The sequence below is a fragment of the Rattus rattus genome, chromosome 7 (assembly GCF_011064425.1).
Source record: "Rattus rattus isolate New Zealand chromosome 7, Rrattus_CSIRO_v1, whole genome shotgun sequence".
Classification (NCBI taxonomy): domain Eukaryota; kingdom Metazoa; phylum Chordata; class Mammalia; order Rodentia; family Muridae; genus Rattus; species Rattus rattus.
The window spans coordinates 67,983,479-68,113,643 of NC_046160.1; the positions used below are offsets into that span (position 1 = coordinate 67,983,479).

A 130,165-nucleotide genomic window follows, 5' to 3' on the forward strand; every position below is an offset into this window, starting at 1 on the left:
CTTTCTCTGGCCTTCCCACCACAGTAAAAGTTATTTTGCCACGTTCTTGGGATGCTGGACTGCCCTGCATGGTTCCCTTCCCTTAAGTCTTTGGATAAACTGTGAATAGCTCATCTGTCCTGGTGAACCTGAGGTGCCCACTGGGCTCTCAGACCCAAGCCTCCACCAAATTCCCTCACCACCTATCACTCTACTCACGACCTTATTTCCCAATACCTTCTCTGGCTTAAGAATTACCACATTGGCCTTTTGGGTTTTGGTTGGTTTGTTTTGGTTTGGTTTTTATGACTAGCACCTCATAGCATGAACCTCATTGTCCCATTAATTCTGCAAGGGGAGAATTGCACATGTGATTACAACATATGTGTCTCTCTGGCACAGCCTCTGAATTGAGACCATACATACCTGCACTGAATCAGTGATGATGGAATTATGTATGAGCACCATACAGTCGCATAAAACATTGAAACTATATCCTGACCTGAGCCCCACCTCAGGGCTGCAACCCACTTTTTCTGATCTCGTTTCTAATGTGGAATGAGTACAGGTCTGAGGTACAGGACGGCGACTTTCCAAGTGATTCTAGTGGGCAACCAAGTTTGAGGGTGCCTGCTCTTGTACCCACACATAAAGGCAGCCAACATCCTTTCCAACTGTGAGAGCCATTTATTGGATACCTTTAGCTGTACCACCTCACCAGGGGTCACCAGGTCCATAGCTAAAGAAGCAGTGGCTCAGAGAAGTTACAATACTGAGCCAACTTTTCACAACTCTAAAAGCAAAGCCAGGGCCTGAAACCTGCCTGACTTCAGAAGACAATGCTACCCACTCTCTACAGCCTCTCTACCCACTCATTCTATACAACAACCAAATTTCAGTCCCCAGAGGACCATGGTGCTTTTCCTGCTGTCTGGGGATCAACATTCTGTCTGTAGGAGAGCGCGTGTCAGTTTTTAAGGGGAACTCGATAGTAGATATTTATGGAGAAGCAATGTCAAGAAGATAATGGAAACGTCTTCCCATCCAATCCACTGGGGTGCCTGGGGTCTCGCCCTCTCTGACTTCTCCTCTTTGTTCCCCCTAATCATCCCACTGGTCTTCCCACACCTTTCCTGTCCTCCCTCAAGTTTTCAGCTCCATTCTAAAAAGGCAATGGCAGAACCCTACTGAGTACCATCAGGGGTGTTGATCCAGAACAAAGTATGCCCAGAAACCAACATTTCTGTTGTTTATACTGCTGACTCGTAGCTTCGTTCAATGTTCACTGATAGTCTGTGTGTTTGCCTCTGTTTTGCTAAAGTCTCCTCCTCAAGATGAAAGAGGGATTAAGGAGGAAACGCTGGTGAAATTCTTACATTGCCTCATAACAGCTGCCAACTGTCTCATAACTCACGGTGAGTAAAGGTGACTAGGCCTTTACACACTAAACAATGAAAGCCATTCATGGCCTTCCTTCTCCTGCTTGGGGATGCTCTTTCCAAATATGGGCCACATCAGCCAGGTGTGTACACAGCCTGTCCTACTGAGTCCATAGCTGGGCCCCAGAACCCTTTCTGGCCTAGAAGGAAAGTATGGCTTCTCCTCAAACAAGACCCACACCTGCTATAGGTAATCTCTGTGCTAACCAAGTTCTGAGTGAGAGAGGAAATTTCCCTTTTATGAAGAGATTTGTTTTTATTTTATGTGTATGTTTTGCCTCGATGTATGTATATGACTACATGTGAGCCTTATGCCCTAAATCACCTCTCCAGCCACAGAAAACGTTCTTACACTCCATTCCCTGTACCTACCCATTGCCAGAGCCCTTTCTCATTCCCTCTGGTCCTCCCCGCCCACTTCCTGGGTGACTTCCCTCTGTTCCTTACCCTGATGTCATCACTTGGCACACAGACCCATACGTTTTGTCTTAGACATGACACACTCATCTGTTAGAAACAGAGGGAGGCTAGAGAGATGGCTCACCACTGGCTGCTCTTCCAGAGGATCTGGGTTTGGTTCTCGGCATCCACACGATGGCTAACAACTCTCTGTGTCTCCAGTTCCAGAGGCTCCAATACCCTCTTCTGCTCTCCATGGGCACTACACAATGTGTGCATAGATAGAGGTAAGCAAGCCACTCGTGCACATGAAACAAAAATAAATAAAATCTCAAAAATAGATCTGAAAAGTAGAAATAGAAACAACTGAGGCTGGAGCTGTGACTCAGCAAGTAAGAGCACAGCCTGACCGTGCAGGGGACCTGAGTTCAAAGCCAGCACCCACGTGGTGGCTCATAACCATCCCTAAGTCTAGTTGCAGGGAATCTGACTCCTTATTCTGGCTTCTTCTGGCAACAAATGCATATGATGCATATACATAAGGCAAACACTCACAGGCATAACTTCAAAAAGAATTTGGCATAGAAGAACATGGACACTAACTTAATGGGTAAAAGTATTTGTTGTACAAACAAGCATGAGGAACAGAGTTCAAATCCCCAGCATCCGTGTAAAAGCTAGTCACCTGTGCCTCTAATGCCAGCCTGGAGGGATAGGGTAGATGAGTAAATTCTAGGAGTTAACTGGCCAGTCAGCCTAACCAAAACAGCAGCCTTTAGGTTCAGCTAGAGTCTCTGTGTCTCAAGAGAATATAAAGTGATATAAGATATCCAGAGTTCTCCTCTGACTCCTGCAAACTCTGTGTGTGCACGTATGTACCCGCCCACCCACATGGTACATCACAGATGGGGAAAAAAAACACGGTGGAACAAAGCATCCCTGTGCTTCTTCATAGGATTCGTATTGAGCAAACATCAGAGCCTAAGGCAAAGTCTGCCTGATGATGTGGAATCCCCGAGGAGACCTCAGAGTCTCACTGACAGCTATGAAGTGGTACCCAAGCATCAGTACTTTCCCAGACTCTCGAGTGCACGACCAAGATGGTATAGGGGCCCGGAAGATGGCTCAACTACCTGGTTGATGGTAAAACGGCCCGCCCGGCAAGCATGAGGACTTGAGTTCAATCCCCAGAACTCATGTGAAAGAAGGCAGGATGGGGACACACCTGTAATTCCAGCAACAGGCAAGCACAGACGGGAGGCTTTCTGGATTTGCAGGCCAGTCAGTCTAGCCAGATAGCTGAACCTCGGGTTCAATGAGAGACTCAAAAAAATAAGGCAGAATGCCATTAAGGGAGACATTCAGTGTCAATCTCTGCCCTTCACACATATGTATAAACACATGCATGCACCTGACACACACACACACACACACACACACACACACACACACACACACACTATAAACAACAAGCTAAAAGTAGTGACAGTGACCAAAGTGCCAGTGCTAAGGCTGAGGCAAAAGGATAGCAAATTTGCAACTAGCTTGGGCTTTCTCAAGAAGAGAAAGAAAAGGTGGCGGGGGGAGATATGGTAAACTCAAGTTCTCTGCAAAAGCACGGAAGATTCTGCAGACCGATCAATTCTAGAGCTGCAATGCTGTGCACCAAGAACTGGAATGGCCTTGTGCTAGCTTCAGCACCCTTAGCCATGTATTTATCACCCAGGTAACACCTAACAGCCTTTTGACTTAAGGAATGTATTATTCAGGGTTCTCTAGAGCCACAGAACTTATGAGTAGTCTCTGTATAGTAAGGGAATCTGTTGATGACTTATAGTCTGTAGTCCTACTCCCCAGCAGTGGTCAGCAGCAGCTCTGAATGGAAGTCCAAGGATCCAGCAGTTGCTCAGTCCCACAAGGCAAACAGGCAAAGAAGAAGAGCGTCTTCCTTCTTACAATGTCGCTGTGTAGGTCTCCAGCCGAAGGTGTGGCCCAGATTTAAGGTGTGTACCACCACGCCTGGATCTGGGACGTACTTTGTCCCAGATGATCCTGAACTCAGAGATCTCCTTGCCTTAGTCTCCTGGGATTCATAGCCACTATGCCTCAAGATCTCCATGCCAAGATCCAGGTCAGAAACTTGTATCTCCCAGCCTCCAGATCAGGATCACCCGTGGTGAGCCTTCCAGTTCTGGATTGTAGTTCATTCTAGATATAGTCAAGTTGACAACTAGGAATAGCCACTACAAGGAAAAACTCTCAAAATGTATTCTCAGCAAACCAATAGAGTCCACCAACCCCAAAGCCAAGACTGCCATCATATTTTGCCTGAAACATACAGTGTTCCTACCCTGTAGTCCTCATGAACTTAGGCACTGGTTTATTACTGTTCCTTGTTCTGTGGTTCTGAGAGTCATGTAACCACCTCCACAGCAAAACATGACACTTTAGAGTGATAGCTGCCCTCTGTGTTGACAATATTATAAATGATGTGTGAACCTAGACCTAACTTCGAATCTCAAGGATCTACAGGACATAGGGCAGTGGGATGGTTGTTGCTGCTGCTGCTGCTGCTGCTGCTGCTGCTGCTGCTGCTGCTGCTGTAGGGGTTTAATTTGCTTTGTTCGTTTTTAGGCAGTGTCTCACTATATAGCCTTTGACTATCATGGAACTAACTGTGTACTATAAACCAGGCTGGCCTGGAATTCACAGAGATCCACCTGCCTCTGCCTCCTGCGTACTGGAATTAAAGACTTGGGCCACCATGACTGCCTGGCCCAGGGAAGTGGTTCTTAATGCTGACTCCATGTCATTGGGAACTATGGCTGCATGAACCTTATCCGAGTGATTCTGATTTAAATGGGCATCTCCCTTTCCATTCTTAAGTTGTAGTTAAGTAACTTCCAGCAGTAATAGAATGATCCAATTACTGCCCTTCCCATGTAAGGCCAATCCAATGAGACTGGAGAATCTAATGTGCTTTGAAGTTAAGAATTTATGATCTAGAAAAGAAACTAACATCACATGAAGACAGAAACTTCAAGAACACAGAAAGTTTACCGTGAGTTCTCCAAGAAGTCAGTGTCACTTTTTGGGGTCTCAGATGACCAAAAAAGAAGAAATGGCATGCCAAAAAGGCCTCAGTCATGTGCAGCCAATTTGCTGCACAAACCTTGCCCAGCGTGTGACCATGGACAAGGCCATCAAGAGACTCATTGTTGCAGGGCAATAATGGTGCACATCTTTAATCCCAGCACTAGAGAGGCAGAAACGGGCAGATCTCTATAAGTTCAAGGCCAGCCTGGTCCACAGAGCAAGTTCCGGACAGCCAAAAGAGGAGGAGGAGGAGAAGGAGGAGGAGGAGGAGAGGGAGGAGGAGGAGGAGGAGAAGAAGCAGGAGAAGCAGGAGAAGCAGGAGAAGCAGGAGAAGCAGAGGTCATTATTCAGAACATTGCAGAGGCTCTGCCTGCCATCAGGGACAGTTTCTTAAGCAAGTGTCTTCAACACTTATGCGCTTCCCAAACTCTATGCCAAGCAGCACTGCTGCATGAGCTCTGCCATTCACACCCAGGTCAGGAATCAACATGAAACCAGAATGGACTGAACACACCCACCACAATTTAGACCTGCAGATGTTGCCTCAAAACCCCCACCAAAGTCCACAAAAGGGTTCATAAGGAAAGAAGGAAAAACATATGAGAGAAAACAAAGTCAGTGTCGCTGAGGGAGCAGAAGAGGTAAGAACCGTTCTGATAAACAATGTACTGGGTATGCTAGGCTAAGAAGACAACTATGAAGTCTTGGCTGTAGGACAACTGGGGAGATTTAAATATTAACCTAATTGCAGATGGTGTGAGAGCTGGTCTCCACTGTCACCTGAATTAAGAAACACCTAGGGCAGTAAGGAACACACCCAAAGGTGTGAGTGTTTTTACAGACAGAATAAACTTGGGAGGAGAGTCCCATCCTGAACGTGGGCAGCACCCATTCCAATGGGCTGGGGTCCAGCACTGAATACAAAAGGCAGATGAGCACAGCCATTCCCTGCTCTGCTTCCTGGGCTGTCCACATGTGAACAAGATCAGGCCTCCTGCCCCATGACCTGCATCCCTGACAGAGAGGCCAAGTAAGTCTTTCTTCTGCCACATGACCTACATCCCTGAGACAGGGGCCAAATAAATCTTTCTTCTTTATAGGAACTTCTTATCAGGTATTTGGTCACAGCAGCCAGAAACGTCACTACCACTTAGTTACTGTCCTAAGGTATTGAATAGTAGTACATTGTGTTCTGTAGACAAATGCCTGTGTTCTTTAGTGGTTGACAGCGAACACTGAGAAGTACTGTACCACATAACGTATACCTCACTTGTTATCAATTCACTCCATAGCACCAAAAGAAAGCCAGTCATTGAGACACAACTGAGAAAAGGCATTGAGAAAGCAAAATATTAACAATTGTTAAAACCAGGAAGAGGAATATAATAGTTGTTTGTGATACTTTCAACTTTTTAATATATTTGAAAATTTTTGTTTAAAAAATAAGTCTACAAGCAGGGCATACGCCCATGATCCAAACAGTCAGGAGTGGATTACAGCCTGGGCTATATAGAAGGATTTATAAGTTGAGAGTTGAGGAAACTTTAAAACAGATTAAAAACCACTCACGCGGCCAAATAACTCCCCTCCGATCTACTTCTCTCGAGAAATTTCCAAGAAAATCTGCTCACACCCGAATGTTACGGGCTGCGCGTCCAGCCTTTGCTCCCTGGGTTTTAATAGGCATCTCCTGTTCACACAGGTGTAGCAAATGCTGGGTTCTGAGTTTTCTTCCTGCTGGAATTCTCACTGGAGTTGGGGTGGGCACCGACATAGCCCTACTGTCCCCATGCTTTCTCACCCATGCATCCTTTTATCTCAGAGTATCTTGTGTGTTTGGTGTTTGAGGGCAGGCACCCAGAAAAACACTACCATAAAATGTCCTCCCGGTGTTTTATGACTCTCCTTTCTGCTATTAATCAGAGTTGCAGGATACTAAGTGCAATTTCATGCTCACCAAAACCTAAGAGTGCAGTTATTACTAAATTCAGGCACAGGTTTTTTATTCATTTGTGCATATGTGCAAACTCTCATTCAAGTGCTCCAAAGACATCTGCTTTAAATCATGAGTTGTTGAAAAGACTCCGGTGTCCTTCCATTGGACACCTGGAATAGAGCCACCCGCCTGCCGATGGAATAAATATGAACCCCAAGCTGTAAGGGAGAAGAAGTTTAGGAACACTCTCACTTTCTAAAAGGTTTGGTCCCAGGGTGCTCCTCCAGACCCTACTACAGCTGTTTTAGGGTGCCCAGCTGTCTCAGAGTACCCTCCAGGCCCTGCCTACAGCTGTCCCAGTGTGCCCCTGCAGGTCCTGCCTACAGCTGTCCCAGTGTGCCCCTCCAGGCCCTACCTACAGCTGTCCCAGTGTGCCCCTCCAGGCCCTACCTACAGCTGTCCCAGTGTGCCCCTCCAGGCCCTACCTACATCTGTCCCAGGGTGCCCCTATGCCCCCTGCCTACAGATGCTAATAGACATCTCTCCTTGTTCCCAGCACACTAGAAGGAGTGTGTAATTATCACCAATGAGCACCTTTAGATTCAGAGAACCAAAGTGACTTGCCCCAAGAGTCTGGTGCCAGCATTCTTCAGAAGCCCCTACACATACAGAAGCAGAACTTCAGCAAAAGCAGATCCATTGTAACAATGCAGGTTCAAGAAATCGGAAGCATGGGTGAAGATTCAGGATATATATCAGCAAGAGAAACTTTTTCTTAGGTAGATGTGGAACTGTGAAAGGTAGCCAGTTCCTGGTTGAGCTAAGGATAGAGGCCCAGATGACCCTGAAGGGACGGTAGATGTTTTGCCTGACTCCGGGGGAACCAGGCCACTGTCGCTAGCTGCAGCCCTCCACAGATTTGTGGCCATCAACCATGTAAGGACAACACCCCAAACCCTCCACAGGTAGAGGATGTGACCACAGGTCAGGTAGGCTCAAGACAGACCTCCAATATAATGAGATACCTAAAGGCCTAGAGGCTTAGCCAATGAACCTACCTTCTCAGACATTCCTCCCTGCAAAAGGTATTTAATCTCAGGCCCACCCTGAGAAGTAGGGTACGGTTTTACTCATCCACCATAACAATAAATGTCTTAAAACCATGGACTGCCTCTTTTCATAGGGATTCGCTGTGGGGAGCCACGGAGAAGCCCTTGCCAAAGAACCACTGTCTAATCTCCCATAGAAGGCCTCTCCGCGCTCCCAGCCACAGCCAACACCAGTACGGCCACTGCTACCAAATCAAGCCTGCTACCACCAGTCAAGCCAAAGACTATACCCGTGGGACAAGCCAGAGCTCCCCTCCCCCAATCCCCACCTCCCCAGACCCCTACCCCTCACACCACCACCGCTGCCGCTGCCACCCCACTCCCGTACACCCCCACTCCCCACACCCCCATACTCCCACACCCCGCTCCTTGGCTAGATCCAGCCCGCAGGAGGTAGGGAGGCACTCCACTCTCAGCTCTTCCGTGGCATCCAGTGGCACCTGAGTGTCCAAGAACCAGATGGCCCTGGCTGCTGCAGACCTGGTTCCTCTGTCCTCGGGACCTTAGGCTGTGTTTCCCCAGCCCCTGAGTGGTGGCCTCCCTCCCCACCCCCATCCTCCCCACCCTCTCTCCCCCACTCCCCTACCCTCCATGACATGGGGTTAGCAAGGTCAAACTTGTTCTTCCTGCCTCCCCAAGCGGCTGTGCCCTGTGACGGAGCAGATGCGGGACCCCATAACCCTACAGGTAGATTCTACTTATTATTTCTCATTTTGCTTCTCATTGACATCTTTTCTGAATTTCAGGTTTAATGTCAAAAAAATGTACAAATATGGACAAATTATTCAGTGACAAAGCCAACATTCTGAATACAAAGCAAAAGTTAAATTAGTTATTGATCGAAACTCATGTATAAACTGCATACTTTTATTTCTTAACAGTAAAATTGTAATTGTAACACAATAACTTCATTATATAAATAAGGATAAAGCTAATTAACAGGCATTGCTTCAGTTCACACTAGCACTCTTCTTTAAGCAGGAAAAATTGTTAGTCTAGTGGTTCTCACAGTCCGGGAACAAAAAAGAATCAGTACTTAAAAAAAAAAAAAGCAAAACCCTGTACGCAAAGCCCACCTTCAAACAATTGTATGAAATCTCTCTACAATGAGGCTCAAGCAAAGTCCTATCAGTGTCAAGACCTGCAGGTCTAGGGCTGGAGAGAGGGCTCAGTGGTTTAGAGCACTGATTGCTCCTGCCTAGGTCCTGAGTTTAATTCCCAGCAACCACGTGGTGGTTCACAACCACCTGTAATGAGATCTGATGCCCTCCTCTGGTGCGTCTGGAGACAGTGACAGTGTACTCACATACATACAATAAATAAATAAAATCTTAAAAAAAAAAAAAAGACCTGCTGGACTGAAATAATAAACGGTTACAATATCTGCACAACAAAAAATCAATACACTGGAGCCAGGCAGTGGCAGTGCAGGCCTTTAAACCCAGGCAGAGGCAGGTGAATCTCTGTGAGTTCGAGGCCAGCCTGGTCTATAGAGGGAATTCCAGGGCTACATGGAGAAACCCTGTCTCAAAAAAGAAAAAAGACATCATTTTTTTTCTTACCTTCTCTTTTATTTGTGATTGCCTGCAGTAGTTTAATAAACACCAAATGCTGGAAGTTACTTAACCAGGCTGCCCAAACTGAAACTCTCCCTAGTTTACAAAGCTCTTTTAGAACGATACTACCCATCAGAAAGAATCTCACGTCTTAATTTTGTGTGCTCAAGTCACCTATTTGGTCAACTAAGAGAAGCCAATAGTGTTACTGGAAAGTATTTCAGTAGCATCAGCTATATAAATGTATTTATTTCATGTACCACAAATAAGCTTTCTGGTGCAGAGGAACATTTAACAGAGCAAGACAGAGGACCCAAGTGCCGACCCCACTTTTCCAAGAAAAGTATCTTCAGTGTTAGAACCTGAGCAAAAGCTTCCTTCATTAAAAATGCATACACAAAGTGTTTCTGCCTCCATCGGTACAAGCTCCTTAACAAATCTCCATTGCGAGATTCAGTAGTAATAACTGGTATTTAGCTCAAAACTTTTCCTCATTTTTCAGGTTTAAAAGCAGCATCGTGTCAAGTATGGAAAATAATTCTTCCCTTAGGTCTCCTCAAACTTAAGGAATCCCGTTTCTTCATCTCCTTCTGTCAGGACTCCTGTCAGCATCAACCCCTTCACTCTTGTTGGCAGTGTTTCTGTCAGGCTGACTGTACTACACCAAACCAATAGATGGTAAAGGATTCCACCAGTACTAGGATCTATTATTCTGCCAAAGCTCTCCGTGGTGCTACACTGTGATACCAGTGAACTGGTGCTAGCCTGGCACAGCCACTGGTTTGAGATTCTTTTTTCCTAAGCCAAGTTACCTGTGTTAGATTTAACCTCAAGAGATGGCTTTTAGATGAACAGGATCAGACTATGTCCAACACAGTGTGCAGACGACGGCCTTGAAGGCCTTTGCAGAGGTCTCTTCAACAGTTTGATAAGAAGGAAACCCATCTGTACCTTAGCCAGAGCCACTGATAACTCCATAGGAACTTTCACCTGCAATTACACAGGGTCCACTTTCATTCTTTGGGAAAACAATCTAGTCCTCTAAAAGAAGATTCCAGAATATTCTGTGTGCTTGTGTGGGCTGTTGGTGTTATATTTTTCATTGTACATTGTAAGCTTTTGTTTTGTTTGGGGGTTTTTTGGTTTTGGTTTTTTTTGGGGGGGGGGCGTTCCATTTTGTTTTGTTTTAAGACAGGATTTCTCTGTGTAGCCCTGGCTGCCCTGGAAGTCTCTCTGTACACCAAGCTGGCCTTGAACTCAAGAAATTTGCCTGCCCAAATGCTAGGATTAAGGCGTGAGCCACCACACCCCGCACTTTGTGAGCTTTTTAACATTCGTCGTCTGTACGCTTTGATAAAATGGGATCAGTCATATGTTGGAACAAGCAGGTCCTTAGGGAACAACGCTGAGCAAACCATTACAGAGAAGACATTGTTCTTTTATAGGATGCCAAAGACGGAATCATGCGGAAACACGTTGGAAAACACCAGGATTCTATTGCTAAACGTTCTAAATTAATAACCAGCAGAGCGCCTCACCCTCTGCATGTCTCAGGCTACACGGGAGAAGGGAGACTCCTAACACCCTCCTGCTGCTCCCCATTGCTGGCTTCCTAAGACAAGAGTTCAAGTTCCTCATCTACGGTTCATGGCCCGGAGGCTTCCCTTTTCCTATTTGTGGCTCAAGATCATTTAAGAAGCAAAGGTCACTCCTGTAAGTTAATTAACCCTAATAAATATCCACCCATATAAGTATTTGATTGAATCACGTCTACTGATTCACTCTTCCCGGGAGGCTCCAACATAGGAAGCTCCAAACCAGAACAAAGCCCTGAATTCAGCCCTGAATCAGGGAAAAGGTACAGAGATAAGGCTCGACACCAGAGACAAGCCAGCTAACTCCACCGCAAGTTAGAACCAGCTGTGCTACAGCTGTGTTTCGACAACCGAGACCTTCTACACATTTCTTAAATTTCCCACAATATTCTACTCAAAAACACCAGTCACACGCTTTTGGCTGCACAGCTGACTACTCTGTCTCTTCATAAGACTCTTCCTTTTTACCTTCAGTTTATGTGCGGTTTGCTACTTACTGCTGTTAATCTGAGATTGCAATTGAGAAGTCAGTTCCACAATTTTGAGCCAAATTTGAAGCAAGCTTTAATTAAATACTGACCAGGATGGAGTTTGATCAGGATCATTCCCTGGAATTCCCAGCTGAGTAGCCTAGGGGCCATTTAAGGATAAACCTGTATTGCCACTGTATTTTCCCATGTGGCTTTGTGTCCATCTATGTTCTGCCTCTCTGCTGAGAATGTCCCAGCACAGCAGGCACGCAGGGCCAAGTCCACAGTATTCATAGCTAGTGTTTCCCTTCAGGGCATTAGGCCACACTACACACAGGACCAGAAGGGAAGTGGGGTCTGGGACAAAGGCCATAGGTCCTGGTCTCTTCTCTGGATACCCAGACGACACTGGTGTACCACTTAGAGAGGAAGTCAAGAATGGGGGTCTCGGGGCTGGGGATTTAGCTCAGCGGTAGAGCGCTTACCTAGGAAGCGCAAGGCCCTGGGTTCGGTCCCCAGCTCCGAAAAAAAGAACCAAAAAAAAAAAAAAGAATGGGGGTCTAAGGTCCATGTTTCTCCTCGAGGCAAGAAGGGGAAGGCAGAGCCCAGGATGAGCAGATCTGCCAGGAAAGGCCTTCTTTGGGAGTCTTAATGTCCTGGCTGGTCTAGACGAAGGCCTTCCCTGTGGTGATCTTTAATAAAGCAGCTCTCTGAGAGGATCCTTGCTTGTTCATATTGTTTTATTGGGGGGGTGGATGTGCACAATACACTTTATTTGGTGTGAACTGGGGATTATATACCTGTTGGTGTAAGGGCATAAGAATATCCAGGAAGGAAAGGTCATTGGCTGAAGGCTAAGACTATCTAGAGACCTTGAGCATGGAGAAGAACTCCACGTGCTATGTTCTGTGACTGTGTTAGGGTCCATGATTCATGGAAGAAGGATACTCCACACATAAATGTAATCGCAAAGAGGGTTTTATTCTGCAGAAATCCAGCATGCTGTGGCGTCCCATTACCAAGATAGAAAGATAACCAAGTGTGCTCGAAGGCCTGATTAAAAGCACATTAGGGCATTCCTGGGTAGGTGACCCTTATTTTACTCCATCTCTAGGGACATTCCATTACCCTGAGGAGGGGGGCTGGAAACTATTGCTGAGGAAGTGGCTGAAGAAGTCTGGAAACTGCTGCTGACCCATTGTGCTTGCCTTGGGTCAGGTGGTGGGGCAGCTTCTGAGGCCTGGACTGACTTTCCCAGTCAGGAACTGACAATTTGAAGCCCATCATATCTAGCCTTCTCAACTGAGTGCCTGTGGACCTCTCAGTTGGTGGCCTCAGAGCAGGCATGGGAGGGAGCAGCCTGCTCCTCCACTCCTAGCATCTCAGATCTCTGAGATTCCCGGGGATTGAGCACACGCCACTTCACCAGTTCTTATGTCTGTCTGGTAGTGGTCCCACATGCCTTACAGCTTTAATTATTTCCCAAGAACTACAACACCCAGCATTCCAGGAAGTGACCTGTTCCTTGGGCAGGCAGGGCTTACAGGTTAACCTTGGGTCTTACTCTACCAAAAGAGTTTTGCTAATATAAACTCCCCTGTCCCCCTTTTCTTTTCTCAAATTTCTAAATGGCAAGCTCTTCCCCTGTCTGTCTCTGAAGCAATATTCCATCTATCAAAATTGTATGTGGTAGTCGTTGGTGAGGAACACACATAATTATGTCAGTCAGAATGACTAAGTCTTTGGATCTAGCTGAACCAGAAAAGCCTCACGCAGAACAAGCTATTTACAATGCAGGTTTCTGTAGAAACAAAGTAAAACCAAGGGGGAAACGTGTAAATAAATAACACAAAATCTATTCATATTAAAGTCATACTTCATGATTGAATGACCCAGAATGTGTCAGTTTTTGGAACATATATATTATATATCATATTTGTATGGTTTTTTTTAGGACAGCACGTATAGCTTACAATGTACAGATGAAAATTCTATAACTATAAAAAGGGCCCCAGCTAAGCATGTTGGTGAACATCTGTAATCCTAGTGCTCAAGAGGCGGGGGCAAGAGGACGAAGAACTCAAGGTCATTCCAGGCTATATATGGAGTTCAAGGTCAAACTGTTCTAAACGAGACCCCCCCCCAGTCAAAAATAGACAAAGGGGGCAGGGGTTGAACTATAACAGAGAATCACTCTAGTGCGACCTAGGCGACAGTTCAGACATTGCTTACTAGTTACAAACTGGACATAACTGGACTAAATCTAACCACAGTCCAGAGTGGAGGCAGTCTGTAGGACGATGGCCAAGACTTTCTACAGACTCAGGTCCAAGGAAAGTTAAGAAACAAGTGGGAGTCAGTTGTAATATATGGACTTTGATAAGAGCCCAATTTTTTTTTCTTTTTCTTTTTTTCAGAGCTGGGGATCGAACCCAGGGCCTTGAGCTTGCTAGGCAAGCGCTCTACCGCTGAGCTAAATCCCCAACCCCTAAGAGCCCAATTTAAAAAAAAAAAAATCTGTAAAGAACAAATTGGAGGAATTTGAATATGGACAAGATATTTAATAATATTTTTTGGAGAAATGTACATTTTCTTCAGTGCACAATGACACCTTAGTTGTCTTGAAAAATGCCCTTATTTTGAGAAAGTGAGGGCTGGTGGCAACAATATCCACTATGCCGGCCCTGAAATCTGCCTCTCTTTTTTTTTAAGAAAATACCTAAACAACCAAGCTTGTGCAGACAGACATACACATAATTAAAAACAAATCTCATTTTAAAAACATTTTTTAAAGGGAACGGTTTGAGAAAGCCCAAGTCAAGAGAACCCGGCAAGCATTTGAAAGGGCCAGAGTTGGGGTCAATCTAAGGGCAGGGGGAGAACTACACCACAAACCTCCAAGCACAAAGACCCTCCCTTCCAGGGAGGGTAGGGCTAGTTTAGTTCCTGGTGCAACTGCAAGCCAAACCGTCAAACAAAGCTACCTGTGACTCCCAACCGTCCCCCCTGAAAAATCCAGAAAGTCCACTGACCACGGGTCAGCTTGGAGGTCACTTTGCTCCATCAATAATACTCTGCCTAGTTACCATTGTTTGAATCCTGCCCCGATTGTTTACAAGGTATGTAACTCCCTGTTAGACTCTGCTCAGGGTGGTCTCCCCTTGAAGTCACGTCAGAATTAAACTCCTCTTGCTTTTGCAAAGATCACTGCCTCCATGCGTCTCACTCAAGAGGTCCTGGAAAAGGTTCAATTCAGACCTCATACACTTAGTGCTCACAAGACCGAGGACTCTGTGCAAAACCACCACCCAGGGATGAACCTGCATTCAGAACCATGCCATCCAAGGGCTGTGACTGCCATTGCCAAGACAAACCTTCTATACCTGTAGACTCAGAAAGTACTTTAAAATGCAGTATGAGAGGGGTTGGGGATTTAGCTCAGCGGTAGAGCGCTTGCCTAGGAAGCGCAAGGCCCTGGGTTCGATCCCCAGCTCCGAAAAAAAAAAAAGAATCAAATCAAACCAATCCAGGCAGTACAGCACCGTAGGAGGAGGAAGACAGACAGACCTGCGGACCACCATGCCATTCACAGACCTGCGCTCCAGCACATGGCACAGGCCAGACATAGACACCCACTTGCCACCACACCATGCAGCGAAGATGGAGGATGTTACCCAGGGGCCCGCAAGCCATGTGGCCAGCCTGCAGCAAGGGAGGGAAAGGGAAGCGGAGCAGCTTGAGCATTATGAAGAGAGATGGAACTGCAGGCTCAAGGGTGGAGACAAGTAGACTGTTGTGAGTGACCCGCCGCCTGGGTGCAGGAAGAGGTCCCAGCCGGAGACGCTGCTGAGGGCCATGTCTGAGTCCGTGGCTACAAAGACACAGAGGTTGGCGTCGATGTCTGTGACTCATATTACCACTAGAGAACGTGAGGATGTCCCTGATGGGTGCAGCAGCTGAGGACCACGTGACGTCCAGGGGTTGTGCAAAACGGGCTCCTCTGCTCCCTGAGCGTGGTGCCCTGGAGAGTTGGCTCCATCTCTCACCAGCGGCAGCGCTGGGGAGAGCGGGTCCAGCACCTCGTCCAAACCGCATAGAGGAATTGGCTCTGGTGGTAGCCGTGTGGGTGAGCCGGCCAAGGGTGTATGGAAGAGCTGACCTTGCTATTTTTCTGCCATGGGGTGGCCTGGGCACAGAGGTGTCTTCCCATCCCCTCGGCACCTCTGGTAGTCAGGAAAGCTGCTCACAGGGTCATGAACACAGGAGAGGTAGCCCTGCTCCTCACCAGCTGCAGTGCTCTGCAGAGGGGGCCGTGCACCTAGCCTGGAGAGTACAGCAAAGCTGACCCTGGCGGCAGAGACATGGATGAGCCAGTCCCCGAGGGTGCAAGGTAGTGTGGGTTCCGGGGTGATGCCCTCCCTCTCCCCCACTCACCTCCTGCAGTAGCCAGGAGAGCTGACCCTGGGGGCATGGGAGTCAGAGAGCTAACCCTGCCCTCCATGTCTGTAGCACTCAGGAGAGTAGGCCCTGAACCTCATGTGGGCAACACAGTAGAGCTGGCCCTGGTGGCGAAGATACTGGTGAGCCAGTACTGCGGGTGTGAGAATAGGAGACCTGGTCCAGCCCCTCACAGACCGTAGAACTTGGGAGAGTGGGCCCCAAATCTTAACTGGATAACATAGTGGAGCTGATTCGGGACGCGTGGGTGTAGGTGAGCTAGTCCCAGGGTATGAGAGCCAAAGTGCTTCCTGCCAATGGTGGCCTCGCTGGATCAGAACTTGCCCTGGTGGTGCAGATGAGAGAAAGCCAGCGGGCTGATCACTCAGCTAGCACTCAGGCCCAGATCCAGAGCTCTGAATTGGCCCACCCCATTATCTATATAATCTGTGGATGGTTGGGACACTTGAAAGGGTCAGTCCTGCTGTTCCAAAGCTGCAGGATCTCCATGACACAGGACAACAGGATAACCCGGAGGAGTCCCTGTAAGGATCCAATATTGATGGTGTCACAGAAGCCAGAGGCCTTAGACCGGAAGTGGCTCATTGCAATGAATAATATGCAAGTGAAGATGTACGGACAAATGTACTGCGAGACACCCTCCAGCCTACAAGATGAGGTATTTTCTATGCTTTGTTTTTGTTGTTGTTGCCGTGTGTGTGTGTTTGTGTGTGTGTGTGTGTGTGTGTGTGTGTGTGTGTGTGTGTGTGTGTGTGTGTGTGTGTTATTTGGGGGCGAGGTTGCAAGGGCAAGGGCAGTTATGAGGGAGAGAAGGATGAGTGGGACTGGGGTGCATGATGTAAAACTTGCAAAATCAATTTTTAAAAAGTTTAAAAATATTAACAGGATTGGTTTCTTTAAAATATTATTACCTTTTTAGTTGAGTAAAAGCCATTTGCTGACTCTTGTTGTATATACAGTCTTGGTACGGTATAAAACTAGGGCTCATAGCTGCTTCTGAGAAGGGCTCTTGCTATGCAATCCTGGCTGACCTGGAACTCAAGAGACTCCTGCCTCAGCTTCCAGAGTGCTGAGATTTCAGATTTGCATACCATGGCGTCTATTAGCCATTTCCTTCTCTCTCTCTCTCTCTCTCTCTCTCTCTCTCTCTCTCTCTCTCTCTCTCTCTCTCTCTCTTGAGGGGGAAGTGTTCAATGTAGTTCTGGCTGCTCCTGCCTCTGTCTCCCAAGGGCTGTGTATGACTAAAAGCACACACCATCAAGCCCAGCCGTGAAAGCTAGTTTCTTTAAATCACATAATTGAGCAAATACCATGACTAGCATTTAACAGGCCTCAAAGGAAGGGCTTGCTCTGGCAACACTGAGGACTTGATTCTAGGCAGCACTGAGAAAGTCCCTGAAGGAAACCTGACACCAGAAGGCTAAACAGATACTTCCTCCATTCCTGGTGCCCTCCCTTAACAGGTAAGGTCAGAGGGCACTTCCTGCAACTGGAGCTGTCTGCCCCTATGTATTCCCTCACAACCACGTAGGACAAGAGTCCAGCAGACAACAGGGCAGGAAACCAGACCACCCCAGGTCAAGGTTTTCAAGGTCTTACTCAGAGGTTTCCTTTCCCTTCAGTTGTTATCCAGAGCAAGTGCCCGCTAGGCAATGTTGCTGACTGGGTAGTACTTGCCTGGCATGCCCGAGACTCGATAGGCTTTTAGGAAGGGCGTAATCAGAGGCAGATCTCAAGGCCCTATGAGAGGAGTGGGAAGGGCAAGGAGAACAGAGTGGGGGTGGGGGTCACCCAGTATTCTGTTGTAAGGGACAAGGAGTTAGTCATACAGTGGAGATGACAGATAAGGAAAGAAATTAAGTAAAAAAAAAAAAAAACCTCCTAAGTCCCTTGCATGGGAACAGCAGGCAATTATTTAAAGCACGAAGGCAGTAATTTAGATCCAAAATGTCATCACCATTAATCTTAAGTTTTATTGTAGTCTGTTAGGGGCGAATTCCTGGGGATTATGAATAAAATCTTCTTGAAGTGGAAGCTGCAGAAACAATTGACATTTCCATACTCCTTGAGGAGCAGGGCTTTGAGGAAAATGCCTTTTCTGGGAGAGATCTGAGCATCACTGTCTGAAGAGCTAATACCCACCCTTTGCCTCATGCCGGCCTCATTAATCAGCTCCATTGTGATAATGCCCCCACATGCAATTATGTGGCATACATCACGCTTAATATTTAAAACTATGTTGTTACTCCTTATTTTGGCTGTGGTCATAGAGTACTCCAGTTCAAGTACACATGTCAGTTTTCCATGGATTTTTCTTCTATATCTGTAGCCTGACAGTGAATTAGTAACTTTCTATGTTAAAGCCACGGCCTGTTGCTGTACTGGCTACTTTTTAATGCCATCTTGACACAAGCCAGCATCATTTTGGAAGAAAGAAACTAAGTTGAGAAAATGCCCCTTCCAGATTGGTCTGTGGGCAAGCCCGTGGTGCATTTTCTTGACTGACAACTGATGTGAAAGAGCCCCCGCTCACTGTAGACGGGACTACTCCTGAGCTGTACCCCTGTGGTGTGTACAGGTTGTAAAACACACTCACAGGGAGCCAGCCAGTGAGCAGCACTCCCCCGTGGTCTGTGTGTCCCCGTCCAGTTTAAGTTTCTGCCCTGGCTTCCCTCAGTGATGACAGTGTCCTGTAGCTGTGAGCTGAAACTAACCCCTTCCTCTCCAAGGTGCTTTTTGGTCACAGTGTTTTATCGCAGCTATAAAAACCCTAAGTGTGATGGTTTGTATATGCCTGCCTGCCTGCCTGCCTGCCTGCCTGCCTGCCTGCCTGCCTGCCTGCCTGCCTGCCTGCCTGCTTGCTTTTGTCCCCCACTTGCTTTGAAACATGGTCTCACCACCTACAACAGGCTGGCCTCAAACTCCTGATCCCTCTGCTTTAGCCTCCCGGCTCTGAGATTACAGGCGTGAGTGACCACGTCAGGTTACTCCTACATCTATTTTTATGGAGATTATAAAAGATCTCCTTGTGGGATACCGAGCTTCCTCTGGATTGTCTGAATCATTAAATAAATTCCTGCTGCTTCCACCCCGAGCCCAGCTTGCTCGTGGGAGAACATTTGGCCGGGCTCGGCAAGATGACTGCTTCTCTTTAAAAGACACGCCCTCTCAGAAAAATCTTAAAACACATTTTCTTTACCCTTTATTTTAAATCAACACCCTAAACCTGATTTTCTTGATCGGTAAGAATAATTGATTGGATGGATTCATTGGATACAACATTGTTTTATCTGCAGAGCAGTATGTCCTGTAGTCTGGCAAACTGTGGTCATCAACAGAATATGACCCAGTAACGCAAGAGCTGAGCTTTCATGTGCAGTGCTGGGTTGGTGGTGGGATGTGATTCGGGAGACTCTGTTTTAGTGTTGGGTCTTTTGAAATGGGTTCTTTCTTGCCTCTGCTGGCTTGGAACTCACTATGTAGACCAGGCTGACCTCAAAGTCGCTGGGCCAGCCTCCTGCTGCCACAGGGTAGGACTGGGGATGTATCTCAGAAATAGATAACTGGTCTTTAGTATGTACAAAGCTCTAAAGTAAAAAGGGAGGAGGGAGCTTGTTTTGTGTTTGCTTTATGAGACAGGCTAGCCTTGAAGTCTGCAAATTTGTCACCTTTCTGCCTCAGCTTTTTAACAACCACAAACAGTTAGCCAGTGTGTTCTTGAAGGAACAGCTTTTAGCTGTCCTCATAGCCCAGAACCCAGTTGGTTTTAACTAATGTTTATTGATTGTGGTAGTTTGAATAGGTATGGTCCCCATAGACTTAGGTGCTTGAATGCTTGACCCTTAGGGAGTAGCACTAGTAGGAGGTGTGGTGGGTGTGGCCTTATTGGAGTAAGTGTACCCTTGTTGGAGGAAGTGTGTCACTGTGGAGGTGGGCTTTGAAGTTTTATATGTTCAAGATACACTCAGTGTAGCTCCTTTTGCTGCCTATGATCAAGATGTAGAACCTTCACCTTGTATAGCACCACGTCTGTTTGCACAGTGTCAAGTACCACCATGATGATAATAGACTGGACTTCTGAAACTGTAAACCAGCCCCAATTAAATGTTTTCTTTTATAAGAGCTGCCTTGGTCAGGGTATCTCTTCACAGCAGTAGAAACTAAGGGACTAATTAAATAGTATATTAATAGTATGAATATTTTATGTCTGTGATTATCTAGATTAGAATTACTCCATGTGTAAATTACTTAGGAAGCACTATACACATTTACACACTATTTAAAATGACTCTGGGGCCTTATCCTAGTCCCACTGTGTCAGGTACAAAATTCAATAAACTCAAAGCATGACATTTCCTGTAAAACCACTGTGTGGACCATTTCCATCTGGCCCTTGGCTCATCCATTCTCCAGCCATAGAAAATCTTTAGGCATCAAGCCTGGTGTTGTTCAATAACTTGCCTCCAAACCTTTACCCAAGGAAAATAGCCCCATATCCCAAATTGGGAACTCTCTTCAGTTGAGAAACTGGCTAGGGACAAGGGATTAGATATGGCCAGTGTGTTCTATGCCTCTTCCCCCATCCCTCAGCTCTTTCAAACACCTCTCTGGGTTGAGGGAGAGGAGAAGGAGGTGGGGATAGGATATGAAACATGTTATCCTTGTTATATTTGTCAAGTGAACAGCAGACCCACGGTTGTTGGATCATTCTCCTCTCTCTATGAGGACTGTGCTGGACTCCAGCATGGGTGGGGTCCTCAGTCACTCCTGTTGCCATCCCCTCAGTCCTGCCATATTGGTTCGGTATTTCTTACTCCTCATATCCTTCCAAACTAACCTGGGTCCCTCTTCTTTCCTGAGTCTTCACTTCTCCTTAGGCCCAGTCCTCACAGTTGTGGAACTCTTAAAGCTCCCTCCCTGAATCCTTGAGCAAATGGGCTTCCCAGAAAAGCACAGAAACAACTCTCATTCCTCTTCACCCTTACCTGGGACAAATCAAGAGCTACTCCTGGCCATGCCAGTTCCCTAATCTCTTACTAAGTGCCACATAGTTGTTCCAACATTTAACGAGGAAGTGGTGACATTTGTCATCTGTCAGGGTTCTGAGGAGCAACCGGGAAGTCAGGTCTAGCATCCTGTTTATATTAGTCATACTCAGTTACAAGAGGAAAACCACTCACTCAATGCATTTTAATTAGTGGATATAGAGATAAGAACAGCCCTGGAGACGCAGAAGAAACCATCATGGCAGCATGGCATGCAGAAGTGTGATGGCAAGATATTCTTATCACCGAGAAGCAAAGATGCTTCCAGGTTCCCGTGAGAAAGGGCCTGTTGCCGCTTTGCTGTTTGTTCGATGGAACGCAGTGCTGTAAAATGTGTTCACAGGTTAGAGTCCCCATTGTGTGAGGAAGCCCGTGGAAGCACAGAGTTAACATCAGACTAATGTCTTCCTTCAAGATTTACATCTGTTCATGTGCAAGAGCGTGTAGGAGGGATGCTTGAATGGCCCATTTAAGAAACATGTGTTAAACTATGACGTTTGAGAGCTCCTCTTGACTTGAGCTCGCTTGAGCATTGAGGGACTGGGGCAGCTTCAGACTCTACGTGGCTTTGCAGCTCCTAATCCCTCACTGCAAAAAAAGAAAAAAAAGCCACCAACCTCTATGCAGTTTGATTCTCTTTAAACAAAGAAATTGCTTGGTCTGGTGCAGTCACCATCATAGTGATTTAGTGATATCCTTGGTATAGAGCCATCTAATAAGACATTGACTTACTTGACCTGGATACTAGCCCTGACCAGGAAGATAAAAATGAAAAAAAAAAAAAAAAGATCTTTCCATACATGAACCCAGGAAAGAGCACCATGGTCAACCACCTATATACACTGTAGCCGACTAACCCTCTTGTAGCAGCCCACAGGAAGAAAAAGAACATCAGCCCAGGAACTAAACTCTGCAACATCCCTCACACCACTCATGAACGGAAGACTTAACGTGTGATATTGCACATCGCCCTAACCTTAAACACACATTAATCCCTTTCTCTCCACTTCTCCACTGAATAGATGGACCACATTTAAACTAGAAATAACAGAGCCACTGGCTTCTCCCTTAGCCCCCTACACACAGCTTGCACATCAAGGCTAAAATTATACTTTAATTCTTTAAAAATGGCATTTACTCATATATTTATAATCTTTAACAACTAATGGCAAACAGCAAATTAAACAGTAAAAAAGAAAGAGGACAAAAAGGCAAGATTACTTTCCAAGTTGTTTTCCATGCTGGAAAGTGAGCCTGAGGCCTTGTGCATACAGACAAGGGTTACAGCGCTGGACTTTACCTCCAGCCCTTGGCCTCCTGAGTAGTTGGATCACACACGTATGCTCTGCATACCCAGCAATTTTTTTAAATACATATTTGCATCACTATATTTAAGACATGTATAGATTTCTGGGTGCCACACACTTTTAATCTCAGAACTCAGGAGGCAGAAGCAGGAGGATCATTGTCAAGCTTGCAGCCAGCCTGGTCTATGTAACAAGTTGCAGGCCAGCCAGGGTAACATAGTGAAACCTTGTCTCAAGAAAAAAAAAAAAAAGGAGGGGGAGTCTGGCTCAGTGGTTAAAAGCACTGACTGCTTTTCCGGAGGTCTTGAGTTCAATTCCCAGCAACCACATGGTGGCTCACAACCATCTGTAATGAGATCTGATGCCCAATTCTGTCATGTCTGAAGACAGCGACAGTGTACTTATGTATAATAAATAAATATATAAAAACACATTGGCCAACATATCTAAGGTTGATTTAAAAGGCCATGTACTCTTCTAGATCCTCCTCACTGGAGCTGTTTTGTGAATGACAGAAAGACCGAAGACTGTTCAGTAAGGCAAATGTTGGCATGGTACAAAGTAGGTGTGTAGTAGAAAATATGTGGGCCTGGAGTCAGACAGACTAGTTGTGTAACTTCAAGCAAGTGTGTTTCATTGTCTAAGCTGGTTTTCAGTCCATTGCATGGTACTTTAGTCGGCTTTCTATTATTATTACAAGAACTCATCGTTTGGGAGGTTTGGGCCTAGTTGATTTGTTCCTTTGTCTTTGGTTCTCAGTTAAGCAGACTCTTCTGACAAGAGCACATACTAGAGGAAGTTAATTAACCTCATTGCAGGGTCACAAAAGAGAAAGAGAAAAGGGTGAGGTCTCACTGCCCCTTCTAAGGCCACATCCCCATGACTTAAGACTCCCAATGAGCCCCACTTCTTAAAGTTTTCACCATCTCCCCGGAGGGTCACATTGGGTAACACTGACTACATTTTGGCAGAAGGGCACAGTCCAGATCTAGACTATACGGTGACTATGGGAGGTGGTTTTCCGAAAGAGGCTACATACCTCCAGGAACGGCTCTGAGCCTAGAGCACAGCAGTTGCTCCATTGCCAGCCATGGAGAATCGTGGTAGAAGAGTGGTGGAGTGGTAAGCACCAGGGTACTTATACGGACTCTTTAGATATTTTTCTTCCTCTTTCTCCTGCTCCCTGCTCTTCTCTCCTGCCTGTGCACTGTGTCTTTTCTTTGGGGAACTAACTCCTTGGTTCTTGTGGCTCTGGAGGAAATGCCGATCAAAGTGCCTACATCTTAACCGTCTTTGTGTTTCTTCCTCTTGGTCCCAGGAGTGAGTGGAGGAAGTGGTAGGGTGAACACATGAGCATTCACATTTTTTTTTTCTTTTGAGTCAGGGTTTGTCTGTGTAGCTTGGCTGCCCTGGAACTCGATCTCTAGACTAGGCTGGCCTCAGACACATAGAGATCTATCCTGCCTCTGCCTCCTGAGATGCATGTACCACCGTTTTATAGAGATGTTGAAAGAGAAACTATCTGGTTCCTGTAGAGTAGCTGGGCCAGAAATGATCTGGGCTTCAGGCTCAGCGGCCAAACCACTCATTGCTCAATACACACTGGGACATATCTCAAAATCAGAGAGACCATGACTGATATAGGAAGCAGAAAGAGAAAAGAGAGAGTACGGGGATGGAAGGGGGGATTTACAAACCTGGGTCCAGCTCTACTCCTGGCTCCCACCATTAAAAAACTTCAATAAATTCCCATTTAGACTTAATCTAGTTTGAGCTAGGTTCCGGCCTTCACATGAAAAGATTTCTATTTATATAAATGTACTCAAATAAAAACAAACAAATAAATACAAAGGAAGAAGAGTCGTCCAACTTAGGGAAGAGCACAGATGTAATATCAGGAGTCGTCACCCATTCCATCCAACAAAAAATGAAGGCAGCGATGTCCACACCGTGCATTCTGGTAGGATGACTCCTACATCACTTCAGAGAGGGGCTGACGTAGATCACTGCAGGTTCCCATCATAGCCTGTGGAGGCAAGAACTTGAACTCAAACCTCCCTGGCCAGGGTTGCTTCATTCCACCACTCTCATGATAGCTGCCATCTTCTACAAAGTCTTAGATGACTGGCCATCGGGCTAACACTCAGCAAAATAGGTGGGAGGAGGTGGGGGTGTGGGGGAGATCAGTTCGCTCTCTCTAAAGTCACACTATGGAAATTGCTTGTGTCGTTTTCCTTCATATCCCACTGGCCTGAATGTAGTCAGGTAATCCCAGCTATCTGAAAAGAGCAGCCATGCACCCCAGCTCAAACCAGAAACCTCATCATAACAGAAAAGGAAGAGTTTGAAGTGTCTGTCACTAGGTGGTGGCCATTTGCAAGTAAAGCCCTGAGTTGCATTCCCAGCACCAAATAGAAAAAAAGGGGATGGGGAGGAGGAGCGGATAGTTATGGGAACTAGCAAACTGTATTCAACAGACATTCAAAGGTAAGAGGACCACCGAAAGCGTGGAGGAATGGAGAGAATATGTCTCAGCCCGACTTGGTGGCTCATGCCGGTAATGGCAGAACTTGGGCGGTGGAGGCAGAAGGAACAGAAGATAAAGTTGCCTTCAGCGCGGTGAATTTAGGCCAGCCTGGGCTACCGGAGATGCTGTCTTTAAAAATAAATTCATTAAGTAGGGCTGGAGAGATGGCTCAGCAGTTAGGAGCACTGACTGCTCTTCCAGAGGCCCCAAGTTCACTTGGTATCCACATGGCAGCTCACAACCGGAACTCCAGTTCCAGGGATCCGCACCCTCACACCGACATATATGCAGGCGAAACACCAATGAACGTAAAATAGATAAATCATTAAAATAATGATAATAATAATAAAGCCTCAGAGCGTACAGCGGCTAAACTGTAGCATTTCCACAAGACATCCTGATGTAGCAGGGTGGGGACAGCTAGAGAAGTAAAAGAAACCTGCGAGACCTGAGACAAGTCACGAAGGTACTAAGTAGGGATAATGGGGTGGTTGTTTACATGACCTCAACCTCCTGGAATGTATGCTCTGTTTCTTGCTAAATCCACTTTAATTTGTATATTAAAGTGACGAATTTGAAACTTATCTGCCAGGAGACTGAGGGTCTACTTATAAGTAAAGGAGGGATGCAGGCACCATGACTTGATGCTATGCAGAGGTAATGCTAATGTCAAGAACAGACCGATATTGGACTGGAGAGATGGCTCAGTGGTTAAGAGCACTGACTGCTCTTCCTAGAGGTCCTGAGTTCAAATCCCAGCAACCACATGGTGGCTCACAACCATCTGTAATGAGATCCGTACCCTCTTCTGGTGTGTCTGAAGACAGCTACAGTGTACTTATATATAATAAATAAATAAACTTTAAGAACAGACCGATATCAAACACTTGGTCTTAGTGCTTAAAACAGGGAACTTTAAGGACCAAGGACATGGTGTGGTTGGTAGTGCACTTGTCTGGCACGTACAGGACCTTAGGTTCAATCCCCAAGCACCGTTGACAAAAAAAAAAGGAAGAAAGGAAGACCAGCAGACAGGAGGTAGAAACAGAAACATCAGAAGTTCAAAGTCAGCCTCGGCTGAATGCATAGCAAGTTAGAAGCCAGCCCCAGCTACATGCAACGCTGCCGTTAAAAAGAAAAAAGAAAATGGGGGGTGGGGGGCAAGGGGAGCTGAAAAAAAGAAAAGCAGCAGAGAGAAAAGATAACCTGCAGAAAATCTTTACACATCCGACCAAGGATTAATGTGTAGAATCTATAAAGAACTGAAAAAGTAAAATAAAATAGACACTTGCTTCAGACAAGCCAGAGCATGAGGAGTCTGACTCAGAACTCCACAAAGTCATGAGTGATGATTCGCTTAAATGGGGAAAACTAAACTATCCCATCTTTGCTTCTGATCCTGACTAAGGCATCTCTCACTTGTGGGGTGTATAGAAAAACTAGTTTTACTTCCTCCTAGCATAGCCGGAGGGGTTTAGTCAGCTGTGCTTGAAAACCGACACTTTGATGCATTGCAGAGGGTTACCAATAAGATACATTTCTTCTCCTCTCAAATTCACTAAAGGGGAAACCCAATGTCTTGGTTGAGGAAAGAGCTGACCCTCTGCTAAATTTACAGCTGAAAGCTCCTTGTGGCCCAGCCCAGAGTTTCTAGGGTCAAAGGGAAATACAAGGCCAAGGCTTTTGTAGATAACAAATTGATTCAGTCAAGGAAAGACCGCAGATCTGACAAGGGGAAAATGGTATGCTCAGGGGAAGATGAATTTACACCATATTTCATTATAGAAGACCACACTGGAAGAAAAATGACTTCATTACTCCTATTCTAGGGGCTCTAGTGAGGCTAAGGATAAAAGGAGAAAGTCACTAGGAGTAACTTCCTCTCGTACAAGTTGAATCCATCAATCCCAAGCCACTCCAGAGAGGTGCAGGAAGTCGTAGCTGACAGTGGGGGGAAGGCACAATTATCAAGACCTTATTAGCTATTGCCCTGGAGTCAAAGGGGGTCATTTGCCTCCAGAGGGTAGCCATCAATTGCTTTGTATGGGCTACAACTTCTAAGGCCAAAGTCAAGGTATGGTGATGGAAAATTGGGTTGGGCATCATAAATCCTCCAGCACTGATTCTTCCTATCTGAACGAGGGTGTCATAAAGCACCAGCCCAAAGACAGCCAGCAGGAAATACATCAGAATCCCAAGCCACAGTGAACTTTCTGATGGATAACGCAGTCAGCCACGGTAACCTACAGCACAAAGCTTTTTCTGTTTGTTGAAAAGTTCACCCCAGCCTGATGCATGTGGTTAATTTTTTCTTAGAGACTTCAATTTTCTTTATTCTTGATAATTCCATGTAAGTAGATAAAGAAATATGAGCATGTCTACCCCCATCCCCCACCCCATCATCCCAATGCTCCCCAACCCAACTTCACGTCTTTTTTTTTTTTTTTTTTTGATGACCCAATAAGTCCAGTTAGAGCCACCCAAATGTGCATGGGTGTGGCCGTTAATTCTTTACATGAGCAAGTATTTGTCCAAAAAGGCAGAAAAACACTTTGTAGAAGAAAAGTTCTCTTATTTCTCCTCCTCTTCTTGCTACTCTCCTAGAAAACCCATGCCCTAAACCAATGGAAAAAGAGTCCAAAGGCCCAGATGCTGTGAGGCTGACTTCTGTGGGGAGCAGCCAATGAATGGTTGTTTGTGTTTGGGGTTTTTTTGTTTTGTTTTGTTTTGTTTTGATGCAGGATACTTTATTTCATCTTTGTAACTAATTTCTGAGGTGGAAACCACCAAAAACAATTATAGATAAACTGGATATGATGCCACAGCCCGGTAACCTTGGCACTCCTCTTGGATATCGAGTTGCTGCCCTGTGTCCTGGAGATCTTACGGCTTTGGTTCTGGAGGATCCCTGTGACAGAGTCACAGAAGCCAGAGTCCTCGAACCAGACCAATGACTCATTGCAATGAACCTTTGCAAGTAAAACCGTTGGGGCTGCAGGGTACACTGCATGACTCACCCTGACCCACTGCAGCTTCCATTGTGAGATTCTTTTGTTTGGTTGGTTGATCGGTTTTTCTTCGGGGGATGGGGGCTGCAAGGGTGGATGGCAGATTGGAAGGTTTGGGGAGACGAGTGGAATTGAATGCATGATGTAAAATTCACAAAGAATTAATAAGAAGTTTTAAAGGAGAGGCAGGTGGGGCATGGTGGCAAACAACTTTAGTCCAGTACTTGAGAGGCAGGCAGATCTCTGAGTTCAAGGTCACTTGGTCTGTTGGAAAGTCCCAGAACGAACAAGGGGGGGGGGAGGGAATCATGCAAAAATACTAAAAAAGTCTAAAGGCAATAAACTAAAAAGACATTCAATACCACTGATCATTAAGGAATGCAAATCAAGACTAAGGTGAGATATCTCCTCTCATTAAGATAGCTCCTTTCAAAGGTTAATGAAGGTATGATTAAATTAGAACTCTCATGCATTGTTGATAGACTATAAAATGTGTGACGGCCACTGGGACTTAATGTGGCTGTCTCTCAAAATTTTAGAAATGGGTAGATGGCTCAGTCAGTAAAGTGTTTGAGGGTCTGAACTTGGTTCCCAGTATGAAAAACAGGCTTGGCATCATGCACCTATCATTCAAGTGCTGGGTAGGCAAGATCCCTGGGCTGCACGGCCAGCCAGGCTAGCATAATTGGTGAGTGCCAGTTTAATGAGAGATCCTACCTCCAAAAAAAGGGAGGGGTGATAAAGAGGCTGAAGAAATGGCTCAGTAGCTAAGAGTACATTCTGCTCTTGCAGAGGACCCAGGTTCAGCTCTCAGCATTCACAATCAGGCAGTTCACATCCACCTGAAACTTAGGCTCCGGGATCTGATGCTCTGGTGAGGACAGTAGCATACATGCTCATATCCATGTGTTCTATGTTCCAATGAGGAAACGGTTTCACCAAGGTTTGCAGTAACAAAACAAAGAGAGCCATGAGTCACAGCAAATGTTTATAGATTTTTTTTTTTTGGTTCTTTTTTTCAGAGCTGGGGATCGAACCCAGGGCCTTGTGCTTCCTAGGCAAGCGCTAGCAAATGTTTATATATACTGGTGGGGGTCTTTATTGTTTTTTGTTTTTTTTTTTTTTTTTTTTTCTTTTTTTTTTTTTTTTTTTTTTTTTTTGAGCTGGGGACCGAACCCAGGGCCTTGTGCTTGCTAGGCAAGCACTCTACCACTGAGCTAAATCCCCAACCCCGGGGCTCAACAGTTAAGGGCACTTGCTGCACTTCCAGAGGACCCAAGTTCAGTTCCCAGCACCCACATCAGGTGGCTCTCAACTGAGTGTAATCCCAGCCCTAGAGGATCTGATACCTCTGGCCTCCACTGGCACCTGCACTCGTGTGCACATAACTTGCGTGCAGACACACACACCTATATTAAGTTAAATTAAGAATAAATTTTAAAAGGTAAATGCATTTTTAAAATGAAGTACATTGCTAGAAACATCAGAGAAGCAGCTACAGCAAAATGGGGGAATCTCTCCTATAGGCCTCAGATGCTTTCTGATGACTTTTTTAGCTCTTCCACTCCTGGAAGCTGCTAGTCTGCTAAGTTAATGAATTACAGAAGATTTCTATCTGTTGATCATGGATGTTAGGTTGGACACTAAGGAGGGCAAGAAATGGCTATTGGTGGGACAAAATGAAGACTAGAGTCTAAGCCTACAGCACTGCAACCTTTTCCTATCCCAGCAGTTCGGATCAGTCAATCAATCAGTCTGTGCAATCACAGTTTCAATGCTCCCAGGAATCTTCATTCACACTAATAGAGAGTCTATGGTTCAAATACTGGCACCCATGTCCTTTGTATTCTAAGCAAAGACTGCAGCAGGGTGAGAAACAAACCTAGTCCCTCTGCTACCCGAGGTCTAAGGCAGCTGTATTGCACTCTGACATCACCCAGAAACCCTTCTGGTGTCCAGCTTCTCTGTGACCCATTACATAAGTCGTGTATGCCTCGCTTCCCACTGCTTCTGTCCCATAGCACAGGGCACGTATTGACTAAGCCTATTTCCTTGCTGTCTGGTGGGACAGAATCCTCTCTTGCTTTGGATCCCACTGTACTACTTGCTGTGTCTGCAGGGTATTGACCTAAGGGCCTTTCTTTGGAACCTACTCTTTCTCCTCTTCCTCTCTATAAGATGGTCATCTGCATCTTCCAGGCTCTCAACCTCGGACACTGAGGCTCTTAGCCTCAGCTTTCCAAGTATGCAAATGGCTGCTGCTAAACTACCCAGCCCCACCCTCTCCTTTGAGACAGGGCCTAACTGTGTAACCTGGTCTGACCTGGAGATTACTATGTAGACCATGCTGGTCTTGAACTCATTGAGACCCATCTACCTCTGGGTGTGGGACTAAAGGTCTGCATCATCGTGCACAGCTGGTTTTCATATTTAAAAGCAAGCAGTAGCTCATGTCTTGATTATGAAATAAAAATTAGGGGTTGGGGATTTAGCTCAGTGGTAGAGCGCTTGCCTAGGAAGCGCAAGGCCCTGGGTTCGATCCCCAGCTCCTAAAAAAGAACCAAAAAAAAAATTAACATAGTAGAAGATATGAGAATTGTTATATAGATTCATGAAATGAGACATGCTACACAGGAGTGAAACTGAATGAATTAAATACACAGGCAATGGTAGGATTCAGTTTACAAACAGGCAAAGAGAAAAATGTAAAAGTAGTCACAAAACATTTCCAATTGTGATAGCACACATCTTTGATCCCAGCACTTGGACAGATCTCTGGGAGCTCACAACCAGCCCAGTCTACAAAGCTTGTTTCAGACCAGCCAAAGCCAGTGAGACCCTACCTCAAAAAACAAAGCAAGACAAAAATAATCCTATTTGTATAAATTCTAAAACTAGTCAAAGTAAATTATTTTATGTTGTTAATACATAGAGTATGGCTTTAAAAATCTGATGGGGGAGGGAATAATCAAAACCTCAATGAGGGGGCAATAAGGCAGGAGATCACTAAACCCTGGAACACCAGACACCACCACCACCCAGGCATTGTAGCAAGACTCTATCAGAGGAAAGAGAAGGCAAAGAGGCTGGGAGAAAGGAAGCAATGATAACCTTCAGAATAATACAATGTAAGTCACAAAAGCAAAAATCTAAATGTGGAATGTCCGTGTGGTCCAGCTCCACCACTCCTCAGTATAGAACCGAAGCAGACTGAGTCAGTACACCCCAGAGATCCAGTATGAGTCCTGTACTGTTCATAATAGTCAAGCAAAAAACAGCCTAGTGCCCATCCACAGATGAACAATGCACTACACATGCATGGTGGAGTTTCGTTCACCCCTAAAGAAGAAGGAAATGATGTCATTTGTAGGGAAACAGAACTACAGATCATTACATTGTCATACGAAAACTATTGCTAGCTTTTATCCATACACAAAATCTAAATTTGAGAGTCTGTGTGTGTGTGTGTGTGTGGCCAGTCATGACAGGAAAGTAGAAGGTATTTTAAGAATATGAAGAGAAATAGCAAAGAGACAGAAAGTATGGAGGAGGGAGTCAAATTGAACAAAGTATAAAGCAAGATGTATATATGTGAAAATGTCATAGTGAAGCTCGGTATTTTATATAACTTAAAAATTAATTTGTTTTTTAAAAAAATGTTAAGCTAGAGGCATGGCTTAGTGGTTAAGAGGACCTGGCTTTAAGTCCCACATGACGGTTTACAACCATCTGTACCTCCAGTTCCAGGGGATCTGATGGCCTCTAAGAGTGTTGCATACACATGGTAAACAGACAAAAGTGCAGGCAACACACACACAAAATAAAAATAAATCTCAAAAAAATGTTCTAAAGAAAAAAACAAAAAGCAGCTCCTGTGAGTCAGAAGCAAGGCTGAGCTGAGCCTTCACCCAAGATTTCCTAAAAGTGCACTTGACGTGTCAGTTAGGATACGTTCCATGAGAACACTCCTCCTGGCTTATTCAGGTTTTTGGCAGAAATTATTGCCTTGGGGCTGTATGAGTGTCAGCTGGAAACCAACCCTTAAACTCTAGAGGAAGCTTGCAGTTCACTTGGCTTTTCTCTATTTGTGTCTCTGTGTGTCTGCCTGTCTGTCCATCTGTCTATCTCTGTGTCTGTCTCTCCATCTGCCCACCTCTGTCTCTGCTGTCCATCTGTCCATCCACCTGTTCGTCTCTGTCTGCTTGTCCGTCTGTCCATCCCTGTCTCTCCCCCTCCCCCCTTCCCTCCTTCCCTCCCTCCCCACCCCCTCCCTCTCGTTCCCTTCCCTCTCCCCTTCACCTCCCTTTGGAATCACAAACACTATATCCCAGGAATGCATCCTGTTGTCCAGAAACAAAGCACAAACTTATCCACTTATGGGAGCGGGGACCCTAAAAGACATTATTCCACCAGGTAGAAGAGGTCACGGTGACCATCTCAGATTTACCACCACTCATGAGGATGCTTAGCTGCCCACTCCCATACTAAGTTATCAACCTCTGCTAACCTGAAAGGCAACAAAAGATAGTTTGCTTTTATAGCACTCTTTCACTACTAATGAAACTAACCACTTTAAAAAAAAATATAGAGGCAGGGCCTCAGTTGCAAAAGTACCACCATTACATAGGGTAGCCTGAAACTCACCAGGCTGGCCCAGAGCTACATGCCATTCTTGTAGCCTCCCAAGTTGCTAGGGTTACAGGCTTGGCCCTAAACACATTTTCTGCATATTTTCTGAGATGTACTATACTTATATGCACATACTTGTAAATATAATATGATCCAAGTTTTCCTTCCAGGCCCTGGCTCCCGGATTGAGGACTCTGAGACTAGTTATTAATAAATATCTATGCGATAAGTTTTGTCTCCGTCCCCGACTAGTTCCTAACTTATTTAATCCATTTAAACTATTTTATGTCTACTGAGTGGTAAGTTGTCTCTCCTTCAGTCCTTCCTTCCTTCAACTCTCCTCAGCGTCTCCCTGCTTGTCTCTCTGAGTTCATCTACCTGCTGGTCTTGTGTCTTTCTCCTTGTCTGTCTCTCATCTCCTCTCTCTCCTCTTACCTCTCCCCAGTCTCTCTGCCTTTCTTTCCCAGAATCCTCTCTTCCTGCCTGTGTTCCACCTCCTATTCCCTGCCTCAGCTCATTGGTCATCAGCTTTTTATTGACAAGTAATGCTTATAAGAGTCTCTCTAGGAGTTGGGGAGTAGTGCGCAAGGCCCTGGGTTTGGTCCTGAGCTCCGGACAAAAAAGAGAAAAAAAAAAAAGAGTCTCTCCATGCATACAGTGCATATTTTTGATTTTGTTTTAGTTTTGTTTGTTTTTGTTTTGTTTTGTTTTTGTTTTTTTCTTTTCTTTTCTTTTTTTCGAAGCTGGGGACAGATGGTTGTGAGCCACAATGTGGTTGCTGAATTTAAACTCAGGACCTCTGGAGGAGCAGTCAGGGCTCTTAATACACTTTCTTATACAACTCAGGATCACCTGCTCAGGTATAGCACTGCCCCCCCCCATGGGCTGGGCCCACCCACAGGAACTATTAATCAAGGAAAGCCCCACAGACTTGCCAGATAACTCTAGCTTTATCAAGTTTAATTAAAAAAAAAAAAAAGACACAGGCTGGAGAGATGGGTCAGTGGTTAAGAGCACTAACCGCTCTTCCAGATCCTGAGTTCAAATCCCAACAACCACATGGTGGCTCACAACCATCTGTAATGGGATCCGATGCCCTCTTCTGGTGTGTCTGAAGACAGCTACAGTGTACTTAAATATAATAATAAATAAATAAATCTTTAAAAAAAGGGGGGGGGGCTGGAGAGATGGCTCAGTGGCTCACTGACTGCTCTTCCAGAGGTCCTGAGTTCAATTCCCAGCAACCACATGGTGGCTCACAACCATCTATAATGAGATAATGAGATCTGGGGTCATCTTCTGGCCTGCAGGCACACATGCAGACAGAAAGCTGTATGATGTATACATAATAAATAAATAAATATTTTTAAAAAAAAGATACTTGGAAGAGGCCAGTCAGAGACTGCACCCTAATCTCAGTGGACTTAGCAGCCAAGGAAAAGGCAATTCATACAGAAGGTTTAAAATGATTGATTTTAAATTTGTCTTTGAGGATGATGCCCTACAGCACATCCAGGCACTCCCTTGCTGCACCTTATGGTCCAGCACACCAAGCTGCTTAGGGTAGGCTATAGAGATCATGTGGAAGTCATAGAAGTTAGAACCTGGTCTACAGGATGTGCCAATCTCAAGGTTCTTTTTTTTTTTTTTTTTTTTCTGGAGCTGGGGACCCGAACCTAGGGCCTTGTGCTTGCTAGGCAAGCGCTACCACTGAGCTAAATCCCCAACCTCAAGGTTCTTTTTGTCTCAATAAAAAACCCAGTACCATCAAGAAAAGGGGGAATGTCTCCATGGCATTGAATTAAAGCTACTATACCACCCATTGAATGAAAAAATAAAATAAAAAGGAAGGACATGACTGCTCCTAGGTCTGGTAGAGGAGAAAGCTTATTGTAGATAAAAGAGAGACACAGCCAGGGGCCAGGACAACTGAGCTAGTCCAGCCAGAACATGACCAGATTGCACTGGGCCATCTGAGGAGAGGGGGAAGGGGACAGGGGAGAGCCAATCCAAAAGGCCAGGAGGGTGAAGAATAGATTTTTTTTTTAAAATAGGACCAGGCAATGACAACTCTGTTACAGGTAGAGACTGAGGGATGCTGGGAGAACCTGATGGCCAGCATCTGCTTTCTGCTTTGATATGTCCCAGGTTTGAGACCTAACATCCATCAGACTGTACAGGGAGAGCAAAAGGAGTTGACAGGGACCACAGCCATGGCCCTAAGGTTCTGAACCTACCCAACTTTATCCCTGACATCAGGTGACTTGCTTTTTAAGTTTCTGACCTCCCCACTTGGCCAGAGACATTAATCCAGGTACAGGAGTCACAGATGTCACTGAGGAGGAAGTCGAAGGCAATTCTTTCACCCATTAACACCGCCAGTCAGTGAGCCGAGGCAACCTGAGCTCCTTACAGAGTCAAGGTCAGGTTGTATGTGACATCAGCTAAATTTTCACTGCCCCTTCTGCTTAGGCTACTTTTATGCAGATAATTACTGGCAAGGAGTGTCTATAAAATGACTCCTTGTCTTCCTAGGGAGATTGTGTAGCAGCTAAGGATCACTTCATTTTGTAGCCATCTCTGTGGTCGTCAGAGCACCGCATGATCTATCAATGTTATTTCCTTAACCGTCTGAAGGCCTTTTCTAATTGGTGTGTTGTCAAGAGAGACAAGCTAACTGTTGACCTCTACTCAGGAAATAAAAGCTTAGGGCAGAGACTGACAGTTCCTCTAACAGAGATGCATGGCAAACTGGGAAGCCTCAGAACCTCCAGCTCGGTTTGAAACGGAGTCTAATCCTTGTCTTTGAGAAGATTGTCCAAACTGCTGTATGGGTCTTTGCCATTAGACTCATCCACCCCATGGAATGACTGAGCAAAGGCAGCAAAGCAGGTGTGTTTGTGTAAAACAAGTGCTTTCAAGCTGGGCTAACACCTGCTTTATCCAATAGAATCCTGCTAAGGTAAAGGAGACGAATACCATAGTCACGGTCACAGCCGTATTGAAGATGGCGTACTCAGCAGTTTTACCACTGCTGGTTTTGTGACCTTCAAGAAGAGATGCCCCTGGGCCTCACTGTCCTTCCTGACAGAGGATCCAGGTGCACTCTCAACAACACGAGAGTATTACAGTGCCTTACAAACCCAGCACCTCAGGTGATCTTCTAGATCAGTTTCCTCCATCACATCAGATCAAGTTACCCTTTCTCATCTTAACTCAGAAGCAGGGTTCTCAATCAAGAATAGGTGCAGGCTACCAAGAGAGAACTATAATCACAAACCCTTTGATCTACAATGGGGTCCTGCCTATAAGAAATGCTAGGGCAACAGTGGCACGAGCTTGTGGGAGTAACCAACCAATCGCTGACTTAAAGGCCCGCTCCATGAGGTGAAGCCCACGCCTGACACTGCTTGGGTGACCAAGAAGCAGGCAGTAAATGTCTCAAGAACCTAAGGTAAAACCAAATAGTGCTGATCTAAATAATAATAATAATAATAATAATAATAATAATAAAATCAAAATGTAATGAAAATGATTCCTAACGACATTCTGCTATACATATAGACTGTGCCTTATTCAGCCATCATTAAAGAAGCTCCCTTCTGAGCAGACAGAAACAAACATAGAGACCCACAGCCAGACACGCAGAGAGTGAGAGGCCTTGGAAAACCCATCCCCAAATGGGATGACTCCATCAAATCCTTCCCCTCAGACTCAGGGAATCCCACTGAAGAGAAGTCAGAAAAGAGGGTAGAAGCCAGACGGGATGGAGGACACCAAGAAAGCGGCCCTCTAAATCAACATGATGCAAGCTCATGTGAAGTCAGAGACTGAAGCAGCGTGCACAGGGCCTCCAGAGCTGCACCAGGTCCTCTGCGTACATATCACGACTCCAGTTCAGGGTGTCTATGGGACTCCGGAGTGTGTGAACAAGAGTGTCTCTGATTCTTGTGCCTTCTCTCTCTGGCTTTTTCCTTCTATTGGTTTGTCCTGTCCAACTTTCACGTGATGATTTTTATCTGGTTATATTTCAGTTATACATTTTTTAAATGAATGGATGAATGAAAGCCGAGCCGTAGGGTAGAAGTTAACAACTGAACATTTTTGGGGAGGGATGAGGCAAAATCATTTTGCTCTATTGAAGTGACACACTGGATATATCAAGCACTCCACAATAGGCCTCTTGCTCAGGAGTGGTTGGCCAGCATGTGATGGACCCGGTGTGTGTGTGTGTGTGTGTGTGTGTGTGTGTGTGTGTGTGTGTGTGTGTGCGCGCGCGCGCGCGCTTTGATTTGATTAGTTTGATGGGGTTTTGTTTTGTTTTGTCTTCTGTTTAGATGTTTTGTTTTCTTGGTTTGGAGAGCTTTGTCGTATTGGGTTTTTGTTTGTTTTTTGGAAAACTTAAATGATGGATGGAGGACAGAGATAGGATTTGGAAGGACTTGGAAGTGGGGAAGAATATGGTCAAAATACATTCCAACTTAAAACTGTTTAAAACATAAAAAATATAAGAAAAAAGCAGGAAAGAAATAGTAATGTTGGGGGGAAAGCCTATGGCTAAAGATAATTAAATTACCCTGATCCAGCCTTAAAAATGCAATAATAAAATGAATTTTCTAAATACAAAAAAAAAAGTCAGATTCAGGAAAGAGAACTTTTTTTTACATTTCAAACATGCATTTATTATATTGACCATACTTCCCCTCATACTCTCTCCCTCCCATTAACTAATACCCTTTGTTCCTCCTGGGCAATTTTATTTCTGCTTGTGTCCTCTCAAAAAGCGATGTAAGCTTAAAGACACACAAGTAAGAGAGAACATGTTACCTGTCTTTCTGAGACTGGCTGAAGACATTTTTTTAAACTTAGAGACTTTCTATGCCACCCACTTTGGCCTGCATGGTTAACTCTCACAGCACTGTACTCAACCAAGTGATCATTGACCTCAGAATGGCACAATTCAGCAAGGATGCAGGCTAGAGAGCCAGAATTAGTGTGAAATTCCTATGCTGCACCAGCCCAGACCACCATTTATACACAGAGAAGCAAGGTGCCCAGGAAATGCCAAAGGGAATCCCAGTTTAACAATCAGCCATCTTGATCAGTAAGCAGCAAGTAGCTGAGAAGATCTCTCTCTGAGGTAGTGACCAAATTGCCTGATGGGAACCAGGAAGAGGAACTACAGTCAGAGGGAACTACAGTCAGAAATCCATTAATGCATTTGACTGACTTTTGGCTTCTTATGGTCTTCTTCTTCTTCTTCTTCTTCTTCTTCTTCTTCTTCTTCTTCTTCTTCTTCTTCTTCTTCTTCTTCTTCTTCTTCTTCTTCTTCTTCTCTTCTTCCTCCTCCTCCTCTTCCTCCTCCCCCTCCTCCTCCTCCTCCTCATCATCCTCCTCATCCTCCTCCTCCTTCTTCCTCTTCCTCTTCCTCCTCCTCATCCTCCTCATCCTCCTCCTTCTTCCTCTTCTTCCTCTTCCTCCACCTCCTCCTCCTCCTCTTCTTCTTTTAGTTTCTTTTACACCTTTTTTGAGGGAGGAGAGCTTCTGAAAGAATAAAGATTTTAAACTATCCCCCACTGACCCTGCTGTGAGGACAAGTGCACCTCACAGCAAAGAATAACATAACATATTTTGGGGATGTAGCCTGGCTATAGCTACCACAAACCATCTGGCCTCGATAAGGCCTGACTCAACAGTCCTGAGAAAAACGAGAATTAGAGTCAGCTTGCCCCAGAAGCAGGGTGGCCTAGAGTTGAACTGAGCCCAAGTTACAAACCAATAAAATTGCTTTGTGTGACTGTTGCCAACTACCTATGTAATTTTCCCTATAAATCCCTTCCCCTAATTGGGCTCAGGGTCGACTCCTCTGTCTCCTGTGTGAGATACGTGTCGTCCCGTCCCCAGAGCTCTGGTTCCTCAAATACACCTCTTGTTTATTACATCAAGACTAGTTTCTCGTAAGTTCTTGGGGGTTGCGTCATCTCGAGATTTGAGTGGGGGTCTTCCCCACCCCGGTGGTCTTTCACTTCCTCCTCCTCCTCCTCCTCCTCCTCTTCCTCCTCCTGCTGCTGCTCCTCCTCTTCTTTTAGTTTCTTTTACACCTTTTTTGAGGGAGGGGAGATGTCATTGTGCCCATGACATCATCAGGTCAAAGGACAACTCGTGGGAGTGGACTCTCTCCTTACACCATGTGGGTCCCAGGAATTGAACTCAGGTTGCAAAGCTTGCTGGATAGCGCCATTGCCCACTAAGCCATCTCTCCAGCCATTCTTTAGTTTTTTGGTTTTTTGGTTTTTTTTTTTTTTTTTTTTTTTGAAACAGGTCCATATCTCAAATGGCTTCAAATTATGTGGCTGAGGATGACCTTGAGTTCTGATCCTTCTGCCTTTATCTTCCAAGTGTTGGGATTACAGGCGTGTGCCACAACCCCAACTTGGACTGAAATTTTAAAGAGGTCAAAGTTCACTATTATCAGATTTCTGACTGGGAGTGTGAGTTTCCCACTGAGTACTGGGAAGATGATCACTTTGCTATATAATTATCAAACTGCAAATGACCCAGAAAGCCAGAACCGTGACGCAGACTCACTGCAAGGTCCTCAGGAGTGTGGGGGAATCTACTAGTCAGTCTGGAAAGGTAATGCTGTAACCTGAAAGTTTTCAACACCGGTGAGGCCCTGGGGATAGCTATGAGAGGAGGGCATGGCCTGGTGTGGTCACTCTGCCAAGAGAAAGATGGGAGTGGCAGGAGTGATGGTTCATCGTATGTAACCTCTCCACTGGGATTTTCACAGTCTGCCTTGTAACCACCGCTGCATCACAAACATGGCGCTTTCTGACACATCTGTGTGGTGGTTATTGCCAGGTCCGGCAAAATGATGCACCTGAGCAATGCTGATGGCAGTCTGAGTGGCAGCTTGATTGGCATGTGACAACAGAAGGCATGCCCTACAGGAGTGACTCAGCTAGCTCAACAGGCTGTGTTATCGAATTTTGTAGTCATTAGAAGACGTGTCATTAACCTACCGATCTGCAGTTTTTCTCAAATAAAAAACTAAACTTTTAAGCCATTGAATCTAACCCAGAGATGAGTAAAAAAAAACCTAACAGGCCTAGATGAAAGTCCTTTCCTCACTACCCTGCTACAGGCGAAGTAAGGAGGAGCTACCATTGCTTCTTATAAAGTGGCCGTGCTGGTGGAACCAAGTCAGTCGTACTCTTGAACATGACATTTCCACTTGACAACGATGTGTTGGTGCTTTCTACCTTGTCTTTAAATCCAGGCGGCACATCCAAAAGTAAGGATATTATATCAGAGTCGCAAGGGCTCCTTGAATCAGTCCAGAGTAGTTTTCCAGAAGGGACAAGGAGTCTCTGAAACTTCCAAGTAAAGGATGCCTCTTTTTGCCAGACCAGTGGGCTAGAATCATTAAAGACGTTGTACTGACTGGTTTTGTGTTGTCAACTTGACTCAAGGTAGAGTCATCAGAGAGGAAGGAGCCTCCCTTGAGGAAATGCCTTCAGGAGATCCAGCTGTAAGGCATTTCTCAATTAGTGAACAATGGGGGAGGGCCCAGCCCATTGTGGGTGGTGCCATCCCTGGCCTGGTGATCCTGGATTCTATAAGCAAGCAGGCTGAGCAAGCCATGAGAAGCAAGCCAGTAAGCACCACTCCTCCACGGCATTTACATCCAGTTCTTCTTGAGTTCCTGCCCTGGCTCCTTCTAATGATAGTCTATGATCCCCAACTTGCTTTAGGTCATGGTGTTTTGTTGAGGCAATAAGAAAAGACTCAAAAGAGTCATCAAGTTGTTGGGACCCAAAGGTACTAACACTTCTTCTTCTCCATCTCCTCTTTCCAGTCACTAGAATCACCTCTACACATACAAACATTCGAAGTCTAGACATATCAAAACCAGCAACACATATATGTGGTATGGTAATTTGAATAGGTTTGGCCCCATGGACTCCTGTGTTTGAACGCTTGGTCCACCAATGGCACTGTTGGGAGGTGTGGCCTTGTTGGAGTGGGTGTGGCCTTGGAGGTGTCATTGTGGGGGTCGCTTTGAAGTCTCCTATGCTCAAACTCTGCCCAGTGTGGAATTCCAGTCTCCTCCTGGCTGCCTTTGGATCAAGAGGTAGAACCCAGCTCCTCCAGCACCATGTCTGCCTGCGTGCCACTATACTTACTGTCTTGATAACAGACTGAACCTCTGAAACTGTTAGCTGGTCCCAGTTAAATGTTTCCTTTGATTAGAGTTGTCTTGGTCACAGTGTCTCTTCACAGCAATAAAACCCTAACTATGACACATGGAAACTAAAATCCTACACCTAACAGGCCTTTAGAGCCCCACACAACAATGGCATATTGATTCCCCTTCTTCACAGTAAATGTCAATTGGATGCCATCAGATGAATTCAGGGGCCTACCTCCCAAAGGGAAAGCTAGTGTCTTGAGTGACTATAATAATAAAATAATAATGATGATAATAATTATTTTTAAATCCCCTTCTTCAAAACACTGACCCCAGGTCTCATTCTTAATCACCTTTCTCAGAAAAGCTCGGATCAAAGAAGCAAATGGGAAGGAAGGGCAAAGGCTTGGAGAGAAAGAACAGCTCTTTGAGGGAATCTGGGCTTTGCCTTCTTTCAGCTTCAAATGGCCACCTACTTGTGGTCACCTGAGTGAGCTTCCGGGGTCCACAGAGCTCCCAAAGGTCTGCACTGAACAACGTTCCTTGCCACTAACACTATTGCTGCCTTGAGGATTCCTCAGCTGAGCAGCCGCACTACCCTGAGTCCAGGTCTGTGAAGTCTGCTAGCACACTGTCCTACAATCCGCCTTTCATGTGCCGTTTTGGGAGCAACACTGTACCATTTAGGCACCCTGTTTCCTTCCTACTTTTCACCAACACACACAGTCCTTAATCATTAACCAACCCACAGGATAGTGGGGGGATCTGTATCTCCCTAACCCTGATACTTGGACAGCATTTACTTCAAGATCTTAGAAAGTTGTCTCATCTCCAAATCTGCCTTGTGGCACCATCACCTTCCTCCTCAAGGTGACCATCTGTCAACGTCCCATCCTTACTGCCCAAACTGAGGAGGGCTGAGAAGCAGCTGGGATTTTATCCTATTTGCAAGCTAAGGCATTATCCTGATGCTGGATGCAGAAAACATGAGCTCGGGGTGTTGCAGACAAAGGATTTTGTTATAGCGTTACCAAAGTATTCAGCTGGTTCTGGTTCCCACAACCCAGTTCCTACAGGGCCATACAAATAAACAGATGGTATCTTTACAATGAGTTGCATGCAGCTCAGGGCTCCTCTCCTGTCTTTCATGAAGGCCTTTGTTCTATAGGAGATTACCTTTCATCCTCCTAAGCTCTGAGCAAACCTGCCCTTTGCTCTGATGGGAAACACTGGCTGTTTCTCCATCTTCCCTATTTAGCTCTAAAAATGTTATAGTCTCAGGGCAGTCAGTACCTCTCCCTGTGAGATGTACAGAAAGACCAGCAGACATGGAGAACTCTCTAAGGAATCTTTAAGAAAGTGGGAATAACCTCCCCATTTGTAATTTACTGACAGACAGACATGCCAGTCTATCTCCCAGAATGCTTCTCAATGCCTGCACTCCTTTCTACTCACAACCCAACTCAATTTCTTATGAGGGCAAATGTATCTTGTGTGAGGCCAGCTTTTAGGCTGATCATCAGCTACACAATGACCATCTGACAGCAAAAAATGAGGATAATTACAGATTTCTGACTGGTTGGTAAGGGAGGCAATCCAGGTACCTGTCTAAAAATGAATGATTCTTACCTCCTATCTTTAACTTGTAGGGGGGTTGAGACACCTGCTTATCAGCAGTTCTTAATGGGCAAAAAGTGAGCATTAACTGAGCAAATCCTACGCTAAATGGTCTTATTCATTTTATAGTCTGAACATACCCAACTTTAACTATTTTAAACCAAAGTATATTACTCTTACAACCCTGTGATGAGATTAACCTACTTTTCATAAATACTAAGTTTACATATTACCTGAAACTTTGAGACTGAAAAACACTTAAAAGAATATTGGCAATATTCAGGGCCCAAAAAAACACCTTTAAAAATTAACAAAACTTGAGGCTGGAGAGATGGCTCAGAGGTTAATAGCACTGCTCTTCCAGAGGACCTGGGTTCAATACACAGCAATTGTCTGTAACTCCAAGATCTGACACCTTCACACACATACCTTCAGGCAAAACATCAAAGCACATTAAATAGATTAATAAATAAATAAATAAATAAATAAATAAATAAATAAATATTTAATTACCAAAACTTGCCAAGCATGGCACATGCCTTTAATCTTAGCACTTGAGAGGCAGAGGCAGGTGGATCTCTGTGATTTCAAGCCAGCTTGGTCTACAAAGAGAGTTCCAGGACAGCCAGGTCTGTTACATGAGAAACCCTGTCTCAAAAAACAGGAAAAAAAAAAAAAAAAAAAAAAAAGCACAACTTATGCTAGAACTTTTATGTTCAGAGACATGTTAAAATATAGTAACTGCATACCCAGTCCCCAGCAACCAACCACAAATAACTACTTGAACAATATTTAACCATAAGAGACTGCTACATTTTTTCTTTGAATTTAATGAGTTTACATCAAAAAAAATTAAGTAGTCATTTTACATCTAAGGAATAAAAACCATTTTAAAAAAATACAAAGAGTGAAAGGATTTTTAAGCAAGTTTACATTTCTTTTGGCTATGGTTCTGAACAATTCATCTCATGATATCTTATCACAATGTGCAAATGCATTTCACAGCACCTGTGACAATCATCAAGTTAACTCTTTTTTTTTTTTTTTTTTTTCTTTTTTTTTTTGAGCTGGGGACCAACCCAGGGCCTTATGCGCTTCCTAGGTAAGCGCTCTACCACTGAGCTAAATCCCCAGCCCATCAAGTTAACTCTTAAGCGTATCCACTGTCAGTATCTCCTCAGAGGAAACCGATCTGCCTTCTATGAAAAGCTCCACGGTACATCTCAGCAGCGCACAAGGCCACCAGTCACCCACCCTCACAGGAATCGAAAAAGTTGGTTGGAAATAAGTCCACATAAGAATTTAATATCTAAAAGGTGAAATGCTCCTTGTATTAATGTTAGCAAGATCTTTACTTTTTCATCACTAAGAAACACTTTAATAGTTTTAGAGCAAAAGCTGTTAAAGAGTCTAGGGAGCTAAAACCGTACTCCTGAGGTCAAGCTTACAGATAAATCTTTTGTAAGTACTTCTCAAAATATCCTCCCTCCCATCCCCAAATTCTGTATTGTTTCTTACAAAACTTTGATCGAGTAGAAATATATCCAGGCAGATGTGTATGCCATACGATAGCAAGAACAGTAAAGCCCAACTAACGACCTTAGGTTTTAAAAATAGAAGGCAGTTAAGATGTACTCAAAGTTACATTAAGAAAAGCTCTCACTGGGTAATATTGAAACAGTCACAAAGGTTAAGAAAATACTGATATCAAAGTACAAATGACTACAATGTTAAAATAGATAAAAGCTACTATTTAAGAGCCTCTTTTAAAATCAAAAGGAAGGAACACAACACATGAGTCAGGATGATTTCTCCTGTTCTACTCATGAAGTTTAGTCTCTGTATTTATAAGGTTGGTTATGTTGACATCCGTAGAGCATCTCACATGTGACGAGGTCTCGTCCCAACTTCACAAGGTGGATCTTCCCCAGGAGCCTCTGGATCCTGGTCACATCTCCGTCACTGTACAATTTCAAAGTAATGCAGTATTGCCATGATGTGCTGGGGCATGAAGACGTAGCCGGTGTACAGTGCCATCCCCACCACAGAAACCAGCATCGAATCTGCGCGGTGGTTAAGGAAACATTTTTCCTAGTCTATTCGAAAACTAAATTCCAGTTTTGTTTTTTTTTTCAACAGTCCATCTCTGACCAAGTACTCATTCGCACAGCGTGTTTTGTTATTTATCAGGTCTAACATTGTAGACATTATCAGGTCTACATATAAAGGTCTAACAGTGGTGAATGGGATACTCACCGTTACAACATCCTGTGAGGTCATTAGCTCATGTTACGTCTACCTTCTCATTTAGCCCATTTTACCTCTACCATGCGAAGTCAGCGCCATTATGCTCACTATTAGAGGTGAAAACATCAGACAGCTTAAAAATTAAGTATATATAGTGTTCAACAAGTGTTCAAACAGGAGCACATTGGAGCTGGAAAAATGGTTCAGCTGATAAGAGCACTGGCTGCTTTGCCAGAGGACCTGGGTTCAATTCTCAGCAACCACATGGAAGCTCACAGCCATCTATAGCTTCAGTCCCAGGGGATCTGATGTCCTCTTCTGGACTCTATGGTGCATAGACATACATGAACAAAAAATAAAGGGAAAAAATAAAAACGGGGGGGGGTTGGTACACAGAACATAATTATACTTAATAACTTCATAAGATCTACCCATTTGAGCTAGAGAGAGCTCAGTGGTTAGTGACTGCTCTTCCAGAGGTCCTGAGTTCAAATCCCAGCAATACATGGTGGCTCACAACCATCTGTAATGGGATCCGATGCCCTTTTCTGGTGTGTCTGAAGACAGCTACACTGTACTCATAAAAAGACTTTAAGTAAAAGAATTTAAGTAACAGCAAGAAAAAAATGTATGCTCTAGTTTTTTAAGTTTAAACTACTGCACGGCAGAAGGCACCGACTTTGAAGTTAGATGCTGCCCCATCAGCACTGGATCATAGATCATCGTGCACCAATATACCTGTTTCTTTACACAGATACAAGGGATCCAAACTCAGGCCCGCATGTTTGTGTAGCAAGTACTTATCCACTTATAGTTTCGGGTTGGTTTTTTTTCTTTTGGTTCTTTGGTTTTTTGGTTTTGTTTTGATGATAAGATAGGGTTTAAATAAACAATGTGCTCACTACAAACTAATATTTGTATAACAGTCCAGCTGGCAAATCTCTTAATCAAGAGCTTTTTTTCTATGGGATGTTTATTGTAGTTCTTACTCATGAGGCTGAGAAAATAAAGACTTACCCAGGGCCAAACTGAAAGCTGTCATTAGAACCCAGAGGTCAAAGCAAGACTCAAAACCTATTCATTCATATCGTGGAGCAAATGTAACCAAAACCTCTCTCACTGTCCTCTAACCTCACATTGTACTCTCTCCTTGACCTTGGTTTTTTTTTTTTTTTTTTTTTTTTTTTTGGTTCTTTTTTTTTTTCGGAGCTGGGGACCGAACCCAGGGCCTTGCGCTTCCTAGGTAAGTGCTCTACCGCTGAGCCAAAATCCCCAGCCCTTGTTTTGTTTTTTTTTTTTTTTTTTTGGAGGTGTCTCTCTGTGTAGTCCTGGCTGTCCTGGAACTCATGTAGACCAGGATGGCCTTGAGCTCAGAGATCTGTCAGCCTCTGCCTCCCAGTGCACTATCACAATGGCATCTGATCTTATTCCTCTTTAAACATCTACCTTTCTCTTTACTACCTCATTTCTTTAAAATGAGTAAACAAAATGCCCACTTACTGTCTCCTTGTCATTAACAACTCACTTCTACCCATCCACCCTTAGTCCTTAACTAAGACCCCTAAGATCCTCTTAGTGGCCTCGTAGCAAACCCAATGGCTAACGGGGCACTGGCTTAGTCCTTGCTACACTAACCCTCCTGCTGTTTGCGCTGAGGTGTTTCTCTGGGGCTCTCATCTCCACCATCATCTCCTGTGTTCACCCCTGTCCATCGCTGGTGTACAGCGTGACTAAGAGTGGATTCTGCTTTTCTTCCAAATATCAATTAAGGTTTGATTTGTTAGTTTGGTTTTGGGTTTTACTTGCAGTGCTAAGGATCGAACCAGGGCCTTGGGTATGCTAGTTCACGTGTACTGAGCTTCACCCCAGCCCGTTAATTTTTGCAGCACATCTATCTGCCTGCTCAGCCAATGAGAAGCTTCTTTGATTCCTTCTTCCCACATTCAAATTAACTAAGACTTCCCGGTTCTTCTCCAATGCCTACAAATATGTCCTGTATCTCATCCCTCCTTCTCTCATCAAAGATAAATGACAGAGGCAATTTTAGTCCTTACTTGTCTTGTATATTTGGACCCAATACAGGTCATAGCTCTCAGAAACAGAATAAACAAGCATCAGTTCTGGCAAAGGTAAACAGAATTATTGAAAGTCATCTGAACTTACCCTTTATAGGATAAATTCTTTTTTTTTTTTAAACTTCTTTGTCACCTGCTGGGAGTGATGACCATGCCTTTAGTTCCACCATTCAGCAGATAGAGGCAGGCAGATCTGAGTTTGAGGCCAGCCTGGTCTACACTACATAGTTCTAGGAGTCCTGAACCTCACAGAGAGATCCTGTCTCCAAAAACCAACATGAGAATGGTAGCAAGTGCCTATAATCCCAACACTCAGGAGGCCAAGGAAGATGCATCTCTGAGCTCAAGGTCACAGGTCTATAAGGTGAGTTCCAGGACAAAAAGGGCTACACAATGAAACCCTGACTTGAAAAACAATAACAAAGATTTGTTTTGTAGCTAGAGGCAGAGAGGCAGAGGCTGGCAAAACTCTGAGTTCAAGGCCAGCCTGGTGTATATAGGGAACTCCAGAGCAGCCAAGACTGTACAGTCAGACTGTGTCTCAAAAAAAGAAAAAAGAAAGAAAGAAAGAAGTCAGTGCTTATGTGTGTGGTGTCTCTAGGCACCAGTTGTGAGCTGCCCAATGTGGGTGCTGAGAATTGAACCAGGACTTTCACAAAAGCAGCAACTGCTCTTAATCCCCGAGCAGCTCGTTTTTAAATGTTTATGTTATTCCCCGTGTGTGCGTGTGTGTGTGTGTGTGTGCGTGTGTGTGTGTGCGTGTGTGTGTGTGCGTGTGTGTGTGTGTGTGTGCGCGACCGCGCGTGTGTGTGTCAGAGAGACGGAAGGGGGAACAACTGAGCATGTCAGGCACTCATGTATGAGGCACTCGCATGTAGAGCTCAGAGGACAAGTTTGAGGAACCAGCTTTCCTCTTCTACCGGGGGTTCCAGAGATGGAGCTCGGGCTGCCAGGTCAGCATGGAAAGTGCCACCAGCCCAAGTCATCTGACTTTAAATTAAATTTAAAAATTACTCCAAACGGGTTGGGGATTTAGCTCAGTGGTAGAGCGCTTGCCTAGCAAGCGCAAGGCCCTGGGTTCGGTCCTCAGCTCCGAAAAAAAGAACCAAAAAAAAAAAAAAAAAAATTTACTCCAAACACCCCAAAGTCTTCAATAATAAGAAAATACTTAAAATAGATTTAATTATATATTGACACACTAAGTAAAAATATAACAGTGTAGAACTCCTGCTAGCCTGAATAATCACTTTTTGTTTGATTTTGTGCTGGGATTAAAGGCGTGCTTCACCGTGCCCAGCAAAAAAGTTAGTACTTTTGATCTGTAGTTTCTTGGGGGCCAGCAAGATGGATCAATAGATAGGGATACTCGCCACTATGTAGGCCTGATGACCTAAGGTTTGTCCCTGGGGGTAAAAAGAGAAATTTTACTTTCTGATCTCAACACACACACACACACACACACACACACACACACACACACACACATCAAGTATCAAGTATATTAAAAAAAAAAAAAAAAAACCCACACACTAGAGATAGGGTCTTACTTAGCCCAGACTGGCCTGGGTCTCATTTAGCCCAGGCTAGCCTTAAATCACTAAGCTAGGATGACCTTGAACTCCTAGTCCTCTTGTCTCTACCTCCCAAATGCTGGAATATAAAGCAATAACGTTCACACCCAACCACCTTTGATAGGTGACTTTACAGATCTGTGTAACTTTTTTTTTTTTTTTGGCGGGGGTTGGGCTGGGGACCCGAACCCAGGGCCTTATGCGCCTGGCAAGCGCTCTAACCACTGAGCTAAATCTCCCCCCAGATCTGTGTAACTTTAACCATCAAGTTCCAACAACTCCAGTGTGCTGAACTGAGTTAGATATTCCTTGGGGAGAGGGAACATGCTTGACACCATTTAAACTGGTTGGTTTGGCTTAGTTCAGTCTCAGTTTGGCCTGATTTTTGGTTTATTTGTCTGTTTTGAGTCAGTGACCTCAAACTCTCCATCCCTCTTCCTCAGCCTTCCTCGCACTATGAGGATATCAGCACACCTGACTGAAAGTGTTAGCTTGTACCAACACTGCCAGGCACTGGTTTTATGAGACAGTTGCAAGGCTAGGAAACACATGACTTCATCTCCTTAATGGGTCCCTACAAACAAATATGTACCATTTAGAGGGAGCTGGCTATAATTTCCTATCCGGTGCTTAAATGGATCTCAAGGCTGTCCCTCTAAGTATATCTCTCTAAGTATAAATACTTTATACCGATGGACTAGGGAAATAGTACAGCAGGTAAATCAATACCCCACGATCATGAAGATCCAACTTCAGATCCTCAGAACTCACATGGGGCTGGGGACAGGGGCACAGGTCTGTAATCTCTGAGCTCCTCCATCAAGTTGGGAGGCACAGACAGGAGAACCCCAGGGGGCTTGAAGGCCAGTTAGCCTAGCTTACATGGCGGCAAGCAAGAGACCCCATGTCAAACCCAGAAGGCAAGGGCTACCGTGTGAGGCTGTCCTCAGACCTCCCCACAAGTGTGCCATGGCATGTGGACACCTTGCACACTTGAACACACACATAGTTTAAAAACGACAATAAAGTATCCTTGAGTCCCAGAAACAGCGAGTCCCTGAAGCACAGCCCTGCCAGCCTTACCCGTGTCAAAGACTCTACTATAAAATGTAGACACATCACCTACCTGAGAGCTGATATGAGAAGGAGGAATCTGATCTGCTTTACAGAGTCACTAAATCTGTTCTTCAAGGGTTGAACATTGGCCACCCCAACTCAGACTTGTTTGCCATTGCCCACAGCTACCCTGCTCCCTACGTGTTATGACTTATACTATAATCCTGGGGTGCCACTGACCTTCTGGCCCAGGATTCTACCCCCCATCCCCCAAAATGAGATTCATCTTTCTTCCTTAACATTTTAGGATCCCATTTATTTGGAGAGGTCGCTTAGTTACCACACCTCAATCATCCTTCAAGTCATCTACTGGAGATAAACACAAAGGAAATGTAAATCTATCTGACCATATCCCACACACAAGCAAGACCAGTGATACTCAAATAATCTTTCTACTTGCTACACCTTTACAGTTGCTTATTTAAGTTCCTGTAGCTATAGAAGTCAGATTTATAGAGGGGCCTCCTCTGACTAGGATGCAACCCCCAAAACTAAAAACCTTAAAATGGAAATCTGATCTCTGCCACTGAGTTTTAAGTATTGTAAGCAGGACCAAGCCTTGCTGAGCCCCTGCTCCGGGCTGTAGGAAACCATGATAGAGCTGCCCCATAAACCACTGCAGTACCAGCAACCATGTGCCAGGGCGCATGCGGGCCCTGAAGACAAATGCTTATACAAAGGCGGGATAAAAAACAGCTTCTTTAGAGCCAATATGTAACATGAGTTGTAACATGGTATTAGACTCGTGAATAAATGCAATGCAACCAGGCATGTGGGTAATATACCTGTAATCCCATCACTTGGGAGGCAGCAGCAGGTGGATCTCTGTGAGTTAAAAGCCAGCCTGGTCTATATAGCAAATTCCAGGACGGTCAAGGCTATACAATGAGACTCTGTCTCAAAAAAAAAAAAAAAAAAAAAAAAAAAAAATCCGGAGGGCTGTAAAACTATATATTTATATGTATTTAGCTGTTTAAGAGAGATTCCCAACTAATCAACCACAAGCTGGTAAGTGTTCATCTAGAGAAAAAGAAAGAAAGAAACTAGCTAACCCCAGCACTTATTCCAACAACTTAAAAAAAAAGAAAATCACAGAACAAAGGCAGGAAATGCTTTAAAGACAAACACCATTCATCAGAAGCTATCCCAACAACTAACACTGCCTGCCCCAAACAATAACACCGCCCTTGCTATTCATTCACAAGACCTGGAAACTAGAAAGCGGTTTCTCTCTAGGGAAGTTGGGGATGGCTACTCCAGGGGAAAGCTCAGTCTGCTTCCCTACCGCATGCACAGCACACTCAAAGCTTTGTCTCTCATCACACTGCCCACATCAGAAAGCTTTTTAAAGCATCCCAATCTTTCTCTCTTTCTTTCGCTCTTTCTTTCTTTTTAAGACACGGTCTCTCTGTAGCCCTAGCTGTCCTGGAACTTCCTCTGTGGACCAAGTTTGTGCAGAGGACACTACTCTTGGGGATGGATGCCCTCCCTTTACCATGTAGGTTTCAGGGATCTGATTCAGGACATCCGCTTAGCAGACCACTCCTTAACACTTTCACCTCCCCAGCAGACTGTGTATTTTGTTGTCTGTTTGCAGTTTGTCATTTCAAGTGAGACCTACCTTCCTTTCTCTCTCTCTCTCTCTCTCTCTCTCTCTCTCTCTCTCTCCCTCTCTGTTTCTCTCTCTCTCTCTCTCTCTCTCTCTCTCTATCTCTCTCTCCCTCCCTCCCTCCCTCCCCCCCCTCTCTGGGGGGGAAACAGTTGAGATCCCCCTGGAACTGGAGTTACAGACAGGTGTGAGCAACCTTGTGGGTGCTAAAGACTGAGCCTTTGTCCTTGTAAGCGTAGCAGGTGCTCTGAACCGCCACACCACCTCTCCAGCCCCCATCTGTCAGTGAGGCGAGATTAGAGGGCAAAGACCGACAACCTTCAGCAGGAAGCATCTCTCAGCTCAGCCGCTGCAAAGGCAGAAGTCCCTTGAATTCTATTTTAAGAAAATGAGAAATTAGCATCTACAGCAGAACAGCTCCCAGAAACACATCTCCAGCTCTCAGCTGATGCTGATGGCACTGTATCCCAGGAAAGATCTATGGCAGCCTTAGATCCCTGCCACAACCAATACTTCCACCGATCCCCCTCCATGCACTTCTACTGAACCCAAGGCAGGCTGCAGCCACACTGAACTGCCTACCTGCGCTAATTGTCCCCCAAAATGACAATGATTGTTTCTGTTAGGGCTTGCTTAATAAGTTTGAACAGGTTTACAGTAGCGGCCAGTCAAAATACTGTTTTCCCATGAAACCCTATGATCTGGGGGTTGTTCAGAACAGACATAATGCATGCGGCTAAAATTTGTGAGTGAAATTTCTATTTATAATTACTGATCATAGATTTTCTTTCAAACACATCATTCCAACAAATACTCTGAAACTCAGCTTCTAATTATTAAACATGAACACCTCTATTATTAAAAAAAAAAAGGAAGGAAAGAAGGAATGAAGGAATGAAGGAAGGGAGGGAGGGAGGGAGGAAGGGGATGTGGTGGTGTATGCCTTTAACCCCAGCACTCGGGAGGCAGAGGCTGTCAACTCTTCACAGTTCCTCAAAGTTCCTTCTACAGAGGAAGTTCGGGGACAGCCAGAGCTATACAGAGAAACCCTGTATTGAAAAACCAGGAAAAAAAAAAAAAAATTGGCCCAGGTGAGGTGACATGTCTTTCTTTAATCCCAGCACTTTGGAAGCAGAAGTAGGTGGATCTCTGACTGCAAAGCTATGTAATGAGTCCCAGGTCAGTCAGGGCTATATGGTGAGACCCTGTCTCCAAAATATAAGAGAAAAAAAAAGAATGAATCTTAGTTTCTCTGACAAGCCATAAACATTACAGCACTCAAGGCCCAGTCATTGCTGCTAACAAAGGGCTGGTATCACAAGCTAAAACCAGAGGTCCGTTCCACCTAGGACTTTCCCAGACCTTAAGCACTGTCTTCATTATCTTACCCAGGAGTACAGCTAATAGGTATTCTAACATTCTCAACACAAAGGCAGTGCAAACCAAACCAAAGCTTAGAAACTGGGAGGCAAGAAGACAATTTCCCAGGAAGTTAAGACAGTTAAGACAATCAGAGACCATTCCCCTGCCTCGCACTCTCTCGCCTTCCTCTACCTCCTAACTGTACACTTCCTGCGGACACAAAGAACCTCTAACACAGCAAACAAAGGGATAATAACTAACCTGGGTGATGTCTTCATTCAGATAACAGATATCTGGCATAGCAACAAGCCCTGCCTCCAGGAGGAGACAGGGGTATTTATTTATTTTATTTTTTTTTTAAAGATTTATTTTATTGTATTTATATGAATACACTGTAGCTGTCAGACACCAGAAGAGGGCATCAGATCCCATTACAGATGGTTGTGAGCCACCACGTGGTTGCTGGGAATTGAACTCATGACCTCTGGAAGAGCAGCCAGTGCTCTTAACCACTGAGCCATCTCTCCAGCCCCCGACAGGGGTATTTATATCAACACATTTGTTGTCGTTGTTGTTTTGGTTTAGTTCTGTGTTTTCTGAGGGACAGTTTCATGAAGCCAAGGTTGCCCTCAAACTCACATTTAGTTGAAGCTAGCTCTTAACTTCTGATGCTCTTGAAGCTAACTCCCCAAGCTAGTATTACAGACAAGCATGAACCACCACACCTAGCTATGCACACAATTATTTGAACAAAAAAAAGACATTTTTTAATATAAAAATCAAAAGTGATCCCCCCCACCCCTACCCCTTTGGAAACAGGGTTTCTCTGTGTAGCTCCGGTTGTCCTGTAACTCACTCTGTAGACCGAGCTGTCCTCGAACTCAGAGATCAGCCTGCCTCTGCCTCCAGAGTGCTGGGTTTAGAAATGTGGGCCACTACAGTCTGGCCCCAGGTCACTATTTCTATTACAATATAGCCAAAAAAAAAAAAAAAAAAAAAAATCTTAACACTGTTACCATTGTAGCATTTATCCACAGGCCAATAAATGTTTCAAAGCTTACAGAGTTTCACTTCATCCCAACACTGTTTCTTTGCCTGCCTACCTGCCTTTCTTTTCTTTCTTTTCTTTCTTTCTTTCTCTTTCTTTCCTTCCTTCCTTCCTCCCCTCCCTCTCTCCCCTCTCCTCTCCTTCCTTCCTTCCTCCCCTCCCTCTCTCCCCTCTCCTCTCCTTCCTTCCTTCCTCCCCTCCCTCTCTCTCCTCTCCTCTCCTTCCTTCCTTCCTTCCCTCCCTCCCCTTTGAGTTTTGCAATGTAACCCTAGCTTGCCTGGTACTAGCTGTGCATTATGTGGCCCAGGCTGCCTTGAACTTCCAGCAACCCTCCTGCATTAGCTTTCTGAGCATGGTAATCAGTCATGAACCATAACACCTGGCTTTCATTATTACTATTTTATGGGGCTCCGTCAACATTTATTGTAGTAAGGCAACTTTCAGTCAAGATTAACTGCTACCCAGCCTGGTCTATAGAATGAGTTCCAGGACAGCCAGGGGTACAAAAAAAAAACAAAAAACAAAAAACAACAACAACAACAAAAAATCCCTATTTTGAAAAACTAAAAATTAATTAATTAAAAGATTACCTGCTACTATTAAGAAGTTCCAATTAGGCATGAATTTAAATATGCATTTTTCCTGACCTACAAAATCCAAAGATCAAACTGAAGCTACAAATAAACAATGCAGGAAATCAGCAGGCTTTTCTGTTCAGAAGCTCCAAATATTTTTTCTGGCTATTCAACTACAGGTTAGGAAAGAAATGCCCAATAATAATAAATAGTCTTTCAGGCCGCTAAATTTTTTCAAGAGTCAGCTCTAACCAAGCTCATGCTATTTGCATACTAGCACCCTTGATAAAGCTAGCCAAGCTCTACCTCAGTCATAGGAATGTGTTTGTGAAGTTGCTCCCCACAAAGCTAAACCCCAACGGGAAGCTAAGCCTGGATGAAACAAACGTGTGATTTGAAATATTCTGTTTATATTACAGAGAGGAGACGAGGAAAGGAAAAAGTATGAACTGTTAGTATTTAGTCTACATGAGAACCAGAGGATAACAGCATAGACATTGGGTGAAAACAAGCATCAGACTTCACAACCTTGAGCTATTCGCTGGGGCTGTTAAAATTAGGCGAGGTAAGATAGGCACAAAGTGCTCAGCAAAGTCATCACTCAACAATTCTTAACCGTTTGTAAGCTATACAGCAAAGCGTAGTTTGAAACCCCATCCACAAAGTCTTTTCTAGGCACAGCTTGTACCTATGATGCAAAGAAGTCATAAATAAAACACACTTTTTAAACTGCCATTTTTAAGACCAAAAGGCCTTCCAGTAACTTACAAACTGCTTTCCAAAACTGTGTGGGAGTGTCACGACCATGTACTCACAACCTGGTGAACTGGTTAGAGTTCTATCTCTCCAAATCAGGAATAGCTAAGGGTTAAAGACGCCCAAGCCCAGAGCGATTTGCTCCACCAGCAGCAACCCTGCCTCAGACAAGAAGACTAAAGGAAAGGCAGGCGCGGCCGAAGCGGGGCCAGGAAGCACCAAGAGAGACGTCGTCCTCCCTACTGCATGCAGAAATCAGGATACCTCCACCTTGGGCAGGGGAATTGCGTCCAAGACCCGGATCTCCGCTTGGCCCCCAAGACACCCCCACCCAACCCGGCGCGCGCACCCTTCCACGCCCCGGCCAGGCCAGGACACACAGGATACTGAACACGGTTCGCTCCCAGGGCTCCAGCATGTAGAGCGCAGTGACCAGCAGGTACTGGTAGTAGAACCAGGACATCTGCTTCCATGCTCGCGCCAACGCCATGCCCGCCATGCGCCTCCCGCGATGCAGCAGCGTCAGGCGGGCCCACAGCCCGCTCACCTCCTAAAGCTCCAGGCCTTGGGGCCCGCCCGCCACCACCTTGCGCCCATTGGTCCTGCCGAGCCCGAGCGTCACCGTGTACGCCCAGCCCCGCGCGCACCCGAGCGGCTACCGCCCGCTCCGCCTGGCTTGCGCTTATTGGCCAGGCGGACACTTCGCGTGCTCCTGTCCCGCCCTGCGCCTCGCCCGGAGCGCGCTCCCCTGCCCTGGGAAACGGTCTGGATATAAGTGCTGGCTCTGCATCCCCACGCGCACGCATGGCAGTTGCAAGGCCGGCTTCTGTCCCCACTAGTGTCTATGCGAGGACGTGCCATTAAAGAGGTCAGAGTCTTCAGACCAAGTCAGAAGGGTTCCTCTACAAACATATCTCTCCTACCTCAGGAATCCCCGTGGGCCAGGAGATTATAGGTCTGGGTGAGAATGCAACCAAAATGTCAGGCATGCAAATAAACAGTGTCCTGTGCAAGAGGGAATGAGGGGTCAAAGAGAATGTGGATGCCAAATGAGACCCAGTCAAGGAGATGTTGAAAACTGTAGAACTGTCTGTCCATCAGTTCCTCCCTTTCCCCCAAGCACACACATGAAAACATACCTATCTAGGATCCCTTCCTATCACACACACACACACACCAGTATTCCTTAGCCTTAGCCTAAAGACAAAAGAATTGACCATAGACAGTTGTCAATATTTCGATGGCTGCACTTAGGAAACAACCGTGTAGGCCAGGATCATGAGAGTGCACTTGATCCAATCTGAATCTGAGTAAAAGTTTTTCTTGCTAGCTATCTCTCTACCCCCATACCACCCCACCTTGGAGTCAGGGTTTCTTTATATGGCCTTGGTTGTCCTAGAACTTGCTCTGTAGACTAGGCCAATATCAATCAGGCTAACCTCAAACTCAAGAGTGCCAGAATTAAAGGTGTGCTCTACCCCTGCCTAGCTGCTGCTATTTTTCATTGTGCCAAAAGATATAAACTGCTGAGGGAGACATTTTTCCAGTGGTCCTACCCAGTTATTAACCCTCTGAGCTACAGTACTAACCTGCCAGGCAAGACAAGGTCACTGGTACAATAATGGCATAACTGTTGAGGGCGGGGATGGGGGTGGGGTGGTGGCAATCAACTGCCTTCTAGCAAGATTTTTAGGCCTGCACCACAAGAGAGAATTCTGATACTGTAAATCTGGTCAAAAGCCCATGGCTGGGGAGGTCACAGGCCCAAGGAAACAATGTATTACTACTGTTTGCTAAATGGGCTTCTAGTTAAACTGGCTTTAAATAACTATATTCATACCTAGCCTTAGTTAGAGAAACCTTGGTTTACAGGGAGTGTGATTAAAGATTCACTAGTCAAAGTGCTAAGAATACATTGAGTATTCGCCTTTTATTTTTTTAAGATTGGTTTATTTAATGTATGAATGCTCTATCCGCATGTACACCTGCATTCCAGAGAGGGCATTAGATCCCATTACAGATGGTTATGAACAACCACGTAGTTGCTGGGAATTGAACTCAGGACCTCTGGAAGAGCTGCCAGTGCTCTTAACCACTGAGCCATCTCTCCAGCCCCAAGTGTTCAGCCTTAAATATAGCATCTGTATCACCCACTCTTAAGACCGTGGAATGCTGCAGAAGAAGGAAGAGAAATAGTGTAAGAGCCAGAGGATAGGGCGGAGTCGTGTGGAACACTGTCTTCTGGACATGAAAGAGGAACTTCTAGTTCAAACCACCACAAGTAGGTAGCGCCTAGTGAGAGATGTCATCTGGGGCATGTCTTGAAAGAGGTCCCAGACCCTGCCCCTTTCCTTCCCCAACCCCCTCTTTCTCATTCCCATCCTCCTCAGGGGAAGTTTGCTACATTGTTACAGGTCCAAAGCAACAAAGCCAATCAACCATGGACTGAAAACTCCAAAACCATGAGCCGAAATAAGTACCCCTCCTTCTTATTGACTGTCTCCGGTATTTCATCGCTGAATCAGAAAACAAATACAATTAATCTTCCTACGGGTGCTTACAGTTTTGAATATTAAAGCATACTGTCAAATTTCTAAGAGTTACCAATGTTACTCAATTCCAGTAGAAATTAGAAGGGAGCCATCTATTGTCAAGAGGTATCTCCCATGCCTGCTATACAGAGCCTCACACCTGGTCTTCCTTCTTTGTTCCCTAGCCCAGGCCTTCCTCTCTGATGCTGCAGTGATCGTCTAAGTCATCCCACAGCTTGCCTCCACAGAATAAGCTAAATAAATAATAATACTAAAGGCTCTGGTCTCTCCCCCAAGTAACCTGGAGTTGTGACTGTCTGTAGCGTGAACTCTTTTCCCTTCCCTGTACTTACTTTAAAAAAAAAACAAACTATGTCTATCTTGGGAAGTGTTCTTTCTCCCCATTCCTGTTCTACTTATGGGATTCCAGTTCATCCATCAAGGATCAACCCCAATGGCAAAGGACACAGACTCCAGAGCAGCCCTACCCTGGAGTTCCTGCTGCGTGCATTGGCACTGTCTACCAAGGAGGTTGCAGCTGCCATTCAGTAAACTCATGGAGAGCGGGTCCTGGACTGGTTCACTTTTATGTCTAGCAGTGCCTGAGACAAAGTAGATTCTTGAACTGGAGCACAGCTCAGCAGGTAAAGGTGCTTGTTACCAAGCCTGATGACACCATGCATTTGACACCAGAGACCCACCTGCTGGTAGTAAAGAATTGACTCTTGAAAGTTCTCTGTGCAAGCACACATGTGTGCACACCCACACACAGGTACATGCACACACACACACACACACACACACACACACACACACACCACAAATATAATTTTAAAAAAATATTTTTTTAAAGAGTGGGGCATGGTGGGGCACCACTTTAATCCCAGTACTTGGGCCAGCCTGGTCTACATATCAAGTTTCAGGATTGCCAGAGCTACATAATAGAAAGACCCTGTCTCAAAAAAATAAAATAAATATAAAAAGATTAAGTGCTCCAAGAACTGGGTATGGGTCGTTTGCTTGTCTTTGTTCTTATGTAGTACTGATGATGGAACTCAGTACCCCACTAGTCCAGATCTGTACCACGGAGCCACAACACATCCCTCCAATCTTTTTTTTTTAAACTTGGGTTTGTTTGTTTGATTGATTGATTGGTTGATTGTCTGATTACTTTCAGACATAATCTCACTGAACTTGCCAAACTTGGCCTTGAATTCACTGTAGCCCAAGCTGGCCCAGAGCTTGACCTATTATTCCCTCCGTCCACCAGACAGCTGTGACCACTGGCTACTAGACCCAGCTTCCAAGGAATGGGTTAGCAAGAATGGCTTCAGAAAAAAAACAAAAACAAAAACAGACACACACCAACCATATATGGCGGCACACACCTTTCATCCCAGCACTCAAGAGACTGGGACAGGAGGATCACTTGAATCCAGGGTTGGAGACCCTGAATCACATGCAGAAGTTCCATCTCAGAAGAGAAAAGGAGTAGTGTCCCAAAGCCATTGCTATTAAAAATAAAACTTATTATTCTAACCACACTTCTCATGCTTTGCCCACTGTAAACAATGAAATGCAAGAAACTGAAAAAAGGGGGTTGGGGATTTAGCTCAGTGGTAGAGCGCTTGCCTAGCAAGCACAAGGTCCTGGGTTCGGGTCTCAGCTCCGAAAAAAAAAACTGAAAAAAGAAATGAGATGCATATTTTAGGGTTTTTTATGCAAATGGGTTTTATTTTTTTTACCTGTGTGAATGTTTGTGCCCTGTGTATGCCTGGTGCTTGCAGAGGCCACACAGGCCATTGCAGAGGCCACCTGGGCCATCGGATTGCCTGGGACTGGAGTTACAGTCAGTCATGAGCTGCCATGTAGGTCCTGGGAATAGAACTCTACAAGAATAGTGAGTGCTCTCAGCAGCTGAGCCACCTTTCCAGGCCCGGGTGTACATATCTTAATGTATTATATTATGCTTACACTGAATGTTACAGAAAAAAAAGTTCATTTGATAAACCGGGAGACAGTGACTGGAGAGAAGTTTCGGTGGCTAAGAGCCCTTGTTGCTCTTCCAGAGAGCTCAAGTTCCATTCCCAGGGACCACACTAGGAATCACAGCTCCAACTCCACAGGATCAGCTGCCCTCCCTCTCCTGACCTCCTCAGGCACAAGGCATACGTGTGGTGCCAGGACTTACATGCAGACAGAACACTCACACACATACAAATAAATAATCTTTTTTAAGGACAAGATAAAACTATAAAAGTGTCAGAAACTGATGCCCTGAATGAAGATTATACCTAACAATAGTCATAGCTTATTAAGCCAGAAATTATTTCTCATCCCCATGTTCTAGCTTTAGGACAAGTCTAGAGATCGGAAGATTTTAAAATCAGTTGAGTAGCAAGGAGTTGCTTTTGAAATTTTTCTAATTTTCTGGTATCAATTCAAGTACTTGATAGACTATACACTCCCCTATAAATTCGCCTTCCCTTCTTTGCCTCCTCGATGGACTTCTCCTTTCTTGGGTCAGTACTGGGCACGTTATGTAAGTAACACCTTCTCTAACCTAAGAAGCTTCAGTCTGGGGGACACTTCCCAGATATCACTGTCCTGAAGAAGAGGGGCCCTCGGAGAGCCTCAGATCACAGATGGAAGGTCCCACCCAGCCCGAATCTCCAGCCATTCCCCTACAAAGATCCCTGTGTGGCCTCCATTCAACAGCAGACTGCTCTAACTTTCAAGCTCATTACTTCCATGAGACTTGCAAGTAATGGAATATAAGACTCCAAGTCCAACCTTTTTTAAACTAAGCACTTAATTGTATTTAATAGCAGCAAGTCTTAGAGTAATCTCATTCTTGGATTCCTTTCATTCTGGTTTTAAAAATGAAGCTGCTAAAATCCATCTGAAGATCAGGAAAGGAACAAAGTGCCCGGATGATATAGATCTTTACCAACCCTCAGCAATGTTTACTATAGCCACCTCTTACTATCTCAGGCACTCAGAAGAGCACTTGAGTCCATGGCAACACACACCTTTGATCCTGACGCTCAGGAGACAGTGGCAGGTAAATCTGTGAGTCTGAGGCTAGTCTATACAGCGAGGTCCAGGCCAGCCAAAGTTATATAATAAGACCGACTTAAAGTGTTAAAAATGCACCTGAATCTCAATTCCTTTAAAAACCACTCTCGTTGAGCAGTCATTTATCCAACGTTAGACACACGGAGATTATGAGAGGAGAAGGCCTTTCTGCTTTCAGTGTAATTAGACTCTGCCATGCCGAGTCAACCAACTGAACGTGGTACATTCATATCATAAACAAAATGGTGACAGCTCAGAGGTTCATTCCAAGCTCTGTGGTAACTGAAGAAGGAAATGGATTAGGGAAGGCTTCGGGCAGAAGTACAGAGGTTAAGGGTGAGCAGGTGTGAGACCTTTGGTTAGTTTATTCAATGAGCATGAAGTAAAACTCGTGATTTATTTGGCTGCAACCTACAAATACTTAGATGAACATAGGGGAAACAGGTAGGAAAGTCTGTCGAGCTTAAAAACATGGAAGGGTTTGAGATCTTATTTTGTGTGAAAATAGTGAAGTTTTATGAGGAGTATGTGAGTTAGAACTAAAGCAATATAAATCATGAGCTTAGGAAATAAGAGATTGGAGACAGAAAGGCCCACTAGGAAGTTATTTCAATCAGACAGTGAAGGAATGACAGCTATTCTAACTGTATAGAAGGTCACTGAGATGTATATATATAGCTTTGGGTCTGGTATGTGATATTTATTTTGTTTGCAGGTCTTTTTGATGATAAAGTTATAAACAAATAAGTAAATAAATCTAGTTCAGAAGTCCCAGTCTGTTCCCGCACTGGAGTGCCCCAAAAAGGATCAGGAAACTTCCTGGAGCATGATAATGCGTCTTAGTGTTGGGGTTCAGGAATCGTCACACAAACCATACAAACACTGATCTCAGTTAAGCAGGAGTAGTTTATGGAATGCCCACCCTATACTGGTTAGACCAGGGGCATAGCTCAGAATTATCAAATTATGACATCAAACATCTCTCAGAGCAGTCTTTTTCTGGGAAAAAACAGGTTCACAAGTTTAAAAAAGAAGGAGGGGAGCAATATTACTTTTTGGCTTACAAGACAAAGTACTATCCACTAATCTTTGAGCTGATTGGTCCTGAGTGCGGTAAGAGGGGTGGTGAATGGCTGGTGAACACTTCAGAACATTGATATAACAGAGCATGAGTATTACAGTCATAACTTTTTGGCTTATTAGTAACATCCTTCAGTGTCAGGCACAAAACTACAGTGAGCTCATCCACAGATGCAGGAAGTGCAGCCTGGTGGTCAGCTCTGACTCAAGATATGTTAGACATAACAGTTCATACTGACCTTTGATTTGATGTGTCCTATGTAAACCTTTGTGGAATGTCTTAAGATTAACAAACCTCAGAACATACTGAACATAACAGGGGATGCGGTCTGCATGATCCTTCTCTCAGTCAAGTAATTATCTTTATGTGTCAATGATTGGCAGGCAAATTACAGCAACAATATGAAATAGCTGGCAGGCACGGAACAGAGTGACTACAGCTATGCTGTGGGGAGGGAAGGTAAGACCATAACAACATAATACATTTGATCTTGAGAGACTTACAGTAAAGAGGGAACTTGGGGGTCTAGAGAGATGACTCAGTGGTTAAGAGCACTTTCTGCTCTTCCACAGGACCTGAGTTCAGTTCCCAGCACCCATAAGAGGACTTGCTTTTAAAACTCCATCAACCATAGTTATTTACTTATTTATTTATACATCTATACATTTATTCATTTTACGTGTATGAGTGTTTTGCCTACATGTATATATGTACAGGACATGTATGCCTGATACCCTGCAGGTTTCAGAAAACAGCCCTGGATTCCGGGGAACTGGAGTTACAGATGGCCTTTCTCCTAGGAAAGACCAAGCATCCAGTAGTTGTTCAGTCCACAAGGCTGGATGTCTCGGCTGCTCTTCAGTATGTCCTAGAATCCTGAAGAACTAGGCTCTAATGCCAGAGAAGGAATGAACGTGCCCGCAAGAGTGAGGACAAGCAGGCAAAGGGCAAAGCTTCCCCCCTCCATGTCCTTTGTATAGGCTGCCACCAGAAGATGTGGCCCAGATTTAAGGTAGACCTTCCCACTTCAGAAGATCTGGGTTTAGGGTGGGTCTTGGTACTTCAAATAATTCAGTGAAGAAAAATCCCTCACCGGTTACCCAGACACTTGGGTTTTAGTTAATTCTAGATATTGCCAAATCGACAACCAAGAAGAGTTCTCAGTTATGAACCACTATATGTGTACAGGAACTGAACCCAGGTCCTCTGCAAGAGCAACAGGTACTCTTAACTACTGAGCCATCTCTCCACCCTCCACTTCCCCAAACCAGATTGAAACAAAACAAAATAAAGCCTACACACACACGCCTGTACCCTAGCATTGGCAAGTAGAGACAGGGGCATCCCAGGGCCTTACTGACCCTGTCTCAAAACACAATGCAAGCTGGACTGGTGGCTCACTCATTTAATCCCAGCAAAGGAAAATGGGTTTCTGTGAGTCTGGGTCAGCCTGGTCCACACGGTGTAAACGAAAATTCCTGGAAAAAAGCTGTCTGCAGAAACTGAGTGATTCCAATTTCAGTACTGTGGAGAGACTAGAGTGTTGCAGGTCCCTGGGTTAATTACCTTATCTTAGGCTAGTTCTAGCCCTCTGGAGCAGCCATTCCTTAGCCAAACTGAGTCCAAACTAACAGCTAACCTTTTAGAATCTATTAACTTAGCAGACCAATTCCAACCCAAAAGCTAAGAATGTCATCAGATAGCATTTTGGGAAATAGAAAAACTTCCCCTGTTGGGGTTCAGGAATCACCACACAAACCATATGAACACTGATCTCAGTTAAGCAAGAACAGATTATCAAACACGCCCCCCAAGACTGATTGATGAGAACCACAAAAAGGACTTGGGAGCCTAATTTTCTGGTACCCATCTGTCCTGAAAGCAGGCTTTTTTTATAGGGGGGAAAAAAACAGGTTCAAAGGTTAAGGCACGGAAGGGAGCAATACAACAGTTGGCTTACTAGACAGAGTATTATCAGCTAACCTTTAAGCTGATTGGTCCTGGAGATAAGGGATGGTAGATGGGTGGTGAATTTCAGAACGTTGAGATAACAGAGCATAAGTAATTCAACCATCACTTTTTGGGTTATTAGTAGCACTCTTCAGTGTCAGCTATGGGTAATTACTTCTGGGAAGTGGAGTCTGAGGACCTGATCTAAATTTCACCTTATGAGCAAAATAGAGACTAAATACAAAATGGCTTCAACTATGTTAGAAGAAGCAGGTCCCCCTCTCCTGGATGAGTCTCTCTGATGTACCAATACAGTTTTGGTTTGGTATGGTATGGTATGGTTTTTGGTATGGTATGGTTTTGGTTTTGGTTTTGGATTTCAAGACAGGGTTTCTCTGTGTAGCCCTGGCTGTCCCGAAACTCTTTCTGTACACCAGGCTGGTCCCATACTCAGAGATTGCCCCCTTCCCTCCCAAGTGCTGGGATTAAAGACATGTATCGCCAATGACCAGCCAATGTATTTTAAACTTGCCTTGATTTATAACTTTCTTTGTTCTGTAAAACTATAAAAACTTCATGAAATTGCTCCCATTGAACCACAGAATTTAGGTTAACCTAAATCTGTGTTCCTAAATGGTGTGGTCACTCAAAATGGCTTCAGAATAAACTATCTCTTACTCCCTTTAAGATGACAGCTGTGGTTTTTGTGTTGACAATAGTGAGTTACAGACCAGCTAAGACTACATAGTAAGATCCTGTTTCAAATAAAATAAGATTAAACAAAACAGTAATAAAAGTAGAGGAAGACTCCCATCATTCTCTTCTGGCCTCCACATGTGTACACACAAATACATACATAACACACACATGTATATACCACAAAATAAATAAATATATTTTTAAAATTAATTGCACCCAGTTCAAGTTTTCAGGCCACAGGCAGAATGTAGCTAGTTTCTTCACAAAGGTGTAACACAACCTCTAACCCAGTCTCTGATACAGTTCTCGTTCCTCCCTGAAACCACGTGAGCTGGGCCTCCACTGTTCATATTTATCTTAGCTTTCTGGTTTTCTAAACTTCCACAAGAATGGTGTTAGGCTCTGCCTACAGCATTATAAGGCTTATCTAGTCTGCAGCTCCAAACTCTTCTCCATCTCCTCTGCAAACTAGTCCAAAGGCCTAAGAACCAGTTAGGCTTATCGGTTTTCTACATTAGTTATTTTTCTTGTTATAACAATGTATCTGATAAAGACCAACTTAAGGAAGGGCTTGTTTTGTTTCAGAGTCTGAGGACACGGCCTCCTGGGGTAGGGACAGTGTGGTGCAGAGGTGTGAGGTGGTTGGTCAGGTCGCATCTGCAGTCAGACATCAGAGAGAGATGAATGAGGGGCCTAACTTCCTTTCTGTTTATTCATTCCCAAATCCCAGCCTGTGAGAAGGTGCCCTCACATTCAGGCTAGGTCCTCACTCCTCATTTAAATCTTTCTGGAAGCACATTCATAGACACACCCAAAGGGGTTTCCATGGTGATTCTAAATTTTGACAATGAAGAGCAACAATTACAGTAGCTGACCACAGAGGAATAGTAATAGAGAAATAGCAAGAAAGACATGAAAGGAAGTGCTTACCTGGAAGACACCATGATCATGAAGATAAAGTTTTCACAAGGAAAAGTCTCGTCTGTTCCATGATACTGTGCTGAGTGTCTAATCCAGGGCTTCAGGTGTTAGGTATGCATTCTACCAACTGAGCTACATCCCAACTGTCCCCTCACCAATCTAACATTACTTAATGTAGGACTTAATGTGCTCAGAGGGTAAGAGCACTTCCTGCTCTTCCAGAGGACCTGAGTTTGGTTTCTAGTACCCCATGGGGCATTGCTCATTATTCTACTCCAGCTCTAAAGGATACGAAGCCGCCTTCTGGACTCTTAAGACACATACATATACATGGGACGTGCACCTGTGCGCACACACACACACACACACACACACACACACACACTACACTCATGCCTGGTATCTGTGAGGATTCAGAAGAGGTCATGGAATCCCCTGGAACTGGAGTTATGGATGGTTGTGGTACAGCCCTAACAGTAAATCTTTTTTTTTTTTTTTTAGATTTATTTTATTTATGAGTACACTGTAGCTGTTTTCAGACAGATCAGAAGAAGGCATCAGATCCCATTGCAGATGGTTGTGAGCCACCATGTGGTTGCTGGGATTTGAACTCAGGACCTCTGGGAAAGCAGTCAGTGCACTTAACCGCTGAGCCATCTCTCCAGCCCCCAACAGTAAATCTTAAAGGAAGATTTAAGAGCTGGAGCGATGGCTAAGCAGTTCAGAGCAGATACTACTTTTCCAGGGGACAAGTCCACACAGTTCACAACAGCTTGTAACTCCAGCTCCAGGGCCATTCAATCCCTTTGGCTTCCTCAGGTACCTGGACAACAATAGGACTTCTGAGAGGAGTCCCCATGAGGATCCAGTGTAAGCAGAAACCAGAGGCCTCAAACCAGACCATTGCAATGAACATTTGCAAGATAAAAAGTAAAGATACAAAAGGGTATAGTGTGTGACACACTACAACTTCCATGACAAGATGTGTTTTGGGGGCATGAGAGGTTCAAGGGTAGAGGGCAGACACAAAGAGATGGGAAAATGAGTATAATTGGGGTGCATGATGTGAATTCACAACGAATCAATAAAAAGTTTAAAAAGATAAAAAAATAACGAATCAGTGAGTCAGTGAGAGTCAAACACCAAAAATGAGAAGAAGCCTCTCAAAAATCATTTACAAAAAAAAAAAAAGCATTCTAATTGGAAGGTAGGTGCCTGCCATTGTTTTTTAACAGTGTATAGCTTCCCTAATTACAGTGCCTTTTACCTAACTCTTTCTACTCCAAATCACAGTAAGGATCCAGAACGCCTAAGGCTATGACCCCTCCCAGGAGAAGTGAGAAAATAAAGGCCAAGCACCCAGGAGTTCAGATTAGGAAGTAGATTAGCACCCTCAGCATGTGCCATAGAGACACGCTGCAGAGAAGTGCACGTGTGTTCATGTGTGCACTCCTTTGAAACATGAAATATTTAACGAGTGGTTTTAATATTTTGTATATTTCTATGACTGGAAGTAAGTAGCCTCTGGGAGCTGACAGCACTTCCTGGCCAATCAATCAGCACACATAAAAAAAATTTTTAAAAGGAAACTTCAATCCCTCTGGGCCAACAACGGGGCAGGGGCAGGGGAGAGGCACTTCAGTACTATGGCTATAAAGAGGCACATTCTGCCAATAACCTGATACTTGGTTAGCCATGTGAGAGTATTACCTAACATATATTACCTAATGTATACTGTAAAGGCTTTAAGCCTTTGTGAGCTAATCTTTAGGAAATACACTGCTTAACTGTGTGGCCATAAACCTTTGAACGGCTCCTAATTAAAAAAGAAAAAGATTATAAGACAGTGGATGTGTGCTACTCTGTATATCTGTGTCACACTGCACAGCAACAGGACGTGACACAATAAGCCAAGCGGATGAAGGGATGATTAGCTTCAGGGGCATCAGCAAATACAACTCCAGGTGGAAATCTCTTTAAAGCCTTTTAAACAAGCATTTTATGCTCCATTTTAAAAGGAGTTAAAGCTAGGCATGCTGGTGAACACCAAAATGGTAGCAACAGGGAGGTAGCCAGAGCTCACGGTCATCCTCAGTCACAAGGTGAGTCTGAGGACAACCTGGGCTACATGAGACCCTGTGGGCGACAGGGAAGAGTTGAGGCAAAGTAAGGCCATGAGTGATCCTTCAAAGGTTTATGGGCAGCTGCTTCATGTAAAGAGAGAAAGAGGGGCAACGATAAAAGATAAGGAGGCTATGCTGACAAACACTGTTGTCTTAGTTAAGGTTTTACTGCTGTGAACAGACACCATGACCAAGGCAAGTCTTATAAAGGACAACATTTAATTGGGGCTGGCTTACAGGTTCAGAGGTTCAATCTATTATCATCAAGGTGAGAGCATGGCAGCATCCAGGCAGGCATGGTGCAGGAGGAGCTGAGAATTCTACATCTTCTTTGGAAGGAAGTCAGGAACACTCTGAGCATCCTCAGGCAGCTAGGAGGAAGATCTCCAAGCCCACCCCCACAGTGACACACTTCCTCCAACAAGGCCACACCTTCTAAAAGGGCCACTCCCTGGGACGAGCATATGTAAACCATCACAACTGTAATCTCAGAAACAACACTTACAGGTCAGTTAGAAATCATCCAATGAAGGAGGAGAAAGATAACCAGAGCTGTGCAGGGTTGGGAGCACTGTGGCATGGCTCTTAGTGACTAGCCCAGACGGCCTTAGGCAACATCTGATATCTCAAGATCTTTTTCTAAATGAAAGGACATGAACAATAGTTGTTAATGGTGCTTTATTTAATGTTGGTTTTAGTAAGCATACAAAACAGGTCTCAATCATTATGGCATTGTCTTTTTTCTTTTTTAAAGGGAAAGATTTATTTATTTATTTCATGTATGTGAGTACGCCGTAGCTGTCTTCATACCCACCAGAAGAGGGCATTGGATCCCATGACAGATGGTTGTGAGCCACCATGTGTTGCTGGGATTTGAACTCACGACTTCTCGAAGAGCAGTCAGTGCTCTTAACCGTTGAGCCATCTATCTCTCCAGCCCCTCATTATGGCATTTGCATATGTACATCACTAAACTTTGCTCCTATTCACTGTCCCACAGCTGTCTGCTCACCCCCAAATTGTCAGTCAACACTCCCCCACTTTTCAGGTCCTGTGTGTGTGTGTGTGTGTGTGTGTGTGTGTGTGTGTGTGTGTGTGTGTGTGTGTGTGTGTGTTTCAAAAGACTCAAGGAAAACAATGTGCATGCTCAAGCACACCAAAGTTTGTCTTTCCCCACCTCCATACATACCTTCCCCTCTAAATCTTTTCCCTATGTGGTAAATAGATTCATGCTTGAATATATAGTCTATTCTTAGATTCTTTTCAGTTAATTTTATTTTATTTTATTTTGTGTAGAGTTACAGACAGCTGTGAGCTGTCATGTGGCTGCTAGAAATTGAACCCAGGTCCTCTAGAAGTCAGTGCTCTTAACTACTGAGTCATCTCTCTAGCCCTTCATTTTCATTTTTTTTCCTGGTAATGTTATCCTGGGGATTTGCAAATATCATCTTAAACAAATTAACTCCAATTCATATCAACTTAGTGTAAACAGCGCATGAAATTCTCCTCTCTAAGCTCTGTTCTCTCCTTGTTTCCACCAGGCTCCATCTTCATACATTGGGATTCCTGCTTGTTACAGCATCATCTTCACAGAGGGACCCAAGGGCACGCTTTCTAGCATTTTCTCCAGGTGATCTTATAAGACACTGAGAACTTAACACTGGACTGTTTAGTGTGTGGGGCATTAGGGTGGTCACTGACTCTGAGAAGAAAGTAGGGCTTGCAATAACAGTATCAGAGGAGTGTTGCTCTGTAACATACTACCATGTGCTAATTTGAAACTAAAAATGTTAAGTACATATTGCCTCCATATAGATACCAACATATTATAAAAATTATCAACTATGCTAGCTACCAACACACTAAAACTAACTTCTTTCCCCCATTCCCTTCTTGTCTTTCCCAATTACAGTCCACCATGCCCTAAGCACTGGAAACTTCTTGGAAACTCCCCCGTGTGCCTGTGTATGTGGTGCTGGCTATCCAGCCCAGGAACCTGCACATATCAAGCATGCATCCCACCACTGCTACACCCCAGCCACAGAAGACAGAAGGAACCATTCATTACCTGTTGCCTCAATTCCATTCAAACCCTCACTGGCCCAGTTCTCCTGACTTGTAGCTTGAAGGTAATTAGAGATTAGAGATAGAAAATAGTTCCTCTCAGAGCGTACTCGAGGCCCCTTCAGGAAAATGGGGTGTGTGTGTGTGTGTGTGTGTGTGTCATGCATGTGTACATTCGTGCACTTATGTTTGGGAAATAGGAAAACTTTCAAGAGTTGATTCTCTCCTTCCATTGCAAATTCCAGGGACTGAACTCAGGTTATGGGGTTTGCATGCCAAGTGCAGAGCCATCTTGCCAACCGATAAAACTCATTTCTTTATAAAACACCCAACCTGTAGTATTTTGTTATAGCAATAGAAAATGGACAACCAAAGACTAGGAAACAAATACTTATTCTAAAACTGTTTGATTCTAGGAAGCTAATAAATAAGAAGCCCCAAAGTCTCCAAATATGCAGCAGAAATGGAATGAATGATCAGTCTTATCAATACTCATGGGAAAATTAAAAAGAAAGAAGGGAGAAGAGATAAAGGTTGATAACCATTCCTTTTCATAAAGATGAAATACTGTTTTAATAACAATGTCACTGAATTAAATGGATAGGAAAGAGGAAGATAAGAGTCTATATTTGCCTTATACACAGAGCTGGGCAGTTACCTGTCACATTGTTCAAGAATGGCTTGCTAAAACATTGAAAAAGTGAAAGACTTCATCCTTGTCATAGACGGCCACTTCAGTTGAGCACTCTGTGCACATGACAGGGTGATAGAGTTCTTCCACATCTCTCTCTGCGAGGTCTTCAGGATTAGACCGCATCTTCTTAGCACTCCGCCTTTTCTTCCTATTTTCTGAATTCTTGTATCTTAGAACCTCCTCTCTGTTGATAGAGCAATTCATCACAAACATTGCCCTGTACTGAGTCTTGTAGGATTCATGCCTATAAGGAGAACAAAATGAAGAGTTTTGATTTAATAGTGGTCACTTTTACATCAAATTTGAGATACAAAACCTACATAAGGGCTGGAGAGATGGCTAAGAGCACTGACTGCTCTTCCAGGTCCTGAGTTCAATCCCAGCAACCACATGGTGGCTCACAGCCATCTGTAATGGAATCTGATGCCCTCTTCTGGTGTGTCTGAATTTACAGTGTACTCATATACATAAAATAAATAAATATATCTTTAAAAAAAAACCTACATAAATATCCACCAAAATAAAGATAAGGGAATGAAATGTGAATTTAAGGAAACTTGAAAGGGTTGTTAGAATATGGGACATCTTTTATCTCTTTACTTATTTTTTGAGACAGAGATGCCAAAGCTAACCTGGAACTCATAATCCTCCTGTCTCAACCTCTTGAGTAATGAGATTTCAAGCGTGGACCACCACTTCATAGAGAAACATCTTCCTTAAACAGAATGCAAGGTGGGTCATAGTGACACACACCAGCACTTGGGAGGCAGAGGCAGGAGGATCTCTGTGAATTCAGAGAAGAGTTAGATCTACATATTGAGTTCTAGGATACCCAGGGCTACATATACTCTTGCCTCAAAAAACTATAAACAAACAAACAAATGGAAATATATCGCTAGGCTGGGGTAAATGGTAAAGCATGAACAAAGTCTTAAGATTTAATCTCCAGCACTGAAAAAAATAATTTTTTTTTTAGCTAGGGTCTCACTAGGTAGCCCTGACCAACCTGGAACTCCATATGTAAACCAGGCTAGCCTCATACGTACAGAAATTCACCTGTTTCTGCCTCCTGACTACCAGGCTCAAAGGCATGTGCCAACTACCATGCCTGGCTTCAGTTGTGAAAGTTTTTTTGTTTTATTTTGTTTTGTGTTGTGCTGCATTAGGCGATTAACAGTACTCAAATCACCCAGGCGGCAACACAAGTTCCTCGATACCTGCCCCAATGTTCTGAGTTCCTGATTGAAAGGCATGTGTGAGTCTGTGTATATGTTCTGACACACAAGTAAACATACAGATAGAACACTTATTTATTACATATTTAGAGCATTTATTTATGCATAAAATAAATAAATCTTAAAAAAATTTTAGGGGCTAGAGAAATGGCGCTGGCTGCTCTTCCAGAGAACCTGGATTCAATTCGCACTATCTACATAACAGCTTATAACCATCTAAAATTCCAGTCCCAGGGGATCTGACACCCTCTTCTGGATTCTGTGGGCACTGCGTACATATGATGCACAGACATACACACAAGCAACACATCTGTATTAGTACAATAAAGGAGAAAAGCTGGCACTGGAGGTATACACCTACACAGACAAACCATCTTGGGGGAAAAAAAAAACAACTTTTATCCCAGAAAAAATAATTTATAGATCAAGTTTTAAATTTGGGTTTTTTTTTCATTTATTTTATTTGTATGAGTATAACTGTCACTGTCTTTAGACACACCAGAAGAGGGCATCAGATCCCCATTACAGATGGTTGTGAGTCACCATGTGGTTACTGAGAATTGAACCCCTGAGTGCTCTTAACCACTGAGCCATCTCTCTATAATTAAAAATTATATTTTTTAATTTAAAACAAAAAACACTGCTAGGAACTTAATGGATAATATTTAATTTTTTTTTTTTTTTTGAGGCAGGTCCTTACATAACCTGGGCTGGCCTTGAACCTGCTATATAACTAAGACTGGCCTTTAACTCCTGATCCTCCTGCCTCTGCCTTCCTGGTCTGGGCTAGCAAGTGTGAGCCACCATCACAGTTGTGTATTTCTGGAGGTGGGGATTGGGAAGGTGGGCACAGCACAGTGTGTATGCAGTCAGGTGTGTGCTCAGGTCGTCAGGCTCCGTAACACTGCTGTCAGCTATGCCATCTCACCAGACCCTAAAGTTTATTTTTAGTCAAGACCAGGTCTTGCTACACAATCCAAGCTGCCTGAACTTGATGTGTAGCTGAAATAAACTTAGAATTCAGGATCCTTCTCTCTACCTTACAAATGCTGCCGTTATAGGCGTGTGCTGTTCTGTTCAATTTGAACCATATTCTAGAGAACTCTTACAACAGCCAGTAATCCCATTACATGGGAAATAAGAAAGGACTGCCCAAAGTTTGAGGCCTGCCTAGTCTACATATCGAAACCCTGTTTCAGAAAACAATCGAGAGCACATCAACCCAGCTGGAGAGATGGCTGGAGAGCACTGACTGCTCTTCCAGAGAATTCAATTCCCAGCAACCACACAGTGGCTCATGACCATCTGTAATGGGATCTGATACCCTCTTCTGGTGGGTCTGAAGGCAGCTACAATACTCATATACATAAAAAATAAATCATTTAAGAGCACAACAACCAAAAACAAAACACACACATACTTTAAAGGGTCTGTATATGCAGAAATACTTAACTGGTTCAAGTCTAAAATCAAATTGGAGGAAGTAAAATGGTAACTGAGATAACATTGTGAGACCCAGGCTCCAGGCGGCTGACACTTCAGTTAAAGTAAAAAACACTTAGTCTTCTGTCTTGAATTATCTGAGGTTTATATTGCTTTGTTTATAAAAAAAAAAAAAAGTTATTTTTTATGTGTGAAAGCTTTTTGCCTGTAGTTGTGTACTTCACATACATGCCTGACACCTGCAGAAGAGGGCACTGGATTACCTGGGACTGAACTTGAGTCCTCTGCAAGAGCAACAGTGTTCTTAACCACTGAGCTCTCTCTCCAGCTCATTTTAGTTTACTGTGAGGCACGTTCTCACTTTATAGCCAAGAGAAGCCTTGAACCTACAGCAATCATCCTGCTTTAACCCACAGGATTATAGACCTGAACCATCCTGCCAACAGAGACCAACAGAGTTTAATTACTATGTTAATAAATACACTAATAATTGCAATTTTTCAAAACTGTCCCTTGTGTTCAACTCAGCAGCATATGTATTAAATCTGAAACAACACAGAGGTTAGCACTCCCCCTGTGCAAGGATGACATGAAAATAATGTTTTCTTTTTTGAAAAATATTTTGTCTATGTAGCCCTAGCTGTCCTAGAACTCACTATGTAAACCAGACTGGCTTTGAACTCAGAGAGATACTCCTGCCTCTACCTCAAAAGCGCTATAATTAAAGACCTGTACAATGCATTCTATATTTAACAATGAAAACAAAAAACAAAAACTTGGGGTTGGGGATTTAGCTCAGTGGTAGAGTGCTTGCCTAGCAAGCGCAAGGCGCCGGGTTCGGTCCCCAGCTCCGAAAAAAAGAAAAAGGAAAAAAAAAAACAAAAAAACAAAAAACTGTCACCTAGGTGTAGCTCAGTGGTATAGCACTTGCTTTGAATGTATCATGTACTGAATTGATTATGATTTTGATCCCCAGAACCCACATGGTGGAGGGAAAGAAACAACTCCCACAAACTGTCATCTGACCCCCACGTATGCCATAGAATGCATGGGAACACGTGCATACTAAATAAACAAACAGGCTACAGAGACGGCTCAGCTGTTAAGAGCACTCACTCTTCCCGAGAAGCCAAATTTGGTGTCCAGCACCAACGTGGCACTCACAATTATGTGTAATTCCAGTTCTAGGTGTTCCGACCCATCCGACCTGCACACATGGTGAACACACATTTGTGCAGGTAAACACTCACATAAATCTAAAACAACAAAATTAGTTGTTGCTGAGGACCATAAACTCTGGCTCACTAGACATGTAGCCTGTGATCTAGCTCCCAAAGGCTAAGGCAGGAGGATCAAGACTATCAGGGCCATCTGTGGTACGTAATGAGACCTTGCCTCAAAATAAATAAATAAGTAAATAAATAAATAAATAAATAAAATCCAAGTCTAGTGGTGTATGACTTTAGCCCCAGCACTTAGGAAGCAGGTGGATCTCTGTGTGCAAAGAGAGTTCCAGACCAGTGAGGGCTGCATAGTAAGAGTCCATCTCAAAAGAACAGACTGCTGGTCAGCACTACGCTGAGCCGTTAGTTACTGTGAGTCTGTTAGCAAAGACTGGGCAACAAAAAGGTCTCTACAGTAGCAAAGTAATGACAGAAAGAGAAATTGGCTTAGCTTCATCTCCACTGTTCAGAGAATGGGAGAATGGAACTCTACTTTTCTGCCAGGATTTGAATTCCTTCAGGAATGACACTAATAAAAAACCAAGAAACCTCCTGCTGAACTGAATATGGAGTATTGTGTGAGCAGAAGTGCACATTTTTTTGGCTTTGTTGTATTTTGCTTTCTTTTTCTTTTTTCTTTGAGACAGAGTTTCTCTCTCTGTGTAGCCCTAGCCATCCTGAGACTCACTCTAACCAGGCTGGTCTCAAACTCAGAGATCCTGCCTGCCTCTGTCTCCTGAGTGCTGTGATCACAGGCACACGTCACCACCACCTGGTCTAGTTCTGCCTTCTCAGCTAACATGTCAGACTGAAACATTCCACATAACCCCAGCGGTGTGGGGACAACTACAGCTTAGAGTCAGACTGAATATCACCCTGCTGACTTAACTGAACCCCCCTGCCCCGCCCTCACTCCTGCTTTTTAAGAAATACATTACCAGAGAAATGAACTTTTAACAGACCATGCACGTAAATAAAACCCACTCCATTCTTCAGATTCTTGTAACTACATCACACATCATAGTTACCACTTTTTCTACAGTTTGGTCAGACAATTTTTCACATAAACAGCAACAGTAAAATGTTTGCCTGTGATTTAAGCAAGGGACCACTAAACTGTTTCTGGTTTCAGGGAGAGACTTGCTCTAGGGTCAGGGTAGACTCACTTGTTCCCTGTGGTACGTTTACCATTGTCCCTTACCTCTGGCAATCAAGGCACAGTGTAGTCATACAGGCTGGGCAATTCAAAACAGCATCACTGTTTGGGACAGGCTGTTGTTTCTGACATGGTCTTTGCAATCCAAAAGCGTGATAACTAAAACAGAAAAAGAAATTTGGGAAGGAAAAATACATTAATCTAGCAAATTCTGGTTTCTTCTTTTTTTTAGAAACATTGTACCCCTCACCCAGTTTTATTAATACATTACATATTTGAGGAACTTGTTAAAAAAATGTTATCAGGTTTTTAAAAAGTCATATAAAAGGAAATGATGGAAAAATACCGTTTTTAAATTTTTTTTTTCTTTTTTCTTTTTTTTCGGAGCTGGGGACCGAACCCAGGGCCTTGCGCTCGCTAGGCAAGTGCTCTACCACTGAGCTAAATCCCCAACCCCTAAATTTTTTTTTTAAAAAAACAATTTCATCTGGATCTGAGGAGTTCAACTGAAAAATAAAGGTTAAGTATCTTTGGAATCTACAGCTTTAAAAATACCATGTGGGAATACTGTTTTGGGGTTCACAGTCCAAATAAGTCGTTTTTTTCCCTTGCTACTACAGATTTAATAACATTGGTAAGAACATATAACTTCTGGCACAGATTAGACACCAAGAGACTAACCTAAAGTAAAAATAGAACAGGGTACACTAAGGTATTCCATTATTGAACTGCTTAACAGGCAAGCTGTGCAGTCTTCCTAGAAGGCACAAAGCAAAGCTAATAAAGGCTCTTCCTCATCATCCTCAAGAGTTCTTCCTCCATTACCTCTTCATCCCCATCCCCATCAGCTTCATCAAGCATTTCCTGTCACTCATCTTAAGTTTTCCCTAGCTCCTTGGCAACCTTCGATGTTATTTAGTGATATGCTTCTAGTAGCATCATCATCAAATAATTTAAACACCTTCAGTATTTCTTCCTTCTCATCTTCTTCACTCATTTTTACATTCATAATAGGAAAAAAATTCTTCAAAACCAATGGTGCCAGCCCTTCCTGGTTGATTTCAGTTAACTTTTGTTTAACTTCTTCTTTCTCTGGCTCAAATCCTAAGGCCTGCATTGCAATCTTCAATTCTTTCAGATCTATGGTTCCAGACCCATTAACATCAAATAGGTCAAAGGCCTCTTTAATTTCTTGCTTTTGGGTGTCATCCAATTCAACTTTTGCTGCGTTTTTTCTTCCATTGGTCTAAAGTTGTACAACGCCTGGATGACATGTCCCCTACCCCTGCCTGCACCGTGCATCAGCCCCAAATCTTGGTTTCTAATGACTGTCCAGAAAAAGATCAGTACCCAGAGAAGCAGTTATTTGTGTAATTATTACTTATATTTTTATTTTGCTTTAAGTGTATGAATGTTTGTGTCTGGTGTCTTGGGGAGTCAGGAGAAGGTGTGGGATCCCTAGGACTTAAGGTAAGGATGGTGGGTGTTAGAAACCAAATTCAGGTCCTCTACAAAAGCAACAAATCAGCTCCAAAAAAAAGAAAAGAAAAAAAAAAAAAGCAACAAATGCTCTTAACCACTGAGCCATCTCTCCAGCACCAGAAATGGCTAATTCTAGGGATATTCTAGGGACATAGTTTACAAGATCTAACTAAAACACCCCGCAGAAGCAGAAAGTTTTAAAAAAAGAAAAAAAGGTACTCAAAATCAAAACAAATCAAATCTCAGGGTAGCAGGGCCTAACTCCTCACTCCTTAAGTCTAAGCTGCACACAGTAACTTTCTTTCAGAGTAGATAGTTTAGTGGGATGTAGTGGTCCATGCCTGAAATCCTAGCACTCCAGAGACAGAGGCAGGGGGAGCCAGATTCAAGGCCTAAAATGAGACGTATCTCATAAAAGCTAAACCTATCAAATAAACAAACCAAAAAAAAAAAAAAAAACAAAAAACCTAGTCTCAGTTGATTGCGAGAAAAATCTCAGGTGAGTTCTAACAGGAAACTAACTCTTCCACACACCTGGCCAGGGCTCTTCAAAAATAAGACAGCAAAAACATGGAAAATCTAAGAAACTATTTTGTATTTGTAGTCAAGAACTTAGGTTGGCCAGGCAAGACAGTCTACACCAGTAATCCCAGGACTAGGGAGACAACACAGGAAGACTACAAATTCAAAGACAGCCTGGACTACACAGTGAGCTCCACACCAATCTGAGTGAGTCTCTAAAGCACACAAAAAGAGGGCCCAGGAGGTCTGGGGAAGGGGCTCAGGCATGGCAGGCCTGCTCTGCAAGTGCAAGGACCTAAGCTATGGTTCTGGCACCCACACAAAGAGCATGGAGACGGGCGGATCCCTGCCACTCACCAGTCAGCCAGCTGGACACAGCTCAGGGTTCAGGGAGAGACTCTCTCAAAACTGAAAGGAGAGGAGCTGGTAAGATGGCTTAACACATAAAGGTGCTTGTCACGGACCTGACAACCTGAATTCAATCTGGAGAACTTACATGATTCCTACAGGACCCTCTAACCTCCACAGGCAAGCTTTGGCACATATGCACATAGTGATAAATAATTCAAACACAGATAGATAGATAGATAGATAGATAGATAGATAGATAGATAGATAGATAGATAGATAGATGGATGACAGATGTAAAGTAAAATAAGTTCAGAAAGCTAAGGCAGGAAGAACAAATTTCCAGTGCAATGCAGGGCAAATTCCATGCGCCAAAGAGTTTCCTAGGAGACCCTGCCTCAGAACATAAGATAAAGGAAGCTGCAGTAACTAAACACCAGAGGGCACTGGAGGAAGCAGCACAGGAGTAAATCAGGAAGAGGGAAAGGATGTGGTGGAAGAACTGAAGCTAAAAGGTGTGTACAGTGATTCCAGAGCAACATCAACCCTTCAGACGTGAAACCAGACACCCATCCCTGTAAGAACTGAAGCAAAGCCTCCTAGGCCCTGAGGGTGCAGCTCAGCAGCTGGGTATCCGCCTAGTGTGTATAACAGCATACATTCCATATCGCCTAGCGTGTATAACAGCATACATTCCATATCTAGCACCACACACGAGTGCACAGGAAAGGTTATAACAAAGAATTACCACAAGCTTCCACCACACTAGCAGAAGTGGGGGCTCGAGCCAGTACGTGCACATCAGTGTTGACAACACTATTCGTGACAGTCAAAAGGCAGACAGAACAAACTTCTCCTGGTGGACACACATACGATGACATTGTGCAGCCATAAGAAGTACTGTGCTACAGTATGGACAAACTCAGAAGCATTTTGTTCTTGGGCCTGCAAGGTGACACGAATCGTTAACCCCAGCACTTGGGATTACAAAACAAGAGCAAAGAACCACTTGAGAGGCAGAGGTGGACGGATCTCTGCATATTCCAAGCCAGCCTGGTCAGCAGAGTTCTAGGATAGCTAAAATAAAATTAACAATTTAGATGCTAAAACTCTAAACTCAAAATGATTTAAAACTATAAAATACCAGGGACTAAGCCACTACCAAAAGACACTGAAGGGACTGACCCTGGACTCTGACCCCATAGGTAGCAATGAATATCCCAGGTAAGAGCAGGGGTGGAGGGGGAAGCCCTGGGTCGGCAAAGACTGAACCCCTAGGGAAAGGTGATTGTTGGGGGGGGGGGGGCAAGGGGGGGGGGAGGGGGGGGGGAACACCCATAAGGAAGGGGGGGGGGAGGGGTTAGGGGGATGTTGGCCTGGAAACCGGGAAAGGGAATAACACTTGAAATGTAAATAAGAAATACCCAATTAAAAAAAAAAAAAAAAAAAAAAAAAACTAGGGGTTGGGATTTAGCTCAGTGGTGAGCTTGCCTAACAAGCACAAGGCCCTGTTCGATCCCCAGCTCCGAAAAAAAAAAAAAAAAAAAACTATAAAATAAAAATAGTAGTGTACAGTCATAATTCCAGCACTTGGGAGGCTGAGGCAAAATAGCCCTGGGACTTCAAGGTCAGTCTAGGAGAAACCTTATCCCAACAAACAAACAAAAAAACTTTAAAAAAAAGTTTAGCGTGTCTATTTGAAAAAGTTAATTTTCTTTTTTCTTTTTTTTTTTTTCCCCCGGAGCTGGGGACCAAACCCAGGGCCTTGCGCGTCCTAGGCAAGCGCTCTACCACTGAGCTAAATCCCCAACCCCGAAAAAGTTAATTTTCAAAGACCAATAAAACCAACCAACCAACCACTGAAACTTTAGTTTTATAACAGTCCCTGCTTCCCAGGTGGCTGAGGTAGGAGGACTACAAATTCCAGGCCCACTGGGCTACACAGTAATCAAACCTTGTTTTAAAAAGCAACATGAGGGTTAAGGATGCACCTCAGTGACATCACTTGCCCAGCATACTCAAGAGCCTAAATTCAATCTTAGTACCAGAGAGTAGGGGCAAGAGGGAAGGCCAGGCATGATGGCACAGCACACACCTACAATCCCAGCACTTAGGTTGAGGCAGGGCTGCTGTAAGTTAGCCAAGGCAGCATACATAAGGAGAACATAACAAGACCCTGTCTCACAAGAACAATAAAAACGTTCTTTTGTTTCTTTTTTTTTTTGGTTCTTTTTTTTCGGAGCTGGGGACCAAACCCAGGGCCTTGCGCTTCCTAGGCAAGCCCTCTACCACTGGGCTAAATCCCCAACCCCCTTTTGTTTCTTAAATGAAGAAACTCTTTTTTTTTTTTTTTTTTTTTTTTTTTTTTCGAGCTGGGGACCGAACTCAGGGCCTTGCGCTTGCTAGGCAAGCGCTCTACCACTGAGCTAAATCCCCAACCCCAAATGAAGAAACTCTTAACAGTTTAGATTCATTAATAACGCAACAATTAATTGCTGTGGTGACACACCTGAAACTTCAGACAGCATTTGGAAAGTAGAAGCAAGAGTTTAAGGCCAGCCCCAAGAACATATTAAGGTTTGAAGCCAGTCTGGGTTACATGATAATCTTTTTAAAAACAAATAAAAATTCAGCCAGGCGGTGGTGGCGCACACCTTTGATCCCAGCACTAAAGAGGCAGAGGGAGTTCAAGGCCAGCCCAGTCTATAGAGCAAATTCCAGGACAGCCAGGACTACATAGAGAGATCTTGTCTCAAAAACAGAGAGACAGATAAAAACTGTTTGACTAAAATTTGCTGGCTATTTTCATATAAAGTATTCAAGGTTTTTTTTTTTAATTTTTTTTTTTTAAAGATTTATTTATTTTATATGAGTACACTGTAGCTGTCTTCATACACACCAGAAGAGGGCATCAGATCCCATTACAGATGGTTGTGAGCCACCATGTGGCTGCTGGGAATTGAACTCAGGACCTCTGGAAGAGCAGCCAGTGCTCTTAACCACTGAACTATCTCTCCAGCCCAAGTATTCAAGTTTCAATCCTCGATGTATTGTACTTTTTTGATGTATTTGTATGAAAACAAAGACACATACAGTCAAACAGGAAAGCAATGAAAAATAACTCTGGCTTTCTCTAAAGATTCTAAATATAGACTTAAATTCTTACCCCCTTCTCTTTGCATCTACCCAGGCCTGGTCTCTGTTATCTTTCTCGGGATCATAGAGCAGCTCATCGTTTGTTGGAATCCTGTGTTGTTTCTTCTTCTTCTTCTTGGTCACTTGTGTTAGTTAGAAAGGTTAAGAACATGGATCAGTATCATGTCTAAAGTTTACACTTCTTAATATCAAATGACTCCTGTTTCCCATACTATCTATTTATTCTATTACATTATCTTTTTAAAAGTTGCCTAAATGGGGGGTTGGGGGTTTAGCTCAGTGGTAGAGCGCTTGCCTAGCGAGCGCAAGGCCCTGGGTTTGGTCCCCAGCTCCAGAAAAAAAAAAAAAAAAAAAAAAAAAAGTTGCCTAAATGGGAGGGAGTTACCGGAAGGGGGGCAGTGAGCCAGATATAAAGTAAGTAAAAAATTAAACTAAAAATAAGAAAAGAAAAGGATGCCTAAAGCCTTTCTTTAGCAGTCTCAACACTTGGAAAGTTGAAGCGGGAGAACTGCCATGCCTGGGTTATGCAGTGCATCCCTGGATACCCTGACAACAAAAGTAAAACCCTATCCCCAAAACAATGCATAAAATTAAATAAAGCTATTCTTCCAATAGGAGTCTTGTCCGGGGTTGGGGATTTAGCTCAGTGGTAGAGCGCTTGCCTAGCAAGCACAAGGCCCTGGGTTCAGTCCCCAGCTCCGAAAAAAAAAAAAAAAATAAGAGTCTTGTCCAATTAAGACACTAAAACAAAAGATAAAGGAGGCCAAAGAGCTAAGTTCAAATAATAAAAAACAAAACCCACTTAAAACCAACTGGGCATGCTGACACATGTCTACAATCCCAGTGCCTGAGATAGAGGAAGTTGGATCATGAGTTCAAGGTCATCCTTGGCTACATACAAAGTTTGAGACCAGCTTAGCCTGTATGAGACCCTGTCAAGAACAAAAGGGAGGAAGGTGAGACTGCTCGAAAGTCTAACAATCTGAGTTTAGTCCCTGGGACTCATGTGGTGGCAGGAGAGAAATGACTCTCACAAGTTGTCTTCTACAGCCATATGTGACTTGTAAAATGAGCTCTCATAAATACACACACATACACAATAATTTTTGATTAAGAAAAAAAAAATGCTAAGAATGTGATTTGGGTCTTGTGTAGGCAGAGCTGGCCTCGACTTGCTAGGTAGCCTAGGATAATTCTATGCTTCTGATACCCCAGCCTTCACCTCCCAAGTGCTTGAATTACAGGTGCGTCCACACTGGGGATCACATCTGGGGCTTTGTGTACACCAGGCAAGCAATTCTGTAAACTGAGCTCCATCCTTAGTCCTATGAACTACTTTCCGCATATAAGATCACCACAAGTTCTCAAACATAAATCATTACTAAACCAGACAATGGCAGCTCACATCTGTAATCCTAACATTTGCAAAGCAGAAGCATGAGAACTGCCATGAATGTGAGGCCAGATGTGCTGCACAGTAAGTTTGCAGTCAGAGGGGGCTACACTCCAAGACCATCTCTCAAATAAATACTAAAATCAGAACAAAATAATATTTAAAAACCAATGGTAATTCTCTTAAGGTTTATTTTACATATATGAGTGTATGTTAAGTACACTGTATAAATGCCTAGTGCCTGCTGAAGCCAAAACAGGGACCCAGGTCCTCTGGAACTGGAGTTATATATGGATAGTTGTAGGGGCAAGGTGAGTTCTGGAACTGGAGTTATATATGGATAGCTGTAGGGGCAAGGTGAGTTCTGGAACTGGAGTTATATATGGGTAGCTGTAGGGGCAAGGTGAGTTCTGGAACTGGAGTTATATATGGATAGCTGTAGGGGCAAGGTGAGTTCTGGAACTGGAGTTATATATGGGTAGCTGTAGGGGCAAGGTGAGTTCTGGAACTGGAGTTATATATGGGTAGCTGTAGGGGTAAGGTGAGTTCTGGAACTGGAGTTATATATGGGTAGCTGTAGGGGCAAGGTGAGTTCTGGAACTGGGGTTATATAAGGGTAGCTGTAGGGGCAAGGTGAGCTCTGGAAACTGAACCAGGACCCTCTGCAACAATAGCAGGTGCCCTTATCCTCTGGGCACAACCTGTGGTTGTGACCCCTTTGGAGGTTGAAGGACACTTTCACAGGGGTTGCCAATGGCCATCAGAAAACACAGATATTTACATTACAATTCACAACAGTAGCAAAATTAGTCATGAAGTAACAACAAAAATAAATTTTACCATTGGGGATCGCCATACATGAGGATTAAAACGTCTCAGTATTTTCCTGAGAACCACTGTTGTAGCCCCTTGTCTAACATTCTTTTTTTTTTTTTTTCTTTTTTCTTTTTTCTTTTTTTCGGGGCTAGGGACCGAACCCAGGGCCTTGCGCTTGCTAGGCAAGCGCTCTACCACTGAGCTAAATCCCCAACCCCTTCTTTTTTTTTTTTTAATTAAGATTTATTTATTCTATATGAGTACACTGTAGCTGTCTTCAGACACATCAGACGAGGGCATCAGATCTCATTACAGATGGTTGTGAGCCACCATGTGGTTGCTGGGATTTGAACTCAGGACCCCCTAGAAGAACAGTCAGTGCTCTTAACCGCTGAGCCATCTCTCCAGCCCTTGTCTAACATTCTTAAGGACCCAGAATATGTTAAAGAAAACAAAACAGTAGACTTTAGAGTGGAGAGAAGAGATACACATGCAGGTAAACACCCATTAACATAAAATAAAAATGTAAAGCGGAGAAAAGTCTAGTATCATCCACTGTTACAGCGAATAGTACTCATAAGTACACCTGGGCTGAGCAGAATGTTACTCACCTGCTTTGTCTTCATCCTCAGAATCAGAATCAAAATATATCGCATCATAGTATTTTGTTGTAACTCCTCCCACCTTGGCAACTCCTGAGGAAGACCCTGCCAAACCAGAAGTGAAGTTTACAAACTAAACCACATATGATCCATGAGGGAAAAAAAGCCTCCATGTACACTTCCAACACTTCAAACAGGAGGAACTCACTCACGACCTCATTGGTATAATAAAATGTTTTATGGCAGAGACTGACTTGATTTCTGTGCCCTATGCAGCTATAGGAAATTACTCCTTGGAGAGTGTTCCAAACTAGAGAAAAAAATCATTCTTTCTCCTTTCCTACAAAGCTAATTAAAGTTTAAGTGTCATATTTCCAGGTTTTCAGTATACCTATTATGCTTTTAAAATATATACCAGCATGCCTCTTAATGGCACAATACACCACACAGAATAAGAAAGGGATATCTTAATTCAAGGGGCATTAGGCAGGGCGATGAGCCAAGAGCATACTTCCTCTCTCCAGCTTATGTCTCACAAGCTTGGGTCCCTATTCTCCCTCTGCCTCAATTACATCTTTCAGTTTTTTAAGATTCTGACCAATCTTATTTTTTTTTTTCGGGGCTGGGGACAGAACCCAGGGCCTTGCACTTGCTGGGCAAGCACTCTACCACTGAGCTAAATCCCCAACCCCGACCAATCTTATTTTTACAAACCAATTTTTGGGTCAAGTAAATTATATATAAAGACCTAAAAGTGAAATGTTTATTACCTACTACAAAGGGACAGGAATTTGTAATGACACACCATTAAATTTACCATCAAGCTCTAAAAATATTTTTGTATGCCCTGTGCTTTTTATTCTAACTACAAAGGGAAGCAATGCAAGGGATTTGCTACCACATAGCACCTTTCTAATAATGCACGAAACGTCAGTCAACAAAGAAAACTCTAGTACAGATCGCCAAGTACATCCATTCCTTCATTTAATAAGTATCATATTAGTCAGACCTGGGGGTGCAGCTCTGTCACCCAGCTACTCAGGAGGCTGAGGAAGGAGTATCACAGAGGTTACAGTGAGTTCAAGGCCAGACTGGGTAACTTAGCCAGACCCTGTCTCAAATATTTGAAAGAGGTGGGGCTGTAACTAAGTGGTAAAACAACTTGCCTAGCAAACACAAGACCCAGATTTAACCCCCAGCGCCACCCACCATTCACACATACACACTCTCACATACACACTCACACACACACACACACACACACACACACACACACACACACACACACAGTAATTCTTCAGCACCTACACAAAGTTTAAGAGACACAGAAGAAGATATCCTTTATAGGATATCTATGAAAACTAAGCCTGAAGCTGACCTGTTCCCAGCGAGGATAACTTGTCCTCCACTGTCTTCATGGTGGAGTTTAGTTCAGCTTCCATTTCTTTTTCAAACTCATCTTCGCTTGATTCACTTTCTCCAGTAAGACATTCCCGGATGAGTTTTCGTTTTTGGTCTGGGGTTCCATGTAAAAGCACATCCACTTCATCTTCAGAACTAGCATACATTTGAAGTACAGAGAACATGAATATTAAAGATATTAAATCAGGGCCTGGATGTGGCTCAGGACTACAGTACTTACATAGTATGTGCAAAGACCTCAGTTTGAGGTATAGCACCACAAAATAAAATAAAACTATTTAAAACTTCTATCATCTTACTGCTTGTGATGGTTTGTATATGCTTGGCCCAGGGAGGCCTGGAGGTGTGGCCTTGTTGGAGTAGGTGTGTCACTGTGGGCATGGACATTAAGAACCTCATCCTAGCTGCCTGGAAGTCAGTATTCTGCTAGCAGCCTTCAGATGAAGATGTAGAACTCTCAGTTCCTCCTGTGTTATACCTGCCTAGATGCTGCCATGCTCCTGCTTTGATGATAATGGTCTGAACCTCTGAACCTGTAAGCCAGCCCCAATTAAATGTTGTCCTTATAATCGTTGCCTTGGTTATGGTGTCTGTTCACAGCAGTAAAACCCTATCTAAGATACTGCTCTACTGCAATCTTAAGTTTTACAAATTTACATGCAATATACTTACCATATTACATATAGACAATGCTCATTAATAGGCAAGAGATTAGCTAATCCTTCCTTTTTCAGCTTTGGCTTTCTGAGTTTCTTTTTTTGTTTAGGGACAGGGTTTCGCTATATAGCTCTGGCTAACCTGAAACTTGCTATACAGAGCAAGCTGACCTCAAACCTGCAACAAACAATCCTGCCTCTCCTTGCTGAATGCTGAGCTGCAGACATGAGCCACAAGTATAACCTGATCTCTTTCTTTTCTTCTTGTGTGTGTATAGGTGTTCGGCTTGTATGTATCTGGACATGAGTTGTGTTGCCTGGTGCTCACAGAGGCCAGAAAGGGAACTGGGTTCCGCAGAGTTCCAGTCGGACAGTATGAGTTGCCCTGTGAATTCTGAGACTCTAATCCAAGTCCTTGGCCAGAAAATCCAAGGCTCTTAACCACTGTACTGGCTATTTTTATGCGTCAACACAAGCTGAATTATTACAGAGAAAGGAGCCTCTGTCGAGGAAATGCCTCCATGAGACCCAGCTGTAAGGCATTTTCTCAATTAGTGATCAAGGAGGAAGAACCCAGCCCATTGTGGGTGGTGCCATTCCTGGGCTGGTGGTCCTGAGTTCTATAAGAAAGCAAGCTGAGCAAGCCAGTAAGTAACATCCCTCCATGGCCTCTGCATCAGCTTCTGCTTCCTGCCCTATGTGAGTTCCAGTCCTGACTTCCTTTGGTGATGAACAGCAACCTGGAAGTGTAAGCTGAATAAACCCTTTCCCCTCCAACTTGCTTCTTGGTCATGATGTTTGTGCAGCAATAGAAACCCTAAGACAGGGGTTGGGGATTTAGCTCAGTGGTAGAGCGCTTGCCTAGGAAGCGCAAGGCCCTGGGTTCGATCCCCAGCTCCGAAAAAAAGAACAAAAAAAAAAAAAAAGAAACCTAAGACAAACTGGTACCAGAAGGGGGTATTCCTGTAACAACCTGACATGTTTTGGGGAGAACTGTGGAAGACTTTGGACCTTTGAGATAGAAGAGCCATTGGGATGTTAAATTCTTTGTGGGATATTCTGTAGGAGCTCGGAAGATAATGTTGAGGACAGTGCAGAAGGTGAAGGCCTAGCTTGTGAGATTTCAGATGGAAGATTAAAGACTCCTTGCAGGGCTGTTGCTGTTTTGATTGTGATAATTCTGTGGTTTTGGTTAGCTGGGGCTGAAGAATCAGCTGTGATTAACAAGATACCAGGACTACTAAAGTGAAACCTTTGCATTACTAGGACTATTGATGCTGGTCAGCTGGAGCTAAGAAATTAGTTGAGACCAGCATCATTGAGGTGAAAAATCTTCTGGGAAGTGTTTTCTGAGAGCACAGAGTCTGTTCCAGAGATAGCCAAGGTAGTACCTCATGCTGTGGCTGGACTTGATAATGTATAAGAGTCACCCAGGTGGTACTGGTTTTAAAGGTACTGGCGTTTGAAGGGGTCATGAAGAACAGCTGAGGCTGGGCACTGTGAGAAGCCATGGAAGGCGATTGGTGAAGGTGCAGCCTCAGTTACAACTGATGGCCCAGAACTCAAGGGGTCATTCAAAGGAGTTGAGGCTTGGCACCATGAAGACAGCCTATGAGAGGCTATTGGTGAAGCCTAGTTGCAGTGGAAGACAGCAGTGTTTTGGAGATGCCAGTACCATGTGATGACCACCAAGAGCAGCAGCAGCAGTGGAGAACAGGCAGCTGGAGCCTAGAAGACAAGGTGTGTGCTACAAAGGGCAGAGCTGGAGAAGTGACCCAAGTCCTTAGAGGAGCCCAGAAGATCGTGAGTGGATCCCAGACAGTTACAGTTTGATTTCGCTTTTGATTGACTGTGCCTTGATATTTTTCCCTCTTGAAGTAAGAAAGTATTTTAGTGAAGTCCACAGTTAAGAGACTTTGAATTTTAAAAAGACTTTGAATTTTAAAAGATATTAGATATTTTAAAGGGACTGAATTTTTAATATGTAAAGACTGTGGGGGGTTGGGGATTTAGCTCAGTGGTAGAGCACTTGCCTAGCAAGCACAAGGCCCTGGGTTCAGTCACCAGGTCCGAAAAAAAGAAAAGAAAAAAAAAAAAAAAAAAAAAAAAAGACTGTGGACTTTTAAAGTTATTTAGATCTTGGGGATGAATAAGAAAGCAAGGGTTGAGGCTTAATAGTGATGTGTTTGTGTGTCAAGTTGACAAGGGGTCAATTGTACTGGCTGGTTTTGTGTGTCAACTTGATACAAGCTAGCGTTATCACAGAGAAAGGAGCCTCTGTTGAGAAAAGGCCTCCATAAGACCCAGCAGTAAGGCATTTTCTCAATTAGTGATTAAAGAGGAAGGACCCAGCCCATTGTGGGTGGTGCCATTCCTGGGCTGGTGGTCTTGGGTTCTATAAGAAAGCAATCTGGGCAAGCCATGGGAAGCAAACCAGTAAGTAACATCCCTCCATGGACTCTGCATCAGCTCCTGCCTCCTGACCTGCTTAAGTTCCTGTTCTGATTTCCTTTGGTGATAAACAGCAACCTGGAAGTGTAAGCTGAATAAACCCTTTCCTCTCCAACTTGCTTCTTGGTCACAAACATCGTGCTGGAATAGAAACCCTGACTAAGACAATCACTGAGCCCTCTCTCCAGCTTTCTTTTTGGCTTCTTGTATTATCACATTGCTTTCCAATACCACTGTACTAATTCCATTAAACTAAAAAAGCTTACTTCACAGAACTGAGAGCCTTATTTAAATAAAGACAAATTTAATACACAGTTAATACACCAACATAAAATAATAGCAATTAATATTATAATTTAATTTAAAAGACAGAAAACTATGCTACAGAAAACTGTGAATAGAGAGAACTATGTACACTGACTGTTTTTCCTGGTGCTGGAAACTGAACCCAAGTTTCCTGTACATTAAGCACTTGTTCTACCATTGAGCTACATTACATTCCAAATTCTAACTTCTATCAACTTATATTGACTTCTATGATTAGTTTCCTAACAGAATTATTATAGTCAATAACTAGGAGAAATAAAACAAAAATGAATGAAGTCAAGGCCTGCATGATAACTCAGCAGCAGATAGAGGGCTCGTCACCAAGCCTGATGACCTGAATCCAATTTCTGGGACCCACATGGCAGGAGACCAGTTGTCCTCAGACTTCCACATGTATGCCACAGCATCCATATGCCTACATACACAGCCTTTTTTAAAATGTAATTTAAAACATTTAAATGAATTAACTCAGACAGGGCAGTGCATGGTCCTATAATCCCAGCACTTAGCGAAGAGTTCAAAGCCAGCCCTGGGCTACACAAGGAGACCTTGTCTCAAAACAAGAACAAATTAAATATCTAAGACATTTCTTGTAGCTGGCCTTTGCTACTTTGTGCGTTCTTCTTTTTCCACATTTTAATCCCATTTCATCCCCTATCACTAAATAGGAGAGAAAGAAGGATAGAGGAGGGGAAGGGGCAGAGAGAAAGGGAGGTCCCTGAATCTAATTCCTTCCCTTTTGTTTCTTCTTTGAGCCTGACTACTAACACAACCAAGCCTCCTAAACAACCAACAACTACTGACTCCACCTCTTGCAGCCCTAGCTCTGAAAAGTTCCCAGAATTCCAAATGTCACACAGTCACAGAAACGACCTGCAACTGGCAAAACCATTCTTCTGCTAGAGCACGAGGCAAATCATAGTCAGCTGCTGTGAATGGTCCAAAGCAGCCTCATATCCCTACACCTAGGAGTAAGAGGAAAACATACTCTTATAAGATTTCTTGCTTTTTAAAGGAACCAAGATTCTAGGATTCTCGCTACAGTTTCTAATATGATGTGAGGCACCTGCATAACAATCAAAGGCTGAGGCTGTTACTGAGTTGTAGAGTGCTCACCTGGGTTTGCACACCAACATCACATACACAGATGTGGTATAAATGTATGTGATCCCTGTAGCTGAGAAGTGGAAGGAGGATCAGACGTCACCAGCCCAGAATACATGAGAGCCTGTATTAGTAGTAACAGTAAGGAGGTAGCACATGCCTTTATCCCAGCACTCTGGAAGCAGAGGCAGACTGATCTATTGAGTTCAAGGCCAACCTGGTCTACAGAATGAGTTCCAGGACAATCTAGGCTGCAGAGAGGTCTTGTCTTCAAAAACCAAAAAAGGAAAAAGGAAAGGGAGAAGAACTACATCTCAGTACTCCGGGATGTAACTCTGGACAGAACAGTTGCCTAGCAGGTACAAAGCCCTGGACCTGATCCTTACAATCCTTAGCACAGCAAAGGAGGGTAGGGATGGGGGAAAACTGTAAGATCCACACAACACACTACCACAGGCAAATCTCCAGGGAAAAAAGCCAAATTCCGAAGGTTGCATAGTGCATAACTCCACTTTCACGACACCCGAGAAATGACAACACTGTACAAGTGGAGAACATCTGAGTGGCATCCAGGAGGTTCAGTAGGACAGAAAGGAACTGACAGTGACTACTCACAAGCAGCAAGAGGGTGTGAGGTGTGATGGCGCACACCTGTGGTCTCAATACTCAAACGGCAGAAGGGAAAAAAGGCAGCGTGGTGGCACACCACAGGAAGTGTGAGGCCAGCCTGAGATACACAGTGAGCACCAAGGACAGCGGAAAGGAGGCCGGTATACTCACAGGCAGTTAAAAGGCATCCTTGCAATGATACAATGTTGTCTTCACTGTTTTAGTATTCACATAGTGTCTGTATTTAGGTATGCACAGTGCATTTGGAAGTCAGAAAACAACTTTGAGAAACTGTTCTTGCCTTCTGCCTTGTTTTTTGGTTTTTTGTTTTGTTTTGTTTGTTTTGGGTTTGTTTGTTTTTTTTTTTTATTTAGTGTATATGAGTACACTGTCGCTGTCTTCAGACACACCAGAAGAGGGCATCAGATCTCATTACAGATGGTTGTGGGCCACCATGTGGTTGCTGGGATTTGAACTCAGGACCTCTGGAGGAGCAGTCAGTGCTCCTAACCACTGAGCCATCTCTCCAGCCCGCCTTCTGCCTTGTTGAGAAAGGGTCTTTCTTGTTTCTTGCAGAATACTGCGAGCTAGCTGGTTCTCAAACTTAGATGGTATGTCCTGCCTCCACCTCTCACCTCACCGTAGGAGTGCCAGGATTAAAGACTCACACTACTAACACATCCAGCTTTTTACACCAGTTCAGGGGATAGAACTCGGGTCTTCAGGTTTTCACAGCAAGTGCTTTTACAAGCTAAGCCATTTGCCCAGGCCTTGAACTACAGTCTTCTACAATGGTTCTTAACATGAAGGTCATGACCCCAATATTTACATTAAAGTTCATAACAGTAGCAAGATTACAGTTTGAAGTACCAATGAAAATAATTTTCTTGTCAGAGGTCACCACAACATGAGGAAACTGTATTAAAGGGTTGCAGCATTAGTAAGATTAAAAACCACTGTTCTAGAACCTAGTTAATATAGGAAAAAAACAAGTCAAGTGTGGGGGCGCACACCTTTGGCCTAGCACGTAGGAGCAGAGGCAAGCGGATCACTGAGTTCAAGGCCACCCTGGTCTACAGAGCAACTTTCAGGCCAGGCAGAACTCAAGACTGTCTCAAAAAACTAAAATTAAAAAGTGAAATATATGGGGCTATAGAGATGACAGTTAAGAGCACTGGCTGTTTTCCCAGAGGACCCAGCTTCAGTTCCCAGCACCCACGAGGCAACTCATAACTGTAACACCTGTTCCAGGGGATCCAAGATCTTTTTTCTTTTAAGATTTATATATAATAAGTACACTGTAGCTATCTTCAGACACACCAGAAGAGGGCATCAGATCTCATTACTGATGGTTGAAAGCCACCATGTTGCTGGGAATTGAACTCAGAACCTCTGGAAGAGCAGTCAGTGCTCTTAACCACTGAGCCATCTCTCCAGCCTCCATAAAAATAAATTTTAAAAATGAAATATATATAGATAAAAATAATACCGTGGGAAAAAAATAATACCGTGGGATTAATATCCAGCAAGGGGAGAAAAGGTATGTGCTTTACACATATGTATAAACAAGGCAAATTCCTCAAGTAGGAAAAATACAACCTTTCCAGAATTATCACAGAACTTCTTCAGTGCCTATCACAGGGCATCTTCTACAAAAAATAGGCACTTCAGTTCCCCTAGTATAAGGAAAACCTATGGAAGACAAGAATTTTGTATTTATGTCTATCATAACAAAAAAAATGTCCATTCACTATTTCCTTATTTCTATTTGACAGTCTTCAAGATAAGTACTTCATGCTAAGGCTTGTGGCCTCACTAGCTTAAGATACTGTCCCATACTTGTATTTATTTCCATTTATAGATGCGAAGCCGAGGATAACTGATTTGCCTTCAGTCGCAGTGCTAGTAAACAGTAAACAGGGTTCCATCAAAGGATTTACGCTTGGGGGCCCACGTTATTCCGAAACATCCCTCTTCCTAAACTGCTGTCCATCCTGGCTCCCCAGAGACTGAGCAGCCCCATCAGGCACCCTGAGGCCCCTTCAAGTGAAGCGGGCGACCGTGCGCCCAGGGACCGCAGACGCGACAAGCACAACGGCCTCAGCCAAGGCCGGGCGGATACGCGGGGCAGCGGCCCACCTGCTCAGAGCCGGCTCCTCGTCGCTCGGCTCTTCCACCGCGTAAAGGTCATAGTCATCCTGGAGCCGGTTCATGGCGGCCTAAGGACGCCTACACGGTCCCGGTGTCTGTGTACTCCTCAAGCACCTTCCCTAAAGCCTCCCGGACACTCCACTTCCGCCCATATTGCGAGTCCTTCCTGTGCGCCTGCGCAAGCCGTTCCACGGAAAAGGATGTCAGCGACGGGGCGTGCGGAGGGTCAATGTTACCACGTCTCTGCGTTTTCTTTTCCGCTGAAAACAGCAGTTGTCTTTCTGTGTGTTTTTCTTTTCTTTTTCTTCTTCTTTTTCTTCTTCTTCTTACTCGTCTCTTCTTTCTCCTCCTTTTTTTAAAGCTTTATTTCGGTTTTGAGACGGTCTTACTGGCCCAGTCTAACCTGCAACTAGTTATGTAGCCCAGGCTGACTTCCCTCTGCCTACCGTGACTTGCTTGCGGAGAGCTGAGATTACAGTTGTGTGTCACTAGCCTGTCTGATTTATTCCATCAAAGTTGTTACCTTAGCCTTTCTCCCTTGATTTATTATTAGTTTTACTGGCTGTGTGCAAATGTATGATAGTCCTACTCAGAAAAAAAAAAAAAAAAAAAACACGGAAATCCGATCCTCTTTTACTAGTTAAACTTAAGAGTGAATCTCTTGGAATTGTGTCCTATGAGGATGAATTCCCTCCACTAGCAGAAACTGAATGAGCTAAAATTTCCTCGTTGCCGAGAGCCTGTAGAATGTACCTTGGGCGGCCCAGGGCTTTGAAGCTTAGGTTTTGATTTTCACACTTGATCGCCCAGGATCAACAAGCCCCTCAGCTCCCGGCCCCACAACCTTAGTGGACAGAGTTGCGCGGAGGGGGCCTACGTGACGTCACCACAGGGGCGTGGAGTATGTAGATGATTGTACACGCAAAGGCTACCGGTTCCCCCAACATAGATTGCTCACGCCGTTAGTGGATAATATCTACATTGTGTAAAGTGTGCTTTTAGGGTGCAATATTAGAAAAGAATGTGATGTAGAGAAGGAACATTGAAGAAAACACCGTAACTATAAGTAAGTGTATAATGATGGGGAACCTGCTTGAGGGGGAAGCAACTCATACTTACCTGGCAGGGGAGATACCATGATCACGAAGGTGGTTTTCCCAGGGCGAGGCTTATCCATTGCACTCCGGATGTGCTGACCCCTGCGATTTCCCCAAATGCGGGAAACTCGACTGCATAATTTGTGGTAGTGGGGGACTGCGTTCGCGCTCTCCCCTGGCTTGATGTTGTAAAGATAGTTAGCTGCTCTATATGTGATGTGTGTAATAGCTATGAACTTACAATGACTTTCATCTATGTGTCTTTGGTCGTGTGAATATCCAACATATATTGCCAAGCAAGCAATTGAAAAGTCTAATATACACAATGACAATTGTACTATCAGCGTTGTTGAGGTCTATGTACTCTTAAGTGAAACAAAACCGAAAGGTGGCAAAAGCTCATTGTGGATCGTGCTACCTACCGCCTGGGCTCCACTACCTTTTCTCCACTGATCTCCTCCAGTGATGTGGAATTAAATGTTCTGAATAAAACCCTTCTTTCCCCATGTTAGTGTTGCCTTTGGCCCTGAACTTTTAATAGCAATAAAAACCCTAGAATGGGTGGGGAGATGACTCAGCGATTAAGAGCACTGTCTGCTCTTCCAGAGGTCCTGAGTTCAATTCCCAGCAACCACATGGTGGCTCACAGCCATCTGTAATGGATCTTGACGCCCTCTTCTGGTGTGTCTGAAGACAACGACAGTGTACCATCATGTACTTACATAAATAAATAAATCTTTAAAAAAAAAAAAAAAACCTAAAACAGGCATCATTTGTTGTGACCCAATTAATTTCATTACTTGTCTGTGTAAAATTAAATATAATATAGGAGGTGAGAGATTTCCCCTTCGATATGTACTGTTGTTTTGCTACATTATCATGTTGTCAAGTTGCCTTCTAAATATTTATATTTATACCCAAGGATTTGTGTTGCTTTCAATGTTTGGTCAGAGAAGCGTTTTTCTGCAGCACATTGATGTAGTGGTTACTGTGGGGATCCACAACTGGTCAAAATGCAAAGAATAAGTAATAGCGCTCAATTGCAGATGAATGGTCTACATCTGTTCCCATCCGAGATTCTGGGAACTCAGAAAGGGCCAGTCTTCTATAAGAATTGTCAGAGTGGGAGGTGCTGTCTTCTAGACAGGACACAGCTGTCGCACACATCACCTCACTGAAGCTGTGGTTACCACCTCAAGGAGGCTGAAGGGATAGCTCAGTGGTTAAGAACACTTGCAGAGAACCATATTTTCCTTCCCAACACTGAGTGGGGCAGCTCATCTGCCTGTAACTCCAGTTCCAGAAGCAGAGAACAGGTATTTCCCAAGACAAGCTGGCTATACACTAGTTGAATCAGCTCACAGGTTCAACAAGAACTTTAGTAAATACAGTAGAGAGAAATCAAGGAAGATACTCTATCTCAACCTGTAACTTTTGCACTGCAAACCCATGCACATGTATGCTCATACATGTAAACATGCAAGTATACCACACATATCTACATGCTTTTTGCTTTTTTAAAAAAAAAAATCCTCCTGGGACTCACTATGTAGAGCAGGCTAGCCTTGAACTTACAGAGATCTGCTTACTTCTGCCTCAAGCCCAGCCCAAAATAATTTTTTAAAGATTTATTTATTTTTAGTTATATGAGTACAATGTTGCTGCCTTCAGACACACCAGAAGAGGGCATCGGATCCCATTACAGATGGTTGTGAGCCACCATGTGGTTGCTGGGATTTGAACTCAGGACCTCTGGAAGAGCAGTCAGTGCTCTTTACCACTGAGCCATCTCTCCAGCCCCAGCAAATACTTTTTTACCTGTTGATCTTCCCTGCCTCCCACTCCTTACACCTTAGGTTTAAGGTGGCGGGGTTTAGCTATGGTGTGGCGACACATAACCTCTATTGGCAGAAGTCATTAAGCCGGATGGAAAGTTCGTCCTTAGAGTAGAATGTAATGAGCCATCTGTAATGAGATCTGATGCCCTCTTCTGGTGTGTCTGAAGACAGCTACAGTGTACTTATATATAATAAATAATTTTTTTTTAAAAAATGTATTTGCTTCACAAGCCTGACGGCCAAACCTAGAACCCAATATTATTATGCTTTGTACAGAACAAGTCTTTCCTTCCTTCCCTCTCTCCCCTCTCCTCCTCCTCCCTTTCTTTCCTCCCCTTTCCTATTTCTTTTGAAATAACTAATCAAAGTTCACCGAATGCTTTACCACATGTAGAGTGATCGGGTTTTCTAGATGCAACACACTAAAGCACAACTAGCCAGAGGCAGACAACACTTATTTCTAAAATTCAGGTGCATCATAGTTCCCTGGATCCGGTCCCTAACTCCGCCAGTGACCCGGGAGACATTTATCAACGGAGCCTCTGAGTAGCTACCATGGCTGCCTAGTGAGTGGCATAGAGGGAAAGCTCTCTGCTAAAAGGAAGAGCTCTTGCCTCCTAGGGGACAAGTAGGAGCCCCAGGATGAAAGATGAGGTACAAACTGCAGAGTTGGTGGTTCTTTGTTTCTGGGCTGTCTTTCTGATGGGAGGGGATATGATCCCCATTTTTCCCAGTCTAAAGGTGTGTTGGATGGACTTCTCTTTTTTCTTAGTCCTCTCCTATTTGGAAACTGCTGAGGGCCATGCAGGAGGAAGGACAAATGGTTTCAGAACTTAGGAACTTATGCTGCCCAGTTTAGCATAGCCACGGTGGGCGGGCCTTGGTTGAGCCGCGACTCCGACGGCTAACGTGTCCTGAAGACTCCATGCTGTTATGGAGTTCTCTGCTTGCTGCTCCCAATTCCCTCTTAACCTAAGAATCGTAGGAAAACTTTAGGGGGTTTCCAGCCCCTCCCTGGGCAGTATCTCTGGTTATCATAATAATAATGCCTGATCTCTTTCAGGCTTTGCTGCTGGAGCAGAGTCATGACTCAATCACCACCCTAGGAAAGAACTAGGAGATGCAGATTCTAAGCAATGACCCTTAGAAAAGTATTAGTGAGGCTAGGTTAAGATGTTTCTGCTACTGGCTCTGATGTAGAAAATCTTAGGGAACAATTTAAAGTTCAGAAAGGCACAGTCTTGGGGGTTGGGGATTTAGCTCAGTGGTAGAGCGCTTGCCTAGCAAGCGCAAGGCCCTGGGTTCGGTCTCCAGCTCTGAAAAAAAAAAGAAAAGAAAAGAAAAAAAGAAGAAAGGCACAGTCTTATTAGTTAAGCTAGGGACCTCTTTTTTTTTTTAAGATTTATTTATGTATTACATGTAAGTAGACTGTGGCTGTCTTCAGACACACCAGGAAAGGGCATCAGGTCTCAATGCAGATGGTTGTGAGCCACCATGTGGTTGCTGGGATTTGAACTCAGGAACTCTTTTTTTTCTTTTCTTTTTTTTTTTTTTTTAATATTTTATTTATTTATTATATATGAGTACATTGTAGCTGTCTTCAGACATACCAGAAGAGGCCATCAGATCTCATTACAGATGGTTGTGAGCCACCATGTGGTTGCTGGGATTTGAACTCAGGACCTCGGGAAGAACAGTCGATGCTCTTAACCACTGAGCCATCTCTCCAGCCCTCTTTTTTTTTTTAATATTTATTTATTTCATGTATATGCATACATTGTAGCTGTCTTCAGACACACCAGAAGAGGGCATCAGATTTCATTAGAGGGGGGTGAGCCACTGTGTAGTTGCTGAGATTTGAACTCAGGACCTTTGGAGGAGCAGTCAGTGCTCTAAACCATTGACCCATCTCTCCAGCCCCTGAACTCAGGAACTCTTAAGCACTGAGCCATCTCTCCATCTCCAGCTAGGAACCTCTTATGGTCAGGGAACAAGAACAATGGCAGCACCAGCGGACGTGTCTCACAGAGACCGGACTGGTGAGGATTGATTTTATATCCATTTCTGTCCTCAGCTTCCTGATGTACTTTAATAAGAATTGCTGGTAAGTAAATATACATTCCGAGGATTTAAGGTAGATATAACTGATTTTTATATAAAACTTTAGATATATGATTCTTTTAAGATTCCTACGAGATTACTTTTAAAGATAGATAATAAAATAATTAATCCTTTGTAACTGTACATTGCTGCCTTCCAGTAAGATAAACTGGCTGAGAAAATGATCTTCTTGGTTACACTTTGCTAATCTATAACAAGTTGCTTAGTTACGAATGTACGTGGGTTCTTGGCAATAATTTATTTTCCTTACCTGTACCATGTAATGATATTTCTCATAAAGATATTGGAGAACACAGTTTTTTCATAGTCATTCACTAGAGGAAAACTAAAATGTAATCACATTGTAATTTTATACTGCTTGAAAGATTTTGCTGAGATATATGACATGGGAAAAAGAATAAAGTTGTGTATGTATGTATGTATGTATGCATGCATGTATATAAAACATGTCTGGGTGTGTGTTGGAGCTTCCTTCATCCACCAATAGTGTATATATGTTTGTATGTGTAAGTGTGAAAATCTAGGAGTCTGTAGGAACTTTGTTCCATTCACCCACCAGGAATGAGTGTATATACCACCAGTTATGAGTGTGTGTGCACGTGCGTGTGCCTGTATGTGTGTATGCTTGTGTGTGTGTGAATCTTTTTCGTTTCCTTTTCTGGGTTCCCTGGGCACAGGAGTGGCAGCCCCAGTAAATTAAACCTTGTTCCCCAAGAGACAAGTCTGCAGAGTAATTTCTCTAAGCACTAGCCACTATAGACAGCAACCCGGACAGTAACAGGACAGACTCGTTGCTCAAAGCACGACCCCTATGGGCTGCCATCCTCAGTTCACCCAACCCACGGATGCCAAAGCTGGCTGTTGGCAGGAAATCACGGGGACTTGGGCCATTCACCACTGGAACGGGTTCCTAGTTTGTTTACATTTCTCTAAACCGTCCTGAAGATTCCGGGGTCGGGGTCCACCTTGCAGGCCAAGACCCAGACCCAGTCTCTCTCAGTGCACATCTTCTCTCGGCCTCCCCGTGCTGGCTAGCGTGCTTGCTCTCGTGATTGACATGTTTCCCCGAGCCATCCGAACCTCCGTTTTCCTCTTGTCAGCCTGGACACCGTTTTGGTCCTTCCTTCCTTCCTGTATGTGACCTTCATTGGTAGAAATACACCCACGCGGTGTCCACCCGTGGGTGAGCGCAGGACCGAGGGCCCTTTCTTCTGGATTCGGTCCGGCCCTCACCAGCTGCTCTTGAAGCCTCCTCAATCCGGTATGGGCGAGATCCTCTAGCCTTGTAGCTCCCTTCTCTGCTATAAAGGACATGTTGACCTACCTCACAGGGATGTTGTGAGGGTTAATAAATGTTGGTGCCATGCTTCGGAAATGTGAAGGTGCTGTGTAAACGCCGAGAGATAGAAGGACAAGGCATACGGCGGTTCTGTTACCCGTGGGTTATTTTGTTTTTATCAGCATGGTCTCTCTTGGAGGGGAAAGAAGTGAGTATCCGGAAAACTTTTATGGGATTTTTGCTTATTTTTATTTACCGTGTAGGAGTGCCTTCTCCTGCCCATGTGTCTGTGTGCCCCACGTGTGCCAGGCTGGAGAAGGCCAGAAAGCGGGGAAGGTGGGGCAGAAGAGAACGTAGGATCCCCTAGAACCGGAGCTTCAGTGTGGGTGCTGGGACACGATCCCCGGGTCCTGGGGAAGAACAGCCAGTGTGCTCCGTCACGGAAACATCTCTCCAAGCCCTAAGTTCTCTTTTTAGGTTAGTCTGTGTAGTATGTGAGGGTGGGGACCCGGGTGAAGGTCAGAGGGCTTGTGGGAGTCAAGCTCCTTCCACCACACGGATTGTGGGGATCAACCACCAGCTGTCAGCCGTGGGGCAAGCGTGTCTACCCCCCTAGGCCGACTCCGCAGGCCCCCGATTCATTGTGAGCGTGCCTCCTGGGGCCGGGGTAGTTAGTAGCAGCTGCATATACTAACCTGTTGACCTTAGGTAGCCCGCGTGGCTAAACAGCGAGCAGGCGCGAGGACTGCTGCTGCGCGCTTAAGGCCAGGCCCCGGAGACCCGGAGGCGAACACCTGCTTCTGGAAACGGAGGAGGGCAGGTGATGTGCACACCTGTAACTCCCAGCGGCAGCAGGGCACCTGAGTCTTACTGCCAGCCTTGTCTACATAGGGAGTTCCAGAGCCAGCCCATGGGCTGAGTAGATGTTGCACCCGCCTACCCCCACCCAAAAAAATTTGGAGCGGCAAGCAGGGTGGCTCACTGGGCAAAAGTTACCTCGGTCAAACCTGAACACCTGGGTTTGATCCCCAGACTTGTGCTGTGTAGCATGCCCACCGCACAGTATTGGGTTTAATTAATGAAACCCAAAGCAAAAATATCGATCTGCCCTACCTCCAATGCCTCAGCTCGATTTCCAAGTATAGCAGTTTGGAGGCAGAAAACTTGGAACAGCGGCTTTGATGTTCATTTCCTGGCAGATGCTCTCCCCTGGTACTGACTGGTGTCTTAACTGGTCAGAGCTGTGTCATGTCTTGTGGCGAAGCTGTTTCAGCTGGGGAAAAAAATAATATATCGATCCCGGAGACCAGAAGCAGGATCCGTCGACACCATCACATGGCATTAGATCCCACAAAAATGGAGTTCAGGGAGTTCAGAGAGAGAGAGACAGAGAGAGAGACAGAGAGAGAGAGACAGAGAGAGAGACAGAGAGAGAGACAGAGAGAGAGACAGAGAGAGAGACAGAGAGACAGAGAGAGAGAGACAGAGACAGAGAGACAGAGAGACAAAAGAGGTGACAAAGAGAGACAGAGAGAGCCAAGCTAGCTGTACTGGATGGGTTTCTGCGTCAGCTTGGCATCAGAGAGGAAGGACCTACCTCAGTTGAGAAATGCCTCCATGAGATCCGGCTGTAAGGCATTTTCTCAGTAGTGATCAATCAGCGAGTCATCCCTGGGCTGGTGGTCCTGGGTTCCGTAAGAAATCAAGCCAGTAAGCAGTACTCCTTCATGGGCTCTCGTCAGGCTCCTACCTCAAGCCCTGCTTGAGTTCCTGTCCCACTCCCTCCAGTGATGGACTGTGGTCTGAAAGTGTAAGCCAAGTAAACCCTCTCTTGCCCAAGTTGCTTTTTGGTCATGGTGTTTTGTGGAAGAAATAGTAGAAGAACCCTAACTAAAACAGTAGTCTGGGACTGAACATTAAAAGGGAGGGAGAGAGGAGAGAAGCAGGAAGGAGGGAAGGAGGAGAGAAAGGAAAAGGAAAAGGAAAAAAGGAAAAGGAAAAGGAAAAACTAAATCACCCCCTTCAATGTATACCAATGGTTTTGGGGTCAGTTAAAGGGTATGGGCTAGGGAGAGCACAAGAGAGAGGACTCTGCAGGTAAAAAGGCGCTTACAGATACAGCCACGCCCTAATGACCTGAGAAGAATCTTTTTGCCCCCCCACCCCGCCACCAGAAAAATAAGTTAGGCAACAGGACGCGTAGGTCCAGACCGTTCTCTTGCGTCTGGTTCACAAGCGTTAGGGAGACAGGTGTGGGCTTCCACAGTCGGTGTGGCAATGTTTTCTGCTTGAGAACGAGTTAACGGTTAGTAGCTCATAGGGCCGAGAGTGTAACTCCACAGGGTAGGAAGACTTGCTTGCCGTGGCATGCAAAGCCCTGAGGGTCATCCCAGGCCATAAAGAGACCTTGGTTCGTCCCATCCATCCATCCATCCATCCATACATACATAGTGTGCTCCAGGCCACTGTGTGCCCGTCGCGGTCTCCTGCAGGCCAGGGGAAGAAAAGGGAGGGGAAAAGAAAAAGGGGGGAAAAAAAAAAAAAAAAAAGGGGGGGGGGGGGGGGGATCAGGGGTAGAGCGCTTGCCTAGAGAGCACAAGGCCCTGGGGTGGGTCCCCAAAAATGGGAAAAAAAAAAACCAAAAAAAAAAAAAAACCCTCCTGTGGGCGGGGCGTATGCAGATGAGGGCCGTGCGCAGTGGCTGCCGGTCCGGAGAGCCCTAAGGGCCGTGTCTCGGGTGGAGTGTCCCGCGTGACAGGCGTGTGATTTCCGTGAGGCGGAAGCATCGCGGCAGAGGACTGGGGGGGCGTGAGGCCGAGGCCGTGGCGCGGAGGCGGGAACCGTGCGTTTAATAGGGTGCGTGTGGGTGGAGGGCGTGCTGGCTGGGCGAGCAACTCATACTTACCTGGCAGGGGAGATACCATGATCACGAAATTGGTTTTTCCCAGGGCGAGGCTTATCCATTGCACTCCGGATGTTGACCCCTGCGATTTCCCCAAATGCATCGACTGCATAATTTGTGGTAGTGGGGGACTGCGTTCGCGCTCTCCCTGATTTTTGTGGTTTCTAAAGTCAAGACCTGCTCCAACAGCTCCAGTTCATAGTCAGGGGAAGACTTTCACTACTCCTTCAGCCGTGGGTGAGACGTGTAGTGAGGGGAGCAGGCCGGAGACCCTGTTGGCCTGCGCAGCCTCATCAATCAGTTTGGCACCCCTCTTCCCTGGCCGCGTTTTCGACTGCCCATCTGGCCTCTCAGGAGTCAGAACCCCTGGGCCTCCAGCCTGCAGGCTCCCTTTCGGTTTTAGTCTCCTGGGCTTCTAGAACCACTTTCTTCTGCTAGAGTCAAGAACCTCGCCTGCCAACAGCTCCTTGCTCCAAAGCACCAGCGCCAGCATTGCCCATCCACTGTGCACAGTGGGCCCCTGCAATCAGGTAGGGCAGCCACAGAGAGAGGGGGAGATGGAGGACTCTTTGGCCGACTTCACCGGAGGGCCAGCAGGGATGAGGGCTTTTCCGTTTCATCCTCAGCTGATAGATAGTGTACGTAGGGTTCATCTGTGCAATGCCTTTCTGATCAACTTTCTAATCCTGCACCTCTGCTCTTTCTGAGGTCTCCAGGTCAGATGACTGCCACCCTTCCTCAGGGCTCTGCACACACGTGCCATACACAAACAAATATCTAAACCACGACGAGGGTAGGGGTGGTTCCGTTAGTAGAACACTTGGAATGAGGTGCATGTCTTGGGGGCGGGCGACACCTTGATCTCATACTGCATACTGTTGTCAGCCTGGTGAGGTCACCACCAGTTCTAGGCCAGCCTGGGTTGCTGGTGACAAGACACCTGTCTCAATTCCTCCCAAAAGCTGGTTGAAACGATCCCCAAGAAAGAGGAATACGTACCCTCTTTGGGTTGGTCAGGGTTGGCAGAGGTGGCTCCTCCCAAGGCGTAGTGAATAGAGAGAGCAGGCCAACCCTGGGGCTAGTTGAGCACAGCTGAACCTGTCCTGTCCACCACCACCTCAAACTCCAGTCCTTTGGAGTTTAGGCCTTTGTTAGCTTTAAGGCGGGTTCTGGGGCTGCTTCTAGGTCAGTGACCTCTTTGGTTCAAGTTTCTAAGAACGTCCGTTTTGCAGAATCAGAATAGTTCTAGGTGCTGGAAGTCGATATATTCCGGATGCCAGCGCTGGTCTTTTCTAGAGGGCCCTCTTCTAGGTTCTTCTTAGTATCCTCGCCTGGCAGACACACGCTGCCTTTTGCCTTTGCGCTTTGCCTTTGCCTTTTTACAAAATATCTATGGGGATAGAGATGGCTCAGCAGTTAATGGTGGGCTGGCTGCTCTTCCAGAGGACCAGTTTCAATTCCCATTACCCACATGGCGACTCACAACAGTAACTCCAGTTCTAAGGTATCTGATGCCTCTTCTGGGCACTGTGCACATGTGATACACGGATATATACACACACAGGCAAAACACTTATACGCATTAAACCAAACAAATATCTCAAGTGTTGTTGTTGTTGTTGTTGTTGTTGTTGTTGTTTTGTTGTTTGAGACAGGGCTTCCCTACATAGCCTTGTGCCATCCTGGAACTCTCTCTGAGACCAGGCTGTTCGAATTCAGAGATGTGCCTGGCTCTGCCTCCCAAGTACTAGGATGAAAAAAAAAAATAAGGAAATGAGAGGGGGGGGAAGAGAAAAGAAAGAAAAAGAAAGAAAAAGAAAAGAAAAGAAAAGAAAGGAAGGAAGGAAGGAAGGAAGGAAGGAAGAAAGAAAGAAAGAAAGAAAGAAAAGAAAGAAAGAAAGAAAGAAAGAAAAGTCGTTCCATATGCATGGATGTTTTTTGCCTGCATATAGGATTATGAAATGAGCCCAGATTCCTGGGAAGAGCAGCCACTGCTCCATCTGAGCCGTCTTTCAGCTCCAGGATACTTTCAAAGTTGAGTTCAGTACCAATCTCAATTAACCTGGGATGTTGAAGTTTCAAGTCTTTTGTGAGAATCACACCCCAGTTCTCTTGACATGCTCGTTTCAGGTTTGAAAGCACTGGTCCCATGTTTTGTTTTTCACTCTGATAGCAAGTAAATCAAGTGGGTGCAGAAGAAACCTTGGCATGCACGAATCCCCGAGTGTGTGATCCCTAGAATGGACGATGGCATACACTTTGGATCAAGTTTAGGGTCGTCTTGGTTACCGGCTGCATGGTGCAATCATCAAAACTTTGGAGTCATCTCAGGTTCCAGGCTTCGCAGTGCGCTCACTCGAGGTCACCCTGTCCGGGTCTGGGTCTCTTGCCCGCCAAAAAAAAAACCCAAAAACCAAAAAGCAATAAAACCGAGACAGTGAAAGCGAGAGCCAGAGCGGAGAGGCGTATAGGCGTGGCGTATGCAGATTAGCGGCGCGCAGTGGCTGCCGGTCCCCGAGGAACCCGAACGGCCATATCACGGTGGAGGTCCGCGTGACAGGCGTGTGATTTCCGTGAGGCGGAAGCATCGCGGGCACGGGAATGGGTGGCGTGAGGCCGAGGCCGTGGCGCGGAGGCAGGAACCGTGCGTTTAATAGGAGTGCGTGTGGGTGGAGGGCGTGCTGGCTGGGCGAGCAACTCATACTTACCTGGCAGGGGAGATACCATGATCACGAAGGTGGTTTTCCCAGGGCGAGGCTTATCCATTGCACTCCGGATGTGCTGACCCCTGCGATTTCCCCAAATGCGGGAAACTCGACTGCATAATTTGTGGTAGTGGGGGACTGCGTTCGCGCTCTCCCCTGGTTTGCTTCTGTTCAAAAAAGGCTTCTTCCTCCCCTACAAGTGTAGGGTGGTAGGATTAGTGGCGAAGCTCACGTTGCGTTCTACGACGTTGGATTCGCGGAGAGAAACTTTGTGGCAGAATGCTCCACCGACGTCCCACTGTTTGTAGGGCAGTGAGCAGCCTGACCAAGTCTCCAACTCCCAGCTGCACCCCTCCCTCCATGGCGCCCGTTTCGGGTTTCCGTTCTGAATTCCTTCACTGGGAAGGACTATGATGTCCTGGAAGTTGTAAGCCAGGTAAACCTTTACTCCCAAAGTTGCTTTTTCCTTGTGCTGTTTCAACAGAAACCTAACTAGACGGTACTGGGAATCAGGATCGCCAGGGCACAAAGGGAAACAACGCGTCAGTGTGTGTCTGTGTACCGCATTTGTACAGGCCCACAGGGGCCAGGAAGAGGATAGGTTCATGGATCCCCAGGAATTTGAGATACACACCGGTTCAGCCACCATGTAGGTGTTGGGAATCAAACCCAGGTCCTTGGCAAAGAGCAGCCCAGTGCTCTTTTTTTTTTTTTTTTTTTTTTCCCGGGCTGGGGACCAACAGGGCCTTGCGCTCGCTAGGCAAGCGCTCTACCGCTGAGCTAAATCCCCAACCCTAATGACTGAGTCCCAACACCAGTCAGTACCTTCACGTCTTACTTGTTTGGTCTGGGTGGGTTTGATTTGATTGGTTTAGGGTATTTTTGTTTGTTGTTTGTTTGTTTGTTTGGCTGGTTGATTTCGTTTGTCCAGCCCGGCGGGGTTCAGAACCCGAAGGAGGATGTGTACGCAATCAGCAAAAGAAGACTTGGACCAAGGAGTACAGTTCACACACTCTGGCACTGAGACGACTAACTCAGTTAGCTTCTCACCTTTATTTATACATCCTTCCCCACCCCCAACAGCTGAAAAGGTTTTACATTCATTTTCTCACGTACAGTCTCTTTTTAAGAACTCCCTGCGTTTAACAATAATGGGCACACTGCTAGCATCTCCCACATCCTAATGGGGGATCTAATTCCTCTAACAGGGGTTTCTTGACCAAATCGTAACCAGGTCACTTACTCACCCCTTGCTTGGCTCACCTTTGAATGTTCCTATTGAGGCTTGGAGCCAGTGATCCAGCAAAACCTTTCCAACTTTTTGATTATCGCATACCTGTTGTTTGGAGCAGGTCGGTGGGCGAATTGTTGAACCAAATTCCCATCAGGAGAGCATCTGGACACACTAGCTGATGTACCCACATGAGCCCTCTCATGTTGACTCAACCTCCTCCTCCCTTCCTTTCCCTTCCCCTCCCCTCCCTCCTCCCTCTTCTTTACAAGCAGCGGAGGTAGTGATCTGTCTGTCCCATTCCCACAATCCTCAGAGACAAGTAAGAATGCATCACTGCCTGAGCTTTCTTTTCTGATTCTGCCAAATGTCTGTCACAGACAAAGCGCAAGAACTGCCAACAGCAAAGCCAAAATTCAAACGCCAAGGCAAAAAGTGAACCAAGCATTCCCTCAGAAGGTCAGGAGATTCTGCCAGAATATCCCCACAGGTCCTGCCACGTGAGGACCCAACTCCTCAGGCCTTGCTGTAAGGGAGAGCCAGCTGCATGCGTTACGCGTGGGCACCTTTCCTGGCAGAACCTTTCCTAGTCACCGCTTGGGTTTGGTTTGGTTTTGCTTTGCTTTGGTCTGGTTTGGTTTGGTGGCCGGGACCTAAATACGTAGACCAGTGTCTCAGTCAAGGTTTCTATTACTGTGGCGAAACACCATGACCAAAGCAACTCCGGGAGGAGAGGGGCTTATTCAGCTTCTGCTTCCACTGAAGGACTGCTGGGTACTGGCTTGCCTCATTCTTGCCTCATCAACCTACTTCCTTTATAGAACCCAGGACTGCCAGTCCAGGGTGGCCCCACCCACTCCATCAAGTGCTCAATAGGAAAATGCCTTACAGCCAGATCTTACGGAGGCATTGTACCAACTGAAGTTCCTCCTCTCCAGTGACTCTAGCTTGGCCTCAGGTAACATCAATCTAGCCAGCACACACCAGGCCATCCTTGAACTCCTGTACCACCTGAGTGCTGTTGGCATTAAAAAGCTAGCTTTATGTCAACTGGACACAAGTTAGTATCATCTGAGGAGGGAACCTCAGTGAGAAACTGCCTATAAGGTAGGAAAGCCTGTCGGACAATTTTTCTGAATCAGTGGCAGGTGGGAAGGTTCAGCCCGATTGGCGGAAGGGTGCCACCCTGGGCTGGGCGGTCCTGGAGCCACTATAGAAAGGAGGCTGGCTGCTGAGCAAGCCAGGAGCAGCGATAAACCAATACAGCAGTAAACGGCGTCCCTCCACGGCGCCCTCCACGGCGTCCACGGCGTCCGCTCCACTGCCCTCCGCCAGTTTCTGCCTCCTCAGGTTTCTACCTGATTCCTGCTCTGACTTCCTTCCAGTGATGGAGCAGGGAGGTGAAACTGAGGTTCTCAAATAAACCCTTTCCTCCCAAGTTGCTTTTGAAACCAGGAATTTTATTTGGTTGGCTGGTCGGCCCCCTCGTGGTCGGGTCGGTTTAGTTTTCAGACAGGGTTTCTCTGTGTAGCCATGGCTGCCTAGAACACCTCTGTAGACCAGGTAGACCAGGGGGATCCGTTCGTCTGGTTGTTGTTGTTGTTGTTGTTGTTGTTGTTGTTGTTGTTTTTTTGGAGCTGAGAACTGAATCAGGACCTTCGCTTGCTAGGCAAGTGCTCTACCACTAGCTAAATCGCCAACCACCACCACCGTTTCCATCTGTTGCACGATATTTGGTCACACTGTGATCCCTGAGATTATGCTGTTTACTGGAAAACCTGTTTCTAGTTGTGGTGGGCTCGCCTTAGTACACACCTTTAATCCCCAAACAACGAAAAAGTAAAAGTTAGTTTGTGAAGGAAGCTCCCATGTTTAAAAGTGATGTCTAACTGAGAGGCACTCAAAGTGGCGAATCAGAGAAAGACTTGACGAAATAGGATATGTCCGACTCTCACGAGGACAGGGAGGAAAGAGAGACCAGCACAGAGGAAAGAGGGCAGTTTATTGGGACAGCTGTACAGCGACAGGTTGCAGAGAGAATGAGGAGGGAGCCAGAAGCTTAGAACATATTGCCAAAGTTAGGATGAGGCAATTCAGGCAGAGCAATTCAGGCAGCAGCTGAGAGAAGACAGTTGGAATCAGTCAGCATGGAGAGGAGTTTGAGCCAGAACAGCTGAGCTGACCAGCCAGCCAGAGATCAGAGCTACAGTGGGTGAGCTGATTCAGCATAAGTCTCAGGGGCTGAAGACATTCTAGGCCCAGATAAGATTGTACGAAGGTTAGAAGCTTCCAGGGCTAGGTCTAGGTTAGCAGACAGAGGCAGTGAGCCTCCGAGACGACAATTACATCAGGCCAAAGGGAAGATAGATCCTTTTACTGCATATACCTGCTCCCCTTTCCATTGCTGTGAAGAGACACCACCGACCAAGGCAAGTCTTATAAGGACAACATTTAATTGGGGCTGGCTCACATATACCATTATGGAGGTTCCGTCCATAATCATCAAAGGTGGGAGGATGGCAGCTTCAGGCAGCATGCATGCCACAGCTACTCCAACAAGGCCACACCTCCTAATAGTGCCACTCCCGGGTTGCGTATTCAAACCACCACACCCCACCAAGAAGGTTCAGGGAACTTTCGCAGAGGGGCCAGTCTTCTGTAAGAACTGTGAGGGTGGAAGGAGAACTGTGAGATACCGCTTCTGGGTGAGGATCCGCTGTCCCACAGAACCTCACAGAACCTGCACAAAGGGACTGAAGTGATGGCTCAGTGGTTATGAGCACTCGATGCTCTTCCAGGGATCTGGGTTAGACTCCCAGCACCCACATAGCAGCTCACGGCTCTGTAACTCCAGTTCCAGGATGTCTGATGCCTTCTTCTGGCCTCTGTGGGCACTGTGCAGGCATACATGCAAAATACCCATGCGTGCATTCTATACATTTTAAAGGAAATAAAAGAGAAAGGAAAAAAAGAAAGAAAGGATTTAGCTCAGTGGCAGGCGTTTGCCTAGCAAGCGCAAGGCCCTGGGTTGGAATCCTCAGCTCTGAGAGAGAGAGAGAGAGAGAGAGAGAGAGAGAGAGAGAGAGAGAGAGAGAGAGAGGAGAGAAGGAGAGAAAGCTTTCTGTGCCCAAGGAGAAGGCTCAGTGGATGAAGCACTTCCCACAAAGTGTGAACCAGAGTCTGCATTCCTAGCACTTATCAAAAATCTAGGCAGTGAATGAAGGGTGCCCTGTCGGATCTGTTCCGGTTTCTGCTGGTGACCAGCAATATTAAAGGATGTTCCACCTGAATCTGTCTTAAGGCTTCTATTGCTGGGAAGAGACGCCATGACCCATGGGCAATGCTCATGACGGAAAACATTTAGTTGGGGCTGGCTCACAGTTTCAGAGGTTAAAAGTAAATAATGAAAACAAGTAATAAAAACGAAATTATTACTTTTCTTAAAATGTTTTAAAAGGGTTGGGGATTTAGCTCAGTGGTAGAGCGCTGGGTTCGGTCCCCAGCTCCGAAAAAAAGAAAAGAAAAATGTTTTAAAAGGGGCTGGAGATTAAGAACAGTGGTTAAGAGCAGAGGTCCTGAGTTCAATTTCCAGTAACCACACGGTGGCTCACAACCATCTGTAATGGGATCCGAGGACCTCTTCTGATGTGTCTAAGACAGCACTGGTATACATTAAATAAATAAATAAATATATAAATAAATGTTTAAAAATATTTTAAAAAGGATCTCGTGTGTATGGATATTTTGCCTGCCTGTATGAATGTATGAATGTATGTATGTATGTATGTACTATGGTCTTCGCACCACATGTATGCAGTGCCTGTGGCGCTAGAAGAGCGTGTTGGGGTTGCCCTGTGGGTGCTGGGAATCAAACCCAGGTTAGCTGGAAGAGCAGCTAGTAGTACTCTTAGCCATGAGATTCTCTCTGGTGCCTGCCAACATCTTTAGTTTCTTGCCTCTTCCTGAGCCGCTGCCACACCTTGCCCTGGCCAAGCCATTGTAAAGCACGTTGCTACTAATGACACCTACCAAGGTAGTAAAAGTGTACCCGTGGCGCCTTTGGGAGCACTGAACACCTGCTGTCCCTCACTACATCAGAAAGGAGATGTCTGTTCTTGGCCGACTTCAGAAACCAGGGGAGAGCGCGAACGCAGTCCCCCACTACCACAAATTATGCAGTCGAGTTTCCCGCATTTGGGGAAATCGCAGGGGGTCAACACATCCGAGTGTGCAATGGATAAGCCTCGCCCCTGGGAAAACCACCTTCGTGATCATGGTATCTCCCCTGCCAGGTAAGTATGAGTTCTGGCCGCCGCGTGCACATTTTCCCTCACCGCACACTCTCTTTCAACATGCGGTCACCACGTCCGCGCGTCCGCTTCGACATCACGCCCTCCAGACCCGTCGCCGTCTTATCGTCCCTCACGGAAATCACACACACCTCACACGACTATGTATGCCAGACACAGCCCGCCTGGATCCACGCGACCCGCAGTCTCTGCGCGAACCTCATCTGCATACGCCCCGCCCTCGCATCCCTGACATCCGAGGCCCTAAAGCCCTGCTGCCCGCCTCCGATACTCCGCCCAGTGTGCACTCCGCCGACAGAGCCGGATGACCACCCACTAGACACTATCCGTGGGAACCGTGTCCGGTTCGCGTTTGCGTCCAACGTCCAGAAACACGACACGCCCCAGTATCCATTCAGTGTTGACGCTAGCCTGTATTTCCAGCACAATCCAGCACAAGGAGAACCAAGGGTTCAAAGCCACGCTTTCAGGCCAGATAGAGACTGAGGCCAGCTTGGGCTACAATGGGGCCATATCTCAAGGAAAACAAAAATTCACGCGAGGGACAGATGGCTTAGCACGTTCAAGTGCTTGCTACAGAGGCAGAGAGGCCGAGGGGACGGTAGATCTCAGTGAGTTCCAGGACAGCCAGGGCTATTACACAGAGAAACCCTATCTCCAAAAACCAAGAAACAGGGGCCGGGGGTGGGGGGTGGGGGAGACAGAGACAGAGAGAGACAGAGAGGAGCGAGAGAGACAGAGACACAGAGACAGAGGGACACACAGACAGAGACCGAGAGAGACAGAGACAGAGAAGAGAGGAGAAAAAGAAAAGCAAACTTTTAACAAAATTCTCACTAGAGTCTGACAAAGGATGGATAGGCCCCCTTCCTTTGCTTTGCCAGGAAGGTTGAACACACAGCTTACGTCTTGAGGGGAATGAGGAGCTCGAGTGCTCTTCTTGGAACGCCAGGCATGGTATGCTTTCATGGCCTGGTCATTCCTGCTGACACAGGCTCTTAGGTTCTTCCCATATCTTCCAGAAGTTTTTGTACTTACTTATCCCAGACCCTTTCCCCTAAAGCTTGAGAATTGCTTTTAGGCCATAAAACCCATTCTTATGGGACAGGGCACCTGTGGCTCCTATTGGAGACGTGCTTATATCCGGTTCTTGGTCCCTTAGGTAGGTTATCTGGGTCCCTTTGGTGGGACACCATCAATTATCTCCCCTCTCCGTATTTTGTCCGTCCTTTGGTACACCAATCTATCCATGTCTGTCAATTTATGCCTGTGTTTTTTGTTTCATTGCTTGAACATTGTTCTATGTTTCATGTCAAAAGAAAAAATGGTTAAAACTTTATCTGCTGGTTGTTCATCCCTTGATCTAGTCTAAATTCATTTCAAAAAAAGAATAAATAAATAAAAAGCAGTCTCAGTTGGCCTTTGGAGCCCTGAACCTATAGTTAGGAGTCTAGTTTAGCTGGAAAAGCCCTCAAGGGGCTGAATGCCTGTACAAGCCGATCTTAAAGAAGCCAGAAGCTCCCTAGCTTCTATGGTAATGGATCTGATGATTAGAAAAATCTCTGACTGTGATTATTGGGTTTAGAGTGTGACAAGGTGCTCCCCCTGAAATTACAGCTAAAAAAAGGTAAGAAAATTGTGTTTGGTCTGTTTAGACATAGAGATGCAGCTCCCAGGCAGGGTCAAGTAAGGACTTGTGACAGGTGCAAGTAGGGGCTGGAATGCTGCCCTTGAGAAGAAAATGTTTTTCTCATTTGGCCTTAAACTATGTTCTGCTGTGTCCTGTTTCTGTGGAAGTGGTTCTCATGCTCTCTTGGTAATGGCAAGTATATTTTGATAATAATAAGAGGGGTGAGGAGCTGGAGAGATGGCTCAGCGGTTAAGAGCACTGACTGCTCTTCCAGAGGTTCGGAGTTCAAATCCCAGCAACCACATGGTGGCTCACAAACATCTGTAATGGAATCCAATGCCCTCTTCTGGTATGTCTGAAGACAGCAACTGTGTACTCAAATACATAAAATAAATATTTAAAAAACAAAGAGTTGTCTTATGAAAAAAAAAGAAGAGGGGTGATTTGTTAGGTGAATATTTTGAGAAGAAGCCTTTGTTTATCATATTTCTTTGTTTAGTTTTGCATCAGTTGCTCCTGGTATCATGGGAATAATGATCTTATGGTATCTTGCTAAAGTGGAAATTGAGGTAATACATATTCATATCTGTATAAGGATTAATAAAGCTTGCAACTGTGCAGTTGCTTCTGCCTTTGCTCTGCAGCCCCTGTGTCCTGTTTGTTTGCAACCATACCTAGGGCCCCCAGCGCACTAGACTTTGACTTTGGTCTAAATATATAAGATGTGCGTAGCACTTAATTTTTGTTTCTGATTTGTTTTAAATGTATAAATGTGCTCTACATGTCTTGGTTATAGATTACTGGCTTTAAAGTTATTGGATATGATTAAAAATTGGTAACAGAAAGTTGGGTAAGAACTGGTAAGTGGGGGGCTGGAGAGATGGCTCAGCAGTTAAGAGCACTGACTGCTCTTCCAGAGGTCCTGAGTTCAATTCCCAGCAACCACATGGTGGCTCACAACCATCTGTAAAGAGATCTGATGCTCTCTTCTGGTGTATCTGAAGACAGCTACAGTGTACTTATATAGTAAATGAATAAATCTTAAAAAAAAAAAAAAAAGAACTGGTAAGTGGGTTAGAGTCATCCAGAACAACATGTGGCATGAGCCAACCCAGGGAAACAGGTAAAAGATACCGCTAACTTGTAGTTCTTATCCTAGAAACCAAACTTATAAAATGACAACGCCTGCACCGTCGCAGTACTGAGAACTGAGCATAGGCCTGTGAGGTTTAAGAGAAAACACATACTCAGGTCATTCGTGTTATGAGAATTCCAAAGCTTTACTGAGGTTCACAGAATATATACCCCAAGCCTATGAGTGGAAGCACAATGGAGAAACAAGTTTACATTCTCAGAAGGAAAACAGAAACTGAAACCAAAAGCTGACATCAAAGATATTAACGCCCAGGTGTTATCCCCCATGGCCAAACAGAATGGCCAGGATGTTCCTTGGAAAGGACAAAGGCTTTCACATGCATCAGCAAGGCTCAGCAGGAGGTAAACACTGTGGAACCCAGGAGGGTCCAACAAGTCCCTCTTTATTAAATTTTAAAGTAGTACCCGTGGGCTGGAGAGATGGCTCAGTGGTTAAGAGCACTGGCTGCTCTTCCAGAGGTCCTGAGTTCAATTCCCAGCAACCACATGGCGGCTCACAACCATCTGTAAAGAGATCTGATGCTGTCTTCTGCTGTGTCTGAAGACAGCGACAGTGTACTTATATATAATAAATGAATAAATCTTTAAAAAAAAAAAAACCTTAAAGTAGTGCCCGTTTTAGGACACTTTGGAAAACCAACCCCTTGCCCATCTCTGGGAAACTTTGCCAGTTTGAAAGCCCTGTCTTAGGAGGCATTGGCCCCAAAGAGTTGCCGGTCTTTGGCTAACTACTTCTCGTACAGGCTGAGCCAGATTTGGGCAGAGGGCTTGCTTGTCTTCTTCCAAGGAGAGCAGGCCTGCTTAGTCGCTGTCCAGGACTGGGAGTGCTGTCTGTGCATGTGAAAAGAGGCAAAAGGCCAACTACTGTAGCACTGACAGCCATAACACCAAGGGCCATAAGAGATCAAGTTGTTTCTGTAAAAGCACCGACTGTTGTTTTAAATTTAGAATTCTCAATTGTCAGCAACTTTTTCTGAAAGTTTATCCACTGTGCTTGCCTAAACATCACATTAGGGGAGGGCAATCCCAGACACTGCAGTTGCAGGAGCAATGGCTGCTACAATAGCAGTGATGATGCCAAAGTCTCTCTCATGACGGTTCAGGATGAGCTGGCCCTCTCCTGAAGGACCAGCAGGCAACAGAACCATGTCTGAGATCTGCACAGCCAGGGCAGAGTTCCCTGGTCCTCAGCAGCTTCACGCAGATGTCGTTCCTGTGAAGAATAGTCAAGGCTATCTCTAGCATTAGCACATTCAGGTAACACAAAGATCATCAATCCATTGTTCCAAACGCATAAATCTTTTTTTTTTTTTTTTTTTTTTTTGTTCTTTTTTTTTCCGGAGCTGGGGACCGAACCCAGGGCCTTGCGCTTCCTAGGTAAGCGCTCTACCACTGAGCTAAATCCCCAGCCCCATAAATCTTCTTGAATACTCAAAACATTAACATTTTTTGCTAAATGATTAACAAAAGTAACTGTCTTAACTTCTTGGGTCAAAGCAATAGTGTTATTAATTAAATAGCTATACCACTATACTAGCAATAATCAAACCCACTATCCTATTGCTTCTGTTTAAAGCCTGACTCACTTCTTCCAATATTTGTAAGCCTTTTGCAGAATATCAAGATCCTATAATACTCACAATCAATGGGGTTGGGGATTTAGCTCAGTGGTAGAGCGCTTGCCTAGGAAGCCCAAGGCCCTGGGTTCAGTCCCCAGCTCTGAAAAAAAAAAAGAACCAAAAAAAAAATATTCACAATCAATAAAGCAAAAGCTGGTATATGCCAGATTTCAATACAGTAACAAAATTAGAAAGTGTACAATCAATATAACTTACATTAAATATTGTAGAAGAAACAAAAGTAGTTTTAACATGACCAATAAATAAAAGATTAGGGGCTGGAGAGATGGCTCAGTGGTTAAAAGCACCCGACTGCTCTTCCAGAGGTCCTGAGTTCAAATCCCAGCGACCACATGGTGGCTCACAACCATCTGTAATGAGATCCGATGCCCTCTTCTGGAGTGTCTGAAGACAGCTACAGTGTACTTATATATAATAAATGAATAAATCTTTAAAAATATAAAAGATTGGGGTTGGGGATTTGGCTCAGTGGTAGAGCGCTTGCCTAGCAAGCGCAAGGCCCTGGGTTCGGTCCCCAGCTCCAAAAAAAAATAATTTATATATACATATATACATATGTATATATATATATGTATATGTATATATATATATGATTAGGAGTTTTAACACATGTATTAACATTTGTTCAAAATCTAGAACCTGTATCAATTTTTTTTACTGCAAATGTGCCTTCATACACAACAATTGTGAGTTTTTATTTTTTTTTATTTTTTTTTCGGAGCTGGGGACTGAACCCAGGGCCTTGAGCTTGCTAGGCAAGCGCTCTACCTCTGAGCTAAATCCCAACCCCCCCTTTTTTTTTTTTTAAATTGTGAGTTTTTAAATGTTTCTGAAAATGTCCAGAAACAATCTTCCAAATGAAAACTGTTATTTCCAACATTGGATTGACCAGTCTATGATTGAGTCAGAATAACTTGTCACATTAAAGGAAAGAGAAGAATCATAACTTCTCTTTGATTTTCTGAAGGCATTTTCCACAGTCTCCATGTTCTCTGTCCCACAAGGTCTAAAAGCTTGAATCAAGGCAGCTTGTCCAATCTGGGATACAGGCAAGCAAAGATGGGTCGGGAACATATGTCCAATACAGCTTCCCTGTCACCACTGTCAGGGCACTCAGCAGCACACAGGTCAACATCATTCTTTGTCCCAGCATCAGCATGGCTCATCAGCCACTCTGGCAGCTGGCACACTCCTGCAGCATCCTGCAGAAAAAACACAAACCTGCCCTCTTCCCCATATTAAATACTGAACAGGATAATGCCATATGCCAGTAAGTGGATCCTTCCATTTCACATAGGTACAAGTATGCCTAGGTGTAGGGTGCCATAGACACTCAGAGAGTTCCTTGGCATCCAAATTTTAAAATTTAAAATAAAAGACCATTATTTAAATAATTGTATGGCATACAGGGATATTACTCCCCCCTTTTTATTTTTTAAGATATTATTTTAAAGTTTTATAATACCTGTTTTACAATGTCTAGTCCTTGAGAATTATAAGGAATCTCAATAATATGGATAACATCTATTTGTCAGATATCATTAAGCTGCAACCCTCTTGGGTTAACTCCCAAATTGGGAAATAAATGGGGTACACTGGAGAAAATGACTATTTGGGCTGCTTTTCCTTTAGTTACTCTATTGTGAAACTTCAACGACTTAGCATTAAGATGCAATTTTCTATGTATCTGTAAAGATTTATCATAGGCAGTACTATTTATCTATTGGAAGAATCATCAGTATCATATATAACTGTGGATACTTCCACATCAAAGGCTTTAGGGCAGAGGCTATATACACCTGACACATAGTAGGACTATTGGCCATCCCCTGAAATAACACAACCCAATGATAGGAAGGAGAAGGCTCCTGAAAATTTATGGAAGGAATGTTAAAAGCAAATCTCTCACGATCTTTAGGATCTAGTGGAATAGTAAAAAAACAATCTTTTAAGTCAATAGCAATCATATGCCAATTTTTTGGTATAGCTACGGGAGAAGGGAGACCAGGCTGAGTAGGTCTCTTGGCATCATAGTTTTGTTAATTCCTCTTAAATCTTACACAATAAGGTTTGCCTTGTAAATGTTTGCCCAATCCTCTCCCTGGGACAAAGCCTCATTTCTTCATCGTGCTTTGTACAGGCTGAGTTGTTAGCACAGCTCTCATATCATTGAGTAAATCTCATCGCCACAAGTTGGTAGGTATTCGTTCTAAAACAAACGGCTAAAACCATCTCTCATGTCCTTCCTCAAGACAAAGGGATGAAGCAAAGTAAAGATCAGAGATCACACCAGGCAGCAATCAAACAAAGCAATAAGGCCTCCAGAGTCACTGGTTCTGGGGGCTTATCAGGATTACCAAGAAAAAAAACAAACAAACAAAAAAAAAAAAAACAAAAACAAAAACAAAAACTAAGTCACACATTACCTTGATCTTTGCATTAGCCCAAATGTGAATATTCTTTTTTTTTTTCTTTTCTTTTTTTCGGAGCTGGGGACCGAACCCAGGGCCTTGCGGTTGCTAGGCAAGCGCTCTACCACTGAGCCAAATCCCCAACCCCAAATGTGAATATTCTTATCTGAGCCTACTTCCTTGAGCCCAGTGACAAGTACTTGCCAAAATTTTTATGAGTAGCACTAAAAGCTCTCCAGATTCCCACATTGATGATGATGGACTGAACCTCTGAACCTGTAAGCCAGGACTTGCCTTGGTCATGGTGTCTGTTCACAGCAGTAAAACCCAAAGACCTAAGCTAATCTTACCTGCCTCTTTAGCCTGCCTCTTAGCAAGAACTATTCTCAGAAAATTCCAGAGTCACCCACATGGGTGTCAGAGGAATGACAGATGTGGTCAGACAATTCAAAAATGACTTTCAAGTATATACAGAGCAGGGCTGGAGAGATGGCTCAGTGGTTAGGAGCACTGACTGCATTTCCAGAGGTCCTGAGTTCAACTCTCAGCACCATGTGGTGGCTCACAACCATCTGTAATGAGACCCGATGCCCTCTTCTGGTATATCTGAAGACAATCTATATCTGCTTCGATGCTGACAGTGAATTGCCAAAGTCGGGAGCCGGAAAGTATGACTTGGAAGTCAAAAACTAGGCCATGGGGCGCTCATTAAAACACGTTTACAATAGGATGTTTACAGAGCCCATGCAACGCCTGTGAGAGTCGGGATTGGACCGGCCATAGGACAGCATAGACGTCACTCAGGTTGTGGGAAAGCACAGGTGCCCTGTCCCATAAGAATGGGTTTTATGGCCTAAAAGCAATTCTCAAGCTTTAGGGGAAAGGGTCTGGGATAAGTAAGTACAAAAACTTCTGGAAGATATGGGAAGAACCTAAGAGCCTGTGTCAGCAGGAATGACCAGGCCATGAAAGCATACCATGCCTGGGCGTTCCAAGAAGAGCACTCGGCTCCTCATTCCCCTCAAGGCGTAAGCTGTGTGTTCAACCTTCCTGGCAAAGCAAAGGAAGGGGCCTATCCATCCTTTGTCAGACTCTAGTGAGAATTTTGTTAAAAGTTTGCTTTTCTTTTCTCCTCTCTTCTCTGTCTCTGTCTCTCTCGGTCTCTGTCTGTGTGTCCCTCTGTCTCTGTGTCTCTGTCTCTCTCGCTCCTCTCTGTCTCTCTCTGTCTCTGTCTCCCCCACCCCACCCCCGGCCCCTGTTTCTTGGTTTTTGGAGATAGGGTTTCTCTGTGTAATAGCCCTGGCTGTCCTGGAACTCACTGAGATCTACCGTCCCCTCGGCCTCTCTGCCTCTGTAGCAAGCACTTGAACGTGCTAAGCCATCTGTCCCTCGCGTGAATTTTTGTTTTCCTTGAGATATGGCCCCATTGTAGCCCAAGCTGGCCTCACAGTCTCTATCTGGCCCGAGCGTGGCTTTGAACCCTTGGTTCTCCTTGTGCTGGATTGTGCTGGAAATACAGGCTAGCGTCAACACTGAATGGATACCGGGGCGTGTCGTGTTTCTGGACGTTGGACGCAAACGCGAACCGGACACGGTTCCCACGGATAGTGTCTAGTGGGTGGTCATCCGGCTCTGTCGGCGGAGTGCACACTGGGCGGAGTATCGGAGGCGGGCAGCAGGGCTTTAGGGCCTCGGATGTCAGGGATGCGAGGGCGGGGCGTATGCAGATGAGGTTCGCGCAGAGACTGCGGGTCGCGTGGATCCAGGCGGGCTGTGTCTGGCATACATAGTCGTGTGAGGTGTGTGTGATTTCCGTGAGGGACGATAAGACGGCGACGGGTCTGGAGGGCGTGATGTCGAAGCGGACGCGCGGACGTGGTGACCGCATGTTGAAAGAGAGTGTGCGGTGAGGGAAAATGTGCACGCGGCGGCCAGAACTCATACTTACCTGGCAGGGGAGATACCATGATCACGAAGGTGGTTTTCCCAGGGCGAGGCTTATCCATTGCACTCCGGATGTGCTGACCCCTGCGATTTCCCCAAATGCGGGAAACTCGACTGCATAATTTGTGGTAGTGGGGGACTGCGTTCGCGCTCTCCCCTGGTTTCTGAAGTCGGCCAAGAACAGACATCTCCTTTCTGATGTAGTGAGGGACAGCAGGTGTTCAGTGCTCCCAAAGGCGCCACGGGTACACTTTTACTACCTTGGTAGGTGTCATTAGTAGCAACGTGCTTTACAATGGCTTGGCCAGGGCAAGGTGTGGCAGCGGCTCAGGAAGAGGCAAGAAACTAAAGATGTTGGCAGGCACCAGAGAGAATCTCATGGCTAAGAGTACTACTAGCTGCTCTTCCAGCTAACCTGGGTTTGATTCCCAGCACCCACAGGGCAACCCCCAACACGCTCTTCTAGCGCCCACAGGCACTGCATACATGTGGTGCGAAGACCATAGTACATACATACATACATACATTCATACATTCATACAGGCAGGCAAAATATCCATACACACGAGATCCTTTTTAAAATATTTTTAAACATTTATTTATATATTTATTTATTTATTTAATGTATACCAGTGCTGTCTTAGACACATCAGAAGAGGTCCTCGGATCCCATTACAGATGGTTGTGAGCCACCGTGTGGTTACTGGAAATTGAACTCAGGACCTCTGCTCTTAACCACTGTTCTTAATCTCCAGCCCTTTTAAAACATTTTTTTTTTTTTTTTTTGAGCTGGGGACCAACCCAGCGCTCTACCACTGAGCTAAATCCCCAACCCTTTTAAAACATTTTAAGAAAAGTAATAATTTCGTTTTTATTACTTGTTTTCATTATTTACTTTTAACCTCTGAAACTGTGAGCCAGCCCCAACTAAATGTTTTCCGTCATGAGCGTTGCCCATGGGTCATGGCGTCTCTTCCCAGCAATAGAAGCCTTAAGACAGATTCAGGTGGAACATCCTTTAATATTGCTGGTCACCAGCAGAAACCGGAACAGATCCGACAGGGCACCCTTCATTCACTGCCTAGATTTTTGATAAGTGCTAGGAATGCAGACTCTGGTTCACACTTTGTGGGAAGTGCTTCATCCACTGAGCCTTCTCCTTGGGCACAGAAAGCTCACTTTCTCTCCTTCTCTCCTCTCCTCTCTCTCTCTCTCTCTCTCTCTCTCTCTCTCTCTCTCTCTCTCTCTCTCTCTCTCTCTCTCAGAGCTGAGGACCGAACCCAGGGCCTTGCGCTTGCTAGGCAAACGCTCTGCCACTGAGCTAAATCCCTTTCTTTCTCTTTTTTCCTTTCTCTTTTATTTCCTTTAAAATGTATAGAATGCACGCATGGGTATTTTGCATGTATGCCTGCACAGTGCCCACAGAGGCCAGAAGAAGGCATCAGACATCCTGGAACTGGAGTTACAGAGCTTCGTGAGCTGCTATGTGGGTGCTGGGAGTCGAACCCAGATCCCCTGGAAGAGCATCGAGTGCTCATAACCACTGAGCCATCACTTCAGTCCCTTTGTGCAGGTTCTGTGAGGTTCTGTGTGGGACAGCCGCATCCTACCCAGAAGGCGGCATCTCACAGTTCTCCTTCCACCCTCACAGTTCTTACAGAAGACTGGCCCTCTTGCGAGTTCCCTGAACCTTCTTGGTGGGGTGTGGTGGTTTGAATACGCTTGGCCCGGGGAGTGGCACTATTAGGAGGTGTGGCCTTGTTGGAGTAGCTGTGGCATGCATGCTGCCTGGAAGCTGCCATCCTCCCACCTTGATGATTATGGACGGAACCTCCATAATGGTATATGTGAGCCAGCCCCAATTAAATGTTGTCCTTTATAAGACTTGCCTTGGTCGTGGTGTCTCTTCACAGCAATGGAAAGGGGAGCAGGTATATGCAGTAAAAGGATCTATCTTCCCTTTGGCCTGATGTAATTGTCGTCTCGGAGGCTCACTGCCTCTGTCTGCTAACCTAGACCTAGCCCTGGAAGCTTCTAACCTTCGTACAATCTTATCTGGGCCTAGAATGTCTTCAGCCCCTGAGACTTATGCTGAATCAGCTCACCCACTGTAGCTCTGATCTCTGGCTGGCTGGTCAGCTCAGCTGTTCTGGCTCAAACTCCTCTCCATGCTGACTGATTCCAACTGTCTTCTCTCAGCTGCTGCCTGAATTGCTCTGCCTGAATTGCCTCATCCTAACTTTGGCAATATGTTCTAAGCTTCTGGCTCCTCCTCATTCTCTCTCTGCAACCTGTCGCTGTACAGCTGTCCCAATAAAACTGCCCTCTTTCCTCTGTGCTGGTCTCTCTTTCCTCCCTGTCCTCGTGAGAGTCGGGCATATCCTATTTCGTCAAGTCTTTCTCTGATTCGTCACTTTGAGTGCCTCTCAGTTAGACATCACTTTTAAACATGGGAGCTTCCTTCTACAAACTAACTTTACTTTCGTTGTTTGGGATTAAAGGTGTGTACTAAGGCGAGCCACACCACAACTAGAAACAGGTTTTTCCAGTAAACAGCACAATCTCAGGGATCACAGTGTGACCAAATATCGTGCAACAGATGGAAACGGCGGTGGTGGTGGTTGGCGATTTAGCTCAGTGGTAGAGCACTTGCCTAGCAAGCGTAAGGTCCTGGATTCAGTTCTCAGCTCCAGAAAACAACAACAACAACAACAACAACAACCAGACGTAAACGGATCCCCTGGTCTACCTGGTCTACAGAGTGTGTTCTAGGGCAGCCATGGCTACACAGAGAAACCCTGTCTGGAAAAACCAAACCGACCGACCGACCGACCGACCGACCAGCCAACCAAATAAATTCCTGGTTTCAAAAGCAACTTGGGGAGGAAAGGGTTTATTTCAGAACCTTCAGTTTCACCTCCCTGTCCATCACTGAAGGAAGTCAGAGCAGGAATCAAGGTAGAAACCTGAGGAGGCAGAAACTGAAGTGGAGGCCGTGGAGGCCGCGGACGCGGTGGACGCCGTGGAGGGACGCCGTGGAGGGACGCCGTTTACTGCTGTACTGGCTTCATCGCTGCTCCTGGCTTGCTCAGCAGCCAGCCTCCTTTCCTATAGCACCCAGGACCGCCAGCCCAGGGGTGGCACCGCCCACAATGGGCTGAGCCTTCTCCCACCTGCCACTGATTCAGAAAATTGTCCGACAGGCTTTCCTACCTTATAGAGGCAGTTTCTCCACTGAGGTTCCCTCCTCAGATGATACTAACTTGTGTCGAGTTGACATAAAGCTAGCTCGCTTTAATGCCAACAGCACTCAGGTGGTACAGGAGTTCAAGGATGGCCTGGTGTGCTGGCTAGATTGATGTTACCTTGAGCCAAGCTAGAGTCACTGGAGAGGAGGGAACTTCAGTTGGTACAATGCCTCCGTAAGATCTGGCTGTAAGGCATTTTCCTATTGAGCGCTTGATGGGAGTGGGTGGGGCCACTCCTGGACTGGCAGTCCTGGGTTCTATAAGGAAGTAGGTTGAGCGAGGCAAGAATGAGGAGCAAGCCAGTACCCAGCAGTCCTTCAGTGCGGAAGCAGAAGCTGAATAAGCCCTCTCCTCCCGGAGTTGCTTTGGTCATGGTGTTTCGTCACAGTAATAGAAACCTTGACTGAGACACCTGGTCTACGTATTTAGGTCCCGGCCACCAAACCAAACCAGACCAAAGCAAAGCAAACCAAACCAAACCCGGCGGTGACTAGGAAAGGTTCTGCCAGGAAAGGTGCCCACGCGTAATGCATGCAGCTGGCTCTCCTTACGGCAAGGCCTGAGGAGTTGGGTCCTCACGTGGCAAGGACCTGTGGGGGATATTCTGGCAGAATCTCCTGACCTTTCTGAGGGAATGCTTGGTTCACTTTTGCCTTGCGTTTGAATTTTTGGCTTTGCTGTTGGCAGTTCTTACTTTCGCTTTGTCTGTGACAGACATTTCGGCAGAATCAGAAAAAGAAAGCTCAGGCAGTGATGCATTCTTACTTGTCTCTGAGGATTGTGGGAATGGGACAGACAGATCACTACTCCGCTGCTTGTAAAGAAGAGGGAGGGGAGGGGAGGGGAGGGGGAGAAGGGGAAAGGGGAAGGGGAGGAGGAGGTTGAGTCAACATGAGAGGGCCTGATGTGGGTACATCAGCTAGTGTCCAGATGCTCTCTCCTGATGGGAATTTGGTTCTGTCAACAATTCGCCCACCGACCTGCTCTCCAAACAACAGGTATGCGATAATCAAAAAGTTGGAAAGGTTTTGCTGGATCGCTGGCTCCAAGCCTCAATAGGAACATTCAAAGGTGAGCCAAGCAAGGGTGAGTAAGTGACTCCGGTTACGATTTGGTCAAGAAACCCTGGGCGTTAGAGGAATTAGATCCCCTCATTAGGATGTGGGGAGATGCTAGCAGTGTGCCCATTATTGTTAAACGCAGGGAGTTCTTAAAAAGAGACTGTACGTGAGAAAATGAATGTAAAACCTTTTCAGCTGTTGGGGGTGGGGAAGGATGTATAAATAAAGGTGAGAAGCTAACTGAGTTAGTCGTCTCAGTGCCAGAGTGTGTGAACTGTACTCCTTGGTCCAAGTCTTCTTTTGCTGATTGCGTACACATCCTCCTTCGGGTTCTGAACCCCGCCGGGGCTGGACAAACGAAATCAACCAGCCAAACAAACAAACAAACAAACAAACAAAAATACCCCAAACCAATCAAATCAAACCCACCCAGACCAAACAAGTAAGACGTGAAGGTACTGACTGGTGTTGTGACTCAGTCATTAGGGGTTGGGGATTTAGCTCAGCGGTAGAGCGCTTGCCTAGCGAGCGCAAGGCCCTGGGTTCGGTCCCCAGCTCCGGGAAAAAAAAAAAAAAAAAAAAAGAGCACTGGGCTGCTCTTTGCCAAGGACCTGGGTTTGATTCCCAACACCTACATGGTGGCTGAACCGGTGTGTATCTCAAATTCCTGGGGATCCATGAACCTATCCTCTTCCTGGCCCCTGTGGGCCTGTACAAATGCGGTACACAGACACACACTGACGCGTTGTTTCCCTTTGTGCCCTGGCGATCCTGATTCCCAGTACCGTCTAGTTAGGTTTCTGTTGGAAACAGCACAAGGAAAAGCAACTTTGGGAGTAAAGGTTTACCTGGCTTACAACTTCCCGGGACATCATAGTCCTTCCCAGTGAAGGAATTCAGAACGGAAACCCGAAACGGGCGCCATGGAGGGAGGGGTGCAGCTGGGAGTTGGAGACTTGGTCAGGCTGCTCACTGCCCTACAAACAGTAGGACGTCGGTGGAGCATTCTGCCACAAAGTTTCTCTCCCGCGAATCCAACGTCGTAGAACGCAACGTGAGCAGCCGCCACTAACCTACCACTCCTACACTTGTAGGGGAGGAAGAAGCCTTATTTTGAACAGAAGCAAACCAGGGGAGAGCGCGAACGCAGTCCCCCACTACCACAAATTATGCAGTCGAGTTTCCCGCATTTGGGGAAATCGCAGGGGTCAGCACATCCGGAGTGCAATGGATAAGCCTCGCCCTGGGAAAACCACCTTCGTGATCATGGTATCTCCCCTGCCAGGTAAGTATGAGTTGCTCGCCCAGCCAGCACGCCCTCCACCCACACGCACTCCTATTAAACGCACGGTTCCTGCCTCCGCGCCACGGCCTCGGCCTCACGCCACCCATTCCCGTGCCGCGATGCTTCCGCCTCACGGAAATCACACGCCTGTCACGCGGGACACTCCACCCGTGATATGGCCGTTCGGGTTCCTCGGGACCGGCAGCCACTGCGCGCCGCTAATCTGCATACGCCACGCCCACACGCCTCTCCGCTCTGGCTCTCGCTTTCACTGTCTCGGTTTTTATTGCTTTTTGGTTTTTGGGTTTTTTTTTTGGCGGGCAAGAGACCCAGACCCGGACAGGGTGACCTCGAGTGAGCGCACTGCGAAGCCTGGAACCTGAGATGACTCCAAAGTTTTGATGATTGCACTATGCAGCCGGTAACCTAAGACGACCCTAAACTTCTGATCCAAAGTGTATGCCATCGTCCATTCTAGGGATCACACACTCGGGGATTCGTGCATGCCAAGGTTTCTTCCTGCACCCACTTGATTTACTTGCTATCAGAGTGAAAAACAAAAACATGGGACCAGTGCTTCAAACCTGAAACGAGCATGTCAAGAGAACTGGGGTGTGATTCTCTACAAAAGACTTGAAACTTCAACATCCCAGGTTAATTGAGATTGGTACTGAACTCAACTTTTGAAAGTATCCTGGAGCTGGAAAGACGGCTCAGATGGAGCAGTGGCTGCTCTTCCCAGGAATCTGGGCTCATTTCACAATCCTATATGCAGGCAAAAACATCCATGCATGGAACGACTTTCTTTCTTTCTTTCTTTCTTTCTTTCTTTCTTTCTTTCTTCCTTCCTTCCTTCCTTCCTTCCTTCCTTTCTTTCTTTCTTTCTTTCTTTCTTTCTTTCTTTCTTTCTTTCTCTTCCTCCCCCCCCCCTCTCATTTCCTTATTTTCTTTCTTTCATCCCAGTACTTGGGAGGCAGAGCCAGGCACATCTCTGAATTCCGGAACAGCCTGGTCTCAGAGAGAGTTCCAGGATGGCCAAGGCTATGTAGGGAAGCCCTGTCTCAAACAACAACAACAACAACAACAACAACAACAACAACAACACTTGAGATATTTGTTTGGTTTAATGCGTATAAGTGTTTTGCCTGTGTGTGTATATATCCGTGTATCACATGTGCACAGTGCCCAGAAGAGGGCATCAGATACCTTAGAACTGGAGTTACTGTTGTGAGTCGCCATGTGGGTAATGGGAATTGAAACCGGGTCCTCTGGAAGAGCAGCCCAATACCATTAACTGCTGAGCCATCTCTCTATCCCCATAGATATTTGTGTGCGTGTGCGTGTGCGTGTGCGTGTGCGTGTGCGTGTGCGTGTGTCTGCCAGGCGAGGATACTAAGAAGAACCTAGAAGAGGGCCCTCTCGAAAATGACCGCGCTGGCATCCGAATATATCGACTTCCAGCACCTAGAACTATTCTGATTCTGCAAAACGGACGTTCTTAGAAACTTGAACCAAAGAGGTCACTGACCTAGAAGCAGCCCCAGAACCCGGCCTTAAAGCTAACAAAAGGCCTAAACTCCAAAGGACTGGAGTTTGAGTGTGTGGTGGACAGGACAGGTTCAGCTGTGCTCAACCAGCCCCCAGGGTTGGCCTGCTCTCTCTATTCACTACGTCTTTGGAGGAGCGACCTCTGCCAACCGGACCAACCCAGAAAAGAGGGGTACGTATTCCTCTTTCTTGGGGATCGTTTCAACCAGCTTTTGGGAGGGAATTCGAGACAGGGTGTCTTGTCACTCAGCAACCCAGGCTGGCCTAGAACTGGTAAGTGACCTCACCAGGCTGACAACAGTATGCAGTATGAGATCAAGGTGTCGCCCCGCTCCCCGCACATGCACCTCATTCCAAGTGTTCTACCAACGGGAACCACCCCCTACCCTCGTCGTGGTTTAGATATTTGTTTGTGTATGGCACGTGTGTGCAGAGCCCTGAGGAAGGGTGGCAGTCATCTGACCTGGAGACCTCAGAAAGAGCAGAGGTGCAGGATTAGAAAGTTGATCAGAAAGGCATTGCACAGATGAACCCTACGTACACTATCTATCAGCTGAGGATGAAACGGAAAAGCCCTCATCCCTGCTGGCCCTCCGGTGAAGTCGGCCAAAGAGTCCTCTCTATCTCCCCTCTCTCTCTGTGGCTGCCCTACCCGACTGCAGGGGCCCACTGTGCACAGTGGATGGGCAATGCCGGCGCTGGTGCTTTGGAGCAAGGAGCTGTTGGCAGGCGAGGTTCTTGACTCTAGCAGAAGAAAGTGGTTCTAGAAGCCCAGGAGACGAAAACCGAAAGGGAGCCTGCAGGCTGGAGGCCCAGGGGTTCTGACTCCTGAGAGGCCAGATGGGCAGTCGAAAACGCGGCCTAGGGAAGAGGGGTGCCAAAACTGATTGATGAGAGGCTGCGCAGGCCAACAGGGTCTCCGGCCTGCTCCCCTACTACACGTCTCACCCACGGCTGAAGGAGTAGTGAAAGTCTTCCCCCTGACTATGAACTGGAGCTGTTGAGTAGGTCTTGACTTTAGAAACCACAAAAATCAGGGGAGAGCGCGAACGCAGTCCCCCACTACCACAAATTATGCAGTCGAGTTTCCCGCATTTGGGGAAATCGCAGGGGTCAGCACATCCGGAGTGCAATGGATAAGCCTCGCCCTGGGAAAACCACCTTCGTGATCATGGTATCTCCCCTGCCAGGTAAGTATGAGTTGCTCGCCCAGCCAGCACGCCCTCCACCCACACGCACTCCTATTAAACGCACGGTTCCCGCCTCCGCGCCACGGCCTCGGCCTCACGCCCCCCAGTCCTCTGCCGCGATGCTTCCGCCTCACGGAAATCACACGCCTGTCACGCGGGACACTCCACCCGAGACACGGCCCTTAGGGCTCTCCCGGACCGGCAGCCACTGCGCACGGCCTCATCTGCGTACGCCCCGCCCACAGGAGGGTTTTTTTTTTTTTTTTTTTTTTTTTTTTTTTCCGGAGCTGGGGACCGAACCCAGGGCCTTGCGCTCACTAGGGCAAGCGCTCTACCACTGAGCTAAATCCCCAACCCCTTTTTTTTTTTTTTTTCCCCCTTTTTTTTTTCCCCTCCCTTTTCTTCCCCTGGCCTGCAGGAGACCGCGACGGGCACACAGTGGCCTGGAGCACACTATGTATGTATGGATGGATGGATGGATGGATGGGACGAACTAAGGTCTCTTTATGGCCTGGGATGACCCTCGGGGCTTTGCGCATGCCACGGCAAGCAAGTCTTCCTACCCTGTGGAGTTACACTCTCGGCCCTATGAGCTACACCGTTAACTCGTTCTCAAGCAGAAAACATTGCCACACCGACTGTGGAAGCCCACACCTGTCTCCTAACGCTTGCGAACCAGACGCAAGAGAACGGTCTGGACCTACGCGTCCTGTTGCCTAACTTATTTTTCTGGTGGCGGGGTGGAGTGGGGGCAGATTCTTCTCAGGTCATTAGGCGTGGCTGTATCTGTAAGCGCCTTTTACCTGCAGAGCCCTCTCCTCTTGTGCTCTCCCTAGCCCATACCCTTTAACTGACCCCAAACCATTGGTATACATTGAAGGGGTGATTTAGTTTTTCCTTTTCCTTTTCCTTTTCCTTTTCCTTTTCCTTTCTCTCCCTCCTTCCCTCCCTTCCTGCTTCTCTCCTCTCTCCCTCCCTTTTAATGTTCAGTCCCAGACTACTGTTTTAGTTAGGGTTCTTCTACTATTTCTTCCACAAAACACCATGACCAAAAAGCAACTTGGGCAAGAGAGGGTTTACTTGGCTTACACTTTCAGACCACAGTCCATCACTGGAGGGAGTCGGGACAGGAACTCAAGCAGGGCTTGAGGTAGGAGCTGACGCAGAGCCCATGAAGGAGTACTGCTTACTGGCTTGATTTCTTACGGAACCCAGGACCACCAGCCCAGGGATGACTCGCTGATTGATCACTAATTGAGAAAATGCCTTACAGCCGGATCTCATGGAGGCATTTCCTCAACTGAGGTAGGTCCCTTCCTCTCTGATGCCAAGCTGACGCAGAAACCCATCCAGTACAGCTAGCTTGGCTCTCTCTCTGTCTCTCTTTGTCTCTCTCTCTCTCTCTCCTCCTCTCTCTCCTCTCTCTCTGTCTCTCTCTCTCTCTCTCTCTGTCTCTCTCTGTCTCTCTCTCTCTCTCTGTCTCTCTCTCTTCTCTCTCTCTCTCTCTCTCTCTCCTCTCTCTCTCTCTCTCTGTCTGTCTCTCTCTCTGAACTCCCGAGTCATTTTGTGGGATCTGCGCCGTGATCGGTGTCGACGGATCCTGCTTCTGGTCTCCGGGATCGACATATTATTTTTTCCCCCAGCTGAAACAGCTTCGGCCGCGCACATGACACAGCTCTGACCAGTTAAGACACCAGTCAGTCCCCGGGGAGAGCATCTGCCAGGAAATGAACATCAAAGCCGCTGTTCCAAGTTTTCTGCCTCCCAACTGCTCTACTTGGAAATCGAGCTGAGGCCTTGGAGGTAGGGCAGCTGGCTCTTTTTGCTTTGGGTTTCATTAATTAAACCCAATACTGTGCGTGTGGGCATGCTACACAGCACAAGTCTGGGGATCAAACCCAGGTGTTCAGGTTTGACCGGAGGTAACTTTGCCCAGTGAGCCACCCTGCTTGCCGCTCCAAATCCTTTTTGGGTGGGGGTAGAGCGGTGCAACATCTACTCAGCCCCGCGGCTGGCCTGGAACTCCCTATGTAGACAAGGCTGGCAGTAAGACTCAGGTGCCCCTGCTGCCGCTGGGGTTACAGGTGTGCACATCACCTGCCCTCCTCCGTTTCCAGAAGCAGGTGTTCGCCTCCGGGTCTCCGGGGCCTGGCCTTAAGCGCGCAGCAGCAGTCCTCGCGCCTGCTCGCTGTTTAGCCACGCGGGCTACCTAAGGTCAACAGGTTAGTATATGCAGCTGCTACTAACTTCCCCCTGCCCCAGGAGGCACGCCACAATGAATCGGGGCCTGGGAGTCGGCCTAGGGGGTAGACACGCTTGCCCCACGGCTGACAGCTGGTGGTTGATCCCCACAATCCGTGTGGTGGAAGGAGCTTGACTCCCACAAGCCCTCTGACCTTCACCCGGGTCCCCACCCTCACATACTACACAGACTAACCTAAAAAGAGAACTTAGGGCTTGGAGAGATGTTTCCGTGACGGAGCACACTGGCTGTTCTTCCCCAGGACCCGGGGATCGTGTCCCAGCACCCACACTGAAGCTCCGGTTCTAGGGGATCCTACGTTCTCTTCTGCCCCACCTTCCCCGCTTTCTGGCCTTCTCCAGCCTGGCACACGTGGGCACACACAGACACATGGGCAGGAGAAGGCACTCCCACACGGTAAATAAAAATAAGCAAAAATCCATAAAAAGTTTTCCGGATACTCACTTCTTTCCCTCCAAGAGAGACCATGCTGATAAAAACAAAATAACCCACGGTAACAGAACCGCCATATGCCTTGTCCTTCTATCTCTCAAGCGTTTACAGCACCTTCACATTTCAAGCATGGCACCAACATTTATTAACCCTCACAACATCCCTGTGAGGTAGGTCAACATGTCCTTTATAGCAGAGAAGGAGCTACAAGGCTAGAGGATCTAAGCCCCATACCGGATTGAGGAGGCTTCCAAGAGCAGCTGGTGAGGGCGGACCCGAATCCAGAAGAAAGGGCCCTCGGTCCTGCGCTCACCCACGGGTGGACACCGCGTGGGTGTATTTCTACCAATGAAGGTCACATACAGGAAGGAAGGAAGGACCAAAACGGTGTCCAGGCTGACAAGAGGAAAACGGAGGTTCGGATGGCTCGGGGAAACATGTCAATCACGAGAGCAAGCACGCTAGCCAGCACGGGGAGGCCGAGAGAAGATGTGCACTGAGAGAGACTGGGTCTGGGTCTTGGCCTGCAAGGTGGACCCCGACCCCGGAATCTTCAGGACGGTTTAGAGAAATGTAAACAAACTAGGAACCCGTTCCAGTGGTGAATGGCCCAAGTCCCCGTGATTTCCTGCCAACAGCCAGCTTTGGCATCCGTGGGTTGGGTGAACTGAGGATGGCAGCCCATAGGGGTCGTGCTTTGAGCAACGAGTCCGTCCTGTTACTGTCCGGGTGGATGAAATGTAAACAAACTAGAAACCCGTTCTGGGGTGACTGGCTGAAATCCCTGTGATTTCAAATAGAGTTAAAAAAAGATGAGAGAAGTCCATCATCCAGCTCAACTTTAGACTGGTAACATGGGGGTCATGTCTGGGCCAATGTGAAAGAAAGCCCAGGCCTGGCTGACACAGAACCACT

The 130,165-nt window shown here is 45.3% G+C and overlaps 2 protein-coding genes, 7 non-coding genes and 2 pseudogenes across 9 annotated transcripts; 5 read left to right on the forward strand and 6 right to left on the reverse strand.

Annotated features, from left to right (window-relative positions):
* Positions 1–43,649: 43,649 nt before the first annotated feature.
* Sptssa (serine palmitoyltransferase small subunit A) lies at positions 43,650–55,322 on the reverse strand. Its single transcript, XM_032907735.1, has 2 exons — positions 55,111–55,322; positions 43,650–44,427 (listed from the first exon to the last, which is right to left on the reverse strand). The coding sequence occupies exons 1-2, from the start codon at positions 55,220–55,222 to the stop codon at positions 44,324–44,326; spliced, it is 216 nt and encodes a 71-aa protein (XP_032763626.1). The 5' UTR covers positions 55,223–55,322; the 3' UTR covers positions 43,650–44,323.
* A 14,382-nt stretch (positions 55,323–69,704) lies between these two features.
* Eapp (E2F associated phosphoprotein) lies at positions 69,705–92,139 on the reverse strand. The gene is made up of 6 exons (XM_032907736.1): positions 91,949–92,139; positions 84,619–84,797; positions 83,250–83,345; positions 80,440–80,551; positions 74,967–75,080; positions 69,705–70,108 (listed from the first exon to the last, which is right to left on the reverse strand). Exons 1-6 carry the CDS (start codon positions 92,020–92,022, stop codon positions 69,841–69,843), a joined length of 843 nt encoding a protein of 280 aa, XP_032763627.1. The 5' UTR covers positions 92,023–92,139; the 3' UTR covers positions 69,705–69,840.
* LOC116906338 lies at positions 73,058–73,154 on the forward strand (annotated as a pseudogene).
* On the reverse strand, positions 75,431–76,195 carry LOC116905049 (annotated as a pseudogene).
* A 932-nt stretch (positions 92,140–93,071) lies between the features above and the next one.
* Positions 93,072–93,235, forward strand: LOC116906373. Its single transcript, XR_004388642.1, has one exon. It is a non-coding gene; the product is annotated as a U1 spliceosomal RNA (small nuclear RNA).
* A 7,957-nt stretch (positions 93,236–101,192) lies between these two features.
* LOC116906456 lies at positions 101,193–101,349 on the forward strand. Its single transcript, XR_004388712.1, has one exon. It is a non-coding gene; the product is annotated as a U1 spliceosomal RNA (small nuclear RNA).
* A 2,548-nt stretch (positions 101,350–103,897) lies between these two features.
* Positions 103,898–104,061, forward strand: LOC116906384. Its single transcript, XR_004388654.1, has one exon. It is a non-coding gene; the product is annotated as a U1 spliceosomal RNA (small nuclear RNA).
* Positions 104,062–109,266: 5,205 nt separating this feature from the next.
* LOC116906432 lies at positions 109,267–109,433 on the reverse strand. The gene has a single exon (XR_004388693.1). It is a non-coding gene; the product is annotated as a U1 spliceosomal RNA (small nuclear RNA).
* An 8,786-nt stretch (positions 109,434–118,219) lies between these two features.
* LOC116906396 lies at positions 118,220–118,383 on the forward strand. Its single transcript, XR_004388664.1, has one exon. It is a non-coding gene; the product is annotated as a U1 spliceosomal RNA (small nuclear RNA).
* A 5,278-nt stretch (positions 118,384–123,661) lies between these two features.
* On the reverse strand, positions 123,662–123,825 carry LOC116906407. The gene has a single exon (XR_004388671.1). It is a non-coding gene; the product is annotated as a U1 spliceosomal RNA (small nuclear RNA).
* A 2,574-nt stretch (positions 123,826–126,399) lies between these two features.
* LOC116906420 lies at positions 126,400–126,563 on the reverse strand. Its single transcript, XR_004388682.1, has one exon. It is a non-coding gene; the product is annotated as a U1 spliceosomal RNA (small nuclear RNA).
* Positions 126,564–130,165: the final 3,602 nt, after the last annotated feature.

What these genes read in the sequence shown, in the direction of transcription:
- Sptssa (XM_032907735.1), bottom strand. Translation starts at nt 55,222, where the DNA reads ATGGCGGGCATGGCGTTGGCGCGAGCATGGAAGCAGATGTCCTGGTTC. An exon ending in CTGGGAGCGAACCGTGTTCA is followed by an intron (nt 44,428 to 55,110) that starts GTATCCTGTGTG and finishes ACCACCGCGCAG; the next exon opens with ATTCGATGCTGGTTTCTGTG.
- Eapp (XM_032907736.1), bottom strand. Translation starts at nt 92,022, where the DNA reads ATGAACCGGCTCCAGGATGACTATGACCTTTACGCGGTGGAAGAGCCG. An exon ending in GAGGAGCCGGCTCTGAGCAG is followed by an intron (nt 84,798 to 91,948) that starts GTGGGCCGCTGC and finishes AATGTATGCTAG; the next exon opens with TTCTGAAGATGAAGTGGATG. An exon ending in GTTATCCTCGCTGGGAACAG is followed by an intron (nt 83,346 to 84,618) that starts GTCAGCTTCAGG and finishes CTGGTTTGGCAG; the next exon opens with GGTCTTCCTCAGGAGTTGCC.